We start from the raw sequence: 103,318 nt of genomic DNA, 5'->3' as shown, positions 1-103,318 counted from the left end.
TCTTGTGCATGATCCCTGCACAGAGAACTAAAATCCTTCAAGATTCCTGCAGAACTTTAATGAGGGGTGTCAAGAGCCATGCTTGTGCTTGAAGTAGGCTACAGTATGTTTTTGGAACGAGCGCTGCTCATTCACATTGAAGCATGCACCACATGCTGTCTTTTTTATTTATTGATAGACAGATTTAAATCACAGCCTTTCATGGTTTAATAATCGCACTAGGTCAGTGGTGATTCATTGTGCAGCCCTAACACAGACGCAAAACACAACTGAAATCATGCAATTACAAATCAAACACAGGAAAACAAGTTTGAGCTCTTTTAATTCAAAACGTTTTTTCTTTCCACAACAGAAAAAAACAGAAATAAAAAAACCCCAAAAACTTTTAAATAAAAAATGTGAGAAAAATAGAAAAGGAGCACAAAGCAATTTTTTTTTTTTTTTTTTACATTTCTGGACGTGCAAGTGGCATATGTTCAATAAAACAATTTTTAAAAATTCAACATTTTATCAACAGTCCTGTATTGACATACTGCGTGAAGGATTGCTGTTCTAAAATATTTACTTTGACAGCTGAAATAAAGAAACTGTATCTGTCCAATGTAACTATGATTTTCTCCTTTGCACCTTGATAAAATTTCACTTTGGTTGTTCAGATCAGGCCTCTAAAGGTGAAGAGGCTACAACAAACAGAAATTTCCAGAGAAGGTAGTTCATATGGATTTTTGGAAAAACCTAACAAACAAAAAAAATGCAGGAAAAAAAATAAACAAGCCTCTCTTTTACTGCATCTATCAGGAAGAAACTGGACAAAAACATGAGGAAATTCACACAATCAAGCTAAAATCGTCACAATATAATGTGAAAAAACAAACAAACCAACAACAGAAAGACATTTAGATACAAAACCTTAGATGTTTTATTAGAGGAAGACAGACACATTAAAGATGAAGTTCTGCATGAAACCAGCTCCAGAGCCGGTGTTCTAACACCTGACTGGACAGGATAGACCTGCAACCTGACCAGTCAGACAACAGATACAACTCTGAGGTAGATCTAAGGCCAAGCTGACCTGGACATCTAAATACACAATCACACATAGACACACAATTCTGCTTAACTAACTGTATTAGAGACGAAAGGCTTGCTTAGAAACGTGTTACGAACCTGTGATTAAATCATCCCTCCATCCTGCTCAGAGAACACATTTATAAAAACTAGATTAAAGCTGAGAGCCAAAAAAAAAAAAAAAAAAAAAAAAAAAAGAAAAGAAAAGAAAAAGAAAGAAACATTTCCAAACCACCATTCAATTTGACCATTCCCCGTCTTTGCAGTAGTCCATACTATTGGGAAGTCTTCAATAGCAGGCAGAAAAGGTCTTTGGTGGGAAGTGTCATAGTTGCCTTGAAATTGTGTTTTTTTTGTTTTGTCTGATTTTATAATAGTGAAGAACTGATTAATTACATAGCTGATTCGGAAACTTAGTGGTGTCTGTTTTCTGAAACGTATTCTCTGCAAATCTGTGCTATAATACAAATGTAGATCTAATGTACATAATGAATGCTGTTACCAATATTTTCGGAATTTACAGAGAGAGCTGAAAATATACAGGTATATATTTTTTAATTGACTTGCAAAGTATAAAAAGTCACTAATATTCTTTTAATTTGGAAATTTATTTATTTCTACCTATAGAAACATTGCACATCTGCCTTGTTTGGAGAAATCCTGATGTGTTGTTATATATATATATATATATATATATATATATATATATATATATATATAAAAAAAAGCTAAACAAAACAAAAAATACATGTAAAAAAATGGCAACAAAAAGAAAATCACTATCAGCCTATGAACATCTTTCCCAAATCCACAATATCCCTTTTATTATCCCCACCCACACATACCTCAGCTAGTTTGACCCCACCCACTTTAACCCAAACAGTCATGCCCACCTCCCACTAAGCCCCGGCCTCCCCGATCTTCATTTGCTTCTATATCTACCTAAACACTTTACACATGGATTCAATAGAAAGACTCATTCACAAAAGACACGCAGTCCCTGAAACAAAACACCTTTGATTCAGAGTAAAATTCAAAAAAAGGAAAGTCTTTGTTTTTAGAGTCAGGTGTAAGAAGGACCAATAGCCAGCAAGCATTGCATCAGTCAACCTAAACCCCACCCTAAAAGGTAAATATTTTAACTGCTAAAAAGGCAAAGAGTGGAAGACCAAAAGCAGACAGAAACCTCTTCATTTTGACTGCAACAGCAAAAAATCTTTTCATGTCTGTTTGAGAAACAGTTTGTAAAAACTTAATAAAAACCTTATTTAAAAACGTCATGCATGTCATCAAGTTCACTCACTACATAATTCACAGACATGGTCTGTGTAAATAGTCTTGGTAAAAATAAGCATTTGTCAACTTCTCCTTCCTCTTTCTAGCAAAATAAATCTCTGCCCCCTTCTTTGTCCACAGATAGTGTAACATTGCCTTGTCTTGGTTTGGTGGAGAAAACATCTGCACTTTCAAAAGAGTTTTCTGAGGTTTCCTGTTTATTGCTCGTGTCAGTCGATTAAATCATGGACAAATTTTCTGGAACCCATGCACGAGCGTCACTTCCTGTCTGATGTCACTTTCTCTAAGAGAAAGCAAAAGCTGTTACCATAGTAACCCTTTGCAGATCGTCTGGCTCTGATCTCAGACAATTAACCTGTAACAAGAGAAAAATACAAATTAGTCAAATACCACTATTTAACACTAAAGAGGTGAATCTCACAATGAAATATCCGGGTCATGATATCTCACCCTAAAATTAAAAGGAAAAAAAAAAGAGAGAAAAAAATAAAATCTATTTTGTATAAAGTAAATGAAGCCTATTGTTCTCAATAATTCTCAACAGATTGTCATTACTGTAATACAGTAATAAAAAGTCTTATTGTCCAGACAGAATAATCTGATTTAAATCCACATTAAAATCACAATAAATTGAAGGCAATACAAAAAATACTGCCATAATGTATAAATACAACTGAGATAACATTAGAGTAATGAGAATTAGAATTTTTTTTTTTTTTTTTTTGCATTTCAGTAATGAGAATGTGCTTAAAGGGATAGTTCACCCAAAAATTTAAATTCTCTCATTGTTTATCTTTCTTCTGCAGAACGTAAAACAAAGATTTTTAGAAAAATGTCTCAGCTCTGTAGGGCCATACAATGCAAGTGAATGGTGACCAGAACTCAGAAGGTCCAAAAAAGCACATAAAGTCAGCATAAAATTAACCCATACGACTCCAGTGGTTAAATCCATAACTTCTGAAGTGATATGATAGGTGTGGGTGTGAAACAGATCAATAATTAAGACCTTTTTTACTATCAATCTCTACCTTTGACCAACCCCAACCAGTAGATGGCTGAATGTGAAAGTGAAAGTGTAGATTTTCAGTACAAAAGTACTTAAATATTGATCTGTTTCTCAGCAACACCTATCACATCACTTCAGAAGATATGGATTTAACCACTAGAGTTTTATGGATTACTTTTATACTGCTTTTATGTCCTTTTTGGACTTTTAAAGTTCTGGTCACCATTCACTTGCATTGTGAGGACCTGCAGAGCTGAGATATTCTTCTAAAAATCTTTGTTTGTGTTTTGCAGAAGAAAGAAAGTCATACACATCTTAAATAAGCTTATTTTTTTAAAAGCAAATATAATTTCAGATTTTTTTCTTATGATTTTGGGGTGAAATATGACCTGAACATACAGTTTGTTTTTTTTTAGAAAATTTACCTATGGACACTCATGCGATTCAAAATCATTTTAGGGCTAGGACTTAACCTAATTTAGGTTTGGAGAATTGAAAATTGAGTATCAATTAACATTATGTGTTAACTAAATGAACAGAAATACAAGAACAGTAAGTGAACTAGAATGACAACAAACAACATTTTTAAATTACTTGGCTCAATTTAAAAAAAAAAATACAATAACTAATAATGAAATACCATTTTATTGCTTGTTGGGTTGGAAAGGGTACGATGAAGGATCGGAAGAGGAGACATCTTGCGGCTGTACACCACTATCCTGCTGAGAGGAACACAGGCAGAAATTATCATTCAGAACAAATGACTTCAAAAATCAAATAATTAAAAGCGGGTTGTAATATAAATGCCATTGATTGTGTCACTGACCTCAGGAGGGATGGCAGCTGGTTGGATGTGGGTGTACTGGGGGATGTAAGCTCCAGGCATTGCTGTGTTGGCAGGAATAAACTGCAGAGGAGCAGAAGTGGATTTATTAAAACACAAGTGATAATATTAAATATTAATTAGCATAGACGCTTATGCCATATTAGTGCAAGCTGCGTGAGAGGATCGTACGGTTGCAGTGCCGCCCAGTGAGAGATGGCCCATCTGCTGGGTGAGGGGAGCCAACATAGTGGACGGCTGCAGTGACATGGGATGCTCCATAGAGGGCGACAGAACTGCTCCCTGGAGTCAAGAGATAAGGGGAGAGAGGAACACAGAGTGAGTGGGAACAAGAGAGTCCAACAATCATACTTGCCCAAAGCAGAGACAAATATGAGAAAAAAACAAATACAAAGATAAATTCAGAAATGGACATACATTTTCACTCAGATGGGTGAATTCATTTTACAGTTGCGCCTACTTTGCACAGCATTTCAGTGAAAAAAACCTGTGTCTTATGCATTAACCACCAACAAACAAGTTTAACCAGGCACTAAATGCGCTAAAATAGCGCAGCAAGCAAGTATTAGGACTGTCAATCGATTAAAGTTTTTAATTGAATTAATTACATGATATGGCAATTTAATCGCATTAATAAATATTTGCTGAGAAAGGCCCTCAAATAACAAATAATTTGATATATAATTCAATATATAATGATTAAATGATCATAAATAGTGATTTTATTTTAATTATAAATATAATATATATTATAAAAATAATAATTCAGATAATTAAAATGATTTACACTATTGTGGCAGACCTGCAAAGCATTTATAAGACGATACAAAAAGTGGCTTTTGAATTCATCAATCTGTCAGAGACTGATTTATTTTACAACACTTTTAGGTCGAAGTCTTAAGTTTAAAGTAGTTTGTAACTTAGAAAAACACATCTTGAGATCCCTACATTCAGAATTGCTCCCGGTCCAGCTGTGTTTGAATGCAAAACGCATTCTCATCTTGTGCTGTCACTAGTGTCAAGCAAGCCTGAGTGTTGTTTGTAGTCTAGACAGTGCGTGCAAATAAACACTTTCATCTGGTGCAAATCATTCTTTGTAAATTCTGGCTACATAGGGGCAAAAGCAGGACATACTACAGATGATTCACTCTACTCATTACACACACACACAAACACACACACACACACACACACATTCTCACTGACTCATGCGTAAACAGTGTTATTTGTGAGTCATCTGTTTCGAAGGAGGGGTGAAGAAGAAAAGGAGAGGGCAACTAAGACATCCAAAGCTAAGTAAAAGCGAGAGAAGGCAGTATATTTTGGCCTTACCGGATGCTGCATGATGTAAGGCTGATGTGGCATCCATGAGGGATTCTGTACCTGGAGAAACACACACAGACACACGGATGTTAGATCAGGGAGCAGGTGCTTGTGAAAAGCACTCACATCAACACAGCGGAAGGATGAAGTACCTGGTAAGTAGAGATGGGAGAGATATATGCAGACACTCCTGGTTGAGCCATTAATCGGTTACCCATAGGATAAGGAGCAGCATAGTACCTGTGAAACACACTTTCATCAAGGTACAATGTTTTTGAGGCTCTATACAACATTTAAACATTTGCTTTTTAATGGTAATTGCACAATTTAAGCACAACCCAAAACATGTGGGCAAATTATCAGTACAAGACAGTGTAAACTTTAATAGTACAAACCAATAAGAAGCTCTCTCCTTAAAGGGGTAGTTCACCCAAAAATTAAAATTCTCTCGCCATGTACTCAACCACATGCCATCTCATATGTGTATGCTTTGTAGGTCCATACAATGCAAGTGAATGGTGATCAGACGTTTGAAGCTCCAAAAATCACATAAAGGAAACAAAGAAGTAATCCATATGACTCCAGTGTTTAAATTCATATCTTCAGAAGCAATGTAACAGGTGTGGGTGAGAAACAGAACAAAATGTAAGTCCTTTTTTACCGTAAATCTCCACTTTAACTTTCAGATGTGAACGTGAAAGTGAAAGTGGAGATTTAGAATAAAAAAGTTGACTTGTTTTTCTGTTTCTCACCCACACCTATTATGTCGCTTCTGAAGATATCGATTTAAACACTGGAGTCATATGGATTACTTCTTTGTTTCCTTTATGTGATTTTTGGAACTACAAAGGTCTGGTCACCATTCACTTGCATTGTGTGGACCTACAGAGCTGAAATATTCTTCTAAAAATCTTTGTTTGTGTTCTGCTGAAGAAAGAAAGTCATACACATCTGGGATGGCATGAGGATGAGTAAATGAAAGAATTTTCATTTTTGGGTGAACTATCCCTTTAATGTGTTATTAGCTCTCAAACTTACTGAGCTATCTAGCTAGACAGCATTTTAAAAGAACAGTTCAGCCAAAAGTGAAAATTCTGTCAACATTTATTCACCATCATGTCATTCCAAACGTTTCTCTCTTTTGTAGAACACAATAGAAGTTTAGCAGAATCTCTGAGCTGCTCTTTTCCAAACAATGCTGTCAATCTCCAAAAATGACAAAAAAGCAACATTAAAGTACAATATTAAGTTGTATTTTACTGAAAATCTTGCAATACAGTGCACAAGTTGTATGGACTACTTTTATGGCATCGCCATGGTGCCCTTTTGTGCTTTCTAGAGCTTGATAGCCACTGGTCACTGTATGCTTGCATTGTATGGAAAAGAGCAGTGAAAACATTCTTTAGAATGGCTAATTTTGTGGTCCAAAGAAAAGAAAGTCATACAGGTTTGGAACAACATGAGGGTGAGTAAATGATAACAGAATTTTCAATTAATTATTCCATTAATTGGTGCAAAAAATAAGAAATACTCTCTTTCATGTTCCGTTACATTCTTTTGCCTTTAGAATGTGGACTGTTTACATGGGTTTGTCTTTATTTTAGGGCACTAGGTGTCGGGTGAAGAGACTATAGATTATAGGGTATTAAAGATGGCAGTGAAGACAAATGTAAGACAATTTAAGACACATTCAAGCAGATTTCTTACCCATTCTGAAGGGCGGTATTAGGGTCATATGTCAAGGTCATTCCGCTCTAGAGGAAATGGAAGAAAAGAGTTGAGCACAGCTGACTTCATAAACATTATAAATGATAGTTTTGCTTTTTATATTTAACAGTTAAAATATGTTAATAATTATGTTTAATTCTAGAAAAATGAAAACCAAACAGAGCGTGACGTATTACAGTATGTCATATATAATTAACACGAACAGCTCATTATGCTTCTGGGCACAAACACAAACATACATAAACACACATTTGGAAACAGGACTTACTAGTCTCACCTCCGTGTCTCGCGTCCAGGTTCTGCCGTTGGGGATGTATTTCGCCTGACTCTGTCTCTTCTTCTGCCCACCATCAGCAAACTTACACAGCAGTGGCTCTGAAGCACCTGTCTCACACACACACACACACACACACACACACATAAACACACACAATTATACTTACTGTACTTATGACTGACAATAGCCAAAATTTTGTCTATAATCTATTTATAAGCAAGAAAGAAAGAAAGAAAGAAAGAAAAATAATATGCTGGATATTTACCTAGCATTCCAGAAGAGGACTTAATGAACTTTCCGTTGAAGTGAGAGATCACGGCATCACACTTCTCTGTAGACTCCATCCTGAGAGAGGTAAGACAGGTATATTTAAAAACACATTCACATAGAGGAATGGTTTATAGACTAAATGACCCCATTTCACACATGAGCCACCGTACATATACACAAAATCAGTACCCAGATGATGCCATGAATTCTCACTGACCTGGCAAAGCCCACTCCCCGGCTCACTCCATTAGTGTCGCGGAGGATTCTGGTGGAGACAACCTGTCCAAAGGGTTTGAGGAGGTTCTCCAGCTCCTGCTCATCCATAGATACAGGCAGGTTGGACAGGTACAGGTTTGTCGGGTCCTGCTCTTGTTGCTGAAAACATAAAACACACGGCATAGTCTTTAGTATGTGCAGGGCTGCAACTATCTTAAACATTGAGAGGGTCATGCTCCTTGAGGCACTGGAGGCAGTATATATATCTTCTGTCTATGCCATGATTTAGTGCATAACTACTTTGTGATTCCACAACACAATTCTCTACTTGCACCTCAGCTAACTGATACTTGTGTATTTAAATATGACATTTGATTGGCTGAAGGCAGAATCTTAGCTAGCTATTCTAGATGCATCAGTAGAAATGAGGGAGCGGCAGGATGAGACGTCAACATTCCTTAACATGTGTGCGTCAAACATGTTTACACAGTACACACGCACACACCTAACAGAGAAGTGGGAGAATAATATGCTGACAGCAGGGAGGAAGAGGAAAAAGAGGGCAGATTAAAAATTGAAGATGCTGGCAGAAACGCTCAGCAGAACCTGGGAGAAGGTCACTGCAGGATTGTTACACGCATACTTCTCTGTCACACTAAAGATACACAGGAAATGTGTGCGTTTGTGTGTGTGTGTGTGTGTGTGTGTGTATACGTATGACAAAATTATCCCCAGAAGTGAGCTAAATCTGACAAAACCTCATTTTGTAAAAATTATTCATTATTCATATTCAAATTATTTGGGCTAAATTCCACAAATATCCACATTTACTTTATTACAAGTATATCGTTATAAGCAGCACAATAATATAACATGCTACTTCCAAAATGAACGTTCTCCAACTCGGCAAACGAATGAATCACTAAATAAATTAACGAATGGAACTTGCTTCACCAGACTCACGCTTGTCAGTCTTCCATGATTTTAGTTTAGGGATAGTTCACCTAAAAATGAAAATTCTTAGTTCAGTTCAATGAAAGAATATTCATTTTGGGGTGAACTGTCCCTTTAACTTGTAGCCTATATTTAGCTGGACAGTCACTGTAGTCCTAAACACTGAGACTGGAAAAATGACATATGCCTAAATTAACGTTGGTAAAGCATGAATAATGTATCCCATGTGTAGCTGGGTTTCTTACGGTTCTTTTCTGATAAAACGGTCAATGGCCATGAACTGCAATTTTTAATCACTAAAAATGTTGTTAATGGCCATATCAAATTATCAATGTAGAATGCCATTCTCAAACGAACACACAAAACTACTCTTATCATATGCTGTATCGGCTGATGCTTTAAGACTAGGTACTTGGTTCTTGTATCAACCTTCAATAATTGGTATCGGTGCACCACCTAGCACTTATTATTAGCTTTATATAAATACAACAGAAGTCTATGGTATAACCTAATTTAGATGTGAGAAAACATGTGTTTGTGTATATGTTGCTGGATGAGAAAAAGGAAGAGCGAAAAAAAGGAAAGGGAAAGAAGCAAGAAAGTGAGAGAATGATCATCACTATTTCCTGAATCGACATTGCATTAACTAGATACCCAGGAAAAGGAATGATGTCATTAATGGTTCACTCACCTTGGCCATCTGAGCCTGAACTCCGCTGGTCTTTAGTGCTGCAACGGCTTTTTGCGCTGACACAGGACTGTCAAAATCCACAAACCCATATCCTACAGATAGGACACACTGTATCAGCACACATCATCTAATCTAAAATCACCCCCTAGACCACGTATGATTTTGTGACAATTCTGATTAATTTTGAGGGTCACACAATCAACCATGACTGAGGTCTTTAAAATTATATCATGACTAACTGAGGAACTGTGGAATTAGCATGGTGTAATGATGTTATCAGATGGTAACACCATTATACTTTGATAAATACTATGGTTCTGAATGATTACCATATTCATAAACCATGGTATTTCAAATAATTTTGAACTTGTAGCCTATGTATATAAGATGTCACTGGAATCTTATTACATCACATCTGGTTAGGACATGGTGTTATGATAATAATAGAAAAAATTACAAAATGTTCAAATGATGTAAAAACTGTAAGAGGATATTTGATAGTCAATGAGCTTTTCTTTAGTATACTGTTTGAATATCTTTGTTTTGACTTATGTCAGCAATAGTCAGCCTATCGTTCTTATACTGCGATGTACACCATGTATTATAGTTTGATGCAATTCCTAAAAACCAGTACCTACCAAAGCCAAGTTTTAGACCTGGACCCTGGTTACACATGTAGACAAGAAAGAACAATATTACATGACAAACCTTTGCATTTGTTTGTAGTCTTGTCAAGAATGGCTTTGGTGGACACGATTTTACCATATCTGCTTACAGAGAGAGCCGAGAGGGAGGGGGAGAGAGAGAGGACAATAAAGCAAAAGTTAAACACAGGCTGAGCCCGCTGAGTCGGTCTGTATGTAAAATGACACAACAGTGCAGGAATTCATGACCTGCAGGACATTAAACACAAGATCTACGATAATCCCTGAGCCTCGAAAAAATAACACCACCAAAAGAGCTCTCCAAGACTTTTTTAAACACATTTATTTCAGAAACAAAGAGCTGCTTGTGACAAAATCATCCACAGACACTTGACACCGTCAGTCTAGCAGTTTTAAAGAGCCGCTGTGTGACAGATGAGGACTGAGCTGCTTTAATGGAGTGTCCATGAGAAACCTGTTATTACAGCACAAAAAAATCACCAGAGTTCAAAGAAAACGCTTGCCTTAGCTTGTGTGTGTGTATGAAGAGACTCCTCGATAATAGTGCAGTGAACAAGGGATGAATAGTTTAAGTAAATGCACTGCATTATTTTTGTCTTGTTTTGTAGTAAAAATATTTAAATATTCTTAAAGCTGAAATATGTCATTTCTGCACCACTAGTGCATCAAAATAGCTTTCTGAATACATCCCTCCTTTGACCATTGATCAAACAAAGAGATAGCTCCACCCACAACTCACACCACTGGTTGAGTAACATTGTTGGGGCGGGACTAAGCGTGTCACTCTAATCAAGCAGGAATTTTTGGGTGCAAGTGGGTTGGTGAAACCGCGCATGGAAAGTGTTAATGAATTGGGTCATGTGACATTTAATTCTGAGGTTCTTCTCTGGTTATTGAACCATCTGCTTCCTGTTATATATTTCATTTCCTGTCAAGCAACATTGTTATAAAGGAAGACCTGTCCATTCATAAGAATTTGGTAGTGTAAATGGGCTGTATATAATTAGAAGAATAGAAATATGGACCATTTGTGTCTTTTGCGCAATAACTATGTCCTTGCTGTGAACTCTCTGCCATTGTTCGAGTGCTATGGTGTTTAGCGGTGAAACACTACAGAGGAAGTTTGTGTTTCCTCCCGCCTCTGGACCACAATGTGTTCTGTATCCTCCTGTCTCACCTGCGGTCTTGATGGTGTTATGGGACACCTGACATTTTTTTTTTTTCTGCTCTACCATTGTTAATTGTTTTATACTGTATGTTTCTCTGTTTAATTTTTATACAGCATTCTTGAGCTTTGGAAAGGCACTATACAAATTAAACGTATTATTATTATTATAATTATTGATCTACTGACACACAAATCATGGATTTAAAAGTGATTGATAGCTCCTTAATATCATCTGTTGGTGGAGTTTAAACTTTGCGCCAAGATTAGGCGTGGTTCTCAGACGTCTTAGCGCAATTACCTATTACCTACCAGGAAAATAGCAAATTGCGCTTTGCGCCACTTCATTAACATAAAATACACCCACAGTTTGCACGCATGCACCCACAGATAGCTCAAACACTCCCACCCATGCCAACTTGCACTTTGTGCTAGCACAAAAAATGCACTTAGAATTAGCGCTTATATGAAAATTGGATAAGACGTGGGCATTGCGCTATGCCTAGCACGGTCACGAAAATAGAGCCCTCCTTAAGAAAATGTTTTTTTTTTTTTTTGCAGTGTGGCTATATTTGAAATGGAATATTACTGTGCTTCCTCTATACTGCACAGTATGCACTGTATACTGCCCTATATTTGTTAAAAATAGTATGTGAGGCAGTACAAATTATTCAACAGTAAAAATTTCAAACAGTAGTCTGGTACATTTTTGTCACCTAACCTCATCACGATGCACATGCACTACCACTACACCAGGGCATTGACATGACTGCTTCTCAACTCAAGTGCTTGTAGAGTGAAAAATAAATGTATTCAGATTTCTGCAGGATTAGATTTATTGACGTCTCTGTCATGAAGGCTGTGCAGTAAAGAGCTATGAGAGCAGTGCTGACTGGTAAAGGCTATTTTTCATTCACCTTTACCGAGAGCTGCTTTTTCAAAGTAGAATTTAACTACTGTCATATATTTTGCATTAAAATTCTCCCATTGAGGAATGAATAAATGATTATTCATGCGCAGTATGACATTCACCAGAGCTGCAAAAGCAAACACTAAATATTTTGGAGCGTGTCCCATGCCGTGACACAAGGGAGGGAAAAGCGGAGCCAATCACATTTCACACACAGATCACAAGACTCCACACACCAGAGAACCATATGACCTTGGCCTTGACCCATGCGCTCCAGCGGCGAGGGCCCGTTTCCTGCCCCCACCAACAGAATTCCGACAACAGCTCCCAAAGCAACGCTGTATTTCAGCCTGATGTGGATCAAGGCAAATCAATCCACCGATCTAGCCTGAACGGTCACTCACTGTGATTAAAACAGCTCAGAACAACGAGGTTACAATGTCACCACAATACCTCAGAGCTGAATAGACACATTCCTTATGGTGTTTAACCAAGATATAGGGCTGGTTCTAATAAGCATAAAGTCAGTGGTATTGTGTCCACAGTTTGAATGTACATATGACCTCAACTTCACTTTTAACCAGGACACAAGCCAAGAGGATTATGGGCCAACCCCCAACTGACTCTTTACAATCAATTTGAAGGATTACCATAGCAATGGCTGGTCTACTGGGGGCAGCAAGTGGTAAATTTACCCATTGTGAAAATGTCTAAATAGAATACACACGGGATCAGGACGCCTACACACAAACAAGCACATATATTTGTCTAGATCAAAGATATTATACTGATATGTGAAGGATTACATAATAACATTGCCTGTACCAATACTAAGTATGCCATTGTGTTAAGCAGCGTAACAGCAGACTCACAACAGTTTGGGGGAACTAAGCAACGAGTATTTAGAAACGAAACCCAAATGATGTCTGCAGATCTAATCAACATGTGACTTTTCCTGCTCTAATAACTGCTGAATCATGGCTGTTGGCCTGCTACAGGCAGTGATCAAACCTGAGCTGACAAACACATGTTGTTGATGTGTGCGATGAGCTCCAGTGGGTGACACGTGAAGAACTCGTGTAGCATAAAGACGGAGAGAGAGAGAGGGTTGGACAAATCTTTGATATGAATAGGGCCACTGCAAGTAAAAAAGATTACCTTGTCCTAAATGACGCCCTACACTCTCTTTACACTATTTACACTATAGGCCTACACTATGCGCTCCATCATATAATGTATGAATTTTCAAAGTGTAGGACTGTCCCAGATGTAACATTACTAGTTTTTTACTATACAGAAGCATTTGCACGCATGCGATGTGTTGCCGCTAGCTTTGAACTCTGTTCAACACTTCTATCTCAAATAATGTGCATATTCAAACAGCGGTTGTTGATTGTAAGTTGCTGTCTTCACAGAAGTTTCCGGGTACAGTACATTTTATTTTTTCGTTGCATTTTCAGGGTGAACACACTACTGATACTTACACTACAGAATGGCATAGAATAGTGCAGAAGTAGGCGATTTGGGATGCACCTTTTATTTCACTTTTAAAGAAATAGATCGATCCTCATTACAAATTCAAGTGATTTATTGAAATAATGAGGTATTTAAATAACCTACAAATTATATATTGTCTTTGGTCAAAATACTGAAATAGCATACTACTCTTGCTAGCCTATTTCTGCAATATCACCCTCGGTTTTTAGCATCCCTTTTTTGACTTAAGATATAGTATTTATATAGAAGAGTTAAGATTTTGTATTTGCAAAATTTGCAAAAAAACAATAATTTTTATTCCAAGAGGATTACAGGACACCACTCGCTGAATCAAGACTCAGTCGCATTTACCTTTGCACATCAAAATACAGTCATCTCAATGGGAATTTGCCAACCTGGTCTCATAGTAACATAGTAACGTCACTCAAATCATGATTTAAATGGCTGATTATGACTTTATAAATATGTATTTTTCTCTCTATTACTCAGAACCTGCTATTTTATGAAATATATACACACTTTTACTCAAACACATCTTCTGAAAAACTATACATTGTAATGCTTTTATTACAGACTCACCTACATATAAACACTTATTCCAGTACACATAGCTTGCACAATAGCTCACCTGATAGGGCACTGGACTAAGAGTCAGAGGACCACTATTCAAGTCCAGCCATGAACTCAAGATGACACTTGACATTACAGAGTCATAGATAGAAGCAGCATGAAATACATTTTGCTTCTGCATATTAAAACACTGATGGTTAGATTTTGGCATTGATAAGGTAAGGATGTCTTTTTTAACTTCTCATATATATTTTAAAACACTAATGGTTATGTTTAGGCATTGATTTCGTAATGATGTCATTTTTAAACATCTCATTTATACTTTAAAACACTATTGGTTAGGTTCAGGCAAATGTTTTAGGTTAGTGAGGTATGTTTTAAAAAAGATTATCTAAAATTCACCTTGAAACCACATCTGAATATGTCACAGTTTTACTTGCTTTTGGCACCCCGAGCTGGACATTTCACTGGAAACTTGCAGCCAAACGTGATATACAGCAAGTACATTTTGAATTGCAAAAATGTTGTCATGTTCACATAAATTCCTGGAGACCATGCAGCATGATGCTGGAATTTGCGCGATCAGGAATTTCACCTGATTGGCTTCCAGTGGTGAACAAATTTCCCTACAAGAACTTCACATGGGGTTCAAGTTTAGTGAATTTGACTTGCTTTGACTTCAACTTCAAATTTGCTTAGTTAGGCAGTGACCTCTGTGTGGGTGATGCTTCGTACATGGCAACACTTAATATTCACAATGGACGGGGAAATCATTTTATTGGAGAGGAATTCACTCTCCAAGAGTATAAAGTGCAGCATAAAATAGAGGCTCTTAGCAAGTAGTTTTTATGGGTTTCACACTCCCTTAACATCCGTCCATGTCTTCTTCCCCTGCAGAATATCGCTGTGCAAAGGTAAATGTGACCAAGCCTTTGCACATGCAACGCAATGAGGCTATGAGACAACAATGAAGCAAAATACAGTTCGAAACATTTATTGTTGCATACAGCACACCATTTCACATACTATTTAAAAAAATAGTAGGCACCAAACAACAGTATTCAGTACGCAGTACCTAGTATTCCATTCCAAACATAGCCAATGTGGCTATAATATCATCAACATGGGTGGTGTGGTTTTAACTGGTTATTAGTGGTGTTGTCTTGAAACAAGCTGAATCATGGATGTTTGCAGTGTACTCAAAGGCTCATGAGGGTTATTCCATAACCTGACCTAATTCTGGCAATCTCACACATTCAAGCTGTTAACAGATGCCAACTCTGCTGTGCTATAAAATCTCACACTGAAAGGAAAATAGAAATGACTGGATATATATTTACCACAGACAGGTTTAATGCACATCCATGATACCAACTGATAACCTAGGTGAATCTATCATAACAGTATATGCTGTTTTAAACACTCACGGCTGGCAGAGTTTGACCAGGTCATGATCGGTGGTTCCGGGCGGTAACCCGCGGATGTAAAGGTTTGTTTTGCTGAGTTGCTCCCAGCCAGTTGTGCTGCTGCTGCTGCTGCTGTTGTTAGTGCTGCTGTTGGTGCTTGGGCTGGGCGGAGCCATGGGGAGAGTGGGCGGAGCAACAGGAGGCTGTCATGGGAGGGGAACAAAGATTTAATTGAATTGACAGAAAAAAAAATGCATGAAATAACTCATATTTGGCACTGAAACTTTTTGAAACTTTTGTTCATATTTGGCGCTGAAACTTAAAAAGAGTTCTCAAAAATAAACAACAGATAGATATTTTACTAGTGGTCAACCAATTTGGGTTTTTTAATGGCCATTGCTGAGGAAGAAGGAAATAACAACAGTGCACACAGTTGTTTAGCAAACACGGATGGCATTTGTGCATTAGCATTTTGCCACAAAAGACCGAATCAAACCAATTGTACCTACAGTACACAGTGAATATGACATTTACTGCGCACACTAGTGCGGATCCAGCGGGCAGCAATCTCTTGACAGCTTTCAGTTTCTACAATTCTTCCCGAATTGCCTGTTTGGAGCGTCATGGGCTGACCATCTTCTCTTGCAACATTTGTGTAACGGGAGCCAGCTGGTACGCGATAGCGGTGCGGTATGTGTAAACCTCACTCCCCTGGCCTCAAGAGATGCACTAGCGACTGACGCTAAGAGGCTGTAGCCTTTAGCCTCCTCATTAGTGCTCCCACCTCCCATGCCGGCTGACCCCAGTTCGAATCCCACTCAGAGCGGATCGAGCAGAACCGGTTACATTCGCGAGTCACAGGGACATTCTATCCAGGCTGATAGAATGCGTGCTCCAGAGGAATACAGTATATGAGCGCTCACAAGAAGAAAACGTTGGATTTGCGCAAGTTTTTTGAGGTTCGTGAATCTGTTTAAACAAGGTATCCGCATTTTGCAGACAGTATATGATAGATGTTTTATTGATATATGCCTTTATATCATAAGACAAGACAGTTAGAAGTTACAGGAAAGTGTTTAGGAGAAAGAGAGAGAATGAAACACATGAGCACTTTAACATATGAGCTCATTCGCATCTATCGCGGTTCTGATATGAGGACCATTTTAATGAGACTGTGTTGCACCCCGTACTATTATTGTAGTTGCACGATGGAATGGGGGAACAAAAGTGATTGGTTGGTCGTTTACATGTCTCTGACAGCTCCTGTACATGCAAGCAGATGATTCTCGGCGCCCTGGAGAAACTAATTGGCCAAACGAGAAAATGTATTGGCCGATGCCAATAATAAAAAAATTCCAAATATTGGCCAATTTATACTAGAGCTGGGAGATTTCGAATTCGAATTGACGTTTTTTTACACGATTTTATTTTTTTTAAATCATGGAATCGAGGTTTTGCATAAAATATTAGCAGACGCTGTAGTTAGATACACTGTCAATCCACCAATGGCTGAATATAAAAGAGAAAACCAAATGTTCACAGCACTCGGCTTGATGCCGCCCTCAATCTGATAAGCTGAACATGTGTGGAAATATGCGTGGCTGCGCGCTACAATGTAACATAGGTTAACAACACGGAGACCAATTTAAAAACCGCTAATATTTCCCGTACGATCGTACAGTGTGATTGTAGGTAGACTTTGTCCATCATGCATGTTTACACCAGCTTAATCAAACAATAACTATGTTCTGTGTAAGTTGTGTAAGTCACGAAGCACTAATCTACATTTTATGAGATGTCAACAGAAATGTATGTGTTTATAATAAATTGTTAGAACATACGTGACAGTTATGGGCGCTTCATAAATCATATAATGGATAGACTATAAATGGGAGAATCATCCACATCTCCTTTTACCATGATGATTCAGATAGATTGCTAATTATTGCTTTGTTCTGTGACGTGTTTCAAATATTGACTGCATTTATAGCCAACATTTAGGAAGTGAAGTGATCATTTTGACAAACAGCGATATCATTTCATTTTGCTGCAATCATGTGCTGACAGCACTGACTGATGTCATTATTTTAAACTGAGCTTTTTGTTTCTCGCGTTTTCAACTACACTGAAATGTTTCTGATATCTGGACTCTATCTGCAGGTGTTTATGGTTATACATACAAATTGATTGATATACAAAAAATACTTTCTAGACAAACATGACTATTTCTAGATATTGCTTTCTAGACAAATTTCGAGATGGACTTGATTTAGATAAAAATAATACCTAAATTGGCTTTGAGGTGTTTTGTAGTTTTCTTATTTTATACTATTATTTCTGAAAATCAGTGTTATTTTAAATAAATCAGATTTTCATTTATTTACTTTTATGCTGTTGACAACTTTTTGTGTGTTGCACTTTTTTTGTGCATTTCTGTTACACACCTTTGTTTTCTGTAATGAATCTTTTTTTTCTTTTTTTCGAAACAGGTTGCCGTGCATTCTAATAAGGAACATGTTATTTTAATCATGTCGGAGTTTCTTTTTTGAAAAATACCATGTAGGAAAATCGAATCGAGAATCGTAAATCGTTCTTAAGTTTTTTGCCATATCGCCCAGCCCTAATTTATACTGGCCGACCACTACATTTTATGGTAATGTTCTCCTGTGAAACTGAAATACAGCACCAAACATAGGTCAACATGAAATCAAAATTGACCAAAATGTACTTAATACACGTTCCTGGTATTTAGGGCTATCAACAGGGCTGATTTTTACATTTATGTTGTCTCCTACATCCACACAAGGGCGCAAGGAGTCAAGATCAATTAGCACCATGTTATAGCTTCTCAGTGCTTCTCAATCGGAAGGATGCAGCCTAGTTAGTCTGGATATCTCGGCTGCCACGTCATCAAGCACCATTGAAGGCGTCTCAATTGTGAGGACACTTGGAAGGCAGCCTCATTTTTCAGCCTTCGTTTGGCTTATTTTGGAAGATGCATCGTGGTCTTCAATCACCCACAATCCTTTGCACAATTCAGATTTTTTTTTTAAAGAAAATAGCGGAAAACAAATCAAACGGATGCGCACCGTCCTGGTGGCTTCCTCCATTTTTACAATGTAGTTGTAGTGCTTCACAAATATTTTTTTTTTCACGCTGTGACCATGGAGTCATAGTGCTGAATGCTGAGGAGAAACCTAGCCTACAGCCTCAGAAGGACTGGTCTAGGAAGGATACAGCCGTAATGGGCTGCAGCCTTTCATTTGAGAAGCACCCATTTTTTATTACAAAGAACATCTAACTGTTAACAAAAGTGCGGAAAATTAATAAAGTCGAAAGATGAAGCTAGTTCATATTACCAAATCTTAGACGGTTCTATGTTAACTTAGTGTTACACAGTAGCCTATACCGGTGCCATAGTAGGCCTTCTACGACGGATTCAAGCTTCATAATTCCAGCGGTCCCAGAGTGTTTTTCATTAAATACAGTTGTGCAGTATGTACATACCTAATGCTTATGCAGCGAGATGCTCATACGTAAGAGCAAACAAAGGCATAGTCAAAACACAACTGCCAAAGACCTCCACCTTGGGGGCCGTTCACTCTGAACACATCAATCTTTTTCCATGAAAGCATGCGCAAGAAGAATGGCTTTGACTGTTGTGCCGGCTCTCATGCGGGGGCAATGTATTTTTTAGACACTGTGTCAATTTAAAAAGAAATTCAGCCTTTAAAATGTGTCTTGAGACATCGCGTTCTGTTTTAAAAGTTGCACTGTGTCTGTTTTAGCCCAAGAATGTGTTTGGTCTGAACGGCCCCATAATTCATCGTCAGTGCTTGGCACACATCCAAAATTCGAATGCTCATTTTAGCATTCAAATGTGCATTTTTATCTTAAATTTGATGAATATTCGAATTTAAATTTGACAGCCTTACTGGTCTTGTAGTTCGTGATTCATTGATGTTTGAGAGTCCTAAGGAACAATCCCTAATAAACTTGCTCCGTCTCTAAAAATGACTGTGTTTTTTTTATGTGTCACCAAGCCCTTTTATGGGATGTAAAAACGCTGTTTCATGTTGACTTTAAAGATACCATACCTGAGTTTCTGCAAAAAACTTCCTTTAATCACTGAGATATCATAAGACAATGGAGCAAAAAGAAAATACTCCCCTCCAACACACTGTGGCAGGGCGACTCTATTCATCATGGTGATATCTTTAACTCTATCTGTAGTGAACTGGTGTTGTTATTACACAGTCAGCCATCGCCAGTGAGTCTACCCACATCCACGGCTCCCTACAGTCTAATTCCCATTAAAGCAAAGCACAAACAGGCCTAGAGGCACAGTCAGCCCTTCAACTTTCATATCAGTCCAATCTACGCATTCTTCCAGAACTGAACGTGTTGGGATTATTTCACTGGGTAAAGTTCCATTTAACTCTGCAGAAATTCATAATGCGGCATCTATTTCTTTCAATGCTTGTCACATGGTTGTGTGCAATGATTAAGATGTGTTTAAAAGGTCACGCAATGATCAGAGCATTTTGTGAAATACAGGCTATGAAAATTAAGTTTTATTCACTTTTTCAGTGCCAGTTGTTCTCAAGAGACAAAATATTTGGTGGGGGGGTTAAAAACAGATGAGATTGACTCATTACCAAATCACAGTACCAAACTCATTTGTTCATTCATACTGTAGCTGTGCAAGTCTTGATTTTCTCAGAACTCTGCTGTAGTAGAGAGGAAGGACTTTTTTTAAGAAAAGATCACATGACGCAGGAGAGCTCTGGGATAAAGGATGTGTGGGCCTCTCGCCCACCCCGAGCAGTGGCCACCACAGCCAACATCACTGACTCACTTCCTGTTCCTTAGTCATTCATTAAAACGGCTCCATTTCTTGCAGCCATCACAAAATGGCTGCCTGTTAAAGATCAGCGGGCAACTGATCACATAACAAAATCACCACAAAAGTGACAGCAAAACCTAATAACAACAAGCAAGTTTAAAGCTCATGCAATTCATACAAACAATGATAATGAGAAAGTATGGCCTATACACACAAGACAATTATGAATGCAGTGCATGTATAGGTGCTTACCGACACGTATTTGTGCATGCATTCATTTTTTTAAGATTTATGCATTTCAATTTTCAACAAAATTCTAACAAACTGAATTGAGCAATCTTAATAATAATAATAATAATAATAATAATAATAATTTACTAAATAAACTAAATAATTTCAGTTTTATTAATTTATTTTAGTTAAAATATTACACTGCACAGTTTGATGGAACTTTGTTGTGAAATTGACATGTTAATCATAAAAATGAGTGTGTATGGGGGTAGTTAACTATAGTTTGGAAACAAAATTTTCCCCAGAAGTTGGCTACATATGATATAACCTCCTTTTGAGAAAATCTGGTGATGCATAAATAAATAATGTGTTTTTATTCTAACCCCCCCCCCCCCCACCCCCTTAGCATTAGTCTGTAGTACTTATAATTAATGTAATGTTAAAACAATTTAAGTATAAAAAAAAGTCTATAGTATATAGTATGTCCCTATTTAGATGGCTAAGTAAACGTGTGTGTGCATGTGCCCCCACCACATTGAAGGCCACCTGACTGTAACTCCATTGGGTTAGTGGGAGTTCTCTGTGTTTTTGACACACTGACCCATTTCCACACGAGTGACCCACACTCGTGCGCTCAGATGAAATTTGACGTGGCCCCATAAGCTTGTTAGTGCCTGTTAATTACTGAGGCAAGAGATCAAGCCACTTTTCCTTCCATTAGGTGCACAACAGCGTGAAAATCATGTGCTGATAGAAGGATAATTTGGAGGAACTTAAAACAGAAATGTAGGGGTGATTTAAAGGAAGGAATGAACCTCAAATTGAAATGAGAAATGTGAAAAGGATGGACAGATGGAGATAATGTCCCAGTTACCGCTGCAATCTGGCAGATGAGTGAAGGAGCTAATAAGCCAGGTCTTCTCACTATCCCTTCTTTTTTTTTTTTCCTTTCAAGATTAAAATCTATTGATTTCAGCTGTATTAAAACTATTCAGAGATTGCCTGGGAACATGTCCAGCTTTATCAATAAGAAAAAATAAGCAAAGTCTTGGGAAGGGTAACCAAGCCATAGATTAAGCAATGGGAGAGAGAGTGGCGGGGGGATTACATTCAATATCCAAGCCATCTCTCATACACTGGGTGTCCCTTGGGTACTGAGCTATGCGCTGTAGTCATCCTAGACCATATGGTTCCTATAAACTGTGAAATGCTGAAGCCCATTAACTTCTGCTGCCTCTATCACAGTCATCGCTCTGAGCTCCACCACATGAGTTCCTATGCAAATGCATGTGTAAATGTGTGATTTCATGTAGCGTGTGTGTGTGTGTGTGTGTGTGTGTGTGTGTGTGTCATCCATAAATGTTCACATTTACAGAACTGGAATGCATATGACAAGCAATGTTTAAATATAATCTCATAAGCCACGCCCACCGCAGGACCACCAACTGCTGGAACCCATCGGATTAGCTCATAAATATTCATTAGGCAGAGATTTTTTCAGAACACACCCAGCAATCTCCTGACACAAGTTGCCATGGGAGACTTTGACCACACTCCCATCCTCACCTCTCTCCACTCATTAACACCAGCTCTGTTAATATTCATATCATTATGAGACATTATACACGTAGCGACCCCTTAAACTGTTCAATAAGACAGGTAATAATTTAATCACAACACGCACATACCAAATAAAATCTTTAAATAACACTTTAGTTAAGTAACACTTTATTACAGTCCCATTTTAATTCACGGACTCTGTGATATCCCAAAGTAGAAAAATAAATAATAATAATAATAATAATAATAATAATAATAAAAAATAAAAAAATATTGGTTTCCTTCCAGTTCCGTCAATAGACTTAAATAAATAGGCTACTACTACATTGTGCAATTGTACAGTAAATGGTGTGTTCTTGTGTAAATAATAATAATAATAAAAGAATTGGTGAGATATCTGGAAATAAGTACACAATTTGAAGTAAAGACCTACTTACAAAAGCAGAATAATTAGTTAACCCGCCTCAATAAAACGAAAATCGAGTAGTGATGTGGGTGTCTAAAACCTAGTCCGCTGCCTACCTATACAGCTCTCTCTCTCTCTTAGGCATCATATGTGCGTGCAACATTTTAAGGCATTTAATGCGTTTCGAGCCACCGGAGCTCAAAAATGTTGCACGCGCGTTGATGATCAGAAATGCTATCTAGTTAGGCAGCTCGCTAGACTTTGAAACACAGCCACTATACGCGTATGTGCGTGCAAGAATAAGAGGAGTTAAATAAATTCTGTCCCAGGTAAAGGATCAACTTACTCACTGTGTGTCCATCCCACAATACCAATCGTAATGTGACTCACTTTACGTACCTGCTTTCGATACGGAGTTCTTACTGGATTGGCCGTATTTGCAAAGATCATCCTGTACTCCCTTGCGTTATCTGACCCAGCGATGTTTAAAAAAAATCTCAAAATCAGACAGTCGATATTGTGTTACAGTACCGAACTGTAAATTTTCCACATCGCACACTTTTAATGCCGGTAATCCGTTTGTGAGCAGAGGAGATTTCGACTAAATAAAAAAGGTCGTTCTTGATCGCTATTCACCGATGATTTATTCCCACCTTCGGTCGTCCTACCAGTTTCGGTAAATCGCCTGGTTCATTGATCTCGGTTCTGTTGCCCGCAGGAAAGACCCACCTACCGAGGAACGATCCACTTTGCAGTTCCACTGCAGGGTGATGGCGTATCAAATTAATTTAGGTGACGCGTATTTACCTACACAGTCATGTCAGTTGTACACATACTGGGAATATCTGAATATGTAAAACACGTTTACTCTAAACTATAAAGGCAAAAATAGACATAGACCGTCTAATATTTCGTTAGCATCAATACCCAACCCCTAGATGCGGTTTGGTTCAATCCCACATGCAAGCAACACATTCCACAACCTCGCCATCAGTTCCCCATTTACAATACACAGCCACAGAAACACAGTACTCTGCAGGACTGTCCCACAATGGCCAGGGTGGTGATCCGAGCATACAGATACACCCTATTTAACAGTTTTCGTTATATTTGAATGCTACAAATAGCATCTAACTCATGTGTTTTGATCTAAATGTATAACTTGGGACAGACAACATAGAGGGAGACAGAAGTCCCATTTGGGATAATGGCAGATGGGTGTGAACTAGTCCTTCTTGCAACAGTAATAACAAGGCTGAAATGAGATGACACCTCCTAGAGGGTTGCCCAGGGCCTGTCTTATCTACTTTTTTGTTATGGTAATGTTCCTCTCTAATCACATTTCACAGCTTCTACAAAATGTAAGAATACCTAGTGTTATTCAAAAGCAGTTTGCAATTTGGTACATTAAATTAATATTAATTGACAAATATTAAATGAACTGAAACGCCACAAAGGTGTTTCTCATGTCTCTGTGATTTGAAAATTTATTTGTCAAAACCATTGTATTTTTCCCCTTAGGTGTCATGTAACACTTTTGCATGTTTGCTGTGAACTAAAGCTGTTGGTCAGATGGTTTTATCTCATCACACACCCTCTAAACAAGGTTTCCAGTTCCACTTGCAGTGTTATGTGAGTGAGAGTTTAGTGGGGCAGAAAACCAGAGTGAACTGGAGTATAGGCCACAGAGCTACTGATAACACTATGTAATACAGTTTTTGTTGCTGGGTAGTGAGTGTTATTTCCTAATTGCTTATGCCTCAAAAGTATAGAAAATGGCTATTATTCCCCACAAACTTTGCTTTTGTGACCAAGAGAGTGATATTTTGAAATTTACCTATTTCCAATGAGAAAACGGGCAAATTTGTGTCTTTTCGTTCACATAAAGTCCGAAAGAAACAACATTTGAATCCAAATTAACATGTAATTATACTAAAGTAATACAAAAATGACTACAGAAGATTTAGAAGTGAGTAGTTTTTCGAGATTTATGATTATACTGTAAATCACTTTCACGAATCAGCCCCCAAATGTAGTCTCCCATCATGTTCCCATCAAAGTCCAGTATATCCTGATGGAAGTGCTCGCCTTGCTCCTCCAAGTACGCTCCCATGTTCTCCTGGAATTTATCAAGATGAGCATCAAGGATATGAACTTTGAGGGACATCCTACAGCCCATTGTGCCATAGTTCTTCACCAGAGTCTAAACCAGCTCCACATAGTTTTTGGCCTTGTGATTGCCCAGGAAGCCCCGAACCACTGCGATAAAGCTGTTCCAAGACACTTTCTCCTTACTAGTGAGCTTCTTGGGGAATTCATTGCACTCCAGGATCTTCTTTATCTGTGGTCCAACGAAGACACCAGCTTTGACATTTGCCTCAGACAGCTTAGGGAAGAAGTCTTGAAGGTACTTGAAGGCTGCCGACTCCTTATCTAGAGCTCTGACAAATTGTTTCATAAGGCCCAATTTGGTGTGCAGTGGTGGCATCAGCACCTTCCGGGGGTCCACCAGTGGCTCCCACTTGACGTTGTTCCTCCCCACAGAGAACTCGGTCCGCTGTGGCCAGTCCCACCTGTGGTAGTGCACCTTGGTGTCCCTGCTGTCTCAAAGGCAAAGATAGCAGGGAAACTTGGTAAAACTGCCTTGGAGACCCATCAGGAATGCCACCATTTTGAAGTCTCCTATAACCTCCCAGCTGTACTCATCATACTTCAAGGCATCCAGCAAGGTCTTGATGCTGTTGTAATCCTCTTTGAGGTGCACCAAGTGAGCCAAGGGAAGAGACGGGTACTTTTTTCCATTATGGAGCAGCACGGCTTTGAGGCTCCTGGATGAGCTGTCAAAGAAGAGGCGCCACTCATTCTGGTTACAGGCGATTCTGATTGCCTCGAACAGACTGGTCACATTGTGGCAGAAGCAGAGCCCATCTTGATGGATGAAGAAGCTGGAAAAAGGTTGGTGACGCTTCCTCTGATCTGCGACTTGCATACTTTCATCCAACAAGTTCCACTGCTTGAGCCTAGACGTCAAAAGCTTGGCATTGGACTTGGTGAGACCAAGATCTCTAATCAAGTCGTTGAGGTCTTTTTGGTTGGGGTAGTATGGGTTTCTCTCCTCAGCTCCACCTCTGAAATCCCTCAAAGTTCATATCCTTGATGCTCATCTTGATAAATTCAAGGAGAACATGGGAGCGTTCAGGATATACTGGACTTTGAACGGCGCTACCAAGGACAGTATAACGAGAACATGATGGGAGACTACATTTGGGGGCTGATTCGTGAAAGTGATTTACAGTATAATCGTAATTCTCGAAAAACTACTCCTAAATCTTTTGTAGTCATTTTTGTATTACTTTGATATAAATACATGTTAATTTGGATTCATATTTTGTTGTTTTTCTGAATTTATGTGAGCAAAAAGACACAAATTCACCCGTTTTCTCATTGGAAATAGGTACATTTTAAAATATCACTGTCCTGGTCACAAAAGCAAAGTTTGTGGGGAATAATAGCTATTTTCTATACTTTTGAGGCATAAGCAATTAGGAAATAACACTTACTACCCAGGAACCAAAAAATAAAAAATAAATAATTGTTACACAGTGTAGTATTCATGCAAGTGAAGAGCAGAACCAGAAGACCAGCAGTACATTTTACAGATCATATAAATTTTTATATATGCTTTCTCTTTCAATTTAATTAAGTTTAATTCAGTTCCATTCAAAATAGTTTTATTGGATGGCATGACTTTAAACAATACAATACTGCCAAAGAGAATATATTTAAAAACAAAACAACTGATTATTATAAGATAATGAAATTCATGTTAAACAACAACATCAGTCTATTTCTCTTTTGCATCATTTCAGTCTTTTAATTTTCTTGTGGCTTGTGATGTGTCACTGTAAAAAAAATGTTCAGGTAACTTAAAAATGTGCTTCATGTGGTAACATCCAAATTAACTCTTATAAGTGTTTTAGTCATGTCTTTAATATTTTTTACAGAGTTGGTTAAGATAAAGCTTATTATAATAATAATAATTATTATTATTTGCATATTAAGTAAAATGTATGTCTTTAATATTTAATAGTTGTTAGAATGATTATTATTATTATTATTAAGATTATTATTATTAATAATAACAACAATTGTGTTATTAATATTAAGTAATACTGTATATTATTAAGTATATGATAATCTTAGACATGCTCCCCTATTCACTCTGTTTGAATATTGACTTAAATGCAATATGATCTCCTGTGGCAGTGGTTAGTTTCACCAAGCTGCTTTGTATTGTTCAGAATGTGGAGAAGAAACTTGCTTGAAACTGAGGTACCAAATCAGACAAGAAAGTCACAGTCCCACTGTGCACCATCAACCACAAACACAACCAATAACCACAATCACCCTGACAACCCCTGCTGTTTCCATAGAAACAAACCACAACTTATAGACTGTATGTGTCATTATTTGATTTTAGTTAAGCTTAAGTATCCAGAAAAGGCTGGGACTAAGTTCCAACTTACCCTCAGCATGAACAAGATATTAAGACAAATGTATTCTCTCTTGGAGTGTGCATAAGCTGACAATTACATATTACTTACACCTCATCAATCTTATTTAGTTTTGTGTCATTATTGTCTTTTGGGACAGTACAGGTGCATTGAGCTGCATTAAAACAAGGTTTGATATTGACCAAACTGAGCTCTGCTGAATGAATGCATTTCAATGAGCTTCAACAGTATACACACACACAGCCGCTGCTGTGTACCAGTCTAACCACTATCTACACTCATATCATAAAACCACGTACATATGTGAGACTCAACAGGCTCTCATTTTTTTCTAAGCAAGAAACATGTCTTAATAATTCCCACTGTGATTAGTGTCATCTATCAGGGAATATTATGAGACTAAATCATGCAATTAGGCAGTTCTTTTCACCCTCATGTCAGTTAGGGTACTTGATGTAGTAGACAAGTTCTTTTAAAGTGCTTGAAAAGCAACCTATGTTCTGTTTTCTGTGCAGCGAGTGTCAGAGCTCAGTTCATCGAGTTGTCTTTTGTTTGGCACGGTCAGGTCTCTATTAGGTGGATGAAGGGAAATTCAGCCTAGGCTTTGTACCTCTCAAGGGGTGAGTGCCTGCACAGCACAGGGTCAGTCACTGAACACCAGAGGTCAAACAGAATGAAGCCCAGAAGTCAGTGAAGCTGTATAGGAAAATTCAATAGGTCAACAGAGATGGGACAAGAGAGGGAGAGAAATTAAGAGGTAGAAAGCTCTGATTCAGCATTGTGGGTGGTCATTGAGGAGAGTCAGGTAGAACAGCAGATTGTGCTTGTAACAGACTATTCAGAGTGTCACATGTCAGGTGAGCCTTTGGCTTTTCCGTTGGGTCTAAAACACGTCTTATTCAATAATAAGCCAATGTAAGCATTTTTTTCTTTATCTGTATGAAATGACAAAGTTTTGTCAGAAATCCCTCATTTTAGATTTTCAAACAAAATTTTGCTTGGTTATTTCGCCATCTTGGTTATTGCGCCCATGTTGACCCATGATAACTTTTTATTTGGCTCGCCTTGCCATATATGACGAGAGGGGGAAAAAATAAATAAATATGCCATTGACGCAACTTTTCGTTGCATTAATTTAGCAGATTGCAGAGTTATGTTTTTATTATTATTATTATTATTATGAAATCATAAAGGAGGGGAACCAGGGCAACTTTTATATTTTAATATAATACATTTTTATATACTGTAATGCAACATTTACTTTCGGCCCACGGTCCTCAATCAAGTTTGATTTTTAGCCCTTCGTAGGAAAAAGTTTGGACACCTCTGGTTTACACCCTCTTTAGGAAGTCAGCCTACGAATGGCTTACTTAGGCCACTTCAACACTTTGAAAATGCATTAATTTCACTATGTTTACGGTTCTCATCCACACTGGAACGCCACTTAAAACTGAGACTTTTGAAAGTGCTCTGCATAAAAACGATGACTACAGATTAGTGTGGATGTGGCCTTATACCCTGTCTACACTGGACGTGTCGATATGAACATTCTAAACCATTTAATTTGTATAGTAGCTGCAAAATGGAACGCGACACCCGTTTTTTTGTCGCCGCAACGGACACGCGCAACGAACACTTCCAGTGTAGACAGCATCATTGATTATAATGGGGTTTTATTGCTTTTGACATGACGTGACATGACGCTCATGTCAGGTGTAGACAGAGTGTTAGTTGTCTTTGCACATGTATTTTCAAATACATTAAAACGATAAATAAAATACATATATTAAAAAATGATGCAGGGTTGTTTCGCCCGCCGACCAGGGTGGGGGTGTCAACAGTTTCTGGGGGGCACAAGGAAAATCTAGGGGGGCAATGCCCCCCCAACCCACCATTAGATCCTGCCATGTCTCTAACCCCAAGTATGATCAATCAATAGTAATAGTGATGCTTGTCTTAGCATGCAGCTTGCCATAGCCACAGTGTTTACACTCTCTTTATGAAAGTCAGCCTACGGATGGCTTACTTTGACCACGTCCACACTTTGAAAATGCATTAATTTCACTGCGTTTACTGCTCTTATCCACAAGTATCCAGTCTCATCCACCAGTACCCAGCCCTTTAACACACACAAACACATGCACACAATCATGTGGGTGTTCAGTCATTTCCTGTCCTAAAGTCATGGGCTTTAACATGCATTCCTCTCCCATTACACACTCAGACACACACACACACACACACACACACACAAACTCAGACACACTCAGACACACACACATGCTCAGACACACACACACACACACACACACACACACTTTTCCCCACAGTTACAATGCTGCAAAACAAAGCAATAGTGGCCCGTAGTGACTGGGCTGATGCCGTTGCTGTGCAACCTTCCAAACTGAGCAAGTAAACACTCTTTGATTCTGCGTGTAGCGATAGCCTGGGCTCGGCTCTCATGTTTGTGTAATCCCCTGTTGCGTCCATGTCCTTTTCCATAAATTTGCAGGCACAAACAACAAGCGCTATGCCTACAGAGTTCACTTACACACCAACATTACAAAGCAGTAGGTGACCCAAAAAGGAAAATTCTGTCATCATTTACTCACACTAATGTTTATTTTTGGGTGAACCATTCCATTAACACACATTGATACATTCACATATACTGTACATACATACTGACTCACATACGTCAAGAGAGAGTCTTTACAATGGTCTATTTTAAAGGGCCAGTGGCCCCTCTCAAGGCCACGGTGTAGAGAGTCAGAACACTTGGCTGTACGCCCAGACACAAATAGAGCAGCTCACTGAGCACGTGCTCTCTTTCTCTCTCTATTTCTACAACAATATAATCTCCTTTGACACACTCATGAATGGCAGCAGGGGTAGAGGTCAAGCCCAGAATATGGACATACAGCTTTACCTGACACATTTGAACCAGATTTAGATTTAATTTAGTGCTCATTGTTTCCATTACTTTAGGTAAATGGAAAGACTAAGTACTGAATGAATCACCCTGAACCAGTCATGCTTTCCACATGATTACATTCAGAAAATAACCAAACCCTTCTTTTTTACATCTCTAAGAGGCAGATCTTTTCTTTATTAAAGGACTACTTTGGCCAAAAATGTTGACATCAATAACTCATATAACTTTCTTTCTTCCGTGGAACACAAAAGGAGAGGTTAGGCAAAATGTCCAGGCTGCCAGGGGCTGTCAAGCTCCAAAAATGACAAAAACGCCCACAAAAGTAGTCTATACAATTTGTGCTCTATATTCTGAGTCGTCTAAAGCCATATGATAGCTTTGTGACAGGACGGATCAGAATTTAAGTCATTATTATTCACTGAAAATCATGTAACACTTTACAATAAGGTTCTATCTGTTAACATTAGTAAAGGCATTAGGCATTATGAACTAACAATGTACAATATTTTAACAGGATTTATTAATTGTGATAAATGTTAAAATATAAAAATACAATTGGTCATTGTTACTTCATGTTAGTTCATAATGCATTAACTAATGTTAAAATATACAACTTTTTAATTTAAAAAATGTATTAGATCATGTTGAAATGAACATGAACCAAGACGTAAATGCTGTAAATAAATGCTGTAAAAGTATTGTTTACTGTCAGATCATGTTAACAAATGTAGTTAGCTAATGTTAACGAATACAACCTTATTGTAAAGTGTTGCCGAAAATCAGCTCTTAAATTTCATTTGCGTGTATTTTCTATTCAATATTAGATGTTCAAATATGGCTTTTCAACATGTATTGCCTTGGTTCGATGTCATTGGCATTTCATACGTCATTAAAGGGTTAGTTCACCCAAAAATTTAAATTCTCTCATCATTTACTCACCTCTATTTCATCCCAGATGTGTATGACTTTCTTTCATCTGCTGAACACAAACAAAGATTTTAGAAGAATATCTCAGCTCTGTAAATCCATACAATGCAAGTGAATGGGTGCCAAAATTGTGACGCTCCAAAATCCACATAAGGGCAACATAAAAGTACTCCAGACAACTCTGGTGGTTTAATCCATATCATCTGAAGCGATATGATAGGTGTGGGTGAGAAACAGATCAATATTTAAGTATTTTTTCCTTCACTTTCTCCTGTTTTTGATAATTTACATTCTTCAGCTCCTACTGGGCTTGACTTAAATTTGAAAAAAAGTTGAGAAAGTGCGAGCGCGAGGCGATCAACTGTGTTCCACGACTGCTACCGGGTCCTTGAATAATGTATAACATGAGAGTAAGGGCAGCCGGTGGAATTTCTGGTGCCCCCCTAGGGTAAGATGGTGCCCTCTAGGGAGTTGTTGCCATTCGCAGACTGCGTAATATGCATATAGGGAGCGGCAGTACTGATCATGAGAGAATTTTTAAATGAACTATCCCTTTCACTATCGCAACATGCCAAGTGTGAATATGTGGAACTGTAAATGAGGTTTGAAAGATAAAGCTGAGGGCAAGATTTTCAGTCCGCACATTTACGCGCACTTTAAATGTTTGATTTCAGTCGGACTTAGACAATAATTTGTCTTTTAAATAATTTGTCATGTACATGCTTTAGTCCGACTGAAATAGGACCAGTCCGATTTTTGCTGATGTCAGACTAGACCTGGAAAATGTCCCAGCATACATATTAATTGGTCCCAACTTGCCTCGGTGTTGTGCATATACATGCTCCGAAAGACAGAGGTGGCACGCAACTTTTATTTAACACCTCCTCAGCTGATGCTCATCCTTCAATTATTTGATTAAGCTTCACATCATGTATACCTGGACAGACAGATGAAGACTGTAGCTCAACTATACAAAAACCAGATGTAAGTTTTTTCTGTAGTAAAGAATAAAGAGGTTATCCCATAACTCTGTAAACTCCAGCATTTTTTATGACTAACATTTGGATCTCCAAATCAGAGCTGTGCATTCATTCATATTGATGAAACCTGTGAACTTTGAAATTTTACTTCGTTTTTGTATCACCTCATGACCTTCTTCGTTGAACTGGGCTAGTGACCACAGGTTCATGCTCATTTCTCCATTAACTGCAGTGTGACTGCTAGGTTTACTATGTATATTTTACGTAGTTCATCACTCATAAAATGTAGCCACATTTTATGAAAAAACAAAAAGCGTTCTGTCAAACATCCAGAGGCCAAAACTGTAAACTCTCTGGGTAGCACATTCAGCCACCGTTGTTAAGGTCAGAGAGTTTAACATTTCCTGCAGTACATCATGTGTATCAGTTAAATCTACAGATATCAACATTCTTGTGACTGTTGTTAGATGCCATAAACCATACAAGTAGGCACGTAGATACAACAACAGTCTCAAGAATGTTATATATGTACAATTAAAAAAGTTTTTCTACTTGATTACCCTCATGTTTTTCCAATCCAGAATTACTTTCTTTTTTTCTTCTTTGAAACACAAATGGAGATGTTAGGCTGAATATTAGCCTCATACAGTTTCATTACATCTTTTCCCCCCTATATAATTAATGTGAATTTGTGACTTAAATCTCCTTTTGTGTTCCACGGAAGAATGAAAGTCATATATGTTTGGAACAACATGAGGGTGAGTAAATGATGACAGAAATTTAATTTTTGGGTGAACTATCCCTTTAAGGCACATACTGTATTTGATGTTTCATCTTCAAATGCAATGCCAGGAAATGTTAGATCCACTTCTCCCTTTTGATTTGAAACTCTGTGGTTTGCTTGAGTTTCTCAGAAAGCGATTGATCTAAAGCAATTCTGCTGCATTAAACATGCATGAATCTTAATGACAGATCTGAGCCAGGCTAGTGTGTAACAGTAAAGCCTGTTTAGGCACATCGAGCCAAGAGAACTGAATGCTATTTACAACCACCATGTTAAAATCTTTATGGAGGAAACATTTGTGCTCAGCTGAAAGCAATTTAACATACATCATTGACCTGACTCATTCGTTTCTCATAAATGGGGAATGAACTTAGAATATCTCTTGAAAATAACAGTGATATTTTTTTTTTTAAAGAATTTGTTTCAGGGCTGGATGGATTGTTAAAGACACCAATCATAGCAGAAATAGTTTTTAGGCATGGCGCCATCAGCATATGTTTTTGTTAAACACACTATTACACAGAATTAAAGCTGCTGTATGTTATTTTTCTGATGTTAAAAAACATTGTTCTATCCAAGCTTAAAGGGATAGTTCTCTTGTGCATGCCATCCCTGTTATGCATGCCTTTCTTTCTTCTGTTGAACACAAACAAAGATTTTTAGAAGAATATCTCTGCTCTGTAGTGCAAGTCAATGGTGGCCAGAACTTCAAAGCTCCAAAAAGGATATAAAGACAGCATAAATGTAGACTCCAGTGGTTTAGTGCATGTCCTCTGAAGCGATACGATAGGTGTGGGTGAGAAACAGATCAATAAGTCCTTTTTTACTATTAATTTTCCTCCCTGCGCAGTAGGTGGCGATATGCACAAAGAATGTGAATTGCCAAAAACAAAAGTAAAAAAGGACATAAATATTGATATGTTTCTCACTCACACCTATCATATTGCTTCTGAAGACATGGATTTAACCACTGGAGTCAAATGGATCACTTTTATGCTGCCTTTATATGCCTTTTTGACCTTCAATATTCTGGCCACCATTTATTGCATTGTATGGATCTACAGAACTGAAATATTCTTCAAAAAATGTTTTTTTTGTATTCAGCAGAAGAAAGAAAGTCATAGACATCTGGGATGGCATGAGGGTGAGTAAATGATGAGAGAATTTTTGGGTGAAGTATCCCTTTAAAATGCAGAGAGTGTAAGTAGAAACTGTACGTGAGCCATTTGTAGGTTGATTTCCCAGGAAAGTACAAGTAAACACTAAGGCTCTGTGTTACTATCAAAACATTGCTCTGTTTGTTTGAGTATACTGATTAGCTTGACATAGGAAAATTAGCTCAACTAATGCAATGGTGTGAGTTTGGGGTGGGATTATTTTTGCAGTCCTTTTGGTGATCCCAGAAACATGGAAATTACACACTTCAGCTTTGAATTTTGTGTAAAACAAAACAAAGAACATCATTCTTCTTCAAAAGCTTTGGAAGGAACTCCTTGTCTGCTGCATCCTTCCATATTCTTTCTTAACATTTTATTAGATCACCAAACAGCAAAACCTGGGCTGCATCTATTTCAAGAGCAGAAGAGCAAGGTATATTTCACTGTAAGCTCTTGGCCTGCGTCATCTCAAACCCCATTGCTGAATAATAGATGGGATGTTCTGTTCTCTTGTTCTCAGAGCAGTTCCTCTACCCTAAGGCCCATTGCAATCACCTACTGGGAGGCTTCCAAACATGGCTCACTTATTGGCCAAATAGATCTAAGTCACACAGTGATATCCCTTTTACGTCTCCAAAAACCCGGTCAAACCAAACAAAACCACACCACATATGGAGGATTGGGAGGAAAAGAGGAATTTGGTCTGTTTTTCAAAACCCCTAACCTTAACTATTTCACTTTGGCATGTAACTTGTCCCGCAACGTTTGTGCTATGGACATGAATAATACCTAAAATCATGCAGCTTGAGGAGAGGTACAGTAGCCCTATCTTTTGACCAAAATACCATAGAGACTAGGGGGTGGGCTCTTTTCACTTGAGCCAGTAAGCAACCACCTAGCAACCCCCCAGAATAACCTAGCAAAGCTAGATATTAGCCTAACCTAGTAACACCATAGTAACCGCATATCCACCACACCTTAGCATCATGCATTGGAATTTTGCATGGGCAAGCACCACAAATTTCCCTTTTTTGAAGAATGTTAAAGTCTAGTTTTACATTAAAGAAAAGACGGCCACGTCTTTCCATTCTTCTCATGGTAACCATCATAGACATCATATTGCAAAGGCAGAGAATTCTATGAGTATTTTATTGGCTTTTTAACTGGCTGAAAATCAGGAGGCAGTTTGATGCCTGTTTTCTCTCAGTGCTTCTGTTTTCCCATTGGTTTCCTTCCTGTAATCTGATCCATGAACTTTTGCTCTTAACATTCCAGGAATGACCCCCCTCCCCCCACCACTACCACCAAAACACACAACACTTCACCGCACGCCTGCGACGAAATTCTCCACATATTGACTTCACGACTTGCATTCCAATCACTTCCACTTTTGTTAACTATGTTGTTATTACCACACAGAATCTGAGCAGTTCCATTAGGACTGCCATTAGTATGGAGCTGCAGTGTTAATACCGGTACTGCCTGGACATTCTGAGTTTTTAACCACCCGAGAAGCCCAGACTCTAATATAGTAACATGATAGTAATGGAATGTAATGCAAGGCCGCAGAACGCAGAGCTCACTCGCAGACACGATTTGGACATATTGAGCGAGTTTAGCGGCGAAATGCAATCTTCAGTTCCAGCCTTAAGACTTATATCCAGTTGGCTGGTGGGAAAAGCTTGTAACGGGATCCTGTCCTGCAGAAGAGGGGTGGGTGGGTGGTCAGAGAAGGGCTGGAGGCATTTATGGCCAAGGGGGCCAAGGGGTCTGGAGACTGGTAGGGGGGGGGGGTCATAACACATTGCTGACATAGCAGAGAAGATGTCTGGCTTTCACAATCATTCCCATCCTATCTCTTTTACACACACACACACTCTCGCAAAAACACATAGTTTACTTAGCTATCTGAATACGTACGTTCAATAGAATTCTCTTCTTTTTATATAAAGCTAATTATGATTACAACAGACTAACCCAAACCCACACCCTAACACTACAAGAAACATACTTTTAAAAAATTATATTTGCTTTATTTATGAATGACTGTATATTTTCATATTGATGACGTATGTACGAACACACACTTATACACATCATCCCCATTTTTCTCATCCAAACTCAATCCAAAATGTTGATGCTTCAAAAAGCATATAAAGGCAGTATAAAAGTAATCCAAAACTCCAATGTTTTAATCTAGATTTTCAGAAGTGATAAGATGGTGAGAAACAGATCAATATTTAAGTCCTTTTTTGCTAGAAATTCTTCTCCCTACCCAGTAGGGTTCGATATGCATGAATAATGTGAATCATCAAAAACACAATAATAAGAATGTAAAAGTGATCTGTTTCTCACCCACACCTATAATATCGCTTCTGAAGATGTGGTTTCAACCACTGGAGTCTTATGGATTACTTTTATGCTGACTTATGTGATTTTTGGTGCTTCAGAATTGGCACCCATTCACTTGCATTGTATGGACCTGCAGAGCTGAAGATTTTCTAAAAATCTTCATTTGAGGTCAGCAGAAGAAAGAAAGTCAATCACATCTGGGATGGCATGAGGGTGAGTAAATGATGAGAGAATTTTCATTTTTGGGTGTACTATTCCTTTAAATTAATTTTTTAACCACAAAATGAAAATTCTCTCATCATTTACTGACCCTCATGTTGTCCAAAACCGTAACAAACAAAGAGATGTTAGGCAGAATGTTAGCCTTAGTCACCGTTCTTTTTCATTGTATTTTTTTTTTCATACTCTAAAAGTGAATGGTGACTGAGGCTGCCAGTCCTAAGATTCTACCTAACATTTCGTGTTCCACAGAAGTCTTACTGGTTTGGAACAATGTGAATGTGAGAAAATCATGATAGAATTTTCATTTTTGTGTGAACTACACCTTTTAGTTGTTGCTTATCATGATTGACAGCTATTAAAATGGCATCTTGAAATGGGTGTCTCTGTGTTATGCACCGGCTCTCTCGACAGGAGTTTTAGTGATTTCTGTGGGTGAGAGGGATGCTGCCGCCCTCTGGAGAACATTTCATTTACCAGGACAAGAGGTCTCCTTTGAACTTTGTCCTGGGGTCATGCCTGACTCTCATCAGCATTGGTGTCCTGTAGGGATAATTACTAGAAGAGAAGTGTCAGCAGCCGTGGAAACACTCAGGAGTTCAGCCGTGATTGTTTGAAGGGCTCCTTTATATCAGTCATTTACTGAACTCTGACCTTTAGAATATTTATAATGGAGTAATTCATTAATTAGTTCTACTGTTGTTGTAAATGTGATCTTTTAATTGATTCTGAAACATGCTAAGAATTTTTGTGATGCACCAAATGACAATGGGCTATTCTACTAACGCAGAGGTTATATGGGAGCCAGTAACGCCACTGACAAATTTAATGTAATTAATGCCTTCTCGAACATGTTGAGAATTATTGTGAAACACCAAATACACAGGAGTTTTGCAATGTTACATTTAATCATAAAGGGTTGTAGAATGTTGTAATGTGGTATTTTATGTGTGTTTAACAACAATGTCTGTAATCAGCTTGTGTGTATCTCTACCTCTGAATTTGGGCCTACTGCATATTTCAAAGATACATGCCCAATCCTAGCTCAAGTCTTCTATCTAGTGGTTATTAGCTCTCATTGCATCTTGCCTTTCTTATCTACAGTATGTATGTAGTATGTATGTATGTATCTATGTATGTATGTATCTATCTATCTATGGCTCCTTTATATCAGTTGTTTACTGAACTCTGACCTATTTATAATGGAGTAATTAATTACTTCATTCTAATGTTGTTGTAAATATGATTTTTTAATTGATTCTGAAACATGCTAAAATTTTTTGTGATGCACCAAATTACTATGGGCTACTCTACTATTGCAGAGGTAATATGGGAACCAGTAATGCCACTGACAAATTGAATATAATTAATGCCTTCTCAAACATGTTGAGAATTATTATTAGCTCTCATAACATCATGCCTTTCCTATCTACAGTATGTATGTATGTATTTGTCTGTCTGTCTTCTATCTATCTATCTATCTATCTATCTATCTATCTATCCCCTTTATTTATGAGTTAATCTGGTAAGTGTAATGGGCATATGCAGCAACAGCATGAATGGGTTGTGACCATAATTTCCTAAATCATTGTTTGTTACTGTAAATGGCTATTATTTTTCTTTTATGTAATACATAATTCTGCACTAATGAAGTTCCTCACTGCAATTATCAGTGGGTTCAAAGTGAAACAAAAAAGGTGTAAAGGTGTCAATTATAAGCAGGTTGATCATAAACATACACTTTTTTGTTGTCACACAATGATCAGAGATTATTTTCAGCAACAGATCAGTTGAGTCATGTGACCTCATGGAATGGGATGAGAGTCATGTATGTGTGTCAGGGTTAAAATGAAGGAAAGTGTAGAGTGGATTATTAACCATCATATTTGTATAGCGAGAGAGAGAGAGAGAGAGAGAGAGAGAGAGAGAGAGAGAGGGAGAGGGAGAGAGAGATGTTGTTGTTATTTTAACCTTGTCACTTAGTTTTATTTTCCCCTTAATTTCCTGTATTGCTTTATTTTCTTTACCTTATCAAAAGCTTTGTTGTTGACTCTGACACTGAAAGAAAGAAAGAAAGAAAGAAAGAAAGAAAGAAAGAAAGAAAGAAGAAGAAAAAAGAAGGGATCATTAGATGCCAGTAAATGTTGATAAATTGTAGACATATCAATTTATGTCATGAAAATCTATTATACTTTACTGAATACTATATTAAAATCAAGTGCTCAATTCTGAAATTGACAATACAGTTTTTCTCAATTGATTTGGCACATTTACTGAAACAAACTTACAACTGTCAAAACTCTAAGTACAGTCCTCACATCATGTGGCACATTCAGCACACCACTCAATGTGACCTGCAAAAGGTGTTTACTCGATCAAAAGAATTAACTCATGTTTAAATGTAAATAAATACATCAATGAATAAATCATTGTCATCAAAACAAAAGGTTTCTTTATCGTTGCTTAGACCAAGACAGTCAAAATGCAAAGACATCTTGTCAAATGACAGTGTAATCTGAAAGTGTGATAGTTACCCACAATGTAATATTGTCCAATTGCTAACATTGTATATGTAGGCAGCTGAATAGAATTGATGTCAAAAAGTCATGGCACACACTGTACTTTCAACAAAAAATGTATTCAAACATTTCTCATCATTGTATGTACACACTTTACAGCCAACTGAAAATACGTAAAGAAAGCTTGTACAGAAAAAAATATATACAACAGCAAATTTCAGAAACTGCAATATGTGCAAGAAATAAGAAAATATGCTGCAAGTTCATCAACCTCATGGGTCTTCCAATCTCTCCTCTCTGTCTGGCCACAACATTTCCTCTACATCACACCTGATATCCTCCCTTGCAATGCAACGAGGGAAAACCTTTTGGCATGACGCAGCCACCCTCTACAACAATCTGCTGTGATATCCTCACAACCAGCATCCATTGCACCCAGTAAGAACAACTGGTCATGAGGACGGAGATCACAGACCTTCCATCTCCATGCAGAAAACAACTCCTCAATGGGATTTAGGAATGGGGAGTATGGTAGGAGAAACTCCATCAAAAAACGTTGGTGGGCAACAAACCATTCCCTGACTGTATCTGAACGATGGAAACTTACATTGTCCAAAACTATAACATATGTTGGCAAGTCATTTCTTACCAACCCACTCTCATTCTCTGGAATGAGATCCCTGTAAAGAGTTTTCAGGAAATTGAGGAGACGTTGTGTGTTATAGGGCCCAATGATGGGAATGTGTCTGAGTACACCATTCCCACATATGGCAGCACACAATGTAATGTTCCCTCCACGCTGGCCTGGCACATCAACAGTGGCTCGGTGACCAATAATATTACGGCCATGTCTCCTAACTTTGGTCAAGTTGAATCCTGCCTCATCAACATACACAAAAATGTGTGGGGGTTCATCAGCCTCCAGCTCCATCACTCTCTATAAAAGAGAGTAAAGTAATTTAGCAATTTAGGAAATAATTTACAGTAGATATTGTAAATCATAGTTACACATTATACACATTGTGTAACATATTCTGCATATACAGGTTGTACTTGTCAATACTGAAAGACAAGGAGATTACAGCACTGTGTAGTGTACAATGATGAATACTTACCTGTACACACATAGCTCTAAATTGTGAGGAAATTGAATTGTTCCCCATCTAGCCTACATCTATCCATCTGACAACTATTACAATAATACCACATAACTATTATGTATCTAATATATGTGTGACAGGTTATTGTGATTGTTGGTTGTTCTATTTAGCATGTAGGGATTAACACAATGAACATGTGTATAATTGCATTTGAGATTAATATCATTCAATAGCAAATTAATGCAAACTATTTTGATCTGCAAGGCTTACTCAATGTATTTTGTGCCAAAGCAATTATAAATGACTAGTCAGTGTGAACAAATGACCTAATGTTCATATAGTTAATCATATAGTTTGACAAAGTTTAATAGTCATTCTACGATTGTGCCAAAGCGATTGAGAAAAACTGTAAATATTGAATCAGTTTGTACAATTTTTGACAGTACACGCTGAGAGACCTTTATTTTGAAAAGCGGAACTCTCTTCCTTGTATAACCCTGTTGTGGTGCATTTCGCAGTGGTAATTCAGGCTGATTCATTGTAGTCGATCTGACACTCAGCAGGCTCTTTGTCTTTTTCTTTTTCTCATTGCACAGGTAAAGAAACAATATACGTATGTCATGAAAACACTTTTGGATGCCATACCATACTGTATGCACGCTGTTTGTGTGATTATAAATTCTGTATGCTGTTACTGAGTGATGTATGTAGCCTCTGTAGCATCATTAGCATTAATGCAACTGTTCTGTAAGGATGATTAACAAGTAATACGTTGATAACATCGTAGTTATTACCCTTTAATTTTAAACTCTGGAGTAAGTCTGCACATTGTCATTTTACTGATGTTTATGAGTTTGGAATTTCAATACACTGTGTATAATAGGCACCCTGCTAACTAGCCTAGCATATTAGCAGTCTGAGCTCTGACAGTTTGAAAAAAAAAAAAAAAAAAAAAAATCAGATAACTGTGTTTGATCTTTGAATACCTACTTCTATTAATTTTGGGGGTTGACAGGTTGGAATGTGTTTAATTAGTTACATTTTGAGAACAGTCCACCATTCATCTAAACAGGACATAAATGGCTAGCCATGAGTCATGTATCATAGAATGACATTTGTTGAACCATCCAGCTTTTGCTGTATGAAAAAGACTGAAAATCCTGTGAACTAAACAATGTTGGGTTTGATTATGCATGTCTCTGTCTCAGAAATGGACCGGCTCTTGAGGCTTGGAGGGGGGATGCCAGGACTCAGCCAGGTAAACTACCACATTATTCAGAAACTGGGAGATATTTTGTGAAACAGATACATTTGCTTGTTCATCTTACAGCAGCTGACCTGCAGTTATTGGATTAAGCTGAATGTGAAATTTTGTATCACAGAGCACATTAACACTTTCACACAGATATGTTTACTACGCCTGCCATCAGACAAATCACGACACAATGGGTAAAAGGCACTGGCTGAATAATAACAGACTTGGTCTTAATGGTGTGTTAGTATATTTGATCCATTTAAAAACAGGGATCAAATCCAATGATCCCTGTTCTTGAGATTTTAGAAGGACTTTCTGCGAAGGTGGCAAGCAGATAGACAAATAGGATGCTTTTTTGGGGGGAGGGAGGGTGGCAGTATTGTTAGAGTGTACTCACAAGATGACTCTCAGCTCTCTCTGCCAATTAACACATCCAATAACAGGCTGCCTCCCTCTGATTCACACTACTCTCTGCCAGTCGGTAAGGAAAGGCGTGCGAGAGGGTGGCGCACATGAAAATCTGCCTGTGATTCTTTTCTTTTTCATCTTTCTGATTTCATATTGATTTCCGTCATTGGTGCTGTACAAACCTAATGTTTTAAACTGCACTTAAGAATATTTGATTTTATTTTGATTGTCATAATGTGCCTGGAAATGCATTGATTGACTTAGTCAAAATGGCTTAGTTCATTGAGATCTGATTGGCTCTTTGATATTCACACGTCCATGTGGTCTTGTATTGTGTGAAACTTTTGCTCTTCTCCTGCCCAGTAACCTTTGCTAATGTGTTCATAACAATTACATAAGGATCACAAAACCTCTAAAAACGATTTTTTTTTAAAGGTGACTGATAGATTTCACCAGGCATCTCTTGTTTGAGCGTCTCGTTGGCATCTATCTGACACTTTACTTGACAGCTGTCAGTCAGACCCCTCTAGCAGTCGGCACCTCTCAATCCATTAATGTTTTCTGCATCTGAACGTCCGTTTATAATCTGTTCCAATTTAAAATGGGTTATTCAGTGAAATCTGTGTCTTTTCCATTTCAAAAATTGGAGTAATTCTTAAAAGAATTTTAAACATTCCATCAATCGTGGGCCTGGGTAGCTCAGCGACCAGCCAGGTCTCCTAAGCAACCAGATTGGCCCGGTTGCTAGGGAGGGTAGAGTCACATGGGGTAACCTCCTCGTGGTCGCGATTAGTGGTTCTCGCTCTCAATGGGGCACGTGGTAAGCTTTGCGTGGATCGCGGAGAATAGCATGAGCCTCCCATGCTGTGAGTCCCTGCGGTGTCATGCACAATGAGCCACGTGATAAGATGCGCGGATTGACGGTCTTAGAAGCGGAGGCAACTGAGACTTGTCCACCACCCGGATTGAGGTGAGTAACCACGCCACCACGAGGACCTACTAAGTTGTGGGAATTGGGCATTCCAAATTGGGAGAAAAAGGGGATAAAATGTATAAAATAATAAAATAAAAATAAAAACCCATTTCATCAGACAATGAATTTAAGTGTTAAGAAATTGCACTGTACCATCTCAAGCTAAATCTAAAAATTTAAATATGTTATTAAATATAGCTATAGGATATAGCTTTGCCTTTAAAAGAAGTAACAGGGTTGAAGTAACAGTTTTAGGTTTAATTTAATTTAGCCATAACTATGCTTATGCTCAAGGCCTTGACACTACAAAGTGTTTTATTAGAAAGAGAATTTAATGTTGATATTCCTACAAATATTCACTTGTTAATCATCGATGATTTCTGTACAAAATCATGGTAACAGAGATTCATCCCCTACTGACAAATCTAACAAAATATATAAGATAAAGTAGTAAAACAAATGAGACACTTACTTGTACTTGTAACGTTCACATTTAGGGAGGATGAAGATGTTATTATGACAGAGTTTTTATTTTTTTATATTTTTATTTATGGAATTGTACATTATTTTAGTAAGGGGGAGTTATGATGGTAACAGAGTTGACACACAACTTGGGCACATTACTTTAAGTCTTAAAAAATATATTTCTGCATAACAGATGCTAAATACTAACTTTTATTTCCAGGCAAACAGCCATCCTCATAAGAAAGATGGTGAAAAAACCCCACTAAAATTGTATAACATTTTTGCTGTGTTAAGAAAATTCCCTGTTATAACACGTCGTAGAAGTTGGCATTAGCTATTCATTGTTAAAGTCATTGTTTACACATGTAATTGAAGAACTCAAAAGGCACTGATTTGGTGGAATAATCCAAATCCCAAAAAGTTTTAGATCTCTGATTTTGATTTTGCTATGTCAGAGTGTCACTGCATGTTGATGTCAGGCATACTGAAGCATAACTGTGTGTGTTTTCTTCAGGGTCCTCCCACAGATGCCCCCGCTGTGGACACAGCTGAACAAGTGTACATTTCCTCTCTCGCCCTGCTAAAGGTCAGAATACACAGTTACGCTCTCTCTTTTTATCTTATTTTCTTTCTCTCTTTTTTTCTCATGCTATATAAAATATTAAGCATTCTGTAGCAGAAGATCCATGGTCATTTGCCCTCCAACTATCTATCTGTGTGCATGTGTAGATGCTGAAACACGGCCGTGCTGGCGTGCCCATGGAAGTCATGGGTCTGATGTTAGGAGAGTTCGTGGATGATTACACTGTACGTGTAATCGATGTGTTTGCCATGCCGCAGTCAGGAACGGTGAGAACCTCAAACATCAATTAACATCATGATTAATAAACATGATTACTAATACTAAAGCTGGTTTTGCCCTTGCCAATACATAATTTTAAATGTAGTCAAATACAGTTTTAAACGTTAGGTGAGAACATAATTGAACACAAGCTTTAGGGTACTTGCACACCCAAGGGTTTTGTGAAAGTGATGCTTCATCATGCGACCAAAAGTTGGAGAAAAAAGTTTAAGGATTATCAATGTTTGCTCTGTTGACAGGGTGTAAGCGTAGAGGCTGTGGACCCTGTTTTTCAAGCCAAGATGTTGGACATGTTAAAGCAGACAGGAAGGTGAGGGAATCCAAGCGGTGACACTCTTTTGATCATCTGATCAATACACTGAGAATTCTGGAAGACCGAACTACTGCTTGAAGTCAACGTGTGGCTGAGCATTTTTATTAAGGTTTGTGTGTCTCTGTGTTGTAGGCCTGAGATGGTGGTTGGCTGGTACCACAGTCATCCCGGTTTTGGCTGCTGGTTGTCGGGTGTTGACATTAACACACAGCAGAGTTTTGAGGCTCTGTCAGAACGTGCTGTTGCCGTGGTGGTCGACCCCATCCAGAGCGTCAAGGGAAAGGTAATGGTCCATATACACGTACATACACAAGACTTACGAATGTTACCAATCAACACTCTTCAGTGATTCAGAGAAGAGTCTTGGCTCGTCTCTTCCTTGAGCACCTTTTGTGATATCTCTGTGTGTGAACGTGTGCTCACACTTTCTCTCAGAGTGTGAGAGTTCTGGGATGTCTGTGATTTGTCCTGTCTGTTTGCTGCTGTGAACTCTACTAGCACCCTCTGAATCACATGAGATTGTGTGAGGGCTAAATCTCTCCCATCTTCTTAGTTTGGGGGATGGGAACAGGTAGAGAAGATGGTATTATAGGAAGAGGAAGTGGGGTGTGTTGTACTAATATACCCAACTACCTTTACTATTACATTTATTAATGGTTCCCCCCTGCCCACCCTCCAAAACCTGTACATCTCCAGAGTGAGGAAACGTGCAGGTAGAATCACTCTGGACCCCACACACCCTGCCCACTCCCTTTTCGAACTGTTGCCTTCTGACCGGCGCTACAGAGCACTCAGCACCAGGACAACCAGGCACAAGAACAGTTTTTACCATCAGGCCATTTACCACATGAACAATTAAACTGCCTTCAGGACTAGTGCAATAATGTGCATTAATGTATAAATGTGTCATGTACATATGTAAATTCATTCATATTTAATTCAATAACTGTACATAACGGAGTGACTTGACATGCATACATGTGTGCTCCTCTCATTTCATCAGAATGGCAGTTTTGTTTAATAACTACTCTTGATTGATTAAATTATCAACGGCAGTTAATCAATGATTGATTAATAGTTCAAATCCTATTAACTACTTGCCTAACAAAGAAACTAAGGGTTTTCAAAAAAAAATTTAATATTTTATAAATCTGTCCATAGACCACCTACAAGACCTTTGTGGATTCACACAATGTTTAATTAAAAAAATAATAATTTTGAAAACCCTGGATTTAAAGGTTGCATTGCATTCACACCTTGAAAGTACCATCATCTCTCTGTGAACTCCATAAGAGTGGTTAAAATATGTATGACGAGGACTTTGTAGTGTCTCTTTGTCTTTCTCTGTAATTCACCCTCCAAACATCCCACACCCAGATCCACACCGCACGTCACGACAGAAAGCGTGTCCCCCTCAGCACAGAAGCTGGCACTGCAGGATTTTACACCAGTTCGGTTTAGTCAAGATTTAACGAGCCCCCTGGGTTCAGGAGGCGTTACTTTGCGTACTTGTGTGTGTGTGTGTGTGTGATCTGTGCTCTTCTAGCACTCCATCTGCTCCCTCCCCTATTTGAAACTCTTCTATGTTGGGGACTAAGACAGATCCCTTCAGCGGGATTTCGTCTAAGAATTAATTTGTGTTTTATTTTGAAACTGCCTTTATAGCCTTCATAACTTCTTATTTGGGAGCATTAGCATCATTAGGTATTTTTTTGTACCTGAGATATAGAGAGACCGTCTGGTGTGAATAATTTAAAATTGTTTCTGAACAGGTTACACTGCATGTGAAGTCAGATACTATGTAATAAGTATAGTTACAAATGGTGGTGTTTAAATGCGACTTTTCTAATTTTTTTGTGTGTTATTTATAATGAACTTTATTATAAATTTAATATTTTATTTATTTTGCAGGTAATATGCCATTGGTCATGCTATTCTGGATGTTTTTTTGTTTGTTTTTTTTTTAATTATCAGACAATGAAATAAATATTTTACAATGTAATTAATAATATAATAAATGGAATATATCATATGGAATATAATCCATATATAAATTATAGAATAAACTTGATTTTTACTAGAGTGGTGCTTCCCTGTGCAGAAGTTGCTTCTTCGATGCTAGGGTGTTGCTATTTGGTTAACTTGCTGGCCCAAGTCAAAAAAGCCCACTCCAAGTCTCTGACCTCGTTTACACCTGGTATTAAGATGCGTCTCGGATGATCCGATCACATGTGGTCAGGTGAGACACATCACTGTTTACACCTGGTCGCTTAAATACATCACCTTTGACCACTTGTGTTCGTATTTGGAGGGGAGTGACTCTGTTTCATGGCGACATCAATCACTATGTCAGTGTGCTACTGCATGACATTAAAGAGCAACAAAGTAAGAAAAGACATTGAAATTGTGAAAAAAAAATGGCACACTATTTCTCCCAGATGTAGCTGAAATTTAATCTAAGCACAAACGCAACATTTCGAGCAGAATTATCCACCATTTTATTGGATAACCTGTATTATATTAGCTTCAGGTGTTTGTGCTTCTCATCTGTGTTTATATCAAAGTCACTGAAGATCCGTTAAGTTCTCATGCTTGTGTATACAGGTGCATCTCAATAAATTAGAATGTCGTGGAAAAGTTCATTTATTTCAGTAATTCAACTCAAATTGTGAAACTTGTGTATTAAATAAATTCAATGCACACTGACTGAAGTAGTTTAAGTCTTTGGTTCTTTTAATTGTGATGATTTTGGCTCACATTTAACAAAAACCCACCAATTCACTATCTCAAAAAATTAGAATATGGTGACATGCCAATCAGCTAATCAACTCAAAACACCTGCAAAGGTTTCCTGAGCCTTCAAAATGGTCTCTCAGTTTGGTTCACTAGGCTACACAATCTGCTGATCTGACAGTTGTCCAGAAGACAATCACTGACACCCTTCACAAGGAGGGTAAGCCACAAACATTCATTGCCAAAGAAGCTGGCTGTTCACAGAGTGCTGTATCCAAGCATGTTAACAGAAAGTTGAGTGGAAGGAAAAAGTGTGGAAGAAAAAGATGCACAACCAACCAAGAGAACCGCAGCCTTATGAGGATTGTCAAGCAAAATCGATTCAAGAATTTGGGTGAACTTCACAAGGAATGGACTGAAGCTGGGGTCAAGGCATCAAGAGCCACCACACACAGACATGTCAAGGAATTTGGCTACAGTTGTTGTATTCCTCTTGTTAAGCCACTCCTGAACCACAGACAACGTCAGAGGCATCTTACCTGGGCTAAGGAGAAGAAGAACTGGACTGTTGCCCAGTGGTCCAAAGTCCTCTTTTCAGATGAGAGCAAGTTTTGTATTTCATTTGGAAACCAAGGTCCTAGAGTCTGGAGGAAGGGTGGAGAAGCTCATAGCCCAAGTTGCTTGAAGTCCAGTGTTAAGTTTCCACAGTCAGTGATGATTTGGGGTGCAATGTCATCTGCTGGTGTTGGTCCATTGTCACTGACCAAACCAAAGTCACTGCACCCGTTTACCAAGACATTTTGGAGCACTTCATGCTTCCTTCTGCTGACCAGCTTTTTAAAGATGCTGATTTCATTTTCCAGCAGGATTTGGCACCTGCCCCCACTGCCAAAAGCACCAAAAGTTGGTTAAATGACCATGGTGTTGGTGTGCTTGACTGGCCAACAAACTCACCAGACCTGAACCCCATAGAGAATCTATGGGGTATTGTCAAGAGGAAAATGAGAAACAAGAGACCAAAAAATGCAGATGAGCTGAAGGCCACTGTCAAAGAAACCTGGGCTTCCATACCACCTCAGCAGTGCCACAAACTGATCACCTCCATGCCACGCCGAATTGAGGATGTAATTAAAGCATAAGGAGCCCCTACCAAGTATTGAGTACATACACAGTAAATGAACATACTTTCCAGAAGGCCAACAATTCACTAAACATGTTTTTTTTATTGGTCTTATGATGTATTCTAATTTTTTGAGATAGTGAATTGGTGGGTTTTTGTTAAATGTGAGCCAAAATCATCACAATTAAAAGAACCAAAGACTTAAACTACTTCAGTCTGTGTGCATTGAATTTATTTAATACACGAGTTTCACAATTTGAGTTGAGTTACTGAAATAAATGAACTTTTCCACAACATTCTAATTTATTGAGATGCACCTGTATATCTGCTTTTTAAAATTTTCCAATTGGAAGGTTATTTCCTTTTAAAGCCGCTCGTAACTGACAAAGTTTAAAGCGCTTTAGTACAGCAGTTGATTGAAGGGTGAGGAGTGTGCTTCACTGCTGTCTGGGACGCATTCAGGACAGATTACTGTTTACACCTCAAATGCGATTTGGTCATATGCTATTTTGACCACATTTGTATGTGTTTTTTGTGATCTGACCACAAAGTGTTTTAGACCCCATTTAGACCTGTATTTAGCACTGACCACATGTGATCGGATCACCAAAAACGCATCTTAATACCAGGGGGTCTCTGATATTAGGGTTCCTAGATATGATTTGGGATCCCTCCTGTAATGTAGGTTCACAGGATCTGTTTTATTGTCCACCAGGTCATAAGTCTGATCATTTAGAAAAGTAATAGAACACCTCTCCCCAACAAGCTCATGATTTGAGGTATCAGTCATTGTCTGTTACACAAATGGTGTGGGATGAGTTACGTGCATGGCAAAGTTTAATACTTGATGTTAGGGAACAAACCCCCTAATGCTTACCTAATGCGTGTCTTAGAACCACTAATAAAGGGGATGGTATATACAAAAGCCATGTGAAGTCTTCATGTAATGGATTGTAAAGATTTTTCTCTGGCTCTATTTTTCTCCATCTTTCATAGGTCTTAATTTGTCTCTTTCCACTTTTCTCTTTGTTGGCTTTGTTTTCACCACCTCCCTCTCTATTCTGTTGTGTAGGTGTGTCTACATAGCTGTAATGTGTCTGAATGTGACTGTTGCTCTGCTCTACATACATACTGTTCATGTGTTCAGACTTGACCTGTGTGTGAGCTCAGATGTACTGTCACTACATAAGTGATGTGGCAGCACACAGCATTAGCTATTGTTTCTAAGCCTGTACTCTTACTATAAACATCTCTGTCTTTCTCTCCCTTCACTCTAGTCTTTTTTTATTCTTTTGGATTGGATCAGATTTGATTTGCTGGTGTCCACACAGTCTAGAAAGAAAGTGAGGTTACTTGTTTGCGAGTGCCTTCAGATCCCACAATGGATTAAAACTAATAATTCATGTTAGTTCTAAATGATTGATGATTTGTTGCAGGAATGGCAAACGCATAGATATAAGCGTGTCATCTGACTCAACTCTTTACTTTCCACTGCAGGTTGTTATTGACGCTTTTAGGCTAATAAATGCCAATATGATGGTTCTGGGTCACGAGCCACGGCAGACCACCTCTAACCTGGGACACCTCAACAAACCCTCTATTCAGGTTACATCTCAATATATGTATTTCTACCACACTCCCACCTATTTCACCTCCCTTCTCTTTCGTCCTCTCTGTCTCTCACTTGCTAATACCTGGTTTATCCACACAAACTAGAACAATCAAAACTGATTTAAATGTAACAAAGCAAAAAATCCTGAAAGAAGAGCATTAATAAAGTTGTGTTTTTTTGCGCAGGCTCTGATTCACGGCCTCAACAGACATTATTACTCCATTACCATCAACTACAGGAAGAACGAATTGGAGCAGAAGGTATGGACTTGTAGAATTTAAACATGCTTTTTGCTTTTCCCAGTACCAAGACAACCTTTTTTATATATACGTGATCACATTTTGTTTTTTGTTTAGATGTTACTAAACCTCAATAAGAAAAGCTGGATGGAGGGTCTTACCCTGCAGGACTACAGTGAACACTGCAAACTGAACGAGACCATCGTCAAGGAGATGCTCGAACTGGCAAAGAACTACAATAAGGTGAGCAACTGCAGAATTTTTATTGTTTATTTTAGCCTATGGAAGATGTTTTATGAGATATGGGGCATTTGTTTCTCTCTGTCCATTCAGGCTGTAGAGGAAGAGGACAAAATGACCCCTGAGCAACTGGCTATTAAGAACGTTGGAAAACAGGTGATTAATCCAAGCTCTTTTTCTGTCTTATATTCACTGTATTTACTGTGTTGAATTCTCGCATTTCACATCCTAAATTTGACTTAAAGGATAACATGACTTCATAGACCACTTATCTGCTCTCTCTTTATGCAGGATCCCAAGCGGCATTTGGAAGAGCATGTGGATGTTCTCATGACATCCAACATTGTGCAGTGCCTTGCAGCAATGTTGGACACAGTTGTGTTCCAGTGATTTCTTTCTCCACCCCTCTGTCTGTGCAAAAGTGTTCATATTCTACAACTGTTCTGTCTTTTTAAGAAATAAACATAAAATTCCAGTATTATGTTTATCTATCCTCCTTAAGTGGATTCAGAGTGTGCAGATGATAAATATCTTGCGTTCCACATTAGAAAACAACTGGGCAAACTCTAGAAATGGCCAAAACATGCATGGCGTTCACCTTTGTTTACCACAACAAATGAAAGCAGTTTCAACTTAAAAGAACTGTCCTTGGATTTCCCCTTATTTAAGATGACACTTCAGCTCTATAACTAACTGGGAGTCAGTGTGAAATTGTATTGCTCAGTAAACATGGTTGTTCAGGTCTAGGAGGTTTCACTCGATTTAAAGGGATAGTTCACCCAAAAAGGAAAATTACCCATCAGTTACCCACCCTCATGCCATCCCAGATGTGTATAACTTTCTTCTGCAGAACACAAATGGATTTTTTTTTTTTTTAGAAAAAAAAAAGTCTCAGCTCTGTATGTCCACATAGTGCAAGTGAATGGTGACCAAATCTTTGAAGCTCCAAAAAGCATATAAAGGTAGCATAAAAGTAATCCAAAAGACTCCAGTTGTTTAATCCATATCTTCTGAAGCGATCTAATCATTTTTGGGTGAGAACAGCAAAAATAAAACTCCTTTTTCACTTAAAATCTTGACATTGCAATATCCTTGGTGATCATGATTTCAACCTCGATTACAATTTCTAGCGCCATCTAGTGCTCTGTGCATGCATCAAGCGCATGGAAGTGTAATCAAGCTTGAAATCATGATCGTGCCTAAACACTGCAATGGAAAGAATTGATTGGTTCGCTTCAGAAGACATGGATTAAAACACTGGAGTCGTATGGATTAATTTTATGCTGCCTTTATGTGCTCTTTGGAGCTTTAAAATTTTAGTCACCATTCACTTGCATTGTATGGACCTACAGAGCTGAGATTTTTTATTTATTTTGATATTTGTTCTCGAATTCGGGTCAACATGCTGTACCCGCGCTCCCGGCTTTCTCCAGTCACTTTATGACACCTCACCTGGTCATCTCTAACGGGCCGTATAATGGAAAGAGCTACGCGTACAAATAATTGTATGGACAAGTACAGTCTATCCGTTCCCCTCGGTGCCCGGTAAAGCTCAGGTTTTTCTGTGTAACCGGGCGCTTTGGGTCAAATTTCACAGGCACCAAACAGAAATTATCATTACTAAACAGGAGCAGTAGCGCACCCCCCCCCAAACAACAGTTCAAAAATAATTTATATTTTAAAACATAAAATATTAGGCTAATAATTTATTCTTATTATTATAGATAATTATTAAGTATTAGCATTATTATTAGTAAAATAATAAATATAAAATCATGATATTATTTTACAGTGCCAGTGTTACTATTCCATATAATCTATATTATTTATTAATAGCCTAATTTCTACGTATAGTAGCCTACTCTTATTAATAACTAAACTTGAGTTTTATTTAAATTGCTTATTCTCTAAACACTATAATAGCCTACTTAAACGTTTTTACAATAAAATATTTTTAATTATTAAAAATATGCTTTTATCTCTGTTAACATTTAATTAATGCATAATGAACAAAATATTTTACAGCATTTATTAATCTTAGTTAATGTTAGTTAATACAATTGTTCATTGTTAGTTCATGTTAGAACCTGTTGATGCTCATTGACCCCACCCATGTGTTTGACTTTACTTTGCTTAAATTAGTTCACATTTACCATATAGTGTGCTGTTCAAAATTGGTCATAATGTTGACAAATTATACATCTTTATAATATGTCAACATTATTAACTCTTTTTTTTGACTAGATTATATAGTATATGTGAACTAATTTAAGCAAAGTGACATCAGTTCTTGCATGCATTAACTAATGTTAACAAATACGACTTTTGATTTTAAAAATGTATATGGTTAAATTAACATTAACCAAGATTAATAAATGCTGTAAAATTATTGTTTATTGTTAGTTCATGTTAACAAATGTTGTTAACTAATGTTAACAAATGGAACCATATTGTAAAGTGTTACAATTAAATGTATTAGTAAAAGTAGGCTATTACTCGTGCCAGTGTTACACGACAATATAAATGTAAGCAACTCTATGTATGCAGTTCGTAAGTAGGCTATTAGATAGTCTACTCATAATAATTACATACAAAGGGTGTATAAATACAGTATGACCAAAAGTTTCCAACATGATTTTTTTTAATTTAATAATAATAATAATAATAATAGTAATAATAATAATAATAATTGAGTGTTAATGTTTCTGGGCTTAACCTGACGTGTCATTACAATATTTCTGTGAATGTGATTTGGCGGATCCGAACCACTGGAGGTTCCAGCAACTCTTCTCAGGTGATTTGTAATTTGATTTGCTCAAAATGGTAACAATCCAGGATAATTATTTTTAGTTTTGAACGTAGTTTGAATATTGTCTAGTTTGAATAGCATGATGGAATTCATATGGTCTCTTTAAAATAAACGTGCAAAAGATTTAAGCGTTATTCCTTAGACTAATCCTTATTTTTATTTTATTTTATTTTTATTTTAAGATGACAAAATTCCTGCATTTGACTAGATTACGAAAATGAGCATGATTTATTTTAAATCTAATCAAGGTGGGATGCAAACCTTACTTCATAAATCTTCTTAGGTGTAATGTAAATGCAATCCGATATAACAACAACAATCTAAAATATGTCTCCTTCGTTTGATGCAATTCATTGTTAATCAACTCAGTGTTCAATTTAGTGTACACATTCTTCATTTCATTATAAAGACTATTTCAGCTGCATGAATCGTCTCGCCTGAAATGAGAATTTGTTTTAAGGTCATTGACTATATTGTCAGATCGGACAAGTTTCATTATTATTATTATTATTTTTAGCAATATTATAAGAAACATTTTTCAATATGTCGTCTTGGACTTACAGTAGTACACTGACACCTAGTCTGGTCATGTGACCTAACTGGTCATGTGATCCTAACATGGCAGCCCATATATATATATATAGAGAGAGAGAGAGAGAGAGTGAGTGATATAGATATATATATATATATATATATATATATATATATATAGAGTGAAGAGATCCTTGCGGTGTATAGCCTAAAATGGATATTTTAATTATTGTGACCAATCAAAACCAGCAGAACAGTACCTTGATGACTGAGAAATGGTTCTTTAGATTGGATTGCTTACTGTGATGTAAATGTCAATGTTAAATTATGTCATTCTGCTGGTGTTAGTATGTTTTAAGTTAGATAGAAAAAAAAAAAAAAAATCAAATCAAATGTTGAGTAATTCAAACGTATATTAACTACAGACCACTTCAGTTTCAGAGGCGTCCGATCGTGTTAATTTACTTACCGGATTATAAAATTGCAAGTTAGTGTGGAGTGCCACCACGATATGACAATCAAACGCGATATGATAGGTAGGCAACTCACTAGGTGGAGAGTGTGTCCTTGACCTGAAGGAAAGAGGAGTTTAATTCTCCCATAAACAACAGGCTTAAACAGAGCTGCAGAAATACATCACTACATACCGCTACAAACTCTCTTAGTGTATATTACAGTCAAGGGATCAAGAGAACAATGTAACTCTTTCCGCCTCTCAGCAGCTGCTGAACCCGAAATAACCAAAGACCCACCTCCATAATGCAGCCCGTTGACCTAATACTATTCCTGACGTGTGTTCACTATTATTTATGAACAATACATCAAGGTAAAATCAAAGGAAAACTAATTATGCTGCTTCCACAACCGCAAGAGTTTAATTAGCTGTTCAGTTATTTTTTAGAACATGTCCACAAGGTGGCGCCACAGTCTCAAGGAAAATCCTAGGTGGCCACTCAGTCCTTCAAGCAAAATGGTCGATATTTTCTATATTATCGTGTTATTTACAATTCAGTACAGCTAATCCTGTGACTGTTATTCTGTGACTACCACTTCTCTGAAAAGGCAGTAAGGTGTAGCCTATAAAATGTGTTTATTTATAAACTCATTATTCTGCCGAGTGTATCAATAAGGCATTTTTAGGGGCCGTTCACAACAAGAAAATGTCACGCGCAACGAATATAACAGAACAGTCTCGAGACGCGTTTTAAAAGCAGTTTTTTGTAGGCTAAATGACAGGGCTTCTAAGAACGTGGCGCTAAAAATACGAGTTTATATTTCTTTACATAGAAAAACAAGACTGACGAAAAACGTATTCGAAGTGAACAACCCCTCTTTACACTGGTAAAAGTGAACGTACAGTTGTTTCTTCAGCTATTTCTAACTGAACTGACCCTTAAAATAGGCGTCTGTTGGTGTAAACTAATGTAGTCCGCTACATTAAATTATATTTTGACTTAAATAAAACCAGTAAATTTACGTCACAACATGAAACACATTTTGTGGGTTAACTAAACATGAACACACACACACACACACACACACACACACACACACACACACACACACACACACACACACATAAAGTTTGGCATTTGTGGATTCACTGCGGTTCGTTCTAATATTCTAGAAGCCTAAATTGAAGCCTCAAGTATCGTCCGTGTGTGTCCTCGGTATTACATCCATCCATCTCGTCTTCCCGGTGGTTTCTGTTAACTCACGTGCTGCCGGTTGGAGGTGCGTCACGCGAGCGCAAATGACACGCTGAAGGAGAGCAGGCACGGACGCGCGCTAGTGAAGAAACAGCGCTCGCTCTCCATTCTCCAAAAAAATTCAACACTTTACGCCGTATTTACACCGCTACCAAATCCACATACATGCCATTTTATTTTCACGTTCCCAACAATAGCTTTCAGAAATCCCCCACTGAGAAAAAGGGCCAGAGAGGAGAAGATCAGGGATGGATGTGAAAGATCAAGGAGCGCAGATGGAGCCGCTGCTTCCTGCGGTAAGAACCTGTTTCATCTTTGATCTGTGATCCGTGAATGGAAGAACAATGGCATGATGTTATAGTGTGTTACGCAAAAGCGTTTTCTGTGGTTAAAGCTGCATTGGGTAAACGGTGCGCTGGTGGAGCCCATCATGGCCATCATTTTCCCACCACCAATGGAAGACATCGTGCTTTAATTATTCATTGCACTGTTAATACAGACTCTCGTTTACTGTGAAAATGGCTTCATGTTACATGGATACGGCATGTTTGACTAAGGTTTGCACAGGCTGGTGTGGATTATTAATTTCATTATCCACGTCTAGTAATGTTTTAACATAGAGTTTGGAATGGAGATGATAGGTATGCATGTGTTTTCAGTAAAATAATCTGTTTAATGGGTTGACTGCAAGGTCATAGAGGGCTAATATTGTGTATATTGCATGTCAGAATAGCATTCTGAGATGCTATTATTCACACAACAATTGTACAGAGCGGTTATCTGAGTTACCGTAGACTTTGTCAGTTCGAACCAGTCTGGCCATTCTCTGTTGACCTCTCTCATCAACAAGACATTTCCATCCACAGAACCGCCGCTCGCTGGATGTTTTTCGTTTTTGGCACCATTCTGAGTAAATTCTAGAGACTGTTGTGCGTAAAAACCCCAGGAGATCTGCAGTTACAGAAATACTAAAACCAGCCCATCTGGCACCAACAATCATGCCATGGTTCAAATCACTGAGATCACATTTTTATCTCCATTCTGATGGTTGATGTGAACATTAACTGAAGCTCCTGACCCATATCTGCCTGATTTTATGTACTGTCCTGCTGCCACACAATTGGCTGATTAGAAAATCACATGGATGATTGTTGGTGCCAGATGGGTTTGAATATTCCTGTAACTGCTGATCTCCTGGGATTTTCATCAGTCTCTAGGATTTACTCCGAATGGTGCCAAAAGCAAAACAAAACAAAACATCCAGTTAGGGGCAGTTCTACGGACAGAAACGCCTTGTTGATGAGAGAGGTCAACAGAGAATGGCCAGAATGGTTCGAACTGACAAAGTCTACAGTAACTCAGATAACTGCTCTATACAATTGTAGTGAGAAGAATATCATCTCAGAATAGCATTGAACAGCGGGTTGGCGCTCTTTTGGCTGCACGAGGGAGACAGTCAGGAATTCATGAAAATATCAAAATGTCTGATTTTGTTTATCCTTTAAACTTTATACTCAGTCATGAGGGTCTAAAGGAGTCTTCTCTGTCTTATGTTTTTTGTCAACATAAACAAACAACAAAATTAGCTACACCACATGACTAACACATTCATTTGACGGACAAATTGGTTCACTGTTTTTTTTTTTATAGAAATAATGATAAAAGATTATTCTTCATTGATCATGCAAACACTAAATTTTTTTTTCAAGAATTTCAGCTTTTAAAAGGATAGTTCACCCAAAAATGAAAATTCTCTCATCATTTACTCACCCTCATGCCATCCCAGATGTGTATGACTTTCTTTGGATACAGAACACGAACAAAGATTTTTAGAAGAATATTTCAGCTCTGTAGGTCCTCACAATGCAAGTGAATGGTGACCAGAACTCAGAAGGTCCAAAAAGGATATAAAGGCATCATAAAAGTAATCCATATGGCTCCAGTGGTTAAATCCAGATCTTCTGAAGTGATATGATAGGTGTGGGTGAGAAACAGATCCATATTTAAGTCCTTTTTTACATGAGGGTGAATAGCCAAATTCATGAGAGAATTTTAATTTTGGGGTGAACTATCCCTTTAATGAGACTTCGATTTGTTCTACTGTCTCTGGATGGTTACACCACATGACATTTTGTTTTTACTTTAAGCCTCTGAAAAAAATATCAAATTGACTTTGAACTCAGAAATTGAAAACAAGTTCATCATAGACCTTGTATTCAGGTAATCGTTTCATGTGAATTGCATTTATTTTTGAATGATTTAATAGATCATTGACCCAACCCAACTCCATATTCAGGATTGGGGGAAAAATGTCCCTCTCAATGTCTATAGTAGTTACGGCCCTGCTTAGTGGCAAACACCTGGATTAATCACAGCATATTTTATGGCAGTATCTGCCTGTGTTTTGTAATCTCTCTCTCTAACCTCTTACTGTAATTGCTCTCCACCTGTGTTCAGTAAAATAATGGACTGGATCTCACAGACAAGGCAGCAGCCATCTTATTTTTGGCTTAGGGAAAGAGCGGGGGTCTCTGCTCCTTCCACAGTGACAGTTTGGACATCCAATGGATTCTGCTATCCTTGAAATCTTGAACAAAGACTACAGTCTTTTGATGGTGCATTTATTTTACTGTCCCTTATTGTTCAAAGGATTCCCATTCCTAGAGTGGTGTACACTTACAAACTGCTTTAATAAATGTGAGCATCTATGCAGTAGTTTGTAGCTAACAGGGGTTAATTAGACACGTTGATGAGCTGCACACTCTTTCAAACTCATCCATGTACTTAATGCATTGGGAAATCAGACTTTTAATAAGTACAGTGTAATACAGTGTAGGAACTATGCTTATTATAAATGTCAGCATCTTTCAACCATTTCTAATGCACAATTTTATCATGTCATACATTTTTATTGAGGCATTCTGTTTGTGCTTTATCAACATCTTATTTTGTTTTTCAGCTTTTAGTTCACTTAAGTAATAACAATGTACTGTATGTGTTATAAATGTGTAATAAACTGAGAAAGCCCTGTCTATGCTAATGAACTGGGTTGTTGTTGTCTGCCAGGTGAGGCGAGGAACAGATTGAACTGAATGTCATTGGCAGAGATCCAGCAGTAGGTTGAATTGTCTCTGATGCGCAGGTTGAATCCTCAATGGCTGCTGGTACATTTATTTGTAGCTCCCTATGTGAGCTGAACTGATGCCAGAGAACTGTGTCCCAGAGGGCCTTTTCTGACCATCGTAAGTCACTGTCCGCTTAGCTGCAGCTGGTGTCCTGAATGCTGGTGTGTGTGATAAAACAGGTTAAAGCAGAGAAAATCTTTGTTCTTCTTCATTAGTACAATACATTAGTACAGATTGTTTTGTTCATTGTGTTGGTAGATGGACAAAAATTTTGTCGTAAGCACACCTGGTCTTCTGAATTAAGTGTCAAGTCTTTATTTCTGTGATTAATTTAGTGGCTTTTAGTTCATGTCTAATAGTGCTAGTCATTGGAGTCATTTATGGGTGGGACAGGTGGGACATGTCCCCACCACTTTCTGCAACTGCCAATTTTTTCTCTACCACTTTTTTGAAATAGTTTTCATCAAGTAAGTGTTTAATGCAGAAGAAATGTCTCCAGTTCTTGAGCAGGGGGTGCGATTTCATTTGTGTGTGTCATAGTAAGTGCCGATCCGGTGCTGGAATGTGTTATTTTGAATGTTATGATGAGTGCTTGTTGTGGCTGTTGTTAAGTGACATGTAACAGCAGTAATGTTCTCTCGTGCATGCGGACAGGTGCTTTAGATGCATCGCTGCGCTGTCCCTCAACTCACACTCATGTCCAGTTAAATCACAAATAAAATGCAAACAAATGTGTCCGGATTCATGATATGCAAATGTAATGTTGGTTTATTGAAACCATGTATTTATGCAGAGACTAACAAAATCCCAGGACCAACAGTTGCAGATATAGGGATAAAGTTAGCAAATTAAATATGTTAAATATTTATTGGAGTGCTTGAATAGGTCAAGACTTTTTATCAGAACAGTAAAATATTATTTGAAATTAATTGTGCATAACCTAATTAAAGGGATAGTTCACCCCAAAATGAAAATTCTCTCATCATTTACTCACCCTCATGCCATCCCAGATGTGTATGACTTTCTTTCTTTAGCAAAACACAAATGAAGATTTTTAAAAGAATATTTAAGCTCTGTTGGTCCACACAATGCAAGTGAATGGTAAGCACAGAAAGAAAACGTAATTCCTTAAGAAATTGCATGGGATCTTTTCATGAGGTGTGTCCTTGAAACACCTGCACCTTTTCTCCAGTAAACATGTAAACAATACAAGCCTATACATTCAGAAAAACACTGCATGTATATTTAAAACACTCCTGAGCTCTTTTTGAATGTAATGATGTGTGCATTATAATTGTTCAGTGGTGTGAGAGTGATTTTATTGCCTCTCTGCTCCTCTGCAGGTTCAGAGTCCTACTAGTGATAACGGGGTGAGTCCCAGTTCTTTATTTCCTATTTTATTCTTGTTTCAGTGTGCACGATGCAATGGGCCCATTTAATTCATTTTTGAGTGCCGTTTTGTGTGTGTGAATGAGTGACTGATCTTTAAAACCCATCCAAATGATGTGATTTATTGTGACTGATTGTAAGTAAATTATTAACGTGTTCTCGAGAGGCTGATTGTGCTTGATTGGGTATCTGTGGACACGCTCTGAAACTTGTCAGTTGCTGTTAGTTCAAATCTATGTCCATGAGCTCTTGGTGAGTGTCACGGTTAAAGAGTGAAACAGCAAAGTATTTTAGAGATGATTTAGGCACCAATCTTTGTTTAGTCTAGAGCAAGTAGACGCAGGTCCAAAGAGAAGGAGAGAGAGAGAGAGAGACATATGCTTTATTTAGAAAGGCAGCAAAAATCCTTGAGTAATCATGCTAAATTGCTAATTTGGTACTAGAAAATCACTTGCCATTATATCAAAACAGCTGAAAGCTATTTGGTTCGTTAAATGAAGCTTAACATTGTCTTTGTGTTTGTTTTTGAGTTGCCACAGAATGCAATAGACTGGCATGTCTTAAGGTCAATATTGGGTCAAAAATGGCAAAAAAGAAACAGCTTTCTCTAGAAACTCGTCAGTCAGTTATTGTTTTGAGGAATGAAGGCTATACAATGCTTGGACAAGGACAAAGGACAAAGCACAACTGGCTTTAACAAGGACAGAAATGTGGAAGGCCAGATGTACAACTAAACAAGAGGATAAGTACATCAGAGTCTCTGGTTTGAGAAATAGATGTCTTACATGTTCTCAGCTGACAACTAAATTGAATCAACACCAGTTTCATGTACAACAGTAAAGAGAAGACTCAGGGGTGCAGGCCTTATGGGAAGAATTGCAAAGAAAAAGCCACTTTTGAAACGGAAAAACAAAAAGAAAAGGTTAGAGTGGGCAAAGAAACACAAACATTGGACAACAGATAATTGGGAAAGAGTATTATGGTTCTTAACCCCATTGAGCTTTTGTGGGATCAGCTAGACTGTAAGGTGTGTGAGAAGTGTCTGACAAGACAGCCACATCTATGGCAAGTGCTACAGGAAGTGTGGGATGAAATGTCACCTGAGTATCTGGACAAACTGACAGCTAGAATGCCACGGATCTGCAAAGCTGTCATTGCTGCATGTGGAGGATTTTTTGATGAGAAATCTTTGAAGTAGTTTAAGAAGTTCTGATTTTTTTTTTTTTAAATTATAATAGTAATTTTTCACATTATTTATGTTCTGACTATACATTGTGATCAGTTGAGTCATAAAAGTACCAATTTCTTTCCATTTACATTTTAATTTATGTGTTCAATAACAGACAAGAGGCTGATAAATTGATGATAAATGTTACGCCATTCTTAAATATGAGATTGTTGCGGTGCTTTCGCTTGTCTGTAGTCTATATTATTTATAGTAAATTCTTTTAAGGTTTGTAAATGATGGTTTTTCAGTTGGTGTATGTGTAAGAACATTTTCGTCTGTTTCTGCCTTTATAAATCCCGATTTGTTCCCCAGTTTTGACATCGGATAAAATCCATGGAATTTAGGATTGAAAATGGGTTGTGTGATGGGAGACGGTTGTTCGTAAGCTGTGTCATCTTGTTCACGGGTGCTCAGGCACATATTGGCTTTTTTCTGGGTTCCCGCTGCTGGAGCGGAGAGTTTGTGGTTGTTGCCGTCTGAATTTTGGAGTTCGCTGTTCTTTCATATATAGAAATGTCAATTAATGTGTCTGTATTTCCGCTACTCTCATCTTCCTGCATCTGTTATTGCATTTTATTTTTAAAGTTTAACACCCATCCACTGACATACAGTTGCAATCTTGTTTTATTAGTTATATTTGGGTGAATTAGAATTAAAAACCTCTAAACACTAAAGGCAAAAAGTTACCAATAGATCAGTCAGTCATGTTCTTAATCAAAGTGCTGATCTGTGAATTCATCTGCTGATTAACAAAATTCCAAGACTGACAGTTGCAGATGTAGAGATGAAATAACCATATTATGTTAAATATTTGGGTGCTTGAATTGGTCTCAAAACAGGTAATTTAAAAGAATATTTTACTGTGCATAGCATAATTCATATTCATGAGTTATGCAGCCCACACAGTACAATTTTCTGGGCACAGCCATTGACAAGGAAAATTAAAAATTTCACTCCATGTCAAAAAGGTTGCCAACCCCTGTACTACAGTAAAGAGGAATACATATTTTATTAACTTTTCCCCAAACCACAACCCTAAACCTAACTGTCAGTGGAGTAAAAATGTCATCTCAGAGGGAAAATGGAACCTCTGAATCGCAGTCATCACTCATTATGTGAACGGGATTACTTCCTGGTTTCAACATGGAAAGAGAACCTGGGTCTCACATGCTGCTGACACAACATGCTTCCTGTCATGCCATAGGAGAATGTAAACATATTTGAACCGATGCAAAAATGTCTAATGAGAGATGCCACTAGTCAGTAACTCGGCATGATGGGGCTGATGCCAGAGTACTGGTACATTCGGAAGCAACATGGCGACAAAGAAGATGTCTCTGTTAAAACTCCATAAAAGGAAGTAAAACTTGTCATAATACACTATGCCCCTTTAGTTGGGCCCTGAAGGTTAAACAGGAGTGTATTGATTTTAGTGCTAAAGAGTGAAACACTACATCTCCTAGTATGCATTAGACTTTCCCCCGACGATGTTGAGGCATCAAAAGGTTTTAGCTGGAACACACAGAGGAGGGAGCTCAGAACTGCCTACAGCACCCAAAGACCGCACCAAACCATACACACAGAATGTGCATCACAGAGCACACAAGCTCATTCACCCAGAGCTTACATTCCAGTCCACGCAGCCAGTGAGGTCGGCACGCTAATCTCCTTCCTGATTGGTGGATGGACTGCTGTCAAAACACAGGCAGCGCGTTTGGATCTCAACAGTTGGACAACACAGCCCTGGCGACAGGGTTGCAGCCGTGTCGGAAGGGTTATCTCGGCGAGAGGTGTGCAGAGGAACATCAGCCGTGCTCCGGCGCAACCTCTCAGCTCATTTCCTCTCCTTGGGATAAGACACGGTTGTCTGCACCCGCTGCAGGCAGCATGCAGCACCGATCCTCAGAGAATACGAGCTTTAACTGTCAGGTAGGATGGAGGAATGTTTGCGGTCTGGCAGGTTGGAGCGTTAGGCTACAAGCTCTGCTGTGTCCTTGAAAGGGATGCTGTGTCCGTATGCGCCTGTGGAGACTGGCTTGCAACGTGCTGAGTTATTGTTATTATATAAAGAGACAGAACACGCTGTGCTTGTATCATTGTCGTTTAAAGACAGCGGTACAATTGATGTGCTTTTCTTCTTACCCTTTCTCTCTCTACTTTCTTGTTTTGTTCTTCTTAGAGCTATTTTGGTCTCTTCCTTACCACATCCTCTGCTCTGAAACTCATTCCTCTCTCTCCTTGTGTACCTTTCATGTTTCTCTGTTTTTATGTGAGGGACAGAAATTATATCCGGTTGTTGGAGGGGGTGTTGAATGCCAGCCCCCCCTCAGACTGGAGAGATGAATACCTCACTGAGCTTTAGAATGAAGGCACAGATGTACTGTATGTGTGTGTGTGGGGGGGGTGGGGGATTTATGCTGCAGGCATAAATAGAATAGAAAATGAGAAATTGAACAAGAGAAGAATGAAGACAAGGTCAGAGGAAGAATTTGGATAATAATAATCGTTCTTGTCTCGTATGTGATGGACAAAAATATTTGGACCGTTGGTGAAAGAAGCCATAAATATGCATTTTAATTATGCTGATGAGGCAGTGGCTTTGTGCTTGCGCTTGGTTGTGTGAGTGTCATGGTTGTGCATTCTGCTTTTGGCTCTCTGGAAGGATGCTGATGCTGATCCTTCCATTACCATGGTAACCACAGCCATCTGTAGGGATCAGTCATGCCACTCTCAACCAATCAAATAGCTCAGATCCCATTTCCCCTCCCAACTCCTTCTTCAACAACCCCAATAATCCCTTTCACCGCTAATGATTGTTACTGCATGATCACGTGGTTTAGAAGCCCAGTACACACATTGTCATGCAGGGAAGTAATGTGGGTGAATAACATGACCGATGTCTGGTGTCACACTGTGTAGTGCTGTCAATATATAGGGTCCACCTGTTCGTAACACCCCAGTGTAAACATGGTTTTTATGTCATGTAAAAAAAAAAAAAGAAATAACAATGCAAACATAACAATGCATACTTAAACAACTTTACAGGCTCTATTGTCGTGAGTGCACAAAGCACAGCACTACGTGCTATGACCGCGTGCAACGTCTTATCCGATTTTCGTGAGAGCGCTAATTCGAAGTGCAATTTTTGTGCCAGCAGAAATGGCCGTGGGTGGGAGAGTGTCCTATTGATCTAAGATATTTTTCTTCAGATATGTTTTACTGAAGAAAGAAAGTCATATACACCTGGGATATCATGAGGGTGAGTAAATTATGAGAGATTTTTCATTTTTGGGTGAAATAACCCTTTAAAGGTTAGAGCACCTCAAAATAACTTCTGAAGGCAACAACTGGACGCATCCAGTTTTAATTGTCTGTATGAAGGTCGAGGTATGGTAATTTGGAGCTGTTTCCATCTTTTATGGAAACGACTGCTTCATCCAGCAGTTGTAGTTTATCATTTAATAAAGATAGTGAGAATTCATCGATAGGCAGAACTGGGTCACAAAGTACTGCATCCCAGAAACAGGCAAAGAGCTTTGTCTCGTGTAGAAGATTAACAGGAAGTGATAGCATTTGAGTACAAAGGACTGTTGACACAAAATCCTATGCAAATAAATGGCATAAAATTATAAAATTCTTCCTGAACTAAACATTTTTGCTCCCAAAATAGGCTACATTCTAACTCTAATGCTGAATTTTGGCCATACTCTGAAAAATCATCAGATAACATTCAACATTCAAACATTAAAAAACCTCTGTTTCCCTTGAACAAAAAAATGGTGGATAATTTCAGTATCAATGGTGGATCATATTGCAGTATCATTTTATTGATAGACACAGGTGAGAAAGAGGATAGAAAATTAAGGGAAGAGAGAGAGGGGAATGAGATGGGAACATGACCCAGGCCGGTTTCGAAACCAGGTCTCCTACATGTGCATCACAAGCATTCACATTTAACACAAGGACACAGTTGCAGCATTGGAATGATTAGACTTTGAATTTAGTAATTCATTGAGATGCATTATTTTGCTTTAATGTTTTCTTTTTCTGCCAAAAATTCAGAATATGCCATAACAGTATGGATCTCTGTGTGTGTTTTAAAACCACTCTGAAACTGCTGTGTTCTATTTGTGCTATTCTATTGAGAGAAAACTGCCTGAAGGACCCTCAAGGCTCTCAATGCAGTTCAGCTTCAGTTGACTGGGCGTCCCTCGTCAAAGGCTGCTCTGTCTGGTCTGATTTTAGAAGTCAGTCTCACAGCTGGTAGTCCTGGAGTAGCTGGTCGTCTTCATCTGTTGCAGATCCTTCTGGATTTTTGTTGTGAAGGCGTCACAGTGTTATACAAACCCCCGCACAGAACTACTTGCTGTAGTTTGGTGATTATTCTTCGCATTAAGCTATCATGATAACCCTATGCAACTGATCCAGCGGCAATCTCTTAAAGTCCCACATCACAGACCGACTTACTAACTCGGGGAGGAACAGAAAAGCAACATCCATTACACACGATATGCAAATGACATTTAGCCCTTTTTATCCGCTATTAACCTTTTTCATAAGGCCACTTCTTTATGATCTTTAGCTAATGCTGGATCAGATGTCATCATAAAAACATGCAACCTCTGATGATGGATTATGTTTCCTCATGTCTTCATAAAATGCCTCTTTGTCTCAACACTGTTGAGGTCTTGTGTTATTAGGGGAAGCAGTTAACCGAGGTCTCCAGCAGTTGAGCAGAAATGTTTGTGTGTAAATTCTGACTGTATTTTTTACTGGAGCACAGCAGAAGGAACAAAAGGTCCTTTCACTTTAGGAACTTTTAGTATTCAGTTTAATGTCTCCCAAGATCCATTGCTATTCAGGAATGTAGTGTGAATATACATGTCCATGCACTTCTTCAGAGTTAATGGATGCTGTTTGGAGAATGCTTATAATTCTGTCTTTGGAATTTTGTAAAAATGGTCATGCTGCCAGAAAAAAATGACTCTGAAACCACAGGAATAAAATATATGGAAGCTTAATGCATTCACTACAACATCCATCTTCGAGTAATGTTGACTGGTTTTGTCATGTTTGAAGAGAGAAGCAAAGAGACTTTGTTGGCTATTTCTTTATGAATGAGTGAATGATTATGTGTGGGTGTTATATATCTCTTCACCCATGTCTCAAAATGTCCCATCTCCATCAATTTCGCCCTCCTTCCGATGCTCCTCTTTTTCTTTTAACAGTGGGCTTTGTTGTCATTAAATGAGGCATAGAGGGGACAGAGGACAGCAATAGAGCCAGGAAAGGATGAAGTGGTGGAGATACTTTTAGACTTCTGGAGTAAGACAGGCCAGTTGATGATTTTCAGGAAGATGATTCTTTGAAAACATTCTGATTTTATCCTGGAGATGTTTGTACCACATTAGCGGTTGATTCATGCAGGTTTTCAATGGCTGAAAGGCTACAGATATCTTGAAAGCAGGGTGACCTTCTGCAAACAGAAAATCTCTCTGCTCTCTGAAGTTCAAATTTAAGACTGTTAATAGGCCAAATGGGCACAGTCATTAGACATTGCCAAATATCAGCCAATTAATCTGCCAATATATCCACATCTAGATGCCCCTAAGGACTTCTAAAGTCATTTCTAAAGTCGTAAGGCAATTCTAAAATGTATATCAACTTTGACCAGATGGACAGTAAAAGGATAGACATCAAATTATTATAATTGTTTTTTTTTTTTTTTTGTGATTTTTCCCCTTTTTCTCCCAATTTGGAATGCCCAATTCCCAGTGTGCTTTTAAGTCCTCGTGGTCGTGTAGTGATTTGCCTCAGTCCAGGTGGCGGAGGACGAATCCCAGTTGCCTCCGCGTCTGAGAACGTCAGCCTGTGCATCTTATCACATGGCTTGTTGAGCGCATTGCCACGGAGACATAGCGCATGTGGAGGCTTCACGCCATCCACAGCGGCAACGGTTTTATTCGGTAATTAGTATTATGCCACAAAAGCTGTCAGTTGATCTTAACTTGTATTGACCCCCGAGTATTCTTTTAACATCACTAGGAAATTATTTAATAAAAAAATACACCTGTAAAAAACTGCATAATTCAGACTTTGATCGTTGTAAATCTAAATATAGTCTAAATAATCTCAATAAACAAAAAGCAATCTATTCTACAGATTTTTTTTATTGCACATTTTTAGCTAGAGAGAATCAAGATCTTATCATATACAGTAAACAGTTTATTATTATTTGTTTTAGGTTAGATTAATTATCCAATTATTTTTTCTGATTAACAATTTTTTTATTGATTCACATATTAAACACAGAAAAACAAAACATACATACACAGAATCAACAATTAACTCCCACTGTTACCCCTCCCAATCCTCAACCCCACCCTGGCCCTCAACAATATCCCAGTGGTCATACATGATTATAGATAAAAAAAAAATTAAAAAAATAATCACACATATTGACAACTACATCTCCCTCTCCACTGCCCCTCCCGAGAGCCCTCCAGAGACGCCAGATATCCGACCTATTTCCCCACAAAATGAGTCCAATTTCCCCAGTCTTCTAAATGACCCATCTTCAAAAGCCGCCACCCTCCCCATCTCCGAGCACCACTCCTGAAATGAGGGCGCTCCAGCCGACCTCCATCTACTTAAAACTATCTGTCTGGCGATCATGACACTGGTTAGGACCCAACTATTCTCTACATCGATGACCGCCCCATCGCCCCAAAATACAGAGTCTGGGGCAAAATGAAACCTGAGTGCCCAATACGTCAATACTCTGAACCTTCAACTAAAATTCTTGGATCTTAACACACCACCAAAAGACATGGGTTGTGTCTCCATCTTCTGACTGGCATCGCTAGAACATCGAATCTTAGTGACACCTGCGTTAATAACAAGCTAGACGCAGCCCAACAAATGAAACAGAATGCAGGTGTCTCGAAGTGCATTTTTAAATATTGACATGGTGTCTAAAATGCGTAGGTCCTGCGAGAGACTTGAAAGAAACAGCAGTCAAATACGTCCATCTAGTGATTACATCAGAAAACATTTGAAACACAGTGAAGATGTGCGCAAAAACATGTTTGGTGTGAACAGCCCCTGCAATCTCTCTAAAATGTATATCTATGTTGCCATGTCAAATGCTTTAGTAGGTACTTGTGCTTTGGATCTGCATTTGTCTTCTTATCTGCATTTGCCATAAACTCATAGTAATGGGGATATTTCCATTGAGTAAAACAGCCACTCGTATCTTCAGTCATCTTTTCACTTGAGCGATTTCTCAACATAGTGGCGGGAGCTCACACGCACAGGCATATTGCCAATGCATTTTAAGGGACTGCGTTGAATTATAAAACAAATGTTATCATTAGACATTACATTTCGATTTTAAATTCAATATTGTTTTATATAGAATTGTTGAAAGTCTATACAGTTTGTAATGCAAGTACATCATACGTTACAGTAATTAAATAAAAAAATGAAGAGTAAAATGAAGAGTAACTTCCCTTACGTTACTTTGTAACGCGGTACACCCAACAGTGTTGACTACTAACATTAATATTTTTAGTGGTTAATGAGAGATACAATTCTCATATTAATTGAGAGATGCAACTTCTTAGAGATCATTTTAGTATGATGATAGTTTTCTGTGAATAACAGTCAGCACAGTAAAAACCCTCTGCAAGATGTTTTGTCTCTTTAATGCTTTAGGTTTAGTCTTTTTATGCACACTCATTTTTGTTTTGTTTTTTAGCATTTTCCATACAGACTCAACTTTTTCGGAATTGGGGTCAGAAAGACCTAGCTGCAACATTCCATGCAACCTCAGCTTCATGAGGATATTGCTCATGATCTAACTGTTATATCATGCTTGCAGTGTTGCGGATGAATCACCAAGTTTGAATGCCCCCACACGCACGTTTCACGAGATGTTCACCAATCAACATCAAAGACCTCTCCAAGCTCTATTCAAGCACACAATCGCTGTATTGCGTCTATTGTTTATGATTTTCATCATTGTTGATGAATTAAGGTCTAGCAAGAGTCGATAAGGATACATTTCTCAGAGCCCCTTTTTCCTTTAACTTGACCGTCGATAACACATCTTTTATCTGTCAGCGGCAGAGGCGCGTGGCGAGGCAACAATGGTTTTGGATATTCTGCTGCATCTATATTATGCTATCCACCTTATTTTCAGCTAACCAGGGTGCTGCCATTATCAACTTTGAATGTAGACCTCTCCGAGATTAGTCATTCCAGCTTTAGCGATAAAAGACATTCATCACGCTGCTTTATAGTACAAGCTGGCAATAAATTTCGACATACTATTTATGATTTCCTAAACTCATTGGTTGAGTGCATATAGTTACCATTATGGCTTTTCCCTTCGTTCTTCCAAGTTGCAAGCAGGATGCATGAAATCAGGTGCTGATAAGGACAGTCCTGGGCACTGTCTGACATGCCCATAACTTACTCAAATAGCAAAGAGCAAAAGCAGCTCTTCAGCTTTCTTACACCAACTGGATTTTTGTTCACCTAGGAGAGAGAAAAGAAAAAAACTTTTTCAGAGAGCATTCTCTCTCTTAGCGGTGCATAGTAACAGTTACGCAGATTATCGCATTCAACGTTGCTTATTAATATAGCTTGGAAGTAATTATTATAAGGTATTATCGGAATTATGCAGGTACATATGTATGAGTCACATGGAGACAGAAAGACCGCATCGTCACGATCTCTGTAAAGAAGCAGATTTATTTCAGTCCATACAACACAGAGCAGCAATGAACGATTCACTACTACTTTACATTTATGCTGACGTTAGGAAATACTCAGGCTTCAGCACATAATTCTGCTGTGCATCCAGGGTTTGTGTGATAGTTTATAAGCCATATCACTATATTCTGGTATTATTACTGATAAGTATTACGCTGCAGTCAATGCTACAGGAATTCATCATATTCGCCGGATGCAGCCGCTGCTTATTCCGTGTCGCAAATAAGGTGTATAAAGCCACAGTCTATCTAGCAAGTTAGTCCACTGTTGGATATCTTTGGAATGCTCGGGAGGCTATTTCCAGTCATGCCAGTACAGCTCCTATCTACTTGAATGGAGAAAGACCAAATATCAAATATGGTTGGTAAAAACTACGATTAAAGAATATACTTCAAATCAGCTATTAAATCTGTCAATAACGGTATCATAAATTGTGATTCTTTACCTATATTACTCAAAGCAATTTTCCCGGCAGGTATCCACATTTTTCCTATGTCCTGTGATGCTTAGTGAGAAACATGGGCATTACTTCCATTGTCAAGTAAACAGCTGTTTGTTGTGGTGTATGTCCATTCATTCTTTCATTGCGGTGTTGGGATTTTGAGGAGAGCGTGTGTAATTTCATGAGGACATACATTGTGTCATCCTGCATGTTCAAATCAGGCAGGCACACTGAGGAGGAGCTGTGAAGTTCTCATCCTGGGTATGTAATCGCTTTTTCACGTTTTCTGATCGGTCAGTTATTTACTTTAAATCCGCATGTAAGTTTAAACTCTGTTCGGTGGGTGATTGACTGGTGAGAGGTGGAGCTTCGCTGCCATCCGGGACAAATCAGGTCAGCGTTTTAATCCTCAAATGCGAAGTGGTTTTGACTACCTCTGTATGTGTTTTTGTGACCCAATAACAAAACATTTTGCACCCCGTTTACATACTATATATATATATATATATATATATATATATATATATATATATATATATATATATATATATATAATATATGGTGCTGACCATTTGCAATAGGATCATCAGAAACGGATCTTATTACCAGCTGTAAACAGGGTCTCAAATGACTGCCGCCAGAGCTAGGGAATGCCATAGAACGACATCTGGTGGAAGTTCCAACCACTTAGTTTCTCCAGTACGTGGATAGCTTATGCAGGCTCTAGAGATTGACAGGTGATGTCCATATCTAAAGGTGATTGGCTCTTTAATTGTAAGGCGGGACTTCCCTTCTACATCCGTTGACCATTGGGCGCTCATAGCTGCTCGGTTGATTGTTCCATTTATTCCCATTCATTTTAATAGAGTGACATATCTGCTAAATAATCTCTATAAAGCTAAATTATTCGGTGTGTATGGCTCATGACAAGATATTACCATATCTTAAGGTGATTGGCTTACTGATTACTAATTAAGATTGGTACTCCTTTCACATATGTGGACCACCGGGTGCTAGAGCTCCTTTGTTGGGCTTTCCAATCCTCACTTAATTTTTTAAAGAAGTGGCCCGTCTCAGCTAAATTGTCTCTGGTAAGACTACCTTCGGATGCAGCAGCCATGTATATTCGATACACAATCTAAGTGGCTGGATTTTCTAAAACAATTGCAACTGACCTTGTATTACCTATGACTTTGTCGTTGTTGATCACACACAGAGCCTTCCTTTAGAGGAGCCAAACTTTAGCCTAAATAGCATGAGTGACGCTTCATTTACTGTCGCGCATGCCAGCTGAGGAATTGTTACCCAAGTCACTAAATGGATAATATTCAAGATCAGTCATGATATACTTCATATGATTCACAGCACAAACTCCAAACAGCGTGCGTGGTCACAACAGGGCGTGGAGAGAGATTGGAGTTTTATGAAATCGGATCATCACGGCCGCCAGGATGTCAGCCTTCCGTGACATCTACCTCACTGAGTTCTTGTAGAGCTTCCCTCTACTTCCTTTAACTGCAGGAGAAGAATGCCCCGCCAAAGTCAAATTATTGTATCTAACATACAATAAATTGTTATTGCCAAAGTGGTCCTGGCTGAAATGCCTTTATGTCCCTTTTCGGTACTTGGAAGTGTTGGACGTCATTGACTTGCATTGCATGAATATTCATATCTCGATCAAAATAACTTTTGTTTGTGTTCTGCAGAAGAAAGAATGTCATACGATTTTGAAAAGACATTAGGGTGAACTATTTCTTTAAGTAACATTTGCACAGTAGGTCATTTTCCAGCAAAAGCGTGTTTATTCTGAATAAAAATTCGAACAAATGATTTATTATCCCTATGTTTTTGTAAAGAAAACTTTTGTAAAGAAAGAGACTTTGCCAGCATTAAAAAGTTGAGCCCTGCAATAAAAATGCTCCACATGTACAGTATTTCGCATGTACAGTATTTTTTATTTAAAATGCTTAACAAATACATTGAATTGAATAGAACTGAAAAGTAGTAGAGGAAATGGATAAGGGAGAAAGGAAGTGTGAAAGATTAGGATTGAAAGAGCGAAATCGAAGGGGGGAGGAAAGAAAGGATGAGGGGAATCTCTGATATAATGTCACATCTCAGCTGCATACAGGATGCTGCTTATTAAAATAAAAAGAATCAGACCTGCGGGACACACTGTTACCTTTTATTAGTGAGGGCTGAACATATAAGAGGCTTGATCATGTGTGAGTGAGTTTTCATGTGTGTGTTTTCATATGCTTACACAGGTGTTATTCCCTCTGAAGCAGTGTCAACAGTTTTTTTTTTTTTTTTTTCTGTCTATAGGCCTATGTGTTAAGAGTAACCCCCCTTCACACTCTGTAAATATGAAATGGTCGGTAGACGTGGTAATGAGTCATCAGAGTATCTGTGCCGTGTGTTTGTCCTTCATCTCTCCTCCAAGAGAAGATGGAGAGATTAGGGCTCATTTTGATGACATCACAGGCAGGCTGGAAGTGTCTTCCCAGGAGTCTTCGGGGCAGTGTTGTCATGGTAATCTATATAGTTCACCCTGGATTCCCATTTATGGCTTTGCAGGCATGACTGCTCCGCCACCACCTCAGACCACGCACACATGCATCGCAGTGAAAGAACATGACTCACATCATCATTGATGCATTTTTTAGTTCTTGCATGGCAAGAATCACAATTACTATTGCTTACTATGGCTTTGGGTTTGGGATTTGACCCATGAATGATATCTCAAATCATGTGGCTTGTTGAGAGGTGGACTATTACTTTTCTACAGTGAGCAATCAAACTTACAATTTTTGTATGGCAAATTATAAAATAGGCAATAAATTAATAAATTAATAAAAACTCATATACTTATATTGAAGGAGGAAACTGAACCTTATCTAGGGACCAGAATGTCATAGAGACTTGGGGAAGGGGTCTTTTGACTGGGCCAGCAAGCACCCACCTAGCAACCACCTAGAAATCCTAGCAATGGCCAGGCAACTACACGGAGCACCTAGCAACCGCACTCACCGTAAAAACAGTTTTGTCAGATATGGTAACATCAACAGTGAACTGCTTTTATTCAAGTTAAAAACATTATTTAATGTGACTGAATCAAAATGACTATATTAGGTTACATCAACAAAAGTAATTATTTTGTGTTATATTAGGTAGAAATACTCCTTAAGGAAACAGCTGCACATTTACAGTGTAGCAACACGCTAAAAAACACTCAGAAGAACACCTTTGACACTGCAGAGCAATGTCCTGTCAACCACTTACAACATCTTAGCATTGTGGTGGTGAGTTTTGCATAGGCAAGCATCACTTATATTTTCTTCAGAAAATGCAAAAATCTAGTTAGATCTCATTTCTGAATGAATCTGTAACACATTCATCTAGAAAACTGATAGAGTGATACTGTATGATTCCAGCCTCGTTTCCACTAATGCCTGTTTTTTTGCAGTTGAACCAGCCAACCTACAGCATATGCTAACCTCTCCCATGATCCTCTTGTCTCTCTCACGTGGACGGTCGTGTGTGTATGTGTGAGATGTCCCAGCACTCAATGTTAATCTCCTCCCATGTGGTCCACTGTCCGCATCTTCCCTGTTTAAAATGCTCATCGGCCATGAGGGCTCCTAGATATCTGTGTTTAATCTTGAACGGCTCTTGTCTTTAGCCCTGTCAACATCTCATTGCTGTCTTGATAGGGCTCTTAATGTCATCCATCCATAATATCATCATTCATTCTGTCCAGATACAAGCAGATCATCTCACAGTCATCTAACTCTTTAAAAGAATTGCTTTTGTTCTGCTGTGGGCTGAAGTCAGATGTTACCCTAAAGATGTGGAACTGATTGTGTGCAAGCAATTGTTTACCCTGCTACAGAGTATGAATGAATATTCCATCCTGAATATTCTTTCCATAAAGTCCCGTTCACACCGCCAGCGATTTTTTTGTATATGAACTGCAGCAGTGCTCAATGCATCATATCATGAACAAGACGAACAAGATGTCGCTCCTCAGTTGCATAAAGTTTAACTTTCCTTTATTTAGTTGTGTTGCTGGACTGGCCCACATCCTGTCGTCAATGGTCGCTGTTGTCGAAAGTCACCAGCCTTTATTGTAAATGAATGCGATCAGGTCGCTTTGTCACTAGGGCTGTGAGCTGGGCTTAACAGGGGGTCTGGACGGTCTCATCTGTTGTTTTCTAGATTCTGATCCACCAGGCTTGTGAGTCTTTGGCTTTGCAGGGGAAACTGACTAAAACAATGTCATCTGTGGTCTGGACACAACTAGCAGCAGGCCAAATTAGTTGTCATGGAAACTGTCTGTTAAGGTTAGGTTCAGGCAGACTGCTGCTTATTTAGAGATGTCATCTACTGGCGATGCGAGAGTGAAAGAGGGTCTGTTTTAGTGTTGCCAGATGTCGCAAGGCAAAGTCGCAAACGTTGAAACACAGGACAAAAGCAGACAAACCACAGCAATTAATTGCAATTACATTATTTGGAGTGTGGCTAGAACAGTAGGTGGAAAGATTTTATAGCTTTGATAACTGGTTGGTGACAATTTATTGTGCAATGGGGTCAAGTACTAACAACCCCAAAGTATTCTGGAAATAAGTGGACATGGCAGCACTGGTCTGTCTGTTGATCTATCTAGAAAAAGAGGCTTCTTCTAATCCTCCTAGTATTCCTGTTATAATGGAAATACAGGTATGGGCTGTGATGCTAGGATTGCATAAATTAGAGAGTATAATGATCCAGTATTGATGTGTGAAGTGCTACACATTCGGATGGCATTAAGGAGGTGTTTATGTAAAAGTAAATGCAACAATCATGAAAACAAGCTTTGGTGTTTGTTAATGGGAAGTCATTAAATGTGTATGTGTCTGGAGTGTTTGTCTGGAGACATGAATGTGTGGTGTCAGTACACTAAAGACAATTGTGACAGGGTTCTTCTGAGTGGTCCCATTGGTATAGTTATTGTTTGAAAGAAAATTGATTAGAGAAATAATGAGAATGAAAATATTTATCCCACTGAGCTTGTGGTCTTTTAAATTGGCATGACTCATAAGAGTCCACACCCCCCTCTTAAGTTCACTTGAGTATCAGTCTAGCTCTGTCGATAGCATTTGTGGCATGCTGACGATTACCATTGAAAATAATTTCAACTTCTCTCACAATTTGTAAAAAAAACAAAAAAACAAAAAAACAATTACAATAGTGTACTTGCAGTATAATTCTATGGGGTTAGGCATTGCATTGGAATAAGCATTAAAATACAGGTTCAAAAATATACCCACAAGACTTTTTAACATGAGATGTGATAAAATCACTTACTACGCACATCCTTGAGTGGCCTATTGCTTCATTACATGCTGAGGTGGTAATCAACATTTTACCACACATGTTGTCTATAGAGGTTAACTTGATTTGAACCATTCAATTAATTTCTTATCAATGTGATGTTGTTTGTGTCTGTGGGTGTCACAGAGTGCCAAGTTTCTGCCATGACAATATAACATGTTGTATACATGTGTTTGTTTGTATGTAAAGCTGATTTGTAGGGTTTTTGAGCTTTGCTATATTATATAAATTGTATAACGTGTGTTCTACTAGTTATCATCTATACTGTAGAGAACATGCATTTTTGTGTGTGAGTAATCTCTGATCAATGTGTTTTGTTTTGCAGAGGCATGATGAGGAAGCTGTGCTGGATAGGGGCGGGACTCGATCCATGCTCAACACCAATTTTGAGAAAGAAGAACTGGAAGGTAGTAGAACCTCTGAAAACACACACTCTAATGCAGTGGTTATCAACTGGTTTTGCTTCAGGACACAGATTTTACATTGGATATCAGGTGCTGCTCCGACATTTTACCAGAATTGTTTATCATACAAATCTGACAAAAGTCCTTAAAATCGAACACTGAAATTTTGTTAAATTACCTTTGAAGTTCATAGGCCCAACAATCCAGCCTGATCTCAAGAAAATTACGTGACAGTGGCAAAATTTTTGCAAAATTACATTAAGTGGTTAATTACACGTAATGCAGCTGTTCCGAATAAGCGTATAAATGTTCTGCATGATTATGTAATGCAAACATTAAAACATATCACCTTACAAGTCATACTCTATTGTTAAAGTGTTTCAGTGTAATTAGATAGCATTGAGTGATGAACTGAGTGAAAAGTAAGTGTTTATTAACTTATCATTTGCCGTTTTACTTGTGATTTGTGTGAAAGTGAATAAAAGTAATTGTTGTTATAGCTCTATTTTATTAATTTAATCAGGAAACTGAGGCAATACGTACAATGAGGCATGTAAAAAGCTTTTAGCAAAAATATAGGTATAGTAATGTGATGAGACCAGGTTGAACAGAAAGGGTGAAAAAAATGACAGAAAAATTAACAATTTAGAAAAATTTACAGTTTTATTAATGCACAAAAATAGCAGAAGTATTATTTACCAGCCTAACACATAGAAAAAATGGTAGAAATAAAAGAAACCTTTTATTTGGCTATCCTCATTATAGCATTGTTTTTTACCTGCTCAGAACATCCATTTTTTGTTATAAACTGCTGCTCCAAACAAACCAAATAAAAACACTTTGTGCATTTATGCATTTTAAACACAGTCAGTGAAAAACACAAAACTTAAAAACAAGGTTTTCACTTGATCTCGTTATTGTACATTTGTGCCCTAATTTTGAGAGAGCAGAAAAGTAGAGAGGAAATTAATACACTGCTTAGACATTAGTTTAGCTTATTCCTGAGGAAATATTCCTTTTAGAGAAACACACACACACACACACACACACACACACACACTTGGACCCTGAGAGTGTCTGTCCTTGAAGAACTTCTCTATTTCTAAAATGCATCCTCACTTAACCCTTGTGCTGTGTTCCTCATTGGCCACTCCTTGTGTTCCTGGGTCAAAATGATCAACCCTTTTAAATGGTTTATGAATCTTACATAACCCATATATTATCACTAAATATTGCCTTAGATTAACTAGAACAGTACCTCTTTTTGGAATTTTTTTGACAATAGGCCTAAATAACCTGAGCTAATGCAACTAAATTTTTTTTATGGATATTTATACTATATTAAATACCATACATACAATTTTCTGTTCTGTTTATCACGCTACTTTCTTTTAATGTTTAACCAGAATTGTTTTTTTTAAACACTCTTTTATTTTGTAAAAAATGGCAGAAAGGTGTTACCGGTCAAATATTACCAGCCCATTAATATGTATATAAATCTCTCATTATGAATATATTTTCACTAGATATTGCATTAGATCCTTTTGTTAAATTGATTTCTTGTAATTAGAACAGTTTTTGCACTTTTTGGGGGGGACTATGGAACTAAAATAGCATTATTTATTGATTATTTTGACTATATAAAAAAACATTCACAAAAATGTCTGTGCTATTTATCACACAATTATTGTTTTAGTAAACATTGTTCTTACTCTTTGTGAGAACCTAAAGTTCCCAAAACACATTGTTATAATATTTTTTCCTTTGTTCCTGTGGGGTCAAGAATAGTTCAGTTGCCTGAGATATTAAAGGGTGTGTGTGTGTGTGTGTGTATGTGTGTGTGTGTGTGTGTGTGAATGTCAAAGTTCCGAAAATACGTCATAATATTTGTTCCAATGTTCTTTTGTTCCTATGGAGTCAAGAAAGGTTCAGCAGTTGCCTGGGATGTCAAAGAATCAATGGGTGTGTGTGTGAGGTGTGTTTATGTTCAAAGACATATGCACATAGTTTAATCTGTGATGGTAAGAAAAGAAACACAAAGTACAGACAGTCAGATTACGGCATCTACTAGACAATTTTAAGATGATGTTTAAGGAATAGTTCATCCTGAAATGAAATTTCTCACCCTGAAATTACATTTGCTCACCCTCATGTCATTCCAAAGTTAACACAAATGACTCCCCCCCCCCACCCCCCCATATAACTAAAGCATACATTGACCAGAGGCTGTAAAGCTCCAAAAAGGAAAAAAAGCATAATAAAAGTAGTACATATGATTTGTCTACTATATTCCAAGTCTTATGAAGCCATATGATAGCTTTGTGTGAGAAACAAACCAAAATTGAAATCGTTATTCAGTGATAATCTTCCCAATCTTTGTAGCCCTCAAATCTCATTTGCACTTCTGCATATTCATACGACACGTCCAAACATATTATGCTAGGTTTAATGTCAGTGTCACTTAACGCTATTGGTTCTCATGTGTCTCTAAATCAAGTGTGATATGTTTATATAAAATGAAACTGAATGAAAGAAAGCAACGGAACGACATGGCTGAGTAAATTGTTAATTTTCATGTTAGGGTGAGCTATCCCTTTAATTTTATTAGATTTGATGTTTAGCTATTTTGTGAAGGATGCTTTATTTTGTGGTAATTGCACTCTTCGGTTTGTCTCTGGTAGGCCATCGAACCCTCTACATTGGGGTGCATGTACCTCTGGGTCGGAGGTCACATAGACGGCATCATCACCATGGACACCGCCACAGGAAGAGGTCACGGGAGAGAGACTCTGGAACCGAAGATGGCAGAGAATCTCCGTCATACAGTAAGATTGTCACTTGTTTGAGTGTGTAAATGGGGACATGTTAAAGAGAAAGCCTTGTACTGAATTATCTTTGATCTCTGTCTAGCGGACACACCATCGCAGCGTGTGCAGTTCCTGTTGGGTATGGAGGATGACGAGGAGCACATTCCTCATGCACTCTTCACCGAGTTGGATGAGATCTGCCTGAAAGAGGGAGAGGACGCGGAGTGGAAAGAGACAGCCAGGTAGAGAGTCACACCCACACATGCAGAAGCTCACATACACAGTGAACAGATGTTGCAAAGGAACATTGTGAGAGGCTGAGCAATCACGAAGCAGTCATGGCAGAGCTAATATATTTCTTGACTCAAAGCACAAAATATTAAGAAATTTGGGAAGAATACTTTCCACAAATTGCAGACATCTTCCCTGATTTCCAAAATGATTGTAATAAAGACAAACCTCCCCTCCTATTGGGAGAGAATGAGGAATGTTGCAGGGTGTTAGGGAAATATGTGATGCCCTGAGAAACCAATAAGCATTGTTCCATATAACCATTTTATTCACTCATTATTATTTTCTTTATTTCTTAATAGCAGTTTTTTTTTTTTTTATCCTCAATGTTAACACTTTAATTAATATTGTTTCAGTTAATTTTGTTCTTTTAATATTGTTAATTGTCACAAAAACAGTTTGGCAACATTGTCTGTAATACAGTCATGCCAATAAAGCTCATCAATTTGAATATAATTGAATTGATTTGGAAATTGAAAATCGTATGGGTTTGCTCACAAGTGCCCCCTCATAAAATGTCACTCTAGGGTCTCGTGGACTTCTGAGATATGCAAAAGTGAAGGTCTCGAGACCACAAGTCCACATCAAGTGCGCCATTTGGTACAGGAGAGTACACTTGCCAAACTAAGACAAACAGGAGTGAGTTTTTGACCCAAAATCAGACTGAGGGAATATCAAGTGAAATCAGATTCTCATTCTCTCCTTCCTGCTGTCTGTTTCTCTCTCTGTCTGTTTCACTCATCCCTAGATGGTTGAAGTTTGAGGAGGATGTAGAGGATGGAGGGGAGAGGTGGAGTAAGCCATATGTTGCTACTCTCTCCCTGCACAGCCTGTTTGAGCTGCGGAGCTGCATTCTCAACGGCAACGTCATGCTGGACATGAGGGCCAGCTCACTGGAGGAGATCGCAGGTATGCTCTAAAACCCTGCAGTTAAAGGAATATTCTGGGTGAAATACAAGTTTAGCTCAATTGACTGCATTTTTGGAAAAATGTTGATTACTAAAAAAAATTATATTGACTTTTTTGTCCATTTGAAAAAATCTGGGTTACAATAAGTGCCTACAATATAAATGAAAATACTCTCTGTTTCAGAAGTATTGCCACAAGGTGTAAACAATATGCATTTTAACAAAATCACTTATTAACCTTTTCAGTGTAAAGTTATTTCCAGTTTTACAACTTTGTTGCCAATGTAATGCCACAAACCCTAAAACCCTATAGCGACCTTAAAAACGACAATTTAAACAACTTTACAGCTCAAATAATACACAAGTTTTAACAGAAGAATTAATGTAAGTGCTTTTAGAAAATTACATGTTTCACATTTCTGCCTTTAAGCCCTCCAAAAATTGCCCCCACTGTAACCTCGATTCAAAATAATAAACAATCTATCAACATTAACATAATCAACATTATGCCACAAATGCTGTCGATTTAGCTCAAGTTTTATTGAACCCCGAATATTCCTTTAACAAAACCTTTAGTGACAATAGCCTCACAATTATTTCTAAGGGTTTTCTAAACTTTTTTGCAATTTGGCGCAGATTTTTTTAAGTTTGGCTGCTCTTTTTTAAGAATTAAAAATGATCAACCTTTTCTGCTTGTTTGTCCACTTTTGAGCAATTAGGATTAGTTGTTTACTCTTTAACAAAATGATTAGAAAGGGATGATACAGGGCCACAAATCACAAATATCTGTCTGCAAATTCACATCTGTTCCAAATAGCATAATAGATTAGAATTAGTGTCCCAGATCAAAGAAATTTGTGTGCCCGGATGATATACTTTGAATATGTGCATGTATGTGTGCTTTTTTGGCTATAATATTGCCCACAACCCCCTGTGTTTGTAATGTTTTTCACCTTCTTGCATTTGAAAGAAACAAGGGGTCAGGGATTTGCTTTAGCATAATTAGCCCCTGTTGGCAGATGGAGTAACTGCACTATTCTGGGACCAAAATAATCTGTATGGACATTGAAAAGCAATATTTTAATAAAAAAAATTTTACTGACCACATTCACATCCACTTAAGAAAATGGTTTATTACAGGGTTTTTGCGAAAACAGCGCTCTGATATGTCATTTAAACAAGAACGCTAATTTCCTTACGTGGTTTAAGGAATTAAGAGAAAGCAATTTAACACATCTAGGTTTTTCTCTGAGAACACAGCTTGATGTGGTCATGTAAACGCATAAGCAGCATTGTTACAGGTTTTTGAGGAATCCACATGTGCAGGGAACAGACCAGATAACAAACGTCATAGGATGGAGCCCAACAACAAGTCAGCACAGCAGAAAGAATTCAACATTTCTGGGAGAACTGTGGGAAAAGCACATACACTATAAACTATACCCATTTATAAACATCAATGTAAAATATTGTCTGTCCCTCAAGTTTGCATATGTGCTTGTACATTGGGGGAATCCCAGAGTTTTACATAAGAGGGAAACCCCACTATTGCAGTGCAATAGACCTTTCAGGTCATGACAGAAAGTTTAGGAAACAAACAGCAACAACTCTGGAATATCTGGAAATAAAGTGAAGCAACGAGCATAAAATAGTGAAGTCTTCCTCGGATGCCGTATTTGTTATGTACACAAGCCGCATGTATACGGGAATAAAGAGAAAGCCGTGAACACAGTTCATGTAAACGCATACACTGATTTCAAGCCTTTAGCAGTTTTCTAGCAATAAATACCTTCTGGTTTCCATGTAAACATAGTCATTTTATTATAGTATATGTTTTGCCAGTGACCAAAACTTTTTGGAGGGCTCTTAAAAGCACGAAATGGACTTTTAGTATGCAACACGGTGGCCTGTGGTATCACAACACAATTTTGTGAAGGGCTAATACACAATGTCCCAATAATACACCCTCAAAAGTGTATACTACACACTCAGAAGTATATACTTTTCCACCACCAGCAAATTATGTTTTAGTGCAGTATACAAGTATACAAATTGGGATGCAGCCATAGACTTGTCATGTAAACACAGGGGAAATGTATATTTTTGTATGCATTTTTAAAAGCTGCATACATTTATTTTCTCTTTTATTTATTGTTTTTCTTTTTAAGATATGGTTCTGGACCAACATGAGATGTCAGGTGCTTTGGGAGAGGAGGTGAGGAAAAAGATACGAAACGCCCTCCTTAAACAGCACCACCATCAGAACCAGAAGAAGCTGGCCAACCGGATCCCCATCGTGCGCTCTTTTGCAGATATTGGCAAGAAGCAGTCTGAACCGCACTCTATGGATAAGAATGGTACTGTTCCACACACTCCAGTAGATATATTCTCCTACATTTGCCATGCATCTGTCTTATTATCCCTTTTGTTGGTGTGTGTGTGTTTGTGTGTGTCCCAGTTATCGTCATGACCCATCCACTTCCCAGTCCCCGCTCCTCTCTCTGATCTAGGTTCAGACGAATTGTGAGACAGGACAGACAGGTGCTCTTATGTTCAGCCTCATCCCTCTACTGTCCCAAGTGTATGTCCACCCCCAAGAAACCCCATCTATGCCCTTCTGCCCCTCCTGCCCCAGACAACTCTCTCTTCTGCCCCCCCAAAACCCACATCCCCTTCAGCAAGCGACTCAGCCCGCCTTATGGCTACCAAGAGATTCCCACCCTTGACCCTGAGGAAAAGCCACTATCAGGCAATATGATAATAGATTAGCAGTTAACCTGTACACTAACTCATAGGTATTCTAAATTCTAACCAACAATACACATTAGCTTAGCATTTGACCATAGAGGAAGTAGTTCTTGCAATATAGAGTTGGACATGAAGTACAGTTTTGTTGAATATTCACCCTCATCTAATAGTTTCTTTGGTGCATCCAGTTTCAGTTTTTAAATTGATTTAGATTTAGAGACCCCATTACAAAACTCAACCTGTTCCTCCTCCTTATTCATATTCAGGTAAGTGCTCATAGATCTAATGTCCTAAATGATCATAATAAACTTGACTTTCCGCCAATTGATCAAGGCTGTTTTTTCCTGATGTTCTCATATATATGTCCTCTTTGTTTTAAATGGCTTGTGTACTGTTCCCAGGTCAGATGGTGTCTCCTCAAGCTCAACCTGGAAGTACAGAGGGGCATGGGGAAGGCAGTCGTGAGAACAGTGCGGTTGACTTCAGCAAGGTACGAATCCCATGCCAGACAGTAGTAAATGTTACTCCAGAGATTCATAAAATAATTTTGGGGGATTTTACTATTTTATTAAATTCCATGACATTTCTAACCCTGGAAATCGCAATTTTTAAATTCACTTATAATTCATTTTTATAACCATCGAATAACGTGTACTGAATGCTCAAGAGAGAAGTATTTCTTTTCGAAATACTGAATACTAAATTAAACTGAAAATCTGAATGATGTCCTTTCGAAATACCCAGATGATTGTGTCGTGCTACAGTGTTTTTAATGAAAACATGCTTGTTTGTGTGCTCCGGCAGATAGACCTCCATTTCATGAAGAAGATCCCACCGGGGGCAGAGGCCTCCAACATCCTGGTGGGTGAGCTGGAGTTTCTAGAGAAACCTGTGGTGGCCTTCATCCGTCTGTCCCCCGCTGTGCTACTCAACGGCCTGGCAGAGGTCCCTATCACGACCAGGCAAGAGCAGAGAGTTCTGCATACAGTACCCATAACAGTTATTCAAGTCTCAGTCAATCCATTTCATTTTGCTCAGTTGTGTCTTAGGGTTCACTCAATGGCCTCATGTGATTTTGCAGGTTTCTCTTTATCCTGCTTGGGCCGATGGGGAAGGGGCCTCAGTACCATGAGATTGGCCGTTCCATCGCCACGCTGATGACAGACGAGGTCAGTACTATGAGCAATACCACCAGGTAAATGTGTATGGTACTTTCCACAGATAGAGTCCAAAATAGGGCCTTATTCAGATGAATTCACTGTCGATTCAAAAGATTATGTCAGCAAATGATAATGTTGTATGATTTTAATTGTTGGATACTGTCAAGAAGGTCAAGACTTATGAGATGGGACAGGGTAAAATCACCATTATGCTACCACTTACGCTAGGTTAAATTTATGTTAGATAATAGTTTGTCTACTGTAACATATCTAATATGTTGTAGATCTCACAACAAAAGGGATGGGATGGGATTGGGATTTGTGCCTCTAATGCTTTAAAAAAGTAATGGGACATCAAGGAATACAGTATTGTATATATAGAAAGTGCCTTATTTCCATATATTGTGTACTGAGTTTACTTCAATATCTTTCCTCCAGGTGTTCCATGATGTGGCTTATAAAGCAAAGGATCGCACTGATCTTGTAGCGGGAATCGATGAGTTTTTGGACCAGGTGACTGTGCTGCCTCCGGGCGAGTGGGATCCCACCATCAGAATAGAGCCGCCCAAAAATGTGCCCTCTCAGGTGACACACCTTCTTAAACATCCCATTGACTCACTAATGCTGGGACAAAGAGTCCAGAATACCCATCTTCATGTTTTGTAACCAACTGAGACCAATTGTATTAATGGTGTTGTGTCTCCATCTTGCAGGAAAAACGAAAGGTTCCTCCTCTGGCCAATGGAGGGGCAGATCTGGGGGAATCCGAGGAACACGGAGGTCATGGAGGACCAGAGCTACAGCGCACTGGAAGGTGAGTGAACATATATGAATCATGTGAATGAGTTTGTATGTATATGTGTCATTCCTGTGTGTGTGATCATGTCCCTTATGAAAAGACCAGCTTAAGCAAAATGCAGGTCCCATGCTGTTCTAGGCTGGTTTATGCTGGTTTGGTGATGGTAATGCTGATTACCCAAGCAAGTCTTGTGGGTTAAGTCTTTCAGAAAGCCTTGTTGGGACACCAGCACACCAGCACACCAGCATCCCATGATGTGGCCCTGCATTTAAGACTATCAACATCAAGTGGCACAGAGTCTAAACATAAAAAAATAACTCTGTATACTTATTACTGATATATTAGTATAAAACATTAGATCACAGCAATACAGATTTTGTTAGTTTGTTCTGATCTTCAGGTTATTTGGTGGGCTTTGGCTGGACATTAAGCGTAAGGCTCCTCACTACCTGTCAGATTACACAGATGCCATCAGTCTGCAGTGTCTGGCCTCTTTCCTTTTCCTGTACTGCGCCTGTATGTCTCCTGTCATCACCTTTGGAGGCCTGCTGGGAGAAGCAACAGAAGGACGCATAGTAAGAACATGCTTGTGTGTGTTAATTTTTCAGGGTTAATTATGCTCTGCAACTGATGTTATAATTCTCCCCACTCTCTTTCTGTCTTAGAGTGCGATAGAGTCACTGTTCGGAGCATCTATGACAGGAATAGCTTATTCTTTGTTTGCTGGACAGCCCCTAACTATTCTGGGCAGCACAGGGCCGGTCTTGGTCTTTGAGAAAATCCTCTTCAAATTTTGCAAGTGAGGATCTTTTGTGGTTGAGGATTTTTGTGTCTCATTCAGATCATTAAGTGTTCTAGTGATAAAGAGTGTCATTGTAACTGTAGGACACAAACTTAAAGGGATAGTTCAACCAAAACTGAAAATGATTTTGTCATTTACACACTCATGTTGATTCAAACCAGAAAGACTTTCTGTCTTCAGTGGAACATAATAGGAGATGTTAGACAGAATGTTTGCTACAGTCACCATTGACTTTGATTGCGTCTTTTTTTTTTTTATACGATTAAAATGAATGTTGATTGAAGCTAACATTGTGCCTAACATGTACTTTGGTGTCCAACAGAAGAAAGTAAGTTATCTGGATTTAGAACAAAATAAGGGTGTGTAAATGATGACAGACTTTAAATGTTTTGGGTGAACTATACCTTTAAGAATAAACTCAAGTCAAACTAATTTTTTTTATAATGACTATAATATAATAGGCTATTATATAATTTGATATATTGATATATATTTAATATTGCTATATTATATTATCAATTAAGCATTTGCATGTGTGTGTGTGTGTGTTTTCTCAGAGAGTATGGCTTGTCTTACCTCTCCCTACGTGTGTGCATTGGTCTATGGACGGCCTTTTTCTGTCTGTTGCTGGTTGCCACAGATGCAAGTTCACTGGTGTGTTATATCACCCGATTCACAGAGGAAGCCTTTGCTTCTCTCATCTGCATAATCTTCATCTATGAAGCTCTGGAGAAACTCATCCATATGGGAGAGACATACCCTTTCAACATGCACAACGACCTCAACAAACTCACTCAGTACTCGTGAGTACTGAAACATACATATGCTCATGCATTAGTCACAGCCATAGGAGCAAATCAGCTGTACACATATTGACAAAAATAATGCAGTATGTTTTTGTGTGTGTGTTTTGCAGCTGTGTGTGCACAATGCCAAAAGAGCCCAGCAATGCCACGCTGCATTACTGGCAGGACAAAAACATTAGTGCATCTGAGATCGACTGGTTGAGCCTAGATGTCAAGGTGAGAATGGCTAAATTCGGAAATGCAAATTTCCATACTATTTCTGACGTTGCTATATATATTAGAAATACTGTAGTAAGAGTACTTTTTTTTTGTAATAGTATGCATTATACTGTGTATACTGCACAGTATACAGCAAGTAGTAAGCTAGTATTCCATTCTGTACATAGCCATGTTTGGAATGGAATATTAAATGACATACTAAATACTGTGTACTGCGCATTATAGACTGAATATTGCCTGCTGTGTAAAATAGTATGCAGTATGCACTGATGAACTTTTCAAACAGTAGTATGCTGCATTCTGGTCACATGAACTCATCACATTGGATGTTTAATTCATCGAGTGGCATCCAACTATTGTTATTTATTTTTATAAGATCCCAGATGAGCCCCCAATTTTTGTTATGAACCCGTTATTAACTCAAAAGTCTTGGCAAAGTGGAGAGTAATATAAAGGGATATGTGGATATATGTAATTTGATCCAATTTTTTGTAAAAATGTTAAAACTTGCAACGGATATTACATTCGGCACACTCAAAATGGAAAGTAAAGCTCACTGTGGAAAACAGTATGTCATGCAGTGTTCACAAACTGCATACTAGTCTTTTTTAAAAACAGATGGTAGTATGCCATCCTAAACATTCCCATAGACTCTCTCTCTCTCTCTCTCTCTCTCTCTCTCTCTCTCTGTGTGTGTGTGTGTGTGTGTGTGTGTGTACGGGCTTGACATGTCTTTGGCTCAGAAATGGGTCAATAAATTTCAGAGACTCAGAATTTAATAAAACAAATCCACTGCCAGTTCGGCTCAGTTCACCTCTCTCTGCTTTATATTTTAAGCTCACACACACACACACACACACACACACACACACACACACACACACACACACACAATATACACAATCTAATCCACTAAAAACAAATCCCCTTGATATTTCAACAGTTGATTTTACACATGATTTTATATGGTTTTATCCTATTTTTTTAGTTATTTTTGTAAGAGGTTTAATTGATTGATTGGTTGATTTGTTTATTTTGTCTCAGGGCTGTGTAGAGAACAGGGGTGAGTTTGTAGGCAATGCCTGTGGTCATCACGGTCCGTACATCCCTGATGTTCTCTTCTGGTCTGTCGTGCTCTTCTTCTCAACGGTTGCTATGTCCTCCTTCCTCAAAGAGTTCAAAACCAGCCGCTACTTCCCCACTAAGGCAAGGAGTGTGTGTGTGTGTGTGTGTGTGTGTGTGTGTTTTAACGTTGTAAAACAGACAAAGCTGCTTAAGTATGTTCCTGATTATCTGTGTTGTAGAATGTGTGTGTGTGGGTAATTGAACTTTATTATACACTAAACCGTCACGAAATATAGTCTACATGAGGGAAGTATTGCCTGTTACTGCATTATTAACTTGAATCAAGACATCTTTTTTAAGTCAATGAGAGAGTATTTCAGTACAGTCATTTATGCTGAGTCATAAAAATCTGTATTGTTAAAGATTGTGTTGATAAATAGGTTTATAGTTCAGCGTGTTCATTTTTGAGAACCACTGCTGCACATGGCAATTAGTTTCCCTTGTTTTTATTTCTTTAGTATTCTCTTTGGAGAATCTGCTCAGGCCCCCAAGCAATAGGCCACTCCAAAGGGGGAAAATGCCCATGTAGTTGTCCATGAGGAGATTAATGATCCCTGGGCAGTTGAATTCATTCTTTTTGCCACTCTGTCTGTGCACTCCTGGTTTTCTCTAGAACACCATTGAATAAACTTGTGAAGGGAGATTTGCCACATATAGTCTTGATGTTGCTGCTCCTCTCCATGACCATGTCTTCTACATATGGTGGAAGTGTTTCATCCATAGTAGTAGGCTTGGACTTCAGGATTTTTTGTCCAGTGTGTTCTTTGCTGCCATAACCTCATTGGAATTGTTTGCTGGCATGAACAACATAGACATATCCTGAAATGGGTTAAGTGCTTCTTGTAGGATGATGCTGTTTAGAAGAAGGCCAAAACAGTAGGTGGCATATTCTCCAGTTTTCTTTGAAAACCCTTGGGTTACTGCCTTTTATTATGTGGGATGAACAGAGATGGAGCACTGTGAAATTCACTGCATCTGCACTTTTCCCTTTTTAGTTGACAATTAGATGTGCTCTGTTTATATAGGATGAGACACTTTCTTTACTGAAGGCCAGGAGGACACTACCAATGAGTGCCCTGCTAAAATCTGTCTCAACTTGGTGGACCCTCCGTGTCGTGATCTGGCTCAGTTGTCTCAGTGTTTCCATCTGCCAAAACATGAGAGTTGGTATGTAGTGCTCGTTAGATATAAACTCAGACACCGGAAGAGGTGGCTTATCCTTCCCCTTTCCAGGGAGAACAAGGGCATCATAAAGGACTCTTTTGGTTTGGTTGGGGATGTGTGACATGACACTGCCTGTAGCATCTAGATGCAATGTGATGGGGTGAGTGTTTTCAAATGGCCAGTATTCATAGACCACAATCCAAGGTGAAAATGGGTCCACTTGTAAGTGTTGAATATAGCCTGCCATTTGAGAGGCAGTACAACTGCACTTCTTCATGAGTTTCTGACAGAGCATCATCTCCATGATAACATCATCATGGAGTCTGGTGCTTTTCCTGACTTCATTAGATATTACTGTTAAGACATCCATAGTAAGGCATCTGGAGATGTTGCCAGCCAAGATCTCATCTGAGGGTGTGTTTCTCAATGATTCGTAGTAGTGCTGGCTTACTCCTTTTGCTATTGCTGCAGCAGCTTTTCCTCTTTTGGTGGATTTGGCATTTCTGAATTTCAGTTCTTTATCCTTGTGGGTCATGTCACCCATTCGCACAACATGGATATCAGTATGCTTCTGGAATGGTTTGGGCTTTGTTCAAATTGTACATTTTTATTTTGCTAAGCAATCATCAAAAGAACAGAGGGCAAGTGCCCTGAAATAAAGAGCTCTCTTTTTACGACTTTTCCTGCATTTTACATGCTGATACTTGAATGAAAGGACACAGCAAGGATTTACTTTAGAGAACGCTCATATAAGACATCTGTCCAGGGCTGTTGTAACTGAGTTGAGCCTGGATATGGCTTTATTTTTTTTCCAGTTTGTATTTTTTATGGCCACTACAAAAATCTTTGGACCTGCTCTTGTTTTCCTCCAGTTTCCTGTGTCCTTCTCATCATCATCCTCATCTTCATCTGCAGTGCTGTTCCTGTCTCCAGCCTCATAGTCCCTGTCACAAGGATAATCTTCATCCCTCCTTTCCTCTGTACCACTCTGCTTACTGTGCCCTGAACTTGCATCATCATCATCAACATCATCCTCATCTTCATCTGCAGTGCTGTTCCTGTCTCCAGCCTCATCTTCCCTTTCACAAGGATAATCTTCATCGCTCCTTTCCTCTGTACCACTCTGCTTGCTGTGCCCTGAACTTGCATCATCATCATCATCATCATCATCCTCATCCTCATCTGCAGTGCTTTTCCTGTCTCCAGCCTCATCTTTCTTGTCACAAGGATAATCTTCATCCATCCTTTCCTCTTTACTATTCTGCTTACTGCGCCCTGAACTTGCATCACCATCATTATCATTATCATCTTCATCTTCATCACCAGTGCTGTTCCTGTCATCTTCCCTGTCACAAGGATAGCCTTCACCCCTTCTTTCCATTGTTTCATTGAGGTTATTGTGCCCTGCACTCGCCTCATCAATTTCCTCATCTTTCTCAACATTTTCCCTATCTATGAATTCAAGAAAAAAAGTTTGGGTCAATCCCTAACTGCATTTTCTAAACAGGGCTTCAAAACTTACAACATTAACAAAGGATTAATGCATAGGGTTGGGAGTTACAGTGCGATTGTGATTGTGTGTGTCTGCATGTGCATGCGTAGGGTTTGGGGAATGGCAGTAAGTGTTTGTGTATGCATGCATGCATGCAAAGGGTTGGCAACGTGTTTTATAAGACACTAGTTACAAGCTAGTAATTATGAAGGTATTATGCTATAAATGTAGTTTATGATATATATACATATATAATATAACACACCAAAATCAATATTTAGGGAAAATAAAGTAGCTTTGGCCAAGCTGATCAGCTACTTGAGCCAAATGGCTAAGCAACTGTCAAGCTACTGAAAAAAGTAGTTAAGCTAGTAACTAGCTACTCCCCAAAACTGAGAAACACTACATTCTCAAATAAATTTTATATTTACAAGAACTTCTGTCTGTTTGAATCACCTGTCCTTGAACACCTTTCCTGTCCTCTGTCCAAACAGTTTGCAGCCATTTTGCAAATTTTTCAATATGTGTCAAATCTAAAAGGTGTGAATTATTGCTGACACCTAGATGAACACTTTACAGTTGATTGTATGACTGTAAGTCATTCTCTTCAAATGCTATTGAGCTTTAAATTTATGGTATATTTTGTGTATGAGCATATACAGTAGTTATATACACAGCAATGTTTACATATGATTTGACAGTTTATTTTAATAAATATGTGCATTATTGCTGACACCTAGATGAACACTTTGGAGCTGGTTTTGTGACTGTAGGTTATATGCTTCAAATGCTATTGAAGTTTGAAATGTGTACACCAATATCGTATGTAACTTTAGAGACGGTCCCTAAATTAGCGATTATTTCTGAATATCGAACGTCCAACGTCAAGCCAACTTTACGGCAGTTAACTGTTTAAGCAGCTGCCTACGTTTTCCAATGCAGCCAAAGTTCGTATAAAACAGCCCTAACAAAAGTGTAACTCCGATTCCGGCATCCTCCATTAGTGTTGTTGATTTTGTTGTTGTTGTTGCTAAGGCATCGCGCGTGCAAATAATGTCAGAAGTAAAATTATTGATACTACATGACGTCACTACAGTAGTTACTTTGGTGAGTGCGAATGCAACAGGGGAAAAGTCTCCATGAGTGTCCCTTCCTCTTAAGAGTTCTCATCTAGAAAGTTACTAAGGGAAAAGTACCAGGACTGTAGGTGGGAAAGGGCCTATAGGTTATTAAGATAATTCTCTGGTTATTATCTAGGTCATTATAGGTTGTTATCTGTGTGGGGGTCCATTCAAGACAGACGTTTTTTCAGTATGTCATTTGTCTTATTGTAGACATTTGTACACTAGAAAGCAACTTTGTTTAAATCTGTTAATTCCTGTTATTTATTCTATCAGTTTCCTGTAGCTCAACTGGTAAAGCATGGTGCTACCAACACCAAGAGCATGGGTTTGATACCTGGGGAAGACACAAACTTATAAAACGTATATACATTGAATTCACTATAATTTGCTTTGGATAAAAGTGTCTGCCAAATGCAGAAATGTAATGTAAATGTAAATTCATAGAAATGGAATGCAAATGGAAATCTGCACCTGTAATCTCTATAAAATTATTTTTAAAAACCATTTACAGTAATCATTGGTCCATCCTGACTAGCATGGAGAAAATATTAGATACAGTACCATGTGACAACACTGTCTGTGTCACTTTAGCAGCGATCTGGACAATAATTTACACCACAAATGATACTGAGATACTTTAATAGCCATTGTACCTGACCAACTAAAACAACATGTGTGACATTAATTCCTGCTTTTTTATTAGCCATCCAACACCGCTGCTGCACGCCCGTTTCATGCTAACTGCCATTCAAGAATTAATATTTCCTGTGTTTTCTCTACAGGTGAGGGCAGTGATCAGTGATTTTGCAGTTTTCCTCACCATCATGACCATGGTTTTGGTCGACTACGCCCTGGGAATCCCTTCCCCAAAACTACAGGTTCCTAACAACTTTAAAGTGAGTCATTAAGAGAATCTCCATGCCAACATATAATATTCACATAACTGTGCGCCTGACAGTTATTTTCATTTATAAAATGGATAGTTCTGACTCTAAATTCTGTTTGGGTGAGCTGTTTGAAACCATAATGTAATAATTTAAGAATAAACCATAGAGAACCCCATTAAACTGACCACTAATCTGAATATTAGTCTACATATGCACCTTAATGTCTATATTGGTTACAGCCTTGATCCTTAGCATATAAATGCGATTGATCACTTGGTCTCTTACAGCCAACCAGAGATGACCGTGGCTGGTTCATCAGTCCCCTGGGGCCAAACCCGTGGTGGACAGTTATTGTAACCTTCATCCCAGCTCTCCTGTGCACCATCCTCATCTTTATGGATCAACAGATCACTGCCGTCATTATTAACAGAAAGGAACACAAGCTGAAGGTACCAAGACCAGATGTGTCTCTATCCACCAGTGCTACTGCATTCTACTGCTTCAGGCTTTTTGTTTTTTAGACACAATTTAGCTTTAAATCAATTTGAAATCTGTCATAGCATCTGTAATTAGAGGTATTTTGATCACATCAAAGGGTGACGAGCTTCAGTATTATGTTCCTGGCTTTGCGGTGTGTTCATACAGAAATTGTTGTTAACTTCTGCCTGTCATATTTTGTAATTGTTGGTATATGGACACATGCGTTAGATTGTTGTCTTTGTTGAATTGAGACACATTTTGCTGTTTCAGCTTCTCGCATGTCAAGTTCAACTTTATGAAAAGCTTGCTGCAATCCATCTAGCTGTGTTTTGATTCAAGAATGTGCCCCCTTACATGTTTGCATATGTGTGCATATACAGAAAGGCTGTGGGTACCATTTGGATCTGTTCATGGTGGGTGTGATGTTGGGCGTGTGCTCTTTGATGGGCCTGCCATGGTTTGTGGCAGCAACGGTTCTTTCGATCTCTCACGTGAACAGCCTGAAGTTGGAGTCTGAATGCTCAGCCCCTGGTGAACAACCCAAGTTCTTGGGCATCAGAGAGCAACGTTTCACCGGTCTCATGATATTCTTGCTCATGGGCTGCTCAGTGTTTATGACCTCCGTACTAAAGGTTAGTTATCTTTTGCTAATGGATTCAGAAAGACTGCCAAGTTTGATCAACAAATGATAGTCAAATACTATAAATGTTAGCATTTTAGAATACTTTTGTGGTGTGTTTCCTTTATATCTGTTTATTTATTAAAAGTGTTTTGTCCACAGTATATACCGATGCCTGTGTTGTATGGAGTTTTTCTCTACATGGGTGCATCATCTCTCAGGGGCATACAGGTACTGCATATATTAAAGCTATTATTATTAAGAATTAAGTAATTTTACTTAGGCCATGTACACTCTGCGAATAAGTGAAACTAGTTCTAGTAACAACAAAATTTCAGAAGATTCAGAAATTTAAAAGGATGTTAATATGGGTATAACATATTGATAGAATATTGGCCTTGGTGGAATAGATCTACTACGTTGCTGCTGCAGAGCAAGTATTGAGACTTGCTACTTTTGGAAAATACACAAACATACTGAGTTAAGCATGTGGACATGCTGCTGCTGCAGAACAATTAAACCAAACTCATGACATGCTGCATCCAGCATGTAGGACATGCTGCTGCACAAATAGATATACAAACAATCCCGCAACAATGCAGGGAAGCTGCACAAAATGCATAGCACATAAACACAAAACATCCCCCCAACCAAGCAGATCTATCACCAAGACTTGTGTACTGCTGCTGCTTCAAAGAGCCATGTGCACCAAGTGTATGCTAGCCAGGTTTGCCTTGGCCACTAGCTAAATGGCGCTAATGAACTAACTTCTATGTGCCTGGGCCTGTTGGTGAAATAGCTTAAACGGGTAATGACTGGACTCATAATGTGTACCTGGACCAGGAAAGCCCAGAGCTTATTCAACTAGTGACTTAGACTCGCTATGTTTTGATTTACATTATTTAATCTAATGACCAAAGAAAGCGATGTCTGCCAGGCCAGATTTGTCTAAGGCTTACCTTGCTAAAGATGTGCTTGTATGTGTTAAGGTGAAAAGCACCTTACCATGCAAGCTGATAGAAGAAAAGTCCCAGTAATCACCTGAGTAAATATCATTTTCAGAGAAAAACTCTTGCAGTGCTCTGCAGTGAAACCAGCTTTTCTGGAAAACTGAGCAATTTAAATGTTAGACAAAGAGAGAGAGACACAAGTTAATGGCTACCCGATTACATGTCAAAGGACTAATCAGCTTACACCATGCAAGCCAATTGGCTTAACATGTCACATGTGAGCGAATCAATTGGCTAACAGATAATAAAAAATTCAAAGAACCTATCAGCTTGCGCCACATAGAGTTTCATGGCTGAACTTGGGTCATTTTTATTAAATCCACCTTGTATGTACAGAACCAAATTGAGCTTCTAGTTACTGATACAATTTAATCACCAAATATGTTAACTTTTTGGCATTATAATTTTTTTCTTATTTACGGCCATCGGATGCCAAAACTTTGCTAGGATTATTGCTTTGTCAAGCGTTGTGAGATTGAGGTAGTAGGAGGGACTCTTCTATTACATAAACATACCAAATGATAATTTAGGGAATTTACTCCAGCAATTACATATGGTTGTCACTCCCATAATTTTGCTGTGTGCACTTGACTCTAGTCATCTTAAACAGCCCCCAAGAGACTTTTTATTGTAGTAAAATGGTCAAATAGTGATCATATATAAAGATCAGAATTCTAAAGGCAGTTAAATCAACTTCAGCTGATTTTTACAATCACTGAAAACTCATTCTTGTGGTGTCTTTAAGTGTGCATATGTTGTGTGTTTGCCATTCAGTTCTTTGATCGTCTGAAGCTGTTCGGGATGCCGGCAAAACACCAGCCAGATTTGATCTATCTGAGACACGTTCCTCTGAGAAAGGTCCATCTGTTCACCATCATCCAGCTCAGCTGCCTGGTGCTTCTCTGGGTCATCAAAACCTCCAGAGCTGCCATCGTCTTTCCTATGATGGTATGTCATTTGTGTGTATCTCGTATATGTCTTAGAGAGGAAATTGCCAATGTTTATTTTCATCAAGTTATGATTAGCCATGTGCGCGGACAGTCAACATTCCGCTAACTGTTTGACGCATCACTATTCAAAAAATAAAATCACTATTCAGTTATACTACACATGCAAGAGAGGACTTCAACGCGATCCAAACTTGACGAGTTCCGACAAACTGTTAGGTTTCCAGGCACGTTTGGGGCAGTTTTTCATGTATAGGGGCTGTTCAAACATGCTTTTGAGTGCTTCTTCGCTGTTTTTTTGTATACTTTTAACAGCTTTGGACAGCTTTGATGCTGAATCTCACAGTTTTTTCTTTCAGTGTCTCGTGCAGGATCACTACATTTTTAGACACCAAGTAAAGTTAGAAAGAATGTTAATTTTTATAAACTCATCTCGAAACACATTCGTTGTGTTTCATTCGTTGTGCTGCATTCTGAAGAAGTTCAGGTTGCAAAGAGGACTACATTAATCATCATTAATCATAATTCCAGGATGAAAAAAATATTGCAATAAATGTTATTTATTCCCTCGTCCCGATGAAAAATGTATTAACCGTTGATGTTTGTGTGTTTTCACGCAGGTGTTAGCTCTGGTGTTCATTCGTAAGCTGCTAGACTTTGTCTTTTCGAAGCGAGACCTCAGCTGGCTTGATGACCTCATGCCTGAGAGCAAGAAGAAAAAAATGGAAGATGCACAACAAGAGGTACCACCACCCCTCATCACACACAGCTATTGGTTGCAGCCAGTGACAGTGTGTTTGGCTAGCGTTGCCCAATCATTGTAAACAAAATTCAAAACCAGGGATTTTTCAACCCCTGACAAGACAGTCTGCAGACCTCTGGTGCTCTATGAAGTTACTGCAGGGGATCCATAGAGAGATATCTAAAACATACAAAAATTTTGTAATTTATTCCTAAAATGTATTTGTTAATGTTATGCAGTGTTGCTGACCAATTATAGCATTACTATATTAGGAGGTCCCTGGTTTGGCTTAAAGTCTGGATGGTGGTGCCTGGGTCAGAAAAGGTTGACAACCCTTGTTTTAAAAGGACAGTTCAGTAATTGGTTGATAAAAGGTCTGTTCTTTCTCTTTTTCTTTTAGGAGAATCAGTGTGTCTTAGTGGAAGATGAAGGGATCGTCCAAGTGCCGCTTGAAGGGCATTACAAGTAAGTTGGAAAAAAATGTGTTTGATGTGAGCACAATGTAATATTAATATACAAATATTATAATCAAATAAAAGTGCACAACATCAATAAAAAAAAGTTTTTCTCATAATTTTTAGACATTTTCATAAAATGTTTGATAACATGACACCAAAAAAATAAAATAAAAAAGGGAATTGAATTGTTGATGTGTTTGTGTTAATTAAGGGATGACCCATCAACCGTCAACATTTCAGATGAAGTGACAAAGGCATCTTTTGGAAATGTCTGGAACAGCCTCACCACTGACAGCACCAAAAAAGAACAAAGCTCAGAAAGGTTTGAATAACATTAATTTAATGATTTTTGTATTTTGAATGTGCATGACAATATTCAAACACTTCACCTTTATCTTGACACACACCTGCAAACGTTGTGTTAGTAGATCAAATACATATAGGAGTAGTATTTTGTTTTAATATGGGGACAGTTTCTGGTTTTGGATTTAATTACTTATTTAGAGTTTGTGGACATGTGTAAATCAGGCTCACATCATGACTGCATTTTTCATCCCCTGTCACTCATAAGCTCCCTCTCCTAAAATCTTAGATGCTGATTTCCAAAGGTAAGAAGCATCCCAAACCTTCTCTGCACGATCAATGGACTGTATATAAACTAGTGCTGTGGGTGTTTGGCATCAATCTTTTGGTTTAAATGATTCATGTTTTTTTCAATGTTCAAACTTAACCTTCTCTCCTTTTCTAAAAAACTACCCTCACTTTGCGTCTTCCTTGATTGTGTGTTAATACTAATATTCAGCTCTTTTCAAAGGAACTCTTTACAGGGTTCCCACAGTCATGGAAAACCTGGAAATATCAAGGAATTTTTTGTCCTTACAAAACTAGTATCACCTTGGGCTTGTTTCAAGCTTTTTGTTTCTGTGCATGTTTGTGTGTATTTGTAGAGGATGTACTGAAAAATGCATGGAAATGCATGAGTTGTGGAAAGGTCAAACTTGAAATGTCATTGCTTTATATTATAACACAGTGAGGCCTGATAATCCAGTAATAATGTATAAATCGTAATACAGTGCTGTGGAAAAGTATTTGCCCCCATCCTGATATGTTCTGTTTTTGTGTATATTTTGTAAATTCAAACAAAATCTAACATAAAACAAAGGCAATCTGAGTAAACACAAAATACAGTTTTTAAATGATAATGTTATTTATTGAAGCAAAAAAGTTATCCAATACCAACTGGGCCTGTGTAAAAAAAGTATTTACCCCTTAGTTACTAAATGCCCAAATCTATGGAACTGCATTCATAATGGGGTTCAGCTGGACTAGACACACCCAGGCCTGATTACTGCCAGCCCTGTTCAATCAAATCAACACCTAAATAGATATTTTTCAGCAGCACGAATTTGGCTAAAAGGTCTCACTCAGTAGCACACTATACCAAGGTCGAAGAAATTCCAGAAATTATAAGGAAAAAGGTGATTGAAATACATCAGTCTGGGAAGGGTTACAAAGCTAATTCAAAGGCTCTGGGACTCCAGAGAACCACAGTTTGGTTTAATTGTGCTGCAGCAGCAGCATTTCCACATGCTTAACTCAGTATGTTTGTGTATTTTCCAAAAGTAGCAAGTCTCAATACTTGCTCTGCAGCAGCAGTGTAGCAGATCTATTCCACCAAGGCCAATATTCTATCTTGCACAGTAGTGAGCCGTCCCAGAAGTGGCCGACCTTCCCAAATTCCTCCAAGAGCACAGCAACAACTCATCCAGGAAGTCACAAAAAAGCCAAGAACAACATCCAAGGAATGGTGTGGGGATGCTTTGCTGCTTCAGGGCCAGGCGACTTGTAATAACTGAGGGAAACATGAATTCTGCTCTCTACCTGAAATTCCTAAAGGAGAACGTCCAGTCATCAGTCCGTGAGGTGAAGCTCAAGCGCAACTGGACGATAGGAGTAAGTCCACCTCTGAATGGCTCACAAGAAGCTAAATTAAAGTTTTGGAGTGGCCTAGTCAAAGTCCTGACTTGAACCCGATTGAGATGCTGTGGCAGGACATTAAACGGGCAGTTCATGCTAGAAAACCCTCCAGTGTGGCTGAGTTTTGCAGAGAAGAGTGGGCCAAAATTCCACCACAGCATTGTGAAAGACGGATCTCCAGTTATTGGAAGCGTTTGGTTGCAGTTGTTGCTGCTAAAGGTGGCACAACCAGCTATGAAGTTTAGGGGGGCAGTTAGTTTTTCACATGGGTGATATAGGTGTTGGATAAGTTTTTTGCTTCAATAAAAAAAATATATATATTTGAAAACTGTATTTTGTGTTTACTCAGGTTGCATTTTTTATGTTATATCTCATTTGAAGATCTAAAATAATTTAGTATGAAAAATACACAAAAATAGAAGAAATCAAATACTTTTTCACAGCACTGTACATTCTCTGTTGCTTTACCTTTTGATCATAAAGCATGAGCTCACACAAAATAGGATTCCTTTGCTTCATGAACAAACTCTTGTTGCTCGGTGTTGTTCGTTAGCTTGCCGACTGTCAAAATCCTTCTGGTTCTATAAGGATTTGATTGTCTCTTTGTCTCTCTATCACATTCTGCAGCTCAATTGTTGAAGGTGCCATGAAACAGCAAGATGATGAAGAGAAGACAGATTTGGATATAGAGACAAGTTTGTGAGTTCACATTTTAATAAACACTCTGTATCGTGCCACACTAAAAGCACCAGTATATGCTTCTGTTCAGTAGGTTGTGTGCCAGTCTGTGCTAAGGCACCATTACATGTTTTTATGTGTGTGTGTGTGTGTGTGTGTGTGTGTGTGTGTGTGATGTATGTTTTGAGCATTTGAATATGTATCTGAGTTTGCCGCCCACAAGGAGCAGGGGGATTGTGGGAATGTGTGTTCCAATCTAATGGTCCAATGTAATTTCACCTATAAAAAAAGTAAATATTAAGATTACATTTGTTTTAAACCAGGTAGAGTGTATTTTGTATATTTTATATTTTTTTGACAGTAGATCCTGTTGAAATTCCTTGTCTTAGAATAAATTAATATGAATATAATTTGTATTATGTAAAATTAATTCTTTTTTTATTTTGCATCAATGATAAATATTCATTTGCAAGCATAGTTAAAATATAATACTCATTAAAAAGCTATTTCTAATGGAAGATGCAAACGTTAATATTTCAAATAGAACTTACCACATTACACTTTTTAAATGTCTGTGTGATTGTCAAAATGTTCTTCACATCACTTCATGAGGTACTTGATGTTAACATTTACTACTTGCGAACAGTGACTAATATTTTTAAAGTACTTTTATGAACAATTTTCTCCTTTTGTGAATTTTATTGTAATATTTAAACTAATTTAAGAGGACTGTGCTAATTTTAGCCTACAAACACATTCATATTCATAAATTCACTTGTCTGGGCTGTTTTTAAAGTTACATTTTAGTTATTATTTTTGGTCATTGAAAATGATTCATGAAAAGCTTTATTTCATATTTGAATCATTCTGTGTAGCACTTGACCATGCAAATAAGAATAATCATATATTTTGTTAAAACACTGCAAATAATGACCATGGAAGTTAATAACATAACTGTATAGTGCTGTTTTCACAATGTTTCTGAGTGACAGGGCATCTGTCTCCTCTACAAGACTAATTTCTAAGCTGAGAAGAGACCTCATTACCCAAATGAATAACTGCCAATAATACAAAAGTCATACAAGAAATGCAATAATAATCCTTTTCATAAGAGGGGAATTATACCATGTTCTTACCAGAAACAAATCTGACATTTATCATCAACACATGTACATGTGATTATATATCTTGTCTATGTGTATAATGTTAAATAACAAAGTTATTTAATGTATGGTTAGATTTAAATATGTATAGAATGGGGGGAAATGAATGTTTTCATGTTATTACAGTGTTTGTTGTCAAAATTACACTCGCATTTTACAGACACTTACGTCTTATATGTATGCAGTATAAAGTTTTGTTAATGTCACTGTAAAATCTGAATTATTTCCTGAAAAATTATTCATTAAAATGAACATGTATCGTTACAACTGTGAGAAATTTTCACCAGATTATATGTGACTGCAAATAAACTGACAATTAAGGTGTATTTTTACAATGTTTTATAATTTGTTTATATTTACCATGGATTTAATAATAAAGGAATAAATATTTCATATTTCATTATGGCATTAAATTATACTGAATGATAAGTTCAAATCATCAGATAGTTATCAAGATAAGTATGCTTGTTTATGTGTAATGCATTCTGAATTAGAGAACACAGTTCAGAGTATTTGGCAAAAGCACTTTTAAGAATCTGTTTCATGCTAGAAATCTTTTAACCCTTAATCACTGTTTGGGTTACTTTTTTTTTTTTTTGTAATAAATATGGTTTCCTTAATCTGACCGGTACAAGGCTTGATGACTTTTCCTAAACTTCCCACCTGAACACACACATTAAAAAACATTGGACTAGATTTTATGAGTCTAGGTGGTTTTATCAAACAATCCCCCATATGTACCGTTCGGGTCAAATTTGACCCGCCATAGGAAATTAATGGGTGAGACTATAACACGGAGAAAAAAAATTTATTTGTCAAATAAAAATCAATAAATCAGACACAATGCAGAACACAAGCACACATAAATTAAGGGGAGACACTACACTCAGCTGTACTGAGAATATGGCCTTACAACCCCCAGTGAACAAGCTAAAGGTGACAACTAAAGGTTCAAGAAATATTTTTTCATCACAAACCTACAGTAAATGCAGATTTTTTTTAAATTATTATTATTTCTTACAGTTGCCTGTCATTAGAATAAAATAATCATGATTAAACTAATGATTTCCAAAAAGTATTTTTTTCATTATTTCCACAGACCCCCTAGTACCCCTATGGGGTCCCTGGACCCCATTTTTAAAACCTCTGTAAAGCATGGATTCCCCTAAAATCTCATAAAAAAATGCAGAAATAACATTTACTCTCTGTGCTTCAATATTGAGCTTAAAGGGATAGTTCACCCAAAAATAAAAATTCTCTCATCATTTACTCACCCTAATGCCATCCCAGATGTGTATAACTTTCTTTCTTCTGCAGAACACAAACAAAGATTTTTAGGAGAATATTTCAACTCGGTTGGTCCATACAATGCAAGTGAATGGTGGCCAGAGCTTTGAATCTCCAAAAAGCATCTAAAGGTAGCATAAAAGTAATCCATGTGACTCCAGTGGTTAAATGCATATCTTCAGAAACAATATGATTGGTGTGGGTGTGAAACAGATCGATATTTAAGACCATTTTTACTATAAATCTCCACTTTTACATCCACATTCTTTTGTTTTTGGCGATTCACATTCTTCATGCATATCGCCAACTACTGGAAAGGGAGGAGAATTTATAGGATAAAATGGACTTAAATATTGATCTGTTTCTTACCCACATTTATCATATTGCTTCAGAAGATATGGATTTGACCACTGGAGTCGTATGAGTTACTTTTATGCTGCCTTTATATGCTTTTTGGAGCTGCAAAGTTCTGGACACCATTCACTTGCATGGACCTACGGATCTGAGATATTCTTCTAAAAGTCTTCCATTTGTGTACAGCAGAAGAATGAATGTCATACATCTGGGATGGCATGAGGGTGAGTAAATGATGAGAGAATTTTCATTTTTGTGTCGACTATTCCTTTAATAAGCACGCCATTTGCATTGGAAAAAGCATCTGATTGTTAACTTATTTGGACATTGGGCTTTCAATCAATTTATTCTTGCCCCGCCTGAAAAGGGAGGGACTTTGCAACGGCCAATAATTGAAACTGTGACGTTTGTGATTGACAGCGTATAAACTGAGCTAAATTTATTTTAGCTCACATTATCATATCTTTTACGAACTGGTATTTGTTATTCTTTCAAAAACAGTTCTGAGCTTGGTCAGTTATTTTGGTTAAGCAATTTCACTGTTTAAACATTGTTTTTGAATTAACATTGCAGACATCAAAATACTGATCAATAACAATTTTCCACCTATTTATGCTAAACATGCAGTGTACGTATGGCAGTAACTGTATTCAAATGCAGTAGTTTTCTGCAAGTTTATCCACGTTAAATCTAAACCTAAACCAAAAATACATTATTTATGAGTGAAAAATCTGTATTGACATTTGAACCGTAGTCAAACACCACAAGGCATCGGTGTTCCGGGTCACAGCGTTTGATTTGTGACATTCAGTATGTCCAATAGATGGCGCTGTTGCCTAATGAATAA

The 103,318-nt window shown here is 38.1% G+C and overlaps 3 protein-coding genes across 10 annotated transcripts; 2 read left to right on the top strand and 1 right to left on the bottom strand.

Moving 5' to 3' along the window:
- Nucleotides 1-305: 305 nt before the first annotated feature.
- LOC127428049 (RNA-binding motif, single-stranded-interacting protein 1-like) lies at nucleotides 306-23,630 on the bottom strand. 5 transcript variants are annotated; one of them, XM_051676074.1, is made up of 14 exons: nucleotides 23,329-23,630; nucleotides 15,908-16,089; nucleotides 10,382-10,440; nucleotides 9,674-9,765; nucleotides 8,030-8,187; nucleotides 7,808-7,887; nucleotides 7,534-7,649; nucleotides 7,245-7,291; nucleotides 5,690-5,789; nucleotides 5,547-5,597; nucleotides 4,386-4,496; nucleotides 4,197-4,277; nucleotides 4,011-4,092; nucleotides 306-2,719 (listed from the first exon to the last, which is right to left on the bottom strand). In XM_051676074.1, exons 1-13 carry the CDS (start codon nucleotides 23,377-23,379, stop codon nucleotides 4,015-4,017), a joined length of 1,206 nt encoding a protein of 401 aa, XP_051532034.1. In that variant the 5' UTR covers nucleotides 23,380-23,630; the 3' UTR covers nucleotides 306-2,719; nucleotides 4,011-4,014. The 5 variants fall into 5 exon arrangements, with proteins under 5 accessions (XP_051532034.1, XP_051532035.1, XP_051532037.1 ...); XM_051676075.1 differs by having other exon boundaries at nucleotides 4,011-4,089; XM_051676077.1 differs by having other exon boundaries at nucleotides 5,690-5,777.
- Nucleotides 23,631-40,895: 17,265 nt separating this feature from the next.
- Nucleotides 40,896-51,114, top strand: LOC127428071 (26S proteasome non-ATPase regulatory subunit 14). Its single transcript, XM_051676134.1, has 11 exons — nucleotides 40,896-41,012; nucleotides 41,625-41,674; nucleotides 44,032-44,103; nucleotides 44,247-44,366; nucleotides 44,619-44,689; nucleotides 44,825-44,975; nucleotides 50,043-50,150; nucleotides 50,343-50,417; nucleotides 50,514-50,639; nucleotides 50,730-50,792; nucleotides 50,928-51,114. The coding sequence occupies exons 2-11, from the start codon at nucleotides 41,627-41,629 to the stop codon at nucleotides 51,024-51,026; spliced, it is 933 nt and encodes a 310-aa protein (XP_051532094.1). The 5' UTR covers nucleotides 40,896-41,012; nucleotides 41,625-41,626; the 3' UTR covers nucleotides 51,027-51,114.
- A 4,617-nt stretch (nucleotides 51,115-55,731) lies between these two features.
- Nucleotides 55,732-101,526, top strand: LOC127428055 (sodium-driven chloride bicarbonate exchanger-like). 4 transcript variants are annotated; one of them, XM_051676092.1, is made up of 27 exons: nucleotides 55,732-55,981; nucleotides 60,154-60,180; nucleotides 76,346-76,427; nucleotides 79,106-79,249; nucleotides 79,335-79,473; nucleotides 80,271-80,431; nucleotides 82,599-82,787; nucleotides 83,580-83,668; nucleotides 83,983-84,140; nucleotides 84,260-84,347; nucleotides 84,777-84,923; nucleotides 85,052-85,152; nucleotides 85,538-85,712; nucleotides 85,803-85,936; nucleotides 86,497-86,742; nucleotides 86,856-86,961; nucleotides 88,009-88,170; nucleotides 92,652-92,765; nucleotides 93,044-93,205; nucleotides 93,617-93,868; nucleotides 94,018-94,086; nucleotides 95,640-95,813; nucleotides 96,433-96,555; nucleotides 96,955-97,019; nucleotides 97,224-97,334; nucleotides 97,584-97,620; nucleotides 99,617-101,526. In XM_051676092.1, the coding sequence occupies exons 1-26, from the start codon at nucleotides 55,934-55,936 to the stop codon at nucleotides 97,594-97,596; spliced, it is 3,279 nt and encodes a 1,092-aa protein (XP_051532052.1). In that variant the 5' UTR covers nucleotides 55,732-55,933; the 3' UTR covers nucleotides 97,597-97,620; nucleotides 99,617-101,526. The 4 variants fall into 4 exon arrangements, with proteins under 4 accessions (XP_051532052.1, XP_051532053.1, XP_051532051.1 ...); XM_051676093.1 differs by lacking the exon at nucleotides 60,154-60,180; XM_051676091.1 differs by lacking the exons at nucleotides 55,732-55,981; nucleotides 60,154-60,180 and adding an exon at nucleotides 63,034-63,356 and having other exon boundaries at nucleotides 97,605-97,620.
- Nucleotides 101,527-103,318: the final 1,792 nt, after the last annotated feature.

This window comes from Myxocyprinus asiaticus, chromosome 37, assembly GCF_019703515.2.
Source record: "Myxocyprinus asiaticus isolate MX2 ecotype Aquarium Trade chromosome 37, UBuf_Myxa_2, whole genome shotgun sequence".
In the NCBI taxonomy this organism is placed as follows: Eukaryota; Metazoa; Chordata; class Actinopteri; order Cypriniformes; family Catostomidae; genus Myxocyprinus; species Myxocyprinus asiaticus.
The sequence above is the reverse complement of the archived record's forward strand: the minus strand, read 5'-3'. Positions and strand labels throughout refer to the sequence as shown.

Bases quoted from the DNA above. Each gene is read 5' to 3' on its own strand.
- LOC127428049 (XM_051676074.1), bottom strand. From the start codon at position 23,379: ATGATCTTTGCAAATACGGCCAATCCAGTAAGAACTCCGTATCGAAAG. The intron at 7,650-7,807 runs GTAAATATCCAG...TGTGTGAGACAG, and splicing joins GTCCTCTTCTGGAATGCTAG to GTGCTTCAGAGCCACTGCTG. The intron at 4,278-4,385 runs GTACGATCCTCT...GCTCCTCTGCAG, and splicing joins CACTGGGCGGCACTGCAACC to TTTATTCCTGCCAACACAGC.
- LOC127428055 (XM_051676090.1), top strand. From the start codon at position 63,111: ATGGACTGCTGTCAAAACACAGGCAGCGCGTTTGGATCTCAACAGTTG. The intron at 86,743-86,855 runs GTGAGTACTGAA...TGTGTTTTGCAG, and splicing joins AACAAACTCACTCAGTACTC to CTGTGTGTGCACAATGCCAA. The intron at 88,171-92,651 runs GCAAGGAGTGTG...TTTTCTCTACAG, and splicing joins GCCGCTACTTCCCCACTAAG to GTGAGGGCAGTGATCAGTGA.
- LOC127428071 (XM_051676134.1), top strand. From the start codon at position 41,627: ATGGACCGGCTCTTGAGGCTTGGAGGGGGGATGCCAGGACTCAGCCAG. The intron at 44,104-44,246 runs GTCAGAATACAC...GTGCATGTGTAG, and splicing joins CCTCTCTCGCCCTGCTAAAG to ATGCTGAAACACGGCCGTGC. The intron at 44,367-44,618 runs GTGAGAACCTCA...CTCTGTTGACAG, and splicing joins CCATGCCGCAGTCAGGAACG to GGTGTAAGCGTAGAGGCTGT.